The sequence below is a fragment of the Lathyrus oleraceus genome, chromosome 3 (assembly GCF_024323335.1).
Source record: "Lathyrus oleraceus cultivar Zhongwan6 chromosome 3, CAAS_Psat_ZW6_1.0, whole genome shotgun sequence".
Taxonomy (NCBI): Eukaryota; Viridiplantae; Streptophyta; class Magnoliopsida; order Fabales; family Fabaceae; genus Lathyrus; species Lathyrus oleraceus.
This window is the reverse complement of record NC_066581.1, coordinates 105,101,149-105,245,327: the sequence shown is the minus strand read 5'-3', so window position 1 is coordinate 105,245,327 and position 144,179 is coordinate 105,101,149.

The following is a 144,179-nucleotide window of genomic DNA, read 5'->3' as shown; positions in this document are numbered from 1 at the left end:
TTCCTTTGGAAGATGTCTTGGTTCAAGGATTCATGCTTGTGAATAGAGGGTTGAGTGTTCTCCAAAGAATGACTTAAACAATTTAAAAACGAAACATCACTAATAACTAACATTTGACTAACTTCTTATTAATCTTGCTTTTATTTTCAAGTCATTTACTTTATGTCATTTAAATTTAAGTCATTTACCATTTCATTTGTCATTTACATATCATTTAACTTGTTTATGTTTATGTCATTTTCACTTTGCTCATTTGAGCCATATATTGTGATTGTATATATTTGTTTGTGTATCTTGTTTGTGTTTGTGGTCTTAGGACCTTAAAATACTTAATAAACAACAAAACCCCTAAAAAATGATTGTGTGGACTGTTGGATTTGATCTAAGCTTTGGACTTAGAATTAGGCAAAATTCCCTATGCAGAAGGACTTGGCCAATGCCAACATTTTTGAAACCAAGTTATTATGATTTGAGCTTTCATCTGATGCAAGTATTAATCTGCCACATGGTCTTGATTCAAATGTTGCTTTGAACCTGTGTCTAATGCTTTATTCTGAGCCAATCAAGGAGCATGTCATCTGATACATGGGAAGATAAGAAGAAGAATGTGAAGTAGCTTGCTTGGATGTGGCTATCTTTATTTGATGCCTTGCTCTTCATATTACTACTTGCTTATTGATATTGCTTGATTTAAAGTCCAAAGGAAAAGTGGGTTTCTATATGACATTCTTATCTATTGGATTGCATCCCATTGGTCAGATCTTTTCAACTCTTAAGTTTTAAATTTTTTCTTATGATTAGTCTCTTCATCTCTTCCCATCTTCTTAAATTTCAAATCTCTCCCCCCTTTCAAAAAAACTTATTTTCTTGTGATTTATAAACTTAAACTCTTTCCTTAATCAAGCTTGTAAATGAATCTAATTATATTGACTTAAAATTTCAAAAAGACAAAAATAACTAACACATTCAAAATATTTTAGGCCCTTTTGTGCCTCTTTTAAACTCAACTTTTGTTAAAAGAAATCAACTCACTTTGAAATTGATACCACGATCTGCGAGGTTTTGATCCCGCATTTTTATGTTGGTACGTATGCACAAGTCCGAAGGTCTTGCTAAACACAAAAATATAATTAATGAATTCTTTTCTCATCACCATACTCTATTTATTGCAAACATCATTTTATACCAAAACATGTGCACACTGTAAGACCCTAATTTTGACCCTAAGATCCCTCATGGCATCATATCATTTGCTCATTGCATTGCCTCAAGGATCATAGCTTGTGTAGCTCCTTAACCATAGGGGTGGGACTTGTGTGAGTGGTTTGAGATCACCAAGCATGCTTGAATTGTATATTATTGATTTTATTATTTTGTTTACTAACCAAAAGAACAAAAATATGTCACTAACTCTTTTTGTTTTGAAGCTCAAGTGATCATGTGCTCCCTTGCTCATAGGAGGCTCCTAAGCTCAATGAAGTGGCTAGATGAGGATGAGAACAAGCATGAAAATGGTCCACAAAGTTCCTAATAATCATATATGTCTCCCAAGTATCTCAATTTGCCAATTTGATCAAGGTAACCCAAAGGGCTTGAGGATTGTTTCCCAAGGAAACCCTAATTCAACTATGCATTGACTTTGCCTTGCTCAAGAAACAACCTCAACCTATGATCAAATTTAATCAAGGTAAGTTCTTTAATTAATTATTTTATGCATATATGAGCCTATGTGAGTATTCTCAATCATTCATTCATCAAGATTTGAAGTTTGGCCTTGAGAAGTTGACCAGTCAAGTCATCTGACTAAACTGAGGATCACTGAGACACAACTTTTGATGTCTTTGTCAAATGAAGATGACCCCAAGAGAAAAAATGTTCTTAAGAACCATATGAATAACGTTCATGTTCATAAAAAACCCATTTGAAACTTGGAAGGTCATCATTGATTTCAAAACATTATAGGTCATTTTGATTGAAACCCTAATTTTGGGTCAACTTCCCAAGGACCTTATTTACTTATTTTTTATGATTTTGAGGTGAGAACAATTTAATTGGAAAGCTTAAGATGTCTAATTCAATTGTTATTTTGGACAAAATTTCATAATACTAAAAGAAACACATGTGATAATACAAAACATTATAGGTCACTTTGGACCAAAACTATTGAATTTGAAAAATGTCCAACTTCTAGTGCCCATAACGTTCTCATGAAAAATCCAAATGATGCATAATTTAAATCTAAATTGATCAACTGGAAAAGATATACAACTTTTATGTTGGAGGTGTTTCCATTTGAGTCTTGCATCATTGAAACATAAGAGCTTGAAGTTGCTTGGTTTTGGCAAAAATTTTCAAAGGGAACCTAGACATGTTTTTTACCCCAAACTTCAAAGCTAGTTTTCATAAATTTCCAAACTCTAAATGGATTTTTGCCCAACATAACTTTTGTTCCTTATTCAAAGATCTTTCCAACCATTACTCACATGACAATTTTTGGATTTTCCATGTGTATGTTTCAAAGAGTTCAATGTTTAGGTTCAGTTATGCAATTCACATCATAACTTCATGCACAAGCCAATGCAGCTCTAATTACACATCCAAACCATTTGCATTTGAGTTCAGCTTGTGTTTTCATCCATTTTGGGGCTTTACACGCGCCTGTACAGGCCCATGCATGAAGAGTCCAAGTTCCATGCACACGAGCAAAGCACCCCATTGCATCATCTCCAGCTATAAATAGAAGTGCTAGCTCATTCAAATTTCAACCTGAAGGAGATCTGAAACTCTGCTGGATTGAAACCTCACCCTCAATCAAAGGAATTTCAGTTTTCATTTCTCAATTTCAAGCTTGAATTTCAACATCCTTAGTTGATCTTCAAGTCTTAATTCCTTAGCCTTGCATCATCATCACATCTCCATATCAAAATTGGATCAAAAGCTTGGAGAGATCGTGCTGTTTAAAGCTTCATTTCAGAGGTATATCACCAAACAGTTTTGATCTAGATCTTGCTTTATGATGTGAATTTCTCTGGTTTGAACTGTTTTCTGAAGTCCTCGAGCAAGAGGCAGGCCAGTGGTGGTCTTAATTTCATGAATTGTGACATTTCAGATCAAACACCATGATCTTCAAGCTCTTGTTTCTTTCTAAATAGAAACATTGAGGAAGATCCAAGGTTACAGGGGTGATGTACATCACCCCAGCTTCATTTTGATAACATACCTTTTCATTTTCATTAACTTTCAAAAACCTGCGCGTGGTGGCCGAAAACAGTTAGCTGGCCGGAGAAAATGGTGGTTTCCACCAGCATCCCAACGTGGGAGCTTCCAGGCCATTGGATATGAAGGAAACGTTATAATCTCAGCCTTTCATTTGTTTGACCTATTTTAATTCCATGTGTGATGCGCTTGACTCATGTACACCATATGACCGCACCTCTGAGCCGTGTGATGGTGCCACGTCAATTAATGAGACAAATCCAATGGCAGCGCATTTTTGCTATTTTTCTATTTCTGTTTTAATTTTATTAATTCCTTTTATTTTCAAAAATTCATAAATATTTTATTTGAAGTCACAAAAATATGAGACCAATGGCAAAAAATTTCTGGAAAATTCTAGTTTCATTTTCTGATTTTTTTATTATTTTTGTGACTTCATTTGATATTTTTTGGGAATTATTTGGTTTTTAATAGTTTTTAATTCATTTTAAATACTTTTTGATATCTGAAAAATCCCAAAATAATTTTTTAACACATATGGATCATGATAAGTCAATGAAAAATAGACTCATCAATTTCTTAATTGATTTGAGATTTATTTCAAATTTTAACTCATGTTGTGTTATTTTTATTATTTTTAATTGATTTTTAAATAGTTTCTGATTTCAAAAATTGTTGAGAAAATTTGTCAAATCTTGTTTGACCATGTTAGACCTATGAGAATTTAATTGGACTTGTTAAAGTTGATTTGAATTGAATTTGAGGTTTGACCATTATTTGTTCATTTTATTTTACATTTTATTTTTAATTCAAAAAAATACCAAAAATATATTTTTGACTTGTTGACTTCTAATCTTCATTTCTCTTCTGTTTAGCATTGGTTGATGATGATTTGGTTCTATTTTGACCAATTGTATTTGACATTTGAATTCTCCTTTTATCCATTTCATCTTCATCTCACTTCTTCTTTTTTTATTTTGGCCAATGAGTTAATGTCTTATGGTTGGTCTTGAAATATGAGGGGTTTAACCTTCTTTGATCCAAATCAAACTCAACTTGATCCATGATCAAGTGAGTTGCTTTGTGTCCAAGATAGGTTGCTTATTGGTCAAGCAAAAAACCTAAAGTCCATACAAGGCCTTTCTTCTTTTCTTTTGGCATGGCAAGTTGTAGGAGCTTGGCTTACTAGTCATGATCTCTAACTTGTGTTTATTTTCCTATAGTTTATTGACCGGCCTCAGATAGGTGTGACTACTACATTAGTCCAATTACGATTGCTTAACATAGCGCTAAATTGTCTTATGACACACTAACATCACTACTAATTACTAACTTTAAATTCAAGCATTTAATTTCTTGCAATTTACTTTAATGTATTTTATTTCTTGCTCATTTATTCATATTGATTTTGCCTTTGCTCACTTGAGCACATATTTTATGTTTATGTCATTTTCCTTTTGCTCATTTGAGCACATTATTGTATATAAACATGTTGTTGTCTTGTGATTGTTTTGTCTTTGTTTGTGTGAACCCAATGCAAAAGGAGAAAGGACTTAGAATTAGGACTTACCTATGCTTAAAGGAGTTCAAGAGCAACTAGGCTTCATGCCTTTAGAATGCTAAACTTGTTGAAGAGCAACTAGGCCTCATGCCTTTAGAATGCTAAATCTTAAAGTTGATTTCAAAGGACCCCTAATCTAAACTCATTCTTTGTCCATTCCTCTTATTGTGTTGTGAACTTTTTGATGTTTGCTCTTGTGTGATAGGGATTCCATCTTGAGATAGTAAGAAGGACCATTGTCATGAGTATCCAAGTTAAGAGAGACAAGCCAAATGGAGATCCTAGGTGCTTGAATCCAATAATTGTTTGATTACTTGATTGTTTGCTAAGTCCAAAGGAAAGGAGCATCTTGAATCATCTATATGATTTCAAGAAAAGGAACTCCAAGGGTTTTATCTCTTCTCTTATCTTTGTATGCTTTAGGACTAACCCTTATCTTCTTCTCCTCATTCTAACCCAAGCCAAACTATTTTTGTGCAAACTTTGACATTGTTTTCAAATTAGAAACCTAGGCCTTATGCCTTTGACTTTTCAAAATCTTTTCTTTAATACTCATTGTGAACAAATGTTAATTCAAATTTGACTTCATTTTGTAAATAAGTCTAACTTGTAAATAAAACTCACTTCAAGTTGCTTTTGTGGTTCCAATGGCCACCTTTGTTAAAACCTTTCATAAACATTAGCCATAGGTTTGAGTTATCATACTGGTTGATGTAAACCTCACCTTATCCTTAGTGATTGGACTATAAGTCTTCCATACTTACTATAGGGTTAACCCCTCACTAGTATGTTGAAGATCTCCTCACATGGTGGATTGTTGGTTTAGGTTGAGTTTTCTCCCTTTGATAACAAAAGACCTTAACGCTTTTGGCAAATTAATTCACTAATCTCTTTGAGATTTTTACCCCGAACTACAAGGTTTTGATCCTACCGTTGTGATGGTACGTAGGCAATGGGTTCATCCATTCAAACAACAAATTTGTAAATATAATCTATTCTTTTATCATCCCCCCAATATTTTGCACATATTTTCACAAATACCAACCTACAACACATATTTGCAAAAAGAGATTCCCTTAGAGTACTAAGGATGTTTTGGGTGCTTAGAACCTTCCCATTTCATAACCAACCCCCGTACCTAGATCTCTGACATTTTTATTAGTTTTTGATTTGATAAAACTTCTTACTTGGCTTTTGTTCGCTTTTTAGCCTTTCCTTTGGACAAATAAAAGTGCGGTGGCGACTTGAATTGTATGCTTACTTTTTGTTTAGTCAATAAACCATAAGGTAACGAATACCCCGCTACAGAAAAGTGGCGACTCCACTAGGGATCTTATTGCTTCCTAGTGGGTTTAGCATACTTTTTGCTTATATGTGTTGTATATTTATGTTTATTTGTGACATATTTTTGTGCAAATTTGGGATGACTGTATTGCTTGTAATGTATGAATTGTTTGATATATCAATTGCTTGTATGCTTGGTGGTCTCTTGTGAGATGAGTTCTGTACCCGAACTCGAGTGAACTTATGATAGGAGAATGGCATAGTATTGTTGACTTGTGTGGAGTTATTCCTTAGCAAGTTGACTTGTAAGTCCATTCACTTGGTGGAGGTCTTGTTGGGATCAATAATGTCACACGAGTAGTCGTGGTTAGGCATTACTCTTTCCAATATAAACCTTAGAAGCCAAGGACCTTAGATTACCTAGCCCATCTTGGCCTATTTTAGGACGTAGTGCGAAGGTCGTTCAAGTGTAAGATTTGATACGATTGTTACGCGATACTACACTCACAAGAGTCTCTCTTGAGAATATTTTTGGAGTACGAGTAGTCGTTTTATCCGATAATATCCGAAATATGAGATAATGACTATGTGGACCTTTTTAGAACATGATTGTCAGGTTTAACCATAGTACACTCCCTTTGGGTGGTTCTTAACCGAGACTCCATGCCCGTGACTTACAACAAACCCTTGATTCGCGGTTGATCCATTCTCGTACATCATCAATATCAATGGAACTTGGGTGTTGATAAGGTGTAAACCATAGTCAACCAAAATGGATGATTGATATTGATAATGACGTGAGCCATCCCGTGACCTTTGTTTGGTGTGACTTGCTTGATCCTTGAGTTTGATTGTTGCATCCATGCATTCATGCATTCATTTGCATCCATATCATCAATAATGAAAATTTCAAAGAACTTAAGAGATCTATTTGCAAATTTTCAGACATGGATAAGCAAAGAAGGAATACGAAGAAGTACAGTTTCAGACAACCCGACTTGAAAGAGTTAAGGAGTTTGGCATCTTATGTATTAGAGCCTTTGGAGTTCAAAGCTCGCCATAGGAAGCTCTTGTATATTCTTTCTACTTAGGTGGATGAAGGTCTGATGAATGTGTTGGTGCGGTTCTACGATCCTCTGTATCGGTGCTTCACTTTTCCGGATTTCCAGCTTTTGCCTACACTTGAGGAGTATGCCTATCATGTGGGTATACCTATCTTGGATCAGTTGTCGTTCAGTGGTTTGGAGAGGGTTCATTCTTCCCAAGAGATTGCTGATATGCTTCATATAGATGTATCTGATGTTGTTGCTCATATGACTACCAAAGGTGGAATTCAAGGTCTCCCATCTGATTTTCTCATTGCCCAAGCTACTTTGTTTGGGAAGGCCATGAGTGAGGACGCCTTTGAAGCCATATTTTTACTTCTCATTTATGGGCTAGTGTTATTTCCCAACATCCGACTCTGTTGGGAGACACTTATTTCTCGTTGCATATGAGGAATGCAAAGGGTGGTGGATCCATTGTGTGTTGTCTGTCTCTATTGTGCAAGTGGTTTATTTCGCACTTGCCACAAATGCTCGCCTTCAAGGAGAACAAGGGATGTCTACGGTGGTCTACGAGACTCATGTCTCTCACTAATGATGATATCTTTTGGTATAATCGTGTTTATGATGGCGTCCAAATTATTGATTCTTGTGGTGAGTTCTCCAATATGCCTCTTCTTGGTACATGTGGTGGAATTAACTACAACCCTGTTTTAGCTCGCCGCCAGCTTGGGTTCCCCTTAAAGAATAAACCTAATAACATTTTGTTAGAAGGTATGTTCTCTCAAAAGGGTAAAGATCCCCAGAATTTGAAGGGCAGGATGGTCCGTGCCTGGCACAAAGTTCATAGGAAGAGAAGGAAAGAGCTTGGTCCGAAGAATTGCATTGCTTTGGAACCCCACACCGCTTGGGTGAGGAAGAGAGCTCTTGAGTACCATATTCCTTATGATTATCCGAGACCTACCCCTATGGTTATGGTTAGGCCTTCAACCCTCCCTAACCAAGGAGTAGAGGAGTTGAGAGATGAAGACCGGTCACATGCATGGATTCGTGAGCGAGAGGAACTTCTTCAGAAGCTCAGAGATAAAGATGCAGTGATAGAGTTTCTAGAGCATCATGTTATCAATGAGCCCGATGATGTGGTTACTTCTCTTCTTCCTCAGTCATCCAGGTTTTGGAAGAGGAAGTATGATCGGCTCGCCAAGGAGAAGACCGACATGGAAGCAGCTTATGAGAGAGAGGTGAAGAGGCTTCGTGCAGCTTATATTCCGATCTCGAGGGCTTTAGACGATTGTTTCTAGGGATCTATAGGATGTTTATCCTCCTTTTCTCTTGTATTTGGTTACCAAAACTGTACTACTTCTTTGGTGTAAAATTTTTCCAAATATTATTGCTATGAATATTCCATATATGTCTTAAAAGATTAATATTTTCAAATATTTGCAGATAGATCTCTATAAAATTCCTCTGATAAAAACAAATCATATGCACAAATATTGCATGCATCATATGCAGAAGCAGGTTTTGTTCCAAGCTCAGTGGTCTAACTTTTTGCTCTTCATTTATTTTGAAGACAAACTGATGCACCGGTATAATACAAGAGCTAATCATCCGAGGATCATGGAGCACTTAGAGCAAGAGAACCGGGGAAGATATTGCTAGGCTAACTGCCATGATGGAGTCAGTATTGGCCGCTCAGAGCCAAGCTTCGTCTACTCCTGCAACTCCTCCCTAGAGGACTATCATTTCTAAGGTTATTACCTCGATTGTGCCTGATGCAACAGCCTATTTCGCTCCTTCTATGCCAGCCGGGTTCCCGTGGGGAATGCCTGCCAATTTTGTGCCCGAGGGTTCTGCCGGCATCTAGCCCGGTCCTTTCTGTGCCACCTCCCATTGTGCACACCTTACCATAAGTTGAAGACACCATCTATCATTTTGAGCCATCAGAGGGACCAGATGTTTATGAGAAGATGGATGAGATGAAAGACGAATTCCTTGAGCTGCACAAGGAACTGAAAACTCTGAGGGGTAAAGACCTCTTTGGTAACAGTGCTGCTGAGTTGTGCCTTGTGTCCAACGTGAAGATCCCTATTAAATTCAAAGTACCTGACTTTGAGAAATATAAGGGAAACACATGCCTGCTCAGCCATCTTGTGATGTATGCCCGCAAGATGTCAACACTTACAGATAATGACTAACTTCTTATCCATTACTTCCAGGACGGTCTGTCTGGTGCTGCACCTCAGTGGTACATGGGACTGAAGAGTGCGAACATCCGCTCTTTCAACGATCTTGGCGAGGCCTTCGTCAAGCAATATAAATATAATATGGATATGGCTCCTAATAGGGACCAGTTGAGGGCGATGTCGCAGAAGGACTAGGAGACCTTCAAAGAATACTCCCAGAAATGGCGTGAGTTGGCAGCTCAGATAGTGCCACCCCTAGAAGAGAAGGAGATGGCAAAGATCTTTTTGAAGACTTTGAGCTCTTTCTACTATGAGAGGATGATTGCCAGTGCTCCCTCGGACTTCACCGAAATGGTGAATATGGGAATGAGACTGGAATAAGGGGTACGTGAAGGACGTTTGTCTAGAGATGACAGCTCTTCAGCAGAGAGATATGAGGGTTTTGCTAAGAAGAAGGAGGGAGAGACACATGTTGTGTCATCCCATGTTAAGAGAAGGCCCTATGTGAAGAGGAAGAACGTGCGCCCTGCCGTTAACCAACACCAGGTGGCTCATATAGCACCTGCCTTTAGAGAAGTTCATCATCAACAACAACAACAACATCGTCCACAACAACAGACCTACCAGCCTCGAAACAACAATAACACCAACACCAACCATTACGAGAGGAAAAGGGTCACTTTTGATCTAATTCCGATGACTTATGCTGACCTCTATCCATCTCTGATTGATAGAAGATTGATCACTCCACGAGACCCTCCTACTGTACCAACCAACCCTCAGTGGTGGTATAAGCCTGAACTACACTGTGTATATCATTCCGGTGCCCCCGGACATGATATGGAGAATTGCTACTCGTTGAAAACCAAGGTGCAAGACCTTGTGAGAAGCGGAATATTGTTTTTTGAGGACGTAGGTCCTAATGTGAAGAAGAACCCATTGCCCGAGATGCATAAGCTGTTGTGTGAACACAGCCACTACGAGCATGACCATGATAGGTTCCAAGTGTGCACTATCAACAAGAGAGGATGCCGAAAAGTTAGAAAGGACATCCAAGAGATGTTGGATCAGGGAATAATCGAAATACTCCAGAATCGTGATGAGGACGAAGTTGATGTTATTTCCCCTGTATTCAAAATTCCTGAGCCTGTTATCGTCAAGTATGATGGAAACAAGAAGAAGGTTTCTCCAACTCTTGTAATCAAGCCAGCGGGTCCGGTCCTGTATTCATCAGACAAGGCTGTTCCCTACAGGTACAATACTGTGATGCTGGAAGATGGGAAGGAGGTGCCGTTGCTCTCAACCTCTGTTGTGAGCATCTCAGATGTCACTGGTGTGACCCATAGTGGTTGTGTTTTCTTGACGCATTCGAAATCCCACAAAGATGTTTTGAAGAGAACAGTTGATAATTATGCCGGTCCTGTGGGGACTTCTTCTCAAAATAATCCTGTTGTGAAGGGTGTCGACCCTGTTGTTGATAAAGCTGTTAAAGCTCCTGTCTTGGTTGGCCAGTCTGGCACTTTGAGAGAGGACGGTGATGAGATGCCGAGGCTCATCAAAAGGAGTGAATACAATGTTGTTGATTAGCTGCTACAAACTCCATCAAAGATATCTGTCCTATCTTTGTTGATGAATTCTGAGCCACACCGCGAAGCTTTGCAAAGGGTGTTCGACGTGGCATACGTGGATCACGATGTCACCATTGAACAGTTTGATAACATTGTTGCAAACATAACCGCTTGCAACAACTTGAGCTTCTGTGATGCTGATCTTCCCGAGGAGGGAAAAGACCACAATTTGGCCTTACACATTTCCATGAACTGTAAGGATGATGCCTTGTCCAATGTGTTGGTGGACACAGGATCATTGCTTAATGTGTTGCCAAAATCCACTCTGGCTAAACTTTCTTACCAGGGGCCTCCCATGAGGCAGAATGGAGTGGTTGTTAAGGCGTTTGATGGATCGTGCAAAACCGTGATCGGTGAAGTAGAACTCCCGATCAAGATTAGGCCTAGTGATTTCCAGATCACTTTCCAGGTCATGGATATTCATCCCTCTTATAGTTGTTTGCTTGGAAGACCATGGATTCACGAGGCAGCTGCCATGACATCCACCCTACACCAGAAGTTGAAATTCGTTAAGAATAAGAAGTTGGTGGTGATAGGGGGAGAGAACGCTCTCTTAGTCAGTCATTTATCTTCCTTTTCCTACATTGATACCGAGGATGAGATTGGGACTCCATTCCAAGCCTTGTCTATTGCTGAGCCTTCAAGGAAAGGACTTTCTTCATTTGTCTCCTACAACAATGCGAAGTTGGCCATTGAGCATGGTGCAACTAATGGTTTGGGGAAAATGATCAAGTTGGAAGATAATAAATCCCGAGCTGGCATAGGGTACTCTTCCGGTGTTTCCAATGAGCGTGGGTTGTTCCAGAGTGGAGGTTTTATCCACACTGTTGAAGATCAAGAGGCTGCTGCCATAGTGGAAGCTGATGAAGAGGAAGACCTTGGCAACTTTGTCATCCCTGGAGGAATCTACAATAATTGGGTCACTGTTGATGTTCAAACAATTATCCATAAGTCCACGTAATATGTTCATTTTGTTTGAAAACCCTTCTCCCATGTCAAAGGGAGAAGTGATTACATTGTTGGCACATTTTGATTAATACAATAATATTCATTCAATAATCACATGTTAAATGTTTATTTTTCCAAATTATTTTCCCTTTTTGCTTTTTGCATGAAATTGGTGATCACCATAAAACCCTAAAAAGAGAATAAAATCAATCTTTTCATCTGCATAATGATTTGCCCTGTTTGAATTCTGAAATCTCTTTTATACTCAAAGTCATTATGCAGGTTGATCAAACCCATTGAACATAATGATCCAACACCATCTCCCAACTTTGAGTTCCCTGTATTTGAGGTAGAAGAAGATGATGTTGAAGAGATTCCTGATGAGATTACCCGTCTGCTTGATCACGAGTAGAAGATCATTCAGCCGCATCTTGAAAATCTGGAAACAGTCAACTTAAGGTCTAAAGACTGCATTCGTGAAGTGAAGATTAGGGCACTCCTGGAAGAGTCTGTGAAGAAGGGGTTGATTGAGTTGCTATGAGAATATGTCGACGTCTTTTCCTGGTCGTATGAAGACATGCCTAGTCTAGATACTGATAATGTGCAACATTTCTTGCCGTTGAAGCCTGAGTGTGTGCTTGTGAAGCAGGAGCTCAGAAGAACTCGTCCAGATATGGTAGTGAAGGTTAAAGAAGAAGTTCATAAGCAAATTGATGCGGGGTTTCTGGTGACTTCTACATATCCTCAATGGGTGGCCAATATTATGCCTGTGCCTAAGAAAGATGGAAAAGTCCGAATGTGTGTGAACTATCGAGACTTGAATAAAGCTAGTTCGAAAGATGATTTCCCTCTACCACATATTGATATGTTGGTAGACAATACGGCTAAATTCAATGTCTTTTCATTTATGGATGGATTTTCCGGTTACAATCAGATTCAAATGGCACCCGAGGATATGGAGAAGACAACATTCATCACACCTTAGGGAAGATTCTGTTATCGAGTGATACCCTTCGGTTTGAAGAACGTCGGAGCCACGTATCAACACGCTATGACTACCTTGTTTCAAGATATGATACACAAGGAGATCGAGGTTTATGTTGATGATATGATTGCAAAGTCGAAAATGGAAGTTGAACACATAGAGCACTTGTTGAAGCTTTTCCAGCGTTTGAGGAAGTACAAACTCCGCCTGAATCCGAACAAATGTACATTTGGAGTCCGTTCCGGCAAGTTATTGGGCTTTATTGTCAGTGAAAAAGGTATTGAAGTTGATCCTGCCAAGGTCAAAGCAATACAAGAGATGCCTGCGCCCAAAACCGAGAAGCAAGTCTGAGGTTTTCTTGGCCGCTTGAATTACATTTCCAAATTTATATCCCACACGATTTCTACATGTGCGCCTATATTCAAGCTCCTCCAGAAAGATCAGCGTCATGATTGGACCGAGGATTTCCAGAAGGCCTTTGACAATATCAAAGTGTATCTTGTTAGACGGTGTGGCTAGTGATCGAGAGGGGGGGTGAATAGATCATCTCTTTGAAAATAAACGGATTTAAAATTTTATCAGAGTTACTGAAACTTAGCGGAAAATTTCAGTCCCGAATCGACTTCCGTCTATTCTGATCCGCTACTAGAAAATCGGACACGCGAATTTATTGCTGGATTTGAATTAGAATGACAGAAATTATTAACACTAGAATCTTATCAAATTGAATGCACTTATCACTAAATCCTAATTCCAATGAATAAAACTCAGCTAACAATTTTGTCAAACAATTGGTGTGTATGTGATCAATGATGAACAACAGTGGACTTTAGTTAAAGAAGTTTTCTTGCCACTATTGTATCGCAAAAAGTACAGCCACAACACACTAACTGAAATTGCGAAACTGTTGAAAACGTAAAGAGAGATAAGGAAACAATACGATACGTAGAGATTTGGTAAGGAAGTTCCCCACGTCGTCCTCGCGTGTGGGTACGTCTCCCTCTCAATTTCAAATGAAATTGACAACTGTGATTATCAATAATACCGAATTCGTTGATACAAGGTTACAATACAAAGACAGAATTCTAAATCCCAAGAACTTCTTCTTGTATGAAACCTCCACTTGATCTGAGCTCGATCAAGAATTTCCTACAAGAAATTGCAAACAATTCACCGGTTCCACGACCTGTTTGCGAAATCCCTCGATTTCCAAACGCAACGCTGCGGCTGAATCTGTTCTGCAAACGTGACTGAGAAACCCGCAAGAACACTCCAGTTCTTGAAGGACAAACCAATTGGTTTTTCCTCGAAACCCACTTCAATCTTCAACTCAGCTAGATCCTCGATCGTTCCACTAAACACCTCAGCTAGATCCTTGATCGTACCACTGAACGTTATCTCGTTGATCCTTTAATCCAAAGAACAAGAATGATTATGTGTTGATGTTCTTGAAGAAAAGAGATTGAGAAGATGAAGAAGATGAAGTCTCTTTCAGGTTTCTATCTGCTCAAAACAATTGCTGCTACACACTCCTTTGATCTTGTGTTCAACTGTTTTTCTCTTCTGAATTCGTGTCTTTTCACTGTTGTCAAAATACTACTTATATATGAAAGACAAAAGTTGTTAGTAGACAAAAACAGACTTATGTATTGATAAAAAAGGTTATGCATCGATTCATACTGTAACTTTGGTTTATTTTTGAGGATTAATACAAGCATGTATCGATACAAAGCTCGTATGTATTGATACATAGAACATTTTAACTAGCATGGATCGATACAAAATTCGTATGTATTGATACATAGAACATTTTAACTAGCATGGGTCGATACAAAACTCGTATGTATCGATACATAGAGTATTTTAACTAAGTATGGATCGATACAAGATTCATATGGATCGATACATACTGAAGCAAAAACGTTTTGTGATTTAAAACAAGTTTATGTATCGATGCAAGGCTTGTATGGATCGATACATACTGAAGCAAAAATGTTTTGTGATTTAAAATAAGTTTATGTATCGATGTAAGGCTCGTATGGATCGATACACATTGAAGCAAAAACGTTTTATGATTTAAAATAAGTGTATGTATCGATGCAAAAGAACAAGTATTGATACATGCTAACACAAAACAATTTTTATGAGTTCTTTAAAGAATTGTATCAATGTGGATCTTTATGTATAGACATGAAACAATATTATAGGCTAAAAACACAATTGAAACATGCGAAATAATGCACAACCAACAATTAGACAATGATCACACAATTTGCTATCATTCAAAACTTATTCAAAGTAAAGAATTTGCTCACAAACTCCCTCTTTTTGATGATGGCAAATTTTTAGCAAGATGTGTGATACTACCCCTGAGTTTGTGCATGGCTGTCAACATCTGCATTTCTCCCCCTTTGTCAATACCAAAAAGAAGAAAAAAACAGTTTTATCAAGGCAACATGTAGCAGGACACAGAAAAAATGATAAATAAGCTAACAATCACACAGAATGAAGATTACAAAGTAAAAAATCACTCACAAAGAATGACAAATAAGGGCAATAACACCGGAAGTAAGCAGAATGAAATAAGCATTTAACCATTAGAAAGTGTTTAACATTTACATAAGCCAATACTTATAAGGTGCACCTAATCTAAAAAAAAACTCAAGCAATCATGCAATGAAAGCAATCAAGCATTTTTGTTTTTAAAGAGTCTATGGATCGATACATACTGAACCAATTTTGACAGATTTGAAATGAGAAAGACATGAATCGATACATACATGTTCGTATCGATACATACTGATGCTACACCAAATTTTTAAGTAATTTTATGCAGTATGGATATGCAGTATGAAGTATGTCATGATAATTATGCCCAAGTATGATTCAAAATTCAGATTTTAATGTTCAACCAATATATGCAAAGAAATTCACATAAACGAGAGTAAGGAATTTTGTTCTAACATACACAATCACATAGTTGTAAAAGAAATATAGAAAGGAGTGATATTACCTCTGTTGGTGTAATCTTGTGAGGTATAAATGACATCTAAAACGAATCTCATCAACCAAGGTGAGGCATAATATAAATAAGAAGAAACATGCTTAAGACATCAATTGAGAGAGATCTAAGATCCCTAATTCACGACGAATGTTGAAGAACGGTTCCGTTGCCAAAGGTTTAGTGAATATATCAGCAAACTGATTTTTAGAATCAACATGCTCAAATACAACGTCTTCTTTTTCAACATGGTCGCGAAGAAAGTGATGTCTAATCTCTATGTGTTTAGTGCGTGAGTGTAAAACAGGGTTTTTAGTAAGGTTTATGGCACTAGTGTTGTCACATTTTATTGGAATATGTTTGAGTTGAATGTTAAAGTCTTGTAGTTGTTGCTTTAGCCACAAAATCTTAGCGCAACAACTACCGGCTGCAACGTATTCAGCCTCTGCAGTTGACAAAGCAACAGATACCTGCTTTTTGCTATGCCAACTTACCAAGGAGTTTGAAAACAGGTGACATGTACCACTTGTGCTTTTCCTATCTGATTTGCAGCCAGCAAAATCAGAATCGGAGTAACCTACTAAACTATAATCACTTCCTTTGGAATACCAAAGCCCATATTTAGGTGTTCCATGAAGATATCTAAATATGCGCTTAACAACTTTTAGGTGTGATTCCTTCGAATTTCATTGATATCGTGAACACATACAAACACTAAACATGATGTCAGGTCTAGAAGCAGAAAGATACAGAAGAGATCCAATCATACCTCTGAACTTTTTGACATCGACGCACTTACCATGCTCATCCTTATCTAGATTTCCGTTGGTAGGCATAGGGGTGTCAATTGATTTTGAGTCATTCATTCCAAAGCGCTTGAGTAGTTCTCTGCAGTATTTTGTTTGACATACTGTTGTACCCTCATCAAGTTGCTTTATCTGCAGTCCTAGGAAGTAATTCAGCTCCCCCATGAGACTCATCTCAAATTCACCCTGCATAACCTTAGAAAATTCTTCGACCAAGTGTATGTTAGTTGAACCAAAAATTATATCGTCTACATAAACTTGAACTAAAAGGATGTGCTTTCCCTTGTGTTTAATAAAGAGAGTATTATCCACTTTACCTCTTGAATATCCATGATCAATTAGAAATTTGCTAAGCCTTTCATACCAAACCCGAGGGGCTTGTTTAAGACCATACAAAGCTCGTTTTAATTTGTAAACATAATCTGGATTTTCAGCATTCTCAAAACCAGGAGGTTGTGAGACATATATCTCTTCATTTATGACACCATTTAGGAAAGCACTCTTTACGTCCATTTGGTAAAGCTTAAAGTTGTTAGAACACGCATAGGCAAGTAAGAGACGTATAGCTTCAAGGCGAGCAACGGGAGCATAAGTTTCCTCATAGCCTATGCCCTCCTCTTGGTTATACCCTTGTGCTACTAAACGTGCCTTGTTCCTAGTTATCGCTCTGTTTTCATCAAGCTTATTTCTAAAAACCCATTTAGTACCTATGATATGATGATCTCGCAGACGAGGGACAAGTTCCCAAACGTCATTTCTTTTAAATTGATTAAGCTCTTCTTGCATGGCCATTAGCCAAAATTCATCAATCAAGGCCTCTTTGGCATTTTTAGGTTCTACTTGGGAAACAAAAGCGAAGTGAGAACAAAAATTACTTATCTTAGAACGAGTCATTACTCCCTTTGAAATATCTCCCAAGATGTTGTCGATAGGATGGTCTTTTGAAGATTTCCAAGCTGGTGGAAGGTCATTCACTTTAGCTGTCCTTTCTTCCTCATCTTCTTCATGACTAGTATCTTCCTCCTTCTCATGGGCAGCTGTTCTGGACTGATCAGTTTCCGCAACAGCTTCCTTGAGTATGTCTTCTGTAGATACACCTGCGTCATCAAAAGAAATACCTTTTCCGACACTTTTCGGATAAGACTCATCAAAAGAAACATGGACAGATTCTTCAACAGTAAGTAAACGCTTATTATACACTCTATATGCTTTACTTGATTGTGCGTATCCCAGAAAGATACCTTCATCCGCTTTCGCATCAAACTTCCCAATGTTTTCCTTACCATTATTCAAAACAAAACATTTACAACCGAACACGTGAAGATGTGACAAGTTTGGCTTTCTTCCTTTTAAAAGCTCATAAGGGGTTTTATTTAAAATAGGACGGATTAAGATCCTGTTTAAAATATAACAAGCTGTGCTAACTGCATCAGCCCAAAAGTATTTTGGTAGTCCACCCTCATTTAGCATTGTTCTTGCCAACTCCTCTAAAACACGATTTTTACGCTCCACAACGCCATTTTGTTGTGGAGTTTGAGAAGCTGAAAAGTTATGCTCAATACCATACTTGTCACCGTACTTATCAAAGTGATAGTTTTGAAATTCACCACCATGATCGCTACGAATTGTAACTATTTTGGAATTCATTTTGTTTTGGGACAAATTTGCAAAATTCTTAAAGGCAAAAAAAGTTTCATCTTTGCTATGAAGGAATATAGTCCAAGTAAATCTAGAATAGTCGTCAACAATTACAAAACCATAATAATTTCCACCTAAGCTCTTTGTTCTAGAAGGTCCAAAGAGATCCACATGGAAAAGCTCAAGGGTCGTGAAGTTGAAATTACATTTTTAGATTTGAAAGAGACCCTTGTTTGTTTTCCCATTTGGCACGCGTCACATAGGTGGTCTTTTGAAAATTTTATTTTTGGAAGACCGACTACTAGATCCTTAGATACAACCTTATTAAGAAAATCGAAATTAACATGCGCTAAACGTCTATGCCAAAGCCAAGAATCATCATTCAAGGTAACTAGACATTTAATACTTGTTAAAGATACATCAAAAAGGTCAAGCATATAGATATTGTTTACTCTTACACCCTTAAACACAACGTTCTGTTCAGCATGTTCAATTATGCAGCAAGTTTTTGTGAAAGAAACTTTATAGCCCTTGTCACACAATTGACTTATGCTTAACAAATTGTGTTTTAGTCCCTCTACTAGATGGACATTCGAAATAGTAGTGGTAGAGGGATTACCTACACTACCTTTGCCGAGTATAGCTCCTTTGTTATTGTCTCCATAAGTAACATATCCCTTCTTCTTTGCCTTGAAGTCTATGAAAAGCGATATGTCACCGGTCATGTGCCTTGAGCAACCGCTGTCAAGAAACCATCTTCTATCTACGGAAGCAAGGCACTCATCCTACAATATCAAAAGAGAGAAGTTGGTACCCAATTTTCATTGGGTCCAAGTGAGTAAGTGCTAACATGGTTGCCTTTTGGCTTCCATTGATAAATACCTTTAGGAACAAGAAATCTCCTAAACTTGCATTTCTCAATGGTATGGCCAGCACGACAACAATAATGACATAAACCATGATGATGTGTTTGTTTATTCTTGTTCATTAAATCCTTTGGAATAAAAGAGTATTTTGCATATGGTGGATTTAATGACTTCTTAAACAACCTAGAGTCAACGGCATAAGTAACCTTAGGTTGTAACGCTTTTTCTAATTTGACCTTGAGAATGTTTACCTCTTTTTGCCAAATATGACAAGCGTCACAATACCTAACTTTACTACATCCATCAATGTCAATATCTTTTGAATTTTCTGCAATACTAGCTTTTAACGATTCTAAATCATTTTCAGCTTTGTATACTTTACCTTCCAGAAATGAAAAAATTTGTTTATCGGAAGATAATCTTTTAAAAGCATCTACCGCTTCGTTATGCAGTTTTTCAAAAGCTATTTTCAATTCAGAAAAAGACATAGAAGAGAAATTATTATAATAGGCTTGTTTTACCTTTTTGTCATTGATTTTCTTCTTGTGGTAGGACAGATTTTTGGTGTGAGCCATAAGGCACAGATTTGCGGTTTCATCACTATCACTTGAGCTTTGTGTGCTTGATGAATCACTATCACTTTCCCATGCAATGTAAGCTCTTCTTTGTTTGTTGTACTCTTTTGGTGAAGCTTTTCTTTGATCCTTATATTTCATAGGACAGTCTGTTTTATAATGTCCAGATTTACCATAATTAAAACAAGATCCTCTTCCTCTACTCTTCTTATTCTCTTCCTGTTTCGAATCTGTAGATTGTCTTCGAAACTTCATGAGGTTTTTGTCGGAATGCTTGACTCCATTCTTTCGAATGAATCTATTATATCTCCTTACAAACAGTCCCATTTCCTCATCATCCGAATCTTTGTCACTACTAGAATCATTGTCACTTTGCTCTTTTCGTGAGGACTTAGAGCTAGAGGCCACAAGAGCTATTGGCTTCTTCTCTCCCTCTTTGTCTCTTTTCTTCTCCTTTTCCTTCTTACTTTTGTTCTCATACTTTTCAAGACTTTCCAATGCTTGCTGATGTTCTTCCAACTTTCCAAACAGAGTTGTAATCGTAAGTGTCGTTAGATCGTTGGCTTCCTTAATAGCTGTTACTTTAGGTTGCCATTCCCTGCTAAGACATCTTAGAATTTTATTAGTAGCTATTTCATTGGAAACAGGTTTTCCAAGTGCATTCAACCTATTTGTGAGATGAGTAAATCTCTTTTGCATGTCGGAGATAGATTCTCCTTGTTTCATGCGAAAGAGCTCGAACTCTTGATTGAGTGTGTTAATGCGAGACTGTTTTACTTCAGTAGTACCCTCATGGGCAACTTCTAAAGCATCCCACATTTCTTTAGCTGTCGTGCAATGGGATACTCGATAATACTCATCAACACCAAGTGCTGAAATTAGCATATTTCGAGCTCTCCAATCACACGACCACTTTTTCTCATCTTTCTCATTCCAATCAGCTTCTGGTTTAGGAACTATGGCGCATGCCGCATTTGTCATAGTAATTTGAAAAGGACCATTTTCAATGGCAGCCCATACTAGCCTATCAAAAGAATTTATATGAACTCGCATGCAGTCTTTCCAGTAGCCGTAATTTTCACCGTTGAAAATAGGCGCTCTATTATACGCCCCCTTTGGTTCAAAATCCATACTGTTACAGGCAGCCACAGAGCACCAGCGAACCGACGCTCTGATACCACTTGTTAGACGGTGTGGCTAGTGATCGAGATGGGGGGTGAATAGATCACCTCTTTGAAAATAAACGGATTTAAAATTTTATCAGAGTTATTGAAACTTAGCGGAAAATTTCAGTCCCGAATCGACTTCCGTCTATTCTGAACCGCTACTAGAAAACCGGACACGCGAATTTATTGCTAGATTTGAATTAGAATGACAGAAATTATTAACACTAGAATCTTATCAAATTGAATGCACTTATCACTAAATCCTAATTCCAATGTATAAAACTCAGCTAACAGTTTTGTCAAACAATTGGTGTGTATTTGATCAATGATGAACAACAGTGGACTTTAGTTAAAGAAGTTTTCTTGCCACTATTGTATCGCAAAAAGTACAGCCACAACATACTAACTGAAATTGCGAAACTGTTGAAAACGTAAAGAGAGATAAGGAAAGAATACGATACGCAGAGATTTGGTAAGGAAGTTCCCCACGTCGTCCTCGCGTGTGGGTACGTCTCCCTCTCAATTTCAAATGAAATTGAGAACTGTGATTATCAATAATGCCGAATTCGTTGATACAAGGTGTCGCATTACGCGAAAAACCGGCGGGAAAAGAAAGAACAACAGAGCCGCCACCGTGCGTTATTTATCCCAAAAGAGGGAAAGGAAACGCTCAGAGTAAACCTGGGAAAGAACATGGTCTCGCGACCAAAGAGGATGGGTTCGGGAGTCGGTTATGCGAAGGGAAGGTATTAGCACCCCTACGCATCCGTAGTACTCTACGGGATCCACGCACAATAGGAAGGAAAAATGGTTGCTAAACACTGCTCAAACACACACACACTGGCTGAAAGAAACAAGAGAGACTGACTGAAACTGACTCGGTAAGATGTCGCATCCTGGGCCTACTTAGTCTATCAGGCATAGACATCAGAGTCGAAGTAGTTCGGACTGGGGAGACGACACATGCTCGCTAGGATATCGCATCCTATGCATACGTATCTTCTCGGACGAGAGAAGAATCAGAGCATTCGTAGCTCGGCTGACACGCATACAAACAAACAAGACACAGGCAAACGTGGAGCCCGACTGCCAATCACTGGACTTATGTCAGCATCCGAACCAACAAACACACACAGGAACCCGAATGCCACTCGATGGACTTACATCAGCTTCCAACAACACAACAAGTTAATAGGGAGTCGGGGACTCGAGCCTATAACTGTCAAGCGACACACGCAAACAGACGACGAAGTGCTAAGGAGTCAGGGACTCGAGCCTAGCAAATGTCAAACAACACACACAAAAAGAAAAAAAAAAGGCGCCCGGAGAGATCAGCTCAATCTCCTGCCTACATACTTCATCTGGTGTGAAGATCAGGGCGATATAGTTCCCCTACGCAGGGACAAGGATCTAGCCTAACCAGATAACAGAGGGAGACACAACTCTAGGGAGACTACGACTCGAGCCTAGATGTTGTCATGCAAAATCAACCCTAAGTTATGGTTTCTAGCTAAATGGCACAAGGGCCAACCTATCCTAAGCATGGCTCACACAGGAAGTAAGCCACACAGACTTGACTTGCACAGGAAGCAAGTCAAGCACAACCTATCTTGCACAAGGGCAAGTCAAAGCTAAACCTAAGGAGGCAAAGCAAACAATCACAATCACAAGAAGCACACTCTATATACATACAAGAGGCTCACACAAGGGTTAGGCACTGAGGCCAACTGGAATCGGGTCAGAGGTTGCTCTTAACCTTGCCATTGAGAGGCTAAGGTGAAGCAGATGAAAGGAGATGAGGGGTGTGCCTCATTGCTCTTATCCCTGATCAGGGAGAGCATATCAGAAAGTGTGGGAGCTCAGAAAGATGGAGCTCTTTCCACATTATTGACTCGATAGATCTTGGGTTTTTATCTCAATGCTACAACCATGTAATGGGAGCAAGGAGAAGACTCACTGAATAGTAGGGGATAGGTTGCTTATCCCTTTGATCTACCAATTGCCTTACTTGAAGGACTTTTCCTGCTTGGGACAAAATTAAACACACACAAGCATTGCCTCTTAAGGAGGACTTCAGACAGTTTGCCCGGCCAAATAACAGGCCGGGTCTCCAGACTACATGAAGAGAGAGTAATTATACCTCAAAAGCAAGTTGCTAAATAGCAAAGCAAAGCAAATAAAGCAACTAAGAGTACCTGAAAAAGTCAAACTAATTAGTAAACAGTTCAACAGTTTAAATCAAAAGGAAATGAATCAAACAGTTAAATCAGAGGGACCAATGTGCAAAGCACAAGACTCAAGTCACATGAGTCACACCTACAAAACAAAAGTTAGCACATGATATATAATCAAACTCAAACAAATTGGCAATGGTTTCTTTGAGGCATCATGCTTAACCTGAAACATAAACTCAATCATAAGTCCAAAAGACCACTAGGACAAGCCTAGGGTCAAAAACAAAAGGGAAGGTCAAAACAGCAAACAAATAGTCAACCAAAGTCAAGTTCAAGCATTTAAGAAGCAAGCACAATTGGTCTCAAGTTCATATCATGCATCATTGTCATTTCATAAACCAAAGAAGGCAAGGCATGGCAAATGAAAGCATATAGAAGTCAACAGAAATACTTGGCTCAAACCCAAACATAATCAATTCCAAAAATTATGAAATAATTCATACTCAATCACAATCCATAACATAGCATGCATATGAAATTTCAGCTCAATTGGATCATGGGAAGATGGTCAATTAAGATCAGGAAGTCAAAACAATTTCAATCATGCACAAAGAAGTCAAACATACATGGGTCAACTTCAAAAAATCATAACTAAATGAAAACAGATGAGAAATGGATGGGATCAACACCAATGCCAAGCTCAAGATGTCTAGTATGCACATGCAAAATTTCATGATTATACAATAAGGTATGAGAATTTCCTAAATGAAATGGCAAGGCATGTCACACAAAGTCAACAATTGACTAGGCAGGGAAGAAAAATCTCAAACAATTAAGAAATGGCTCAATTAAGTCCAGGAAAATTCACACATCAACTAGACATATATGAGATGGCTCATGCAAAATTTCAGATTAATTGGAGGCCAGGAAGCATGTCAACAAAAATCAGCAAATTGCACATCCATGGTGTGACACAAGTTGTCACACCCTACTTCAAAAATTCAAAGCCCTCAATCCACATATGATAAAATCATGAAATTTACACCAAAATAAGCACGAATGAGTGTAGAATAACCACAAAAATTTTCAGATCAAATGGATGCAACATGATTATTTCACAAGAGAAATGGCAAGAAGTACAAATTTTGGTCACATGATATAAACCCTAAGGCCATTTAAAGTTCAACCAACCAAAAAAATTATTAAAAATCATGACAAAATACTAGACAATCTCATGATCATGATGCAAAAATTCCCACTGGATTTGGAATTAAAATGAGCAAGAAATGATTTTTGCAAGTTGAGTGATTAAATGAAATAATTATTTGAAATTAAAATGAAATAATATTGAATTAAATGGGCCGAGTGGCATTTTTGCAATTATCACAACAACTAAGCAAAACGCAGCGTTTCAAGGGGACACGCGAAATGTTGTAATTGGCCAGTTCTCAATGGAACAGTAACATGGGCAGAAAATTCAAACCAGCAACCAATCGTGTTTCATGTTTCTGGGCAATGGCTAGGGTTTATGCAACTTAGGGTTTTAGCCAGCAGCATGGTAGATTCATGTTATCACCATAAATCGAATTCAAACAGCAATATGCAAACAGCATGGCAAGGAAATGGTTCATGCAATCACAAGCAACAACAACAGCCAACAAGAAATCTGGGAAAGAAACTAGGGTTTGCTACAGGACAGCAACAACTTCATCTTCTCAAATCGAGTTTTTATGAAAAATTTCCAGAAATCCACATTGAAAACACACAAAGGTTCAGCAAGGCATGGCAATCAATAATTCATCATCAGTTTTCAATAACACACAACATGGTTCATGAATCGAGCAGAAGAAATCTTAACATCAAAACTTGCTCAAGCATAAAAAATCTCAGAAATGAATAATGGGCATACATATAGAAGCATTAGACCATGTACATGACAAATCCAAGCGCTGTTTTCATGGAAACATGCTAATGGAGGAGAATCGAGCAAAAATGCATATGAACACAAAACTTCATTTCCAGATTTCTTGCAAACCACTTGACCATTTCACACGAGACAAAGTGCATGATGATCAGCATGTTAGAATCTATACTAAACATGGCATGGCTTGGCAAAATAAGTAAATCGAAAACCTACCAAATTGGAGAGCAGATGGAGATTCAGCAGCTTTCTGCTTGCAAATGCTTGAGACAGTGGTTCTTTATGCTTCCAATGGTTGAAAGGTGAAGAAAGCTTAGCTTGAAACACAACAATTCAACTCTGAATCAAATCTGCCATGGGAGATGCTTCAAGAGGACAGTCGGATCAGGGCTGCTTACAGCTGAGTTTTGATGCCCCAAATCTCTTCCAAGTGATGGCCTAGTGATGATTCAATGAAGGGAGACTCGAGTCTTTTTGGAGTTTGAGCAGAATTTTCAAAATGTCAAAAATGGACAATGAGAGAAATGAGAGGATTCTGTATGTTTGCAGCTGCTAGGTCTTTACCAAATGCTCAGAAAAATGATTATATACCTCTGTTTAGGTTTTGTTAATCATGTGCTAATCAAATTTATGCTAAATGAACCAAAATGCAAAATTGCTAATTTTGCACCAAAAGCAAATGGAGTGTGCAAGTCTGCCCGAGTTTGGGCTTGGAACATGTTTCAAATATCAATTTAAATGAATCCCAATTGGCCAAAGTGAGTGAAAACCTTTAATTCAAAAAGTCAACTTTTGGTCCACTTGAATTTTAAATGGAACAAGTCAAAAAATGCCATTTTGATTGGCAAGGTTTTGGTACATGATGTTTATATTTTTGGAAAGAGGAGATGAAATGTGGTTTGTAGGAAAAAACCCCACTAAATTTGGCCTTTTGGTTCATGAGATATGGCTTGTTGAAGTTCAAAAAAATGTGAAAATGAATTGATCATATCTTGCAAACCATTCATGGGATTTGGGTGTTCTTGGACTTTTTGAAAATGGGAGAACAAGATCTTCAACTTTCATGTTGGGAAAAAATCCATTTGAAGCTTGCATCATGATGTAAGTTTGGGATCAAGAAGTTTCCATTTTTGGCAGTTAAAATTACAGGTCCAGTTTCTATTTTTGGAAATTTTCTGTTTGACTTCAAATTCTTCAATGATGTTGATTGCCATGATATATGAGGCCTATTGGGACATGAATAAGCTCTTTCAAACCATATCCATCCATCAAAACCATAAAATCAACCACAGTTGACCAAGTTTGACTTTCTAGGGTTTTTGACTGATTGTGCATGGACTGATGACCTCTGAGCCTCCAATCTTTGGCTTAAACACTTCAAATGGACCTCCAAGTCATGTGAACTTGTTGGACAAACCCTAGGGCCTTGGCTCCTTGAGAAACAACCTTGCTTGCTTGGTGGACTGATCTCCTGATCAGTTTGACCTAATTCTTGACTTGCTTGCTCTTGAGGCAACTGGGAACAATGCAATGCTATGCAATGGACCATGATATGCTATGACTTAATATGAAAATGTATGTACAATGATAGGTGCAAATTTGAGGTGCTACACAAGGTTACAATACAAAGACAGAATTCTAAATCCCAAGAACTTCTTCTTGTATGAAACCTCCACTTGATCTGAGCTCGATCAAGAATTTCCTACAAGAAATTGCAAACAACTCACCGGTTCCACGACCTGTTTGCGAAATCCCCCGATTTCCAAACGCAACGCTGCGGCTGAATCTGTTCTACAAACGTGACTGACAAACCCTCAAGAACACTCCAGTTCTTGAAGGACAAACCAATTGGTTTTTCCTCGAAACCCCCTTCAATCTTCAACTCAGCTAGATCCTCGATCGTTACACTGAACACCTCAGCTTGATCCTTGATCGTACCACTGAACGTTATCTCGTTGATCCTTTAATCCAAAGAACAAGAATGATTATGTGTTGATGTTCTTGAAGAAAAGAGATTGAGAAGATGAAGAAGATGAAGTCTCTTTCAGGTTTCTATCTGCTCAAAACAATTGCTGCTACACACTCCTTTGATCTTGTGTTAACCTGTTTTTCTCTTCTGAATTCGTGTCTTTTCACTGCTGTCAAAATACTTCTTATATATGAAAGACAGAAGCTGTTAGTAGACAAAAACGGACTTATGTATTGATACAAAAGGTTATGCATCGATTCATACTGTAACTTTGGTTTATTTTTGAGGATTAATACAAGCATGTATCGATACAAAGCTTGTATGTATTGATACATAGAACATTTTAACTAGCATGGATCGATACAAAATTCGTATGTATTGATACATAGAACATTTTAACTAGCATGGATCGATACAAAACTCGTATGTATCGATACATAGAGTATTTTAACTAAGTATGGATCGATACAAGATTCGTATGGATCGATACATACTGAAGCAAAAACGTTTTGTGATTTAAAACAAGTTTATGTATCGATGCAAGGCTTGTATGGATCGATACATACTGAAGCAAAAATGTTTTGTGATTTAAAATAAGTTTATGTATTGATGCAAGGCTCGTATGGATCGATACATACTGAAGCAAAAATGTTTTGTGATTTAAAATAAGTGTATGTATCGATGCAAAAGAACATGTATTGATACATGCTAACACAAAACAGTTTTTATGAGTTCTTTAAAGAATTGTATCAATGTGGATCTTTATGTATAGACATGAAACAATATTATAGGCTAAAAACACAATTGAAACATGCGAAATAATGCACAACCAACAATTAGACAATGATCACACAATTTGCTATCATTCAAAACTTATTCAAAGTAAAGAATTTGCTCACATATCTGTCCGAGCCTCCGATTCTGTCTCCGCTTGTTGAAGGGAGACCCTTGATTATGTACTTGACTGTGCTTGATGACTCCATGGGTTGTGTCCTTGGTCAGCAAGATGAATCAGGAAAGAAAGAATATGCAATATACTACTTGAGCAAGAAGTTCACTGATTGTGAGTCTCGATATTCAACGCTTGAGAAGACATGTTGTGCTTTGGCTTGGGCTGCTAAGCGTTTACGCCAGTATATGTTGAATCATACGACTTGGTTGATATCCAAAATGGATTCAATCAAGTATATCTTTGAGAAGCATGCTTTAACTGGGAGAATTGCCCGTTGGCAGATGTTGTTATCTGAGTATGATATTGAGTATCGAGTTAAAAAAACTATTAAAGGAAGTATCTTGGCTGACCACTTGGCACATCAACCAATTGAGGATTATCAGTCTGTTCAGTACGACTTCCCAGATGAGGAGATTCTGTATTTGAAGATGAAATATTGCGATGAGCCTACGCTCGATGAAAGGCCGGAGCCTGGCTCCCGATGGGGCATGGTGTTCGATGGCGCTGTTAATCAGTATGGAAATGGTATTGGGGCAGTGATTATTACTCCTCAGGGCACACATTTTCCTTTTACAGCAAGGTTAAATTTCAAATGCACGAATAATATGGCGGAGTATGAAGCCTGTATTATGGGATTGGAGGAGTGTATTGATCTTAGGATCAAACATCTTGATGTTTATGGAGATTCGGCCCTTATTGTTAATCAGATTAAGGGTGAATGAGAGATGAATCAGCCTGGCCTCATCCCATACAAAGATTATGCGAGGAGGATTTCAACTTTCTTTACTAAGGTTTAATTCCATCATATTCCTCGAGATGAGAATCGGATGGCAGATGCTCTTGCTACGCTTGCTTTAATGATTGTTGCGAAATATTGGAATAAAGTTCCCAATATTACTGTGATGCACTTGGATAGACCAACTCACGTGTTTGCAGTTGAAGAAGTAAAAGATGATAAGCCATGGTATTATGATATCAAGTGCTTTGTCCAAAGTCAGACTTACCCGCCTGGGGCATCTGCTAAAGATAAGAAGACTTTGAGGAGATTATCTGGCAGTTTCTACCTCAATGGTGATGTGCTTTATAAGAGGAATTTTGACATGGTTCTGCTCAGATGTGTGGATAGACACGAAGCAGACCTGTTGATGACTGAAGTCCATGAGGGTTCATTTGGTACTCATTCAAATGGACATGCTATGGCAAAGAAGATGTTGAGAGCAGGCTACTATTGGCTGACAATGGAGTCTGACTGCTTCAAATATGTGAAGAAATGCCACAAGTGTCAAATCTATGCGGATAAGATTCATATTCCCCCAACACTTCTGAATGTTATTTCCTCACCATGGCCTTTCTCCATGTGGGGAATTGATATGATTGGCATGATTGAACCTAAGGCATCGAACGGTCACCATTTTATTCTCGTAGCCATTGGTTACTTCACCAAGTGGGTTGAAGCGGCATCGTATGCGAATGTGACCAAGCAGGTGGTTGTGAAGTTTATCAAGAATCAACTCATATGCCGGTATGGTGTGCCAGACAAGATCATTACAGATAATGGATCTAACTTGAACAATAAGATGATGAAAGAGTTGTGTAGCGAGTTCAAGATTTCACATCATAATTCTTCTCCCTACAGGCCCAAGATGAATGGGGTTGTTGAAGCTGCTAACAAGAACATCAAGAAGATTATTCAGAAGATGGTTGTTACGTATAAAGATTGGCATGAGATGTTGCCATTTGCACTTCAAAGATTGGCACTTCAACAGGGGCAACCCCTTTCTCTCTTGTATATGGCATGGAGGCTGTGCTCCCCGTGGAGGTTGAGATCCCATCAATGAGAGTCTTGATGGAAGCCAAGTTAACTGAGGCTGAATGGGTTCAGAGTCCATATGACCAACTGAATTTGATTGAAGACAATAGATTAACTGCCATGTGTCATGGTCAGTTATATCAATAAAGGATGAAGAAAGCCTTTGATAAGAAGGTCAAGCCTCGTGTTTTCTGAGAAGGTGACCTCGTGCTCAAGAAAGTCTTGTCTTTCGCGTCCGATTCCAGGGGCAAGTGGACTCCAAACTATGAAGGCCCATATGTTGTTAAGAGAGCCTTTTCAGGCGGTGCTTTGTTGCTTACAACTATGGATGAGGAGGATTTCACTCGTCCCGTGAATTCAGATGCAGTCAAGAAATACTTCGCCTAAAAATAAAAACAGAATAGCTCGCTAAGTTGAAAACCCGAAAGGGTGACTTAGGCAAAAATGAGCGTCTCGGTGGATCAAAAACCCGAAAGGGTGGTCCAGGCAAAAGTTAGAGACATAAAAATGAATATATATCCCGCTAGATTGAGTACCTCACCCTGGGGCAATCTAGGCAAAAATTAGGGATTTGGCAAGTAATTGCATCCTGACAAGACTTCGTTCTATAGCTGTCATCTGTTAAAGATTCTTGCTCAGTCATCGTCTATTGAAGCTTCAAATACCTTGGATTAGGAGTTGGTGGAGAAATGGTCATTATGTTCAATGTAGCCCTTTTTCCAATATATATCACCAATTTCAAATTTGTAGAGATCCATGGGGCCTCGCCATTTGCGGACTACCATTCTATCAAATAAATTTGAGCCTTTATCCAATTCTTTGCACTCTTATTTGTTTCTGCTTAACAAATGTTTGTATGTTTTAATTGATAAATATCATTGTTTTAAACAAATAAAGTTTTTTATAAACTATTTTTAAACAAAGTGAACATTCACAGTGACTGAAAGGATAAATGGAATGTCTTCAGTGCTCTGCCAAGGATAGTATGATCTCCCAAAGGGTAAGAAATTTGTTCATATTCTAGCATGTTTATATCCTCTTCATCATCTTTCAAGTTGTCTCGCCAGAGAGCGCAGAAAGAACAAAACATTATCAACTCCCTGGAGAGTCTGAAGTTTTAGCCTCGATCTTTTAGAGATGGGTATACCTCTATATCAGGCACTAGCATTTATGTTTTATCAATTATATGGTTGTCATCCCTTGTGTGGACTGGCCTAAAATCCCTTATAGATTGATAAAAGTTGATATGCTATTTATTCATGAGGAAGTTTATCTTTCCCCAGTATGAGTAGAAGTCCTCGGCGGAGTAAGCATGTGTTCCCGACATAGTTATCTTCCAAATATCTCCTCAGCAGGAAGTTTCCTAGAGCAGTTGGTGAAGGGTTTATTCCCTTTTTCATCCCTAGTGTCGCAACGCGAAAAACAACCGGCGGGAAAAACACAGAGCCGCCACCGTGCGTTATTTATCCCAAAGGAGGGAAAGGAAACGCTAGAAGTAAACCTGAAAAAGGGAAAGGAATGGTCTTACGACCAGAGATTGCAAGGTACAGGAGTCGGTTACGCAAGGGGAAGGTATTAGCACCCCTCACGTCCGTCGTACTCGACGGGATCCACGCTCAAAAGAATAGGAAAAAGGTTGCTGATAAACTGCTCAAACAACTGCACCAAACTGGAGTAAAACACAGGTGAAAGAAAACGGATGAAGGGGACTCGGCAGGATGTCGCATCCTGGGCCTACGTAGTTTGTCAGAAACAAACATCAGAGTCGACGTAGTTCGGGGGAATGGGAAACATGCTCGCTAGGACATCGCATCCTATGCATACGTATCTTCTCTAATCGGAGAAAGAATCAGAGCACTCGTAGCTCGGCTAACGCACGCCGAAATAAAACACCGAAATGGGACACTGAGACGTCAAGAGAAACACACAACAGGAAACGGAATGCCAATACATGGACTTATATCCGACTCCGAACAAACAAACGCAAACAGGAAACAGAATGCTAATAAATGGACTTGCATCCAACTCCGAACAAACAAACGCAAACAGGAAACAGAATGCCAATAAATGGACTTACATCCAACTCCGAACAAACAAACGCAAATAGGAAACAGAATGCCAATAAATGGACTTACATCCAACTCCAAACACATACGAAAAGGGAAAAAAAGGTCTCGATTGCAACGAGGGCAAGAGGAAAGGAAGGTCTCGATCGCAACGAGGGCGAGAGAAAAGAATCGCAACGAGGGCGAAAACCAGCAAGGATGTTAGTCGTCAGTCAAACTCGGCAAGACATCGGATCTTGTGCCTACGTATCTCATCTGAACATGAGAATCAGAGTTGTCGTAGTTTGGCTAAGCTATTTCTGTTTGTTTTGTGTTTATTAGATGAACGACGTTTACTACGCAATCTACCGGATGCTCGACCTTTGGAGACTTACTCACCTGTAGTAGAAGGGGTTAACGTGTCTTTAAGAGAAGATAGAGTTTGTTTGTGTTTTAGGAATGCTCATGCAAGAAAGGAAGTCCTAGACGAAGGAACCGTTCTACCTTAATTGACATGCAAACGAGAGACTATATGAAGCCTAACAATCCTATGGGGATACGATCACACCACACAAAAACATACAACATGAAGTAAACACACCAACAAGGGGGCTCAAACATACGGGGTAAGGCTTTAGTCAAGAGGGGTCATATCAACCTCGACAAACAAGCCAAAACTGTAGGGGTGTGCTGAAGCTCTTAACCACTAACATTGAGAGTTAGGGTGAAGCTGATGAAAGATGGAAATGAGGATCGGACCTCATGCTCTTAACCCTGGCTTGGGTGATCTCAAATCAAAGAATGCGTGGGGATCCAGAATGAGGAACCCTATTCCACTTAACTGACTCTATACGAGATCTTGGGTGTTTATTCAAGAGCATCAGCACATAGTGCGAGCATAATGAAAGACTCACTGAATAACAGGGGATTGATTGCTAATCCCTTTTATCTGTCAATTGCCTCTTCACTTAGGAGGACTTAACAAGTAACATGCCTCACTTGGAGGTCTTTGGCACAAATGTAAACAATCACAATCATTGCCTCTTAAGGAGGACTTCAGCCAAATGCCTGCAAAAAAGGCGACAGGACTTCCAGACTACATGGAGTGAGAGAGTGGTTACCTAGGTGGTATATCAACCACAAACCAAAGGAAAGCTCAAGCAAGAGCTAAAGCGACTAATGTACCTGTACAAAAGCCAAACAGTTAACATTGCATTCAGAAGAACCAAACAGACAACACAATGGAACATCCAACAGTTATACACAATGTAAGTCATAAGTGCAAGAACTCAAATGAGTTCATCACATCAATGGACCTACAACACAACAAGAGTTAGTGATCAAAGCAAATGGCATCTCAAATAATGAGGCCACACCAATCATCAAAGCTAAATACCTGAAACACAAAACACAATTGATGAGTACAAGCCACTAGTACAAATACTAGGATCAAAGGCAAGTCAAATGACCAAAACAGAAGTCAATATTTCACATCAAGCACAATTAATCAAACAAGAAAGAGTCCTCAAAAGGACCAAAACCAAATCATAAGGCAAATCCATCAAATAGTCAAGGTAAAGCAAATGCTAACAATGTGATCAAAATTGGACATCAAAGATAGAAAATCCAAAACAAAACAGAAAAGTATCCAATGATCATGAAATTTTTTATGTGAGCTCAACATGTTAAGAATGAACATCTTGCAAAAAATTAGGTCCAGAAGCAAACAAATGGTATATGAATGAAAATGCATAAAGGCAAGGCACAAAATGTTACACCAAATGTCACAATATATGCCCATGTGTCCAAAACAATGATGTCAAATGATAAAAATACCAAACCAAATCTCAAAAATCATGTCACATGTTAGGATCAAGCATGTCAAATTTCAAGGCAATTGGATAAACCATGAGCATTTCACAATCAAATGAATGCAACATATCAATATGGCATCATGTTCAAACAAACAATCACAATTAAAAATCCAGAAACACAAGAATCATAAAATTACATCAAAAAATAATAGACATTAACACAAGCATGTGAAAAAAAGTTTGGATCAATTTGGATGTTCCTACTATTTTTAATGAATTTTAGAAGTTAATGAACAAAATGAAATAATATGGAAAAACTATGGAAAATGAAAATATGAATGGAATTAGAAAGTGCAAGCGCCAGGTGTTGAACCCATGCTCCAATGGTTAAAATGAGCATTCAAATGAAAAAAACAGAAATAATGCAATGCCAGGATTCGAACCAGCGCGCAAGGGATCAAAATAAGGGCTCAAGTAAAAATCAATTGGAATTCAAAAAAAGTACCAAGCCAGGATTCGAATTCAGGTTAGCAAGGTTAACAAGCGCGCTCAAAAAATAAAATTAAAACAACACACCAGCATGGAATCGAACTCAGGTCACGAAGGTTCAAGGAGCGCCATGGGCAAACCCTAAAGCGCTGAACCAGACGGCCGAAATAGTGATTCCGGTCGTCTTCTCCGGTGGTTCTCCGGCGACCTTCATCACTTTTTTTCCAGAATCTAGCAAACCATACATGGTTCAAAAGGTCTTCCTATGAGGATCATGGATATGCTATCAAAATCATCTAAATCATCTAAATCATCCTATATTGGACGGATCGAACGAAAACAAATTCAACATCAAAACTTTAGATCCACATAACTCACTCATTTCTTAACCATTTCAAATTCTAAAACTATCAGAATCATCAGCAGTGCAAGATCTACAGTTTTATATACATGAAACAACAAATAGTGAAGGTCGAAATTCCACTTACTTGATGTGCAGTGTGATGAATTCGTGTATTCAAGCTTCCTCCAGCTCCAGATCTACTTCTTTATGCGTGCCTTGAAGCTTTATGGAAGAATTCGCAATGGAAACGGCTTGAATCTTGCTTAATTTCAGAAAACCAACTTCATGTTCATGCAGTCGTTCTGCTCAAGATCTTGATCAATTCTTCAATCCAATGGTTCAATCCTGCTCAAAATTCCACAAGGAGTAAGAATATGCAAAGAAAATCAAGGTTTGTGTGAAGAATTTGGGAATTCGAGGAGAGAGAAAATTGGGAGGGAAATGAGAATTTGAGATCTGAAATTGTTCTTCTGAGCCAAAACAGTTATGATTAGGCTTATATATGAAGTGTTAATGAGGCTGTAATCAAGATTAGGCTTTGGCTAATTGAAAATTAAGGAGAAATGAGGTGGAATGCAAAATACACAAGTGTGCTTAGCATGTGATCATGGGTACGTGAACAGTACCATGCAAGGGTTCAATTCCACTTAAAATCAGCCAATAAACAACATGGGATTGGTATTTTACTCATGTGATTCACCAAATTCAAATTATCCAATTTCCCTCCAAAATGCACTTGTATGGACACTTGATCATGTGAGCTTCTTTCATGCAATGCAATGGTTGATTTGAAAATTATTGGTCATGACAAGCATTTTGCAAAAAGAGTGGCTCAATTTGGAGTTTTGTAGCCAAAGTTATGCCATGTTGAACTTCCATGTACACTTTGTGATCATTTGGCCATAACTACTCAACCAATCATCATATGATCATGATCTTGGACTTTTCTAAAACAGGAGAGAAAGATCTTCAACTTTCATGTTCACCAAAAATTCATTTGAAGCTTCTTTGATGTTGTAAAATCAAGTTGAATGTGGTCCAAAAACTTGCCATTTTTGGAAACTTTGAATTACGTGTCACTTTTCATTTTTGGAAACTTTTGACTTGACTTCAAAATCTTCAAGATAGATGTTTGACATGATGAATAGGCCTTGTATGAACATGAATGAAGTGCTTCCACTCACTTCCCTATCTCAAAGCCCTCAGTTGACTTTTATGGTCCTCCGATGACCTGAAAATGTACTGATGAATTTGGGCCTCTACCACTTGGTAAAATTGCTTCAAAATGAACCCTAGCTCATATAAGCTCTCTAGAATAATCATGTGGCCTTCATCTCAAGGAAACACTTGCTCTTTTCCACAAAGGATTCTCTTGATGCAAATTCTTATTGATATGATGCAATACAATATGGAATGATAAATGACCTAATGAATGAATGAATGCATGAATGGGGAGGAGGGCAAATTTGAGGTGTTACAGCTGCCCCTATTCAATCAACTGTGAACCTGAACGGATGAAAGCAGCGGCTATCAGACTTTAAAGGTAAACAAGGATTGAATACCAAAAGAACCGTAGAATTTGCACTCTACAGGTGACGAGGTGAAGGAAAGCGAGGCTCATTTACCGATGGCGGCTTCCACTGCAGGATTTGATATTTTCCGATGTCAAGGAAAGCGAGGCCATTTACCGATGGCGGCTTTAACTGGGGAGGAAAAAGATGTTTACAACTCGAACAAGACCAGACATTTACTGACGACTCTACTGAGGAATTGATATTTATCAAAGAAAGGATACACGACCAGACATTTACCGATGACTGGGAAGAAAAGATACACGACCAAACATTTACCGATGATTGGGAAGAAAAGATACATGACAAAACATTTACCGATGACTGGGAAGAAAGGATACACAACCAGACATTTACCGATGACTGGTAAGAAAGGATACACGACCAGACATTTACCGATGACTGGGAAGAAAAGATACACGACCAGACATTTACCGATGACTGGGAAGAAAAGATACATGACCATACATTTACCGATGACTGGTAAGAAAAGATACATGACCAGACATTTACCGATGACTAGGAAGAAAGGATACACGACCAGACATTTACCGATGACTGGGAAGAAAGGATACACGACCAGGCATTTACCGATGATTGGGAAGAAAGGATACACGACCAGACATTTACCGATGACTGGTAAGAAAGGAACCACGACCATACATTTACCGATGACTGGGAAGAAAGGATACATGACCAGACATTTACCGATGACTGGGAAGAAAGGAACCACGACCAGACATTTACCGATGACTGAGAAGAAACTCGATGTTGACCGACATCGAAAGATGATGTTTACAGACACCAAGGAAAGAACACACTTATGATACAGAACCATTTACCGATGGCTGATATCTATGGATAGCGAAACTGCTGGGGAATCTCAAACGACAAAACCATTTACCAATGGTTAACAAGCGGCTGACGTTTACCGACATCGAAAGATGATGTTTACAGACACCAAGGAAAGGACACACACGGGCGTTAACAAAACGATTCTTCTTTGTAGACACCACGAGAGGCACGCCATTTACTGATGACCAACGATTGAGATTTGACGTTTACCGACATCGAAAGATGATGTTTACCGACACCAACAAAAGAAAGGACATTCACGGGGATCAACACGACACTTACCGGTATCACAAGGATGACATCTACATATGTCAAAACAAGGCAGACGCTTGCCGGGGACTGGGGAGTCAAGCTTTCCTTTCACGGACGGGTGAGGAAATAAATCTCTCTGGGGATCATTGATTTTGAATGCTGCCAAGAGCAACCGCTGCAAATGTGCTACACTAATGGTGAAAAATGATTCGTCTCTGCTGGGGATAAGATCAAATCTAGTTTAGCACATGTATGCATATGTTTGAGTTTTCTATGGTGTAATGCTCCACACTGAATGGAAATGCTACGCGATTTGAGGATGCAAATGCAAATGATGATTACTATATGCAAGATGCAAAGGGAGGAAAATTCCTGCTGGGAAAGCAAATGATCACTTTGTTGAGCACACGACTCTGGTTCGATCTTCCAACTCTGTGGGGAGATACAACAATCCTGCTGAGGATACTTACTGATCTGACATTCTCGGAACGGTAGAGAAACCAACTCAACTGGGGAGTCACTTGTTGGGAAAACACCAACTATCGATCATGCTGGGGAATAACACTGCTGCTGGGGGAAGGACAATCCTCACTGGGGACGACCTCCACTGAACCCGATCTGCTTGGGGATTTCACTGGGGAAAACAACCAATGCACACCTCTGTTGGGGAAACAGCAACCTTCAGACTTGCTGGGGAAATAACACTCTCAACCCTGCTAGGGGAAACAGCAAACTCCAGGCCTGGCTGCTGAGGGAAACACCGATCTCGAAACCGCTGGGGAGACAAGTTCTAAACTTGCTTTAGACGACCCAACTTCTTACACTACCGGACAGTGTTGAAACAACAGGGTTTTCCTTTGAACAACCTTTGGCTCATCTGCTCTAGCCAGCAATCAAAGATAGTAGCCTGCAAAACAGCAAGACATACAATGCCCCAGGGGGTCGTATGGACAAAATACACTCAAGTGTACTCAACGTTCAAAATGATTTTCAAATGTTTTATCTTTCCGCACGTCATTGTCTAGCTTTCATGTTTTTTAGATGCAATGTTTATCAAAAATTCGGATGTTTTTGCAAACAAAACAGTAAAATAAAAAAAACAAGAGAGCAATTTGACTGAATAACGACTTTTATTGATTGAAAATGGCCTATAAAGGCAAATACATCAGGAAGCAATTCCTAGGAAGAGGTAATTGCGCCAAAAGAAAAAATAAACTATCCTATTGGCAATTATTCCACTATTTTCCAATTCTGTTATGACTCACAGATCCTCAATTTCCCCCAAATTCCTTGCTTTCTGAGAAGAATGATTGGACCGATCATATCCTTCAAGATGGTAGACACTGAAACGCGATGAAGTATAGACAACTCAGATTGTAGTCTTCGCTTTAATCCCTCTTTTGCTTGGACCTCCTTTTCAGGTTTTCAATCCACTGGGATACCCATTTTTGCCTAAGCCGCCTTTGCAGGTTTTCGACTTACCGGGTGTACACATTATTTTTATTCTTTATCCCTAACTTTTGCCCGAACCTTTTCCTTTTTCTCTTGGTTCGCCGGGATGCCCCTTTTTGCCTGGACTCTTTTTTTTGTCCAGCGGGTCAATTTATGCGAAGTATTTTTTGACTACATCTGAATTCACAGGGGACGGAAAATCTTCACCATCCATAGTTGTAAGCATCAAGGCTCCACCAGAAAAGACCTTCTTAACAACGTATGAACCTTCATAATTTGGAGTCCACTTGCCCCTGTTATCTGTACCAGGACGAAGGATCCTCTTCTAAACCAAATCACCTATCTGATAGCTTCGAGGATGCACTTTCTGATCAAAGGCCTTCTTCATCCTTCTCTGATACAGTTGCCCATGGCACACAGCCGCTAATCGCTTTTCCTCAATAAGACACAACTCATTAAACCTTGTTCGAACCCATTCAGCTTCGCCAAGTTTGACATCCAACAAGATTCTTAGAAAAGGAATCTCCAATTCAACAGGTAGGACTTCTTCCATACCATAGACAAGGGAGTAAGGGGTTACCCCGGTCGACGTACGTACTGAGGTACGATACCCATGCAAAGCGAAAGGCAACATCTCATGCCAATCCTTGTACGTCACCACCATCTTTTGCACAATCTTTTTAATATTCTTGTTTGCCGCCTCTACAGCACCATTCATCTTTGGTCTGTAAGGAGAAGAGTTGTGGTGTTCGATCTTAAAGTCTTTGCAAAGCTCTTTCATCATCTTGTTATTGAGATTCGAACCATTATCAGTGATGATTCTCTCAGGGACCCCATAACGATAGATAATTTCTTTCTTGATGAATCGGGCAACCACTTGTCTGGTAACATTGGCATAGGAAGCTGCTTCCACCCACTTAGTAAAGTAATCAATCGCAACTAGGATGAAGCGATGTCCATTAGAAGCAGTAGGTTCAATCTTCCCAATCATATTGATGCCCCACATCGCGAATGGCCAAGGAGAATTCATAACATTCAGAGGGTTTGGTGGTACATGCACTTTATCTGCATAGATCTGACATTTATGACACTTCCGTGCGTATTTGAAACAGTCAGACTCCATGGTTATCCAATAATAACCGACTCTTAACAACTTCTTGGCCATTGGATGACCACCAGCATGGGTACCGAAATATCCCTCATGTACTTCCTGCATTAACATGTCTGCTTCGTGTCTATCCACGCATCTGAGCAGAACCATGTCAAAGTTCCTCTTGTACAATACATCATCCTGGTTCAAATAAAAGCTTCCAGCTAGACTTCTCAATGTCTTCTTGTCATTCTTTGACGCTCCTTCAAGATACTCCTGGCTTTCGAGGAAATTCTTAATATCATAGAACCACGGCTTCTCATTAACAACAGACTCGGTTGCAAACACATACGCAGGCCTCTCGAGTCGATTCACATTAATGTGTGGCACATGATTCTGCCAATGAACTTTAATCATGGAAGACAATATGGCCAAGGCGTCAGCCATCTGATTTTCATCTCGGGGTACATGATACAACTTCACTGTCTTGAAGAAAGTCAAGATCCTTCTGGTGTAGTCTCTATAAGGAATCAAATGCGGCTGATGGGTATTCCAGTCTCCATTGACTTGGTTAATCACTAGAGCAGAATCTCCATAGATGTCCAGAGTTTTGATCCTTAGATCGATGGCTTCCTCAATCCCCATGATACAAGCCTCGTACTCAGCTTCATTGTTGGTCACTTCAAAAGTCAATCTGGCAGAAAAAGGTATGTGTGCACCTTTAGGATTGATGAGTACTGCCCCAACACCATTTCCATTCACATTTACCGCCCCATCAAACATCAGTGTCCACTTGTCATCGGGATCCGGTCCTTCCTCGACGAGAGGCTCTTCACAATCTTTCATTTTTAAGTACATGATATCTTCATCAGGGAATTCAAACATCATCGGCTGATAGTCATCAATTGGTTGCTCGGCAAGGTAATCAGAAAGAATACTACCCTTGATGGCCTTTTGCGATGTGTACTGGATATCATACTCAGTTAAAATCATCTGCCAACGAGCCACTCGTCTGGTAGGAGTCGGCTTTTCAAAGATGTACTTTACTGGGTCCATCTTAGAAATCAACAAGGTAGTATGGTTCAACATATACTGTCTTAGTCGGCGAGCAGCCCATGCCAAAGCACAGCAAGTTTTCTCGAGCAGTGAATATCTTGTTTCACAGTCGGTAAACTTTTTGCTAAGGTAGTATATTGCATGCTCTTTTCGACCAGACTCGTCATGCTGTCCCAATACACACCCCATCGAATTCTCTGTTACTGAAAGGTATATTATCAGAGGCCTCCCAGGAACTGGAGGTATAAGAATTAGAGGTTTCTGCAAATATTCTTTTATCTTATCAAAAGCTTTTTGACAATCACTGTTCCACCTGATTGCTTGATCTTTTCTTAGCAATTTGAATATCGGTTGCCACGTAGCTGTTAGGTGAGATACGAACCGTGCAATGTAGTTCAACCTCCCTAAAAACCCACGAACTTGCTTTTTCGTTCTTGGTTCAGGCATTTCTTGAATAGCTTTTACTTTCGCTGGATCAACCTCAATCCCTTTCTCACTGACAATGAAACCTAACAGCTTTCCGGATCTCACTCCAAACGTACACTTGTTTGGGTTCAGCCTCAGTTTGAATTTTCTCAGCCTTTCAAACAACTTTTGCAAGTTTACCAAGTGCTCCTCTTCTGTCTGACACTTCGCAATCATATCATCCACGTACACTTCAATTTCTTTGTGCATCATGTCATGAAAGAGAGTCGTCATGGCTCTCTGGTAGGCAGCACCGGCATTCTTCAACCCAAATGGCATTACCTTGTAACAGAACGTACCCCAAGGTGTAATGAATGTCGTCTTCTCCGTGTCTTCTGGCGCCATCTTGATCTGATTATAGCCAGAAAATCCATCCATGAAAGAGAAAACCGAGGACTGAGCAGTGTTATCGACCAATACATCAATGTGAGGTAATGGGAAGCCATCTTTCGGACTGGCTCTGTTTAAATCTCGGTAATTGACACACATTCTAACTTTACCATCCTTCTTTGGCACGGGTACGATGTTGGCCACCCAAGGGGGATAATTGGTAACTGCTAGAAAACCCGCATCCAACTGTTTCTGAACCTCCTCTTTGATCTTGACAGCCATATCGGGACTAGTTCTGCGAAGCTTCTGCTTTACCGAGGGACAATCTTCTCTGAGAGGTAGCCTGTGCACCATAATATCTGTATCCAAACCAGGCATATCTTGATACGACCATGCGAATATCTCTACATATTCTCGCAGCATTTCAATCAGCCCTCTCTTGACTTTTTCCTCTAAAGCAGGCCCTATCTTGATCTCTTTCATGGCGTCCTCAGTACCAAGGTTAATGACTTCTAACTCTTCCTGATGAGGTTGAATGACCCTTTCCTCCTGTTTCAATAGTCTGGCCAATTCTTTGGGGAGTTCACAATCTTCTTCACTCTCCTCTTCGGCTTGGTAAATGGGATTATCAAAGTCATACTGAGCCATAACATAACTGTTTTTAATGGAATCCGCAAGATCAATTCTGCACGAATGATGTTTAATGCTTTATTTTAGAAAAGAGTTCAAGGAAGTCACAAAAACAAAAAACATTGCCATTTTTATTGTTTTTGAAAATGAAAGTAAAAACAGAAAGACAGTGAGCACAAATTTGATTGCAAAACGTCCTTTATTAATGATAATCATTGAAAATTCAAACATCATATGGCCCTACAATGAACCACTACGCCCCGGGTAGAGCGTACGGTTTTTGTGAAAAATGAAAAACAAAAGAAAATTACTCTGTCTGAAGAGTAACTTGGACTATTTCTTCAGCAGTCCAGTTGTTGATCGTCTCCCCTGGAGCACACGGGCGCACCCAACTGTCCACATCACAATCACTGTCGCCGTCTTCACTGCCTGCTGCAAAGACATCACCGTGATTCATCAATCCAGCACTGGTGAAGGTACACGACCCTTTCTGATCCTGAACACCCTGCTCCGATGACTGAAGAGGCTGATAACCAATGCCAAATTTGTCTTCCTTTACGGGCATATCAATCATCTTGCCCCAGCCTTCCGCGTTACCTGAATGAATGACCTCCAAAGCTTGTTTATATGACGCAATCGAGGTACCTGTTTTCTTCTGTTCAACAAAAGCCACCTTCTCAATATCGACAGTCTCAAAAGCTTGGCATAGAGTTTCATGAATCTCGCCATCCATCTCCACATATTTGAAGGAGGATAAATGGCTCCCAAAGATGTCTTCTTCGCCATACACGGTCACAACATGATTGTTCCACACGTACTTCAACTTTTGGTGGAGAGTTGAAGAAACTGCTCCGGCCCCATGTATCCAGGGGCGCCCCAACAGACAACTATATGCTGGTTGAATATCCATCACATAGAAGACAACATCAAACACTTCCGGGCCGATTTTCACGGGCAACATGACTTCACCAAAAACTGACCGCTTGGATCCATCAAAAGCACGGACAATGAGATCACTTGGTGTGAGAACAACCCCTTCGACATCAAGCTTACTCAGAACCTTCTTGGGTAACACATTCAAAGAAGAGCCGACATCAACCAACACATGTGATAACACCGCGCCTTTGCACTCCATCGTGATATGCAGAGCTCTATTGTGATTACGACCCTCGGGTGTCAAGTCTAGATCTGTGAATCCCAAACCATGTCTCGTGTTAACATTTGCAATAACACCCTCGAGCTGGTTAACAGAAATCTCTTGAGGCACATAAGCCATATTCAACATTTTCAACAGGCCGTTACGATGTGCCTCAGAACACATTAACAGGGAGAGAATAGAGATTTTTTACGGTGTCTGGTTCAATTGATCCACAATCTTGTAATCACTTTTCTGGACTATTTTCATGAATTCCTCCACGTCCTTCTCAAAAGAACCCTCAGGCACCTCCTTTTGCACTGGTTCTTCTTCAACCACAACTTGCTTTCCTTTTGTTTTAGCAAGAGCCTCAGCATTACTATCTTTCGGGACTTGTGGTGCAAACAAACGACCACTTCTTGTAAACCCTCCGGGTCCTCCCATATTATCCACAGCCGAACCAACTGTTACGGGAGTCTTATCTGACAAACCAATCGTCATTGGAGCCTGATTTACCGGTCTGGTCTGATTTTCTGATCTTCTATTACTGTAGAAAGCATTGTCATATTACCACAGAATTGCCCTACCATTCTCAAACAGTCTTCCACCAGAAGCAGAAATGGTGGTAAGAGCACCGACAGTCACCAGAGCAGATATGGTCACAGGAGTACCAACAGTCACAGGCGCATTAACAGTTCTTGGAGCACGTCCAGGGCCTTCTAACGGTTTAAAGTAAATGGTAACAGTTGATACCTCACCACAGTCTTTCACTACCCGACCAAACTGTAAGCAACCTTCATCCATCAATCTCTGGATACCTCTTTTCAACTTCCCACAGCCGTTCTCATGATTGTCACAATCTGCACAAGTCTCATCACAGCCCGGGAACATTCCCCCTTTGAGTAGACGTTCCTTTACCACAAACAACGAAGTCTGGACCTCATCAACATCGACTACCAAGTCCAAAGCTTCATCATCTTCCACACTGTTTACTCTAGGCCCACCATGCTGAGGCATAAGATTATTCACTACATTCGGAACAGGAGCAAAGTTAATCACTTTGGCATCAATCAAATTCTAAACCTTATGGTGAAAAGCCCGACAATTCTCAATGTGATGCCCTGGTGCACCGGAATGAAAATCACAACGGACATTAGCATCATACCCAGCAGGAATCCTCGTTAACGGAGCCATAGTGCGAAGTTCAACAAACTTTAACCTGAGCAGTTCAGGAAGTAACTCAGCATAAGTCAAAATGACGATCTACATTCTTGGTCTAGGTTGAAATTGGAGTTGCTGTTGTTGTTGTGGTTGTCCTCTTTGTTGTTGTTGAGGTTGGGTTGCTGGAATAGTCACGACAGCAACTTGACGGTATTGTTGTCCTCTGTTTATATTCCTCCGATTGTGTACAACATTTGTCTCACCCTCTCTCCTTCTGGGTGCCCCCAAAAATGGTTTCTTAGAACTCAAAGAACTCGAAGAGCCAGGGTCTTGGATTTTTCCTGCTTTGATAAGACTTTCAGTTCTCTCTCCGCAGATCACAACATTTGAAAAGCTACCAAACGGGCAATTTCCCATACGGTCCATGAACACACCTTGCAGGGTCCCGATGAACATGTCAGTCAGTTCTCTCTCCAACATCGGAGGTTGCACCCTTGCAGCCAGTTCACGCCACCGCTGGGCGTATTCCTTGAAGCTCTCCCCAGTCTTCTGAAACAAAATCTGCAGTTGGGTTCTGCTCGGAGCCATGTCTATATTGTGCTTGTACTGCCTTAGAAAAGCTTCACCCAAATCTCTCCAGCTTCTGACAGATTCTCTCTTCAAGTCCATGTACCAGTCCAAAGACGCTCCAGACAAGCTGTCTTGGAAAAAGTACATCCACATCTTTTCATCATCAGTATATGCAGATATATTCATGTAGTAAGCCTGCACATGAGTTCGAGGACAAGAAGTGCCATTGTATTTGTCAAAAGATGGCGCTTTGAATTTGTAAGGGATCCTCAATCCATCAACTAGACCCATATTGGTAACATTAAAGCCCAAAGAATTCTGACACTCCATGGCACGAATCTTTTCAGCAAGGGCGTCCACCTTTCTATCCCTTTCTTCCGTCCTTCCTACTTCATCATCATCACTAAGGACAGTGAACATATCTTCATGTCTGTCAACCAAATGAGTAGGATGGCGGGCTGGAGCACGGCCACTCGAGCATTAGTAGTCTCTGCAGTGATGGGTTGTCCATTGATTCTGATACCCCTCAATTCATCACCCACATCATAGTTATTGACAGGGATGGTGGCAGCAGCAGTGTCATTGACAGGGACTCCTTCCGGCGAGTTCCGACTGACAGGTGGAATCACGGCTTCTTGTCTCTGGGCCAAGGCTCGAAGTTCCTCTTGCCCTTGCACGACCCCTTGCATCATATTCATGAATTGGGCCATGTTGGCCCTCATCTCTGCTAATTCTGCCTGAACCTGATCCATGCTCCTCTGTTGATTCAACCTTGTCGCGTAACGGTGCGGACGATGCTCAGCAATCCTGCCTAGGTCAGGAACCAGAATGAGAAATCTTATTCAAGAATACCTGTAATGTAACAATGATATGTGTATGATGCGTATGATGCGTATGTTTTTTTATCATGAATGATCCTGAAGAAGGATATACATATGCGGGTTAGCTTTTTTCCTTTTTTATGCATTATATTTTTTTTTGAAAATAAACATGCTATGATGCACAATGATGAAGCCATGGCTGGTTGGCTGTGTATCTCAAGGCATAGAATCAGAACTTCAGCATCAGAACCAACGGTCACCAACAGAAGAAGTCATCGTCTGAACCAGTACCCTCAAATTCAACCCGGGGATCCGAAATAAACGGAACCCGCTGATAAAGACCACGGAAAGACCTCCGGCGTCCCAGAAATAAATATCCATAAATCCGACTGAACCAAAGTCACCATCACAGCATCACTGACAGAACATGCATCTGTAGGGATCAACCCTCCCCTCACAGGTGAATTCTAATAAGGTTATACTAAGGCGGATAATGGTCTCGACAATCGGGCAAGATACTCAACGGGTTTGCCCTTTCGGGTGTGCCGTTGTAGCTCTCATAAGATCATCTAAACCAAAGATCCGGGAAAGAACGGTCACCGAAGTCAACAGCTTAAAAGAGATAACCCAACCTAAGTGGAATACTCCAAACGGAAGGACTCTCTCAAATGAACCTCGTCCGGCTGTGGTATGTCACGTCTCCGCATCATGTCATACAACATGTGAGGAAACATGAGACCACACTAATCCTAGGTGTATACTCGGGCCTGGGTTTTAGCCCCACTCAGAACACCCACCCCAAATCAGAGGAACCAACCTGTGCAGAGTCCAACACAATGATGATATGATGTATGCAAACATATATGCAAATATATACAATCACGGTACAACAATCATAAATGCAATAAATAAAGCAGTAAAAGCAACCAAAACTCTCCTAAAGAGCGCTAGGATTGACTCGCTTAGGGAAGATGGACCAGGAAGAGGTCAACTTCTTTAGTCCCCAGCAGAGTCGCCAGTTGTCGCAACGCGAAAAACAACCGGCGGGAAAAACACAGAGCCGCCACCGTGCGTTATTTATCCCAAAGGAGGGAAAGGAAACGCTCGAAGTAAACCTGAAAAAGGGAAAGGAATGGTCTTACGACCAGAGATTGCAAGGTACGGGAGTCGGTTACGCAAGGGGAAGGTATTAGTACCCCTCACGTCCGTCGTACTCGATGGGATCCACGCTCAAAAGAATAGGAAAAAGGTTGCTGATAAACTGGTCAAACAACTGCACCAAACTGGATTAAAACACAGGTGAAAGAAGACGGATGAAGGGGACTCGGCAGGATGTCGCATCCTGGGCCTACGTAGTTTGTCAGAAACAAACATCAGAGTCGACGTAGTTCGGGGGAATGGGAAACGTGCTCGCAAGGACATCGCATCCTATGCATACGTATCTTCTCTAACCGGAGAAAGAATCAGAGCACTCGTAGCTCGGCTAACGCACGCCGAAATAAAACACCGAAATGGGACACTGAGACATCAAGAGAAACACACAACAGGAAACGGAATGCCAATACATGGACTTATATCCGACTCCAAACAAACAAACGCAAACAGGAAACAGAATGCCAATAAATGGTCTTACATCCAACTCCGAACAAACAAACCCAAACAGGAAACAGAATGCCAATAAATGGACTTACATCCAACTCCGAACAAACAAACGCAAACAGGAAAATAGAATGCCAATAAATGGACTTACATCCAACTCCAAACACACACGAAAAGGGAAAAAAAGGTCTCGATTGCAACGAGGGCAAGAGAAAAGGAAGGTCTCGATCGCAACGAGGGCGAGAGAAAATAATCGCAACGAGGACGAAAACCAGCAAGGATGTTAGTCGTCAGTCAAACTCGGCAAGACATCGCATCTTGTGCCTACGTATCTCATCTGAACATGAGAATCCGAGTTTCCGTAGTTCGGCTAAGCTATTTCTGTTTGTTTTGTGTTTTTTAGATGAACGACGTTTACTACGCAATCTACCAGATGCTCGACCTTTGGAGACTTACTCACCTGTAGTAGAAGGGGTTAACGTGTCTTTAAGAGAAGATAGAGTTTGTTTGTGTTTTAGGAATGCTCATGCAAGAAAGGAAGTCTTAGACGAAGGAACCGTGCTACCTTAATTGACATGAAAACGAGAGACTATACGAAGCCTAGCAATCCTATGGGGATACGATCACACCACACAAAAACATACAACATGAAGTAAACACACCAACAAGGGGGCTCAAACATACGGGGTAAGGCTTTAGTCAAGAGGGGTCATATCAACCTCGACAAACAAGCCAAAACTGTAGGGGTGTGCTGAAGCTCTTAACCACTAAGATTGAGAGTTAGCGTGAAGCTGATGAAAGATGGAAATGAGGATCGGACCTCATGCTCTTAACCCTGGCCTGGGTGAGCTCAAATCAAAGAATGCGTGGGGATCCAGAATGAGGGACCCTATTCCACTTGACTGACTCTATACGAGATCTTGGGTGTTTATTCAAGAGCATCAGCACATAGTGCGAGCATAATGAAAGACTCACCGAATAATAGGGGATTGATTGCTAATCCCTTCTATCTGTCAATTGCCTCTTCACTTAGGAGGACTTAACAAGTAACATGCCTCACTTGGAGGTCTTTGGCACAAATGTAAACAATCACAATCATTGCCTCTTAAGGAGGACTTCAGCCAAATGCCTGCCAAAAAGGTGACAGGACTTCCAGACTACATGGAGTGAGAGAGTGGTTACCTAGGTGGTATATCAACCACAAACCAAAGCAAAGCTCAAGCAAGAGCTAAAAGCGACTAATGTACTTGTACAAAAGCCAAACAATTAACATTGCATTCAGAAGAACCAAACATACAACACAATGGAACATCCAACAGTTATACACAATGTAAGTCATAAGTGCAAGCACTCAAATGAGTTCATCACATCAATGGACCTACAACACAACAAGAGTTAGTGATCAAAGCAAATGGCATCTCAAATAATGAGGCCACACCAATCATCAAAGCTAAATACCTGAAACACAAAACACAATTGGTGAGTACAAGCCACTAGTACAAAGACTAGGGTCAAAGGCAAGTCAAATGACCAAAACAGAAGTCAATATTTCACATGAAGCACATTTAATCAAACAAGAAAGAGTCCTCAAAAGTATCAAAACCAAATCATAAGGCAAAGCCATCAAATAGTCAAGGTAAAGCAAAGGCTAACAATGTGATCAAAATTGGACATCAAAGATAGAAAATCCAAAACAAAACAGAAAAGTATCCAATGATCATGAAATTTTTAATGTGAGCTCAACATGTTAAGAATGAACATCATGCAAAAAATTAGGTCCAGAAGCAAACAAATGGTATATGAATGAAAATGCATAAAGGCAAGGCACAAAATGTTACACCAAATGTCACAACATATGCCCATGTGTCCAAAACAGTGATGTCAAATGATAAAAATGCCAAACCAAATCTCAAAAATCATGTCACGTGTTATCAAGTATGTCAAATTTCAAGGCAATTGGATAAACCATGAGCATTTCACAATCAAATGAATGCAACATATCAATATGGCATCATGTTCAAACAAACATTCACAATTAAAAATCCAGAAACACAAAAATCATGAAAAAAAGTTTGGATCAATTTGGATGTTCCTACTATTTTTAATGAATTTTAGAAGTTGATGAACAAAATGAAATAATATGGAAAAACTATGGAAAATGAAAATATGAATGGAATTAGAAAGTGCAAGCGCCAGGTGTTGAACCCACGCTCCAATGGTTAACATGAGCATTCAAATGAAAAAAACAGAAATAATGCAATGCCAGGATTCGAACCAGCGTGCAAGGGATCAAAATAAGCGCTCAAGTAAAAATCAATTGGAATTCAAAAAAGGTACCAAGCCAGGTTTCGAACTCAGGTTAGCAAGGTTAACAAGCGCGCTCAAAAAATAAAATTAAAACAACACACCAGCATGGAATCGAACTCAGGTCACAAAGGTTCAAGGAGCGCCATGGCCAAACCCTAAAGCGCTGAACCAGACAGTCGGAATAGTGATTCCGGTCGTCTTCTCCGGTGGTTCTCCGGCGACATTCATCATTTTTTTTCCAGAATCTAGCAAACCATACATGGTTCGAAAGGTCTTCCTATGAGGATCATGGATATGCTATCAAAATCATCAAAAGCATCCTATATTGGACGGATCGAACGAAAACAAATTCAACATCAAAACTTTAGATCCACATAAGTCACTCATTTCTTAACCCTTTCAAATTCTAAAACTATCAGAATCATCAGCAGTGCAAGATCTACAGTTTTATATACATGAAACAACAAATAGTGAAGGTCGAAATTCCACTTACTTGATGTGCAGTGTGATGAATTCGTGTATTCAAGCTTCCTCCAGCTCCAGATCTACTTCTTTATGCGTGCCTTGAAGCTTTATGGAAGAATTCGCAATGGAAACGGCTTGAATCTTGCTTAATTTCAGAAAACCAACTTCATGTTCATGCACTCGTTCTGCTCAAGATCTTGATCAATTATTCAATCCAATGGTTCCATCCTGCTCAAAATTCCACAAGGAGTAAGAATATGCAAAGAAAATCAAGGTTTTGGTGAAGAATTTGGGAATTCGAGGAGAGAGAAAATTAGGAGGGAAATGAGAATTTGAGATCTGAAATTGTTCTTCTGAGCCAAAACAGTTATGATTAGGCTTATATATGAAGTGTTAATGAGGCTGTAATCAAGATTAGGCTTTGGCTAATTGAAAATTAAGGAGAAATGAGGTGGAATGCAAAATACACAAGTGTGCTTAGCATGTGATCATGGGTACGTGAACAGTACCATGCAAGGGTTCAATTCCACTTAAAATCAGCCAATAAACAACATGGGATTGGTATTTTACTCATGTGATTCACCAAATTCAAATTATCCAATTTCCCTCCAAAATGCACTTGTATGGACACTTGATCATGTGAGCTTCTTTCATGCAATGCAATGGTTGATTTGAAAAGTATTGGTCATGACAAGCATTTTGCAAAAAGAGTGGCTCAATTTGGAGTTTTGTAGCCAAAGTTATGCCATGTTGAACTTCCATGTACACTTTGTGATCATTTGGCCATAACTTCTCAACCAATCATCATATGATCATGATCTTGGACTTTTTTAAAACAGGAGAGAAAGATCTTCAACTTTCATGTTCACCAAAAATTCATTTGAAGCTTCTTTGATGTTGTAAAATCAAGTTGAATATGGTCCAAAAACTTGCCATTTTTGGAAACTTTGAATTACGTGTCACTTTTCATTTTTGGGAACTTTTGACTTGACTTCAAAATCTTCAAGATATATGTTTGACATGATGAATAGGCCTTGTATGAACATGAATGAAGTGCTTCCACTCACTTCCCCATCTCAAAGCCCTCAGTTGACTTTTATGGCCCTCCGATGACCTGAAAATGTACTGATGAATTTGGGCCTCTACCACTTGGTAAAATTGCTTCAAAATGAACCCTAGCTCATATAAGCTCTCTAGAATAATCATGTGGCCTTCATCTCAAGGAAACACTTGCTCTTTTCCACAAAGGATTCTCTTGATGCCAATTCTTATTGATATGATGCAATGCAATATGGAATGATAAATGACCTAATGAATGAATGAATGCATGAATGGGGAGGAGGGCAAATTTGAGGTGCTACACCTAGCATAACACGTGTTGATGAAGGATTCATTTCCGATTCCTCCATCCAGGGTAGTCTCCTTTGAGGTGTCTACAGCTCATCCCCAGTAGGGTTGTCAGCAGACTATCCCCAGTGGTCGCCTACAGTTCATCCCCAGTGGAGTTGCCTGATCCTAACTTGACATTTGTATCCCCTCCATAGTTGAAGTTTTCTTCCAGTATTGGATGGCGATGAGGAAGATGTGAAATTCTAGTAACAGACTATCGATGTCACACCGGATGTTATGACATCCAATTCTGCGCAGACAGGTAATGTATGCAGAAAGTAAATGTAAAGGGCAGTAAATAACACAGAGAATTGTTTACCCAGTTCAGTGACAAACTCACCAACGTCTGGGGGCTGCCAAGCCACGGAGGAAATCCACTATAAGAGGTATTAACTCAGGACTTAAACCAATTGTTTAATCCTATCACTTAAGACCTACCCAATGCAATTTCAATCTAAACTAAGACCTGAGTTCCTACTCACTCCCCCTCAATCACAGCAGTGATTACAACCTTTAATAAGTTTAAAGTCAGTGGTGAAGTTATACTTCAAACAACTCTTGATTGTGCTTAAAAGATTTAATCAAGAAACACAACACTCACGCTTAAAAGCTTAGAGTGACACAACAATTACAACTCAATGAACACCCTAGTCCAATGCAATCATCTAAGTGATAATTGCTTGGCTCACAAGTAAGACCTAATACAAGACACAATAAACATACAACAAGGAAATACAATTAATTATTTAATTCTTCACACTTAAAACCCCTGAGTTGCTGAAAGTAGGATTGCCATCCTTTTATAATGCAGCACTTGGGCCTTGTACTTGAATTTCCTAAAATTAAGGTTAAGCAAGTTAACCTAATTTCCACATATTAGGTTGCTAACAAATAGGCTACATGCTAGGCCTTTTGATTTTAGCACAGTTGTTAGTTTCCTGGATTTTAGCACAGCTATTAGATTCCTGAAAAATAGCCTGAGATAAATACTGAAGCATAACAGAAAAACTAACTAGCCTACACTTCAACATATGCTGTCAAGAATGAATGTCATAACATTCAGTTTGACATCCAGAAAATAGGCTATATGATTGGTCTCTTACCTTTAACACAACTGTTAGTTTCCTGAAAAACAGCCTGAGATAAATACTGAAACATAACAGGAAAAACTAACTAGCCTATACTTTAGCATCTGCTGTCAGGGATGAATGTCATAACGTTCAGTTTGACATCCAGTAAATCCTGTATTAGCTAATCCTGCAGCATACTACTTAAGCATGTCATGACATCAGTCAAGACATCTAAGTACAGTAAGTGTTTTAACATAAAATGCAGCCAATCAAAAACATCTACAAACTCTCCCTTTGGCAAATTTTTGGCTAAAACAACTTGGCATCACAACAGAGTTCACAGCAGCAGAAAGCACACATCCAAGCAGAGAATCAAATTAGCTAATACACTCAGCAAACATAGAAGTTAAACTTCAAACAGCAGCAGCACAAGCGAAGATCAAGCAGATAGCAAACAACAACATAACCTTTTGTTTAGGAGACCTTCAACTTCAAAGGAGAAATATGTTGTACTGGGGTACAGGCTGGGGTACACGTGTTACTCCCCCTTTTTGTCAAAAATGTTGCTAAAGCAACACTTAATATTACAGACCAAAAAAAATAAACATACAAGCAATTTTCAGAAACACAATCTTGATTTTACTTCACAGTTTCAATCAAGAAGACACACTTTTGATCTTTCTTTACAGCGTTGATCAAGACGACACCCACTTGATCTTGCTTCACAGCTTTGATCAAGTAGACACACACTCTTGCTTAGCATCTTTAGAGTGACGAATTACAGCCACAAATCAGATCTTCAATCATACATAGATTGCCATTAAGTGTGCAATCACAAAACACCAGACATTCACACTGAATGTTCTGTGTACAGGATGTCATGACATCGGGTCTAACATCCTAGAAAAATCCTGCATAATTCAATAATTCCTTTTATAACTTCCAGCAAGTACAACCATATTAGATGCCATGACTTTGTGTATGACATCTTGAAACAATCCTGCATGATCATGTCTTTCATTTTAAGCTCCAGCAGGTACATAGGATATCTCATGTTAAGACATCACACATAACATCTTGTGAACACTCTTTGTTTTACCAAAATTGCTGCCAACACTTAGAACCAACAAACTCCCCCTTTGGAAAATTTTGGCTAAAACATATATCTGTCCTTTTTGTTCACAAGAAAACTATCAGCAATTAAACAATAGTTTAAACAGCAGCAGAAGCAAACACAATTACTAGGTAAGCTACTAGTAATACACACATTCACAAGGGCACTTCTCCTCCCCCTAAATCTGTGCAACATAAACAGAATTACTAGTTATGGATGCAACTAGTAAGACACACAATTGCACAAGCTTAGGATGTTGTAGGATGTCCAAGCTTAGGATGTGACATCTTGGTTTGCTTGCCAACCTGACATTCTCCACAGACTTTTCCTTCATCAATAAGCAGCTTTGGGATTCCTCTAACTGCTTCCTTGGATATGATCTTCTTCATTCCTCTGAAATGAAGATGTCCAAGTCTTCTATGCCACAACTTCACTTCCTTGGCTAAGAAGCATATTGAGGAGTAGTTTGAGACTTTAGGTTCCCATAGATAACAGTTATGTTTGGATCTGGATCCTCTCATAACTTCCTTATTTTCTCCATTTGTCATAACACATTCTTCCTTAGTGAACTGTACATTGAAGCCTTGATCACATAGCTGGCTTATGCTGATGAGATTAGCAGTTAGTCCTTTTACTAACAACACATTATTCAGTTCTGGAACTCCAAGATTGTTCAGCTTACCAACACCTTTGATTTTTCCTTTAGCTCCATCACCAAAGGTCACATAACTGGTAGTATGAGGTTGTATATCTACCAATAACTTATTCATCCCAGTCATATGTCTTGAGCAACCACTATCAAAATACCAGTCTTCTTTGGTAGATGCCCTTAGAGATGCGTGAGCTATTCTAGCAACCCATTGTTGTTTCTTGATAGGGGCATTATGCTTAGGTGCCTTCTGCTTAGGTCTGACTTGAGGGGTCTGGTTAGGATAACCATGCAACCTGTAACAAAAGGGTTTTATGTGACCAAACCTTTCACAGTAGTGGCATCTCCATCTTTGAAATTTCTTCTTTTGATGGTTAATCCTCCTGTTTCCATGATGTTGTGACATTGGTTGTGACTTCTGCTTGATTTTCTGAACTTCAGCCTTTGAGCTTTCGAATTCAGATGAGGATTCCTTAACAAAGCCTAAACCAGACATGGTTCCTGATTTCTGTCCCACCTTTAGAATTTCTTCCAAAGTGTTAGTTCTTTTATTCAGCATTCTGACGAATTTTGTCATTTGATATAGCTTAGAGGTCAGCAAGGTTATCTCACCATTTAGATCATCTATGACTGTCAGATGCTTATTCTTCTCAGCTTCCAGCTCCTTGATAAGTTTCTTCTTCTTTTCTCCTTGTAGACACACTTCTGCACTTTTGACACATAACTCTTTATATGAAGCAGCAAGTTCATAAAATGTAAGTTCATCTCCACTTGAGTCATCATCAGAGGCACATACACTAGTTAGTGCAGTGACATGTTTTGCAGATTCTTCTTCTGATTCACTCTCAGAGTCTCCATCAGACCAGGTGACAGATAGTCCCTTCTTTTGCTTCTTGAGGAAGGTAGGACATTCAGCTCTAATGTGTCCAACACCTTCACATCCATGACACTGGATTCCCTTGCCTTGGTTGGACTTTTCTTCAGATTTTGATCTTCTACTGATGTCATATGAAGTGTTCTTGACATTTGGTCTACCTTTTTGATCAATCTTTTTTATGAACTTGTTGAACTGTCTTTCAAGCATGGCTATAGCTTCTGATATACTTTCATCACCTCCAATATTTCTTTCTTCTGAATCCTCTTTAGTATTTGATACCAAAGCTATGCTTTTGTTTTTCTTTTCAACATTCTCACACAAGCCCATTTCAAAAGTTTGGAGAGAACCAATAAGCTCATCAACCTTCATATTGCAGATATCTTGAGCCTCTTCTATAACAGTAACCTTCATGGAAAATCTCTTGGGCAATGATCTGAGAATCTTTCTTACAAGTTTTTCTTCAGACATTTTCTCTCCTAAGCCACCAGAAGTGTTGGCAATTTCAAGAATATTCATGTGGAATTCATGAATAGTCTCATCCTCTTTCATCCTTAGATTTTCAAACTAAGTAGTCAGCATCTGTAGTTTAGACATCCTTACCTTGGAGGTACCTTCATGAGTTGTTTTGAGAGTATCCCAAACATCTTTAGCTAGTTCACAGTGATGCACCAGTCTGAAAATGTTCTTATTTATCCCATTGAACAGTGCATTCAAGGCCTTAGAGTTTCCAAGGGCTAATGCCTCTTGCTCTTTGTCCCACTCTTCTTCAGAAATTTGCATAATGATTCCATCTTTACCTGTCTTCGTTGGATGTTCCCATCCTTTGTTGACAGCTCTCTAGACCTTGCTATCCAGAGACCTCAAGAAGTCTATCATACGAGGTTTCCAGTCATCATAGTTAGAACCATCCAGCATGGGTGGTCTATTTGAGAATCCTACATCCTTGTCCATGGTACTAGAAAGTAACATCCCTAGATCTCACCCAGAAATTAACAGGCAGGGTGCCTGCTCTGATGCCAATTGAAATTCTAGTAACAAACTATTGATGTCACACTGGATGTTATGACATCCAATTCTACGCAAACAGGTAATGTATGCAGAGAGTAAATGCAAAAGGCAGTAAATAACACAGAGAATTGTTTACCCAATTCGGTGACAAACACACCTACGTCTGGAGGCTACCAAGCCACGGAGAAAATCCACTATAAGAGGTATTAATTCAGGACTTAAACCAACTGTTTAGTCCTATCACTTTAGACCTACCCAATGCAATTTCAATCTAAACTAAGACGTGAGTTCCTACTCACTCCCCCTCAATCACAGCAGTGATTACAACCTTTAATAAGTTTAAAGTCAGTGGTGAAGTTATACTTCAAACAACTCTTGATTATGCTTAAAAGATTTAATCAAGAAACACAACACTCACGCTTAAAAGCTTAGAGTGACACAACAATTACAACTCAATGAACACCCTAGTCCAATGCAATCATCTAAGTGATAATTGCTTGGCTCACAAGTAAGACCTAATACAAGACACAATAAACATACAGCAAGGAAATACAATGATGTATTTAATTCTTCACACTTAAAACCCCTGAGTTGCTGAAAGTAGGATTGCCATCCTTTTATAATGCAGCACTTGGGCCATGTACTTGAATTTCCTAAAATTAAGGTTAAGCAAGTTAACCTAATTTCCACATATTAGGGTGCTAACAAATAGGCTATATGCTAGGCCTCTTGATTTTAGCACAATTGTTAGTTTCCTGGATTTTAGCACAACTGTTAGATTCCTGAAAAATAGCCTGAGATAAATACTGAAGCATAACAGAAAAACTAACTAGCCTACACTTCAGCATATGCTGTCAGGAATGAATGTCATAACATTCAGTTTGACATCCAAAAAATAGGCTATATGCTAGGTCTCTTACCTTTAGCACAGCTGTTAGTTTCCTGAAAAACAGCCTGAGATAAATACTGAAACATAACAGGAAAAACTAACCAGCCTATACTTTAGCATCTGCTGTCAGGGATGAATGTCATAACATTCAGTTTGACATCCAGTAAATCCTGTATTAGCTAATCCTGCAGCATACTACTTAAGCATGTCATGACATCAGTCAAGACATCTAAGTACAGTAAGTGTTTTAACACAAAATGCAGCCAATCAAAAACATCTACAGATGTGTTATTTCCTTCCCCAGCAGAGCAATGGTTCTTTCTTCCCTCAGCAGGGTTGGTTTCTCCAGCAGTTAGAAGGGAGTGTTTGGACTGATGTGTACCTGTTTGGTGGTTGTTCCCCATGGAGTCTCACATCACCCCTCTCTAAGATCCCCAATATAGTTCTTCTACGACAGATCTTATTGACATCTTTGCACGTTCCCCAGCTGAGACTTAGCTTATCCCCAGCGGTGGTCCATGACTCTTGGTATTTCATGCATTCCCACCAGAATTGATTTCTCCTGTGGGCCTGGCCTTTCTCTTTTGAGATGTTATACCGGATGTCTGTCCATTGACTCTCGAACCTGTTTGTGTTAGATATGTCTGTCTGTCAGCATTAATCATACATAAATCACACATATACATGCATAGTTATAGCATTAAGATACTCATGATGCATTCTTTGCCATATATCTTTGGTTATTATCTCCTGCTATCGGTGAAACATTTTTCCCCAAGCAGACGTTTGTGTCTGATCTCTCCATATAGAGTCAGCCCCCATAGGCATAAAGTGTCTATATTTCCTTCTATATTCCCCACTGAGTTATGTCCTCGTGGATGATTATTGTTTCAGTTTCCTCCCAGTTGTATACCGGGTTGGAATTACTCCCTTGAGTTATATCCTCATTGGGTTGAGTCTTGCTAATTGTGTCTTTCTAGTTGGTTCCTAGATTGACTCTTTCTCTGTTATTTCCATGCAGTTCTCGGGTGGTTTAGTTGCTCAATTGCTCAGTAACCAGTAATTTTTCATCCTTTCCCCAGTGAACTTTGTGGCCTTCTACCCAGTAACCGGTAGTTGTAAGTCCTATTTATGTGGTTTTTTAACCAGTAACCGGTAGATGTAATCCCCTCTTTATTGGTTATCCTTATCCAATATTCAGTATTGATATTTCTTCATTTTAGAGTATACCACCCAGTAACCGGTGATATATCTCCTGGATAATTGCTCTTATCAAGAAATTCATCCCCCGCGAGTCATCTTTCATTTACCCTTGTTTGGTGATGATTGTTTCTCCTTTTGATTGGTCATCATTTTATACCCAATATCCGGTATCCCGATGTCCTTTCTTTTCGGTCAATTTATCCTTTATTAACCCAGTAACCGGTTATGGATAATCTTCCATGCGAGTATGTTATCTATATTATGACGGTAATAGATAATATATCTCATGTGCTCTTCAGTTGAAGTCTTTGTTCTTCCCCAGTCGAGTAAGATTCGTATTTCCTTATGGAATCAAATACCCATCCTTTAAGTCGAGTTTGCTTTTTTCAGCCCTCCTTTCGGATGATGAGTGTCTTGGATGTGTTCCCAATTCACGCCTGGTTGGTCACCTATTATATGCCCAGAAACCGGTATCCCTGGTGTTCCTTCCTTCTGCTCCCTATTCTGACTTTTTATCCCCTGTGGAGTCAGACTTTTCTGAATGGAGATGTGCCTTTTAGGTCCTCCTCAGATATTTCGGATGATTGATATCTCTCACCCTTATACCGGTCTTAGATATTATTTCTCCCTGAGCGTGTTGTTCTCACCCAGTAACCGGTCTTTTGATAACATGTCTCCTTTTTTGAGTTTATTACCCAGTAATCGGTAATATCTTGTTGTTTCTTCCTCAACTGAGTCCTTTGTGGATATCCCCGTCTGAGTCCGGATTTTTTATCCGAAGTATCCTTTGCGGATAGTTTTGCTGTATTGGCATATTCCCCAATACATGCATCTTCGCGTCAGCTCGAGTCTTTCCATTGATTTATTTTCATGGAATCCCTTCGTGTCTCCCGACAAGTTTTCAAGTCGTGAACTGCTCACACATTTTTACCCTATTTTCCCCAGAGTCTCTGTCTCCCTAGTGAGTGTGTTACTCCTATGGATTTTTCAGATTCTCCCTATTTCTTTTCCTTTGTGGCAATTATTCACCATGAAGGTTTTATTTTGCATGCATACATTTGCATCATGAGGTCTCTTAGGGACCAATATTCGTCTCTTTAATATTATTTAAGCCCATTCTACCTCATCGAGACGAAGATTTTAACCTTCATATCTCTGTCTAGAATGACCTTAAATAGGGGCATCTGTAAGACCCTAATTTTGACCCTAAGATCCCTCATGACATCATATCATTTTCTCATTGCATTGCCTCAAGGATCATAGCATGTGTGGCTCTTTAACCCTAGGGGTGGGACTTGTGTGAGTGGTTTGAGACCACCAAGCATGCTTGAATTATATATTATTGCTTTTCTTATTTTTTTTACTAACCATAAAAGCACAAAAATATGTCACTAACTCTTTTGTTTTGATGCTCAAGTGATCATGTGCTCCCTTGCTCCTAGGAGGCTCCTAAGCTCAATGAAGTGCCTAGATGAGGATGAGAACAAGCATGACAATGGTCCACAAAGTTCCTAATCATCATATATGTCTCCCAAGTATCTCAATTTTCCAATTTGATCAAGGTAATCCAAAGGGCTTGAGGATTGTTTCCCAAGGAAACCCTAATTCAACTATGCAATGACTGTGCCTTGCTCAAGAAGCAACCTCAACCTATGATCAAATTTAATCAAGGTAAGTTCTTTCATTCATTATTTTATGCATATATGAGCCTATGTGAGTATCCTCAATCATTCATTCATCAAGATTTGAAGTTTGGCCTTGAGAAGTTGACCAGTCAAGTCATCTGACTAAACTGAGGATCACTGAGACACAACCTTTGATGTGTTTGTCAAATGAAGATGACCCCAAGATGAAATATGTTCTTCAGAACCATATGAACAACTTTAATGTTCATAAAAAACCCATTTGAAACTTTGAAGGTCATCATTCATTTCAAAACATTATAGGTCATTTTGACTGAAACCCTAATTTTGGGTCAACTTCCCAAGGACCTAATTTCCTTATTTTTTATGATTTTGAGGTGATACCAACTTCATTGTAAATATTAAGATGTATAATTCAATTGTTATGTTGGATAAAATTTCATAATCATAAAAGAAACACATGTGATAATACAAAACATTATAGGTCACTTTGGACCAAAACCATTGAATTTGAAAAATGTACAACTTCAAGTGCCCATAACTTTCTCATGAAAAATCAAAATGATGCACAATTTAAGTCTAAATTGATCAACTAGAAAATATCTACAACTTTGATGCTGGAGGTTTTTCCATTTGAGGCTTTCATCATTGAAATAGAAGAGCTTGAAGTTGCTTGGTTTTGGCAAAAATTTTCAAAGGGAACCTAGACATGTTTTGTACCCCAAACTTCAAAGCAAGTTTTCATAAATTTCCAAACTCCAAATGGATTTTTGCCCAAAATAACTTTTGTTCCTTATTCAAAGAGCTTTCCAACCATTATTCACATGACCATTTTTGGATTTTCCATGTGTGAGTTTCGAAGAGTTTAATGTTTAGGTTCAATTATGCAATTCACATCATAACTTTATGCACAAGCCAATGCAGCTCCAATTACATGTGAAAATCATTTGCATTTGAGTTCAGCTTGCGTTTTCATACATTTTTGGGCTTTGCACGCGCCTGTACATGCCCATGCATGAAGAGTCCAAGTTCCATGCACACGAGCAAATCACCCTATTGCATCATCTCCAGCTATAAATAGAAGTGCTAGCTCATTCAAATTTCAACCTGAAGGAGATCTGAAACTCTGCTGGATTGAAACCTCACCCTCACTCAAAGGAATTTCAGTTTTCATTTCTCAATTTTAAGCTTGAATTTCAACATCCTTAGTTGATCTTCAAGTCTTAATTCCTTAGCCTTGCATCATCATCACATCTCCAGATCAAAATTGGATCAAAAGCTTGGAGAGATCGTGCTGTTTAAAGATGTATTTCAGAGGTATATCACCAAACTGTTTTGATCTAGATCTTGCTTTATGATGTGAATTTCTCTGGTTTGAACTGTTTCAAGAAGTCCTCGAGCAAAAGGCAGGCCAGTGGTGGTCTTAATTTCATGAATTGTGACATTTCAAATCAAACACCATGATCTTCAAGCTCTTGTTTCTCTCTAAATAGAAACATTAAGGAAGATCCAAGGTTACAGGGGTGATGTACATCACCCCAGCTTCATTTTGATAACCTACTTTTTCATTTTCATTAACTTTTAAAAACCTGCGCGTGGTGGCCAGAAATAGTTAGCTGGGCGGAGAAGATGGTGGTTTCCACCACCATCCCCACGTGGGAGCTTCCAGGCCATTGGATCTGAAGGAAACATTATAATCTCAGCCTTTTATTTGTTTGACCTATTTTAATTCCATGTGTGATGCGCTTGACTCATGTACACCATATGACCACGCCTCTAAGCCGTGTGATGGTGCCACGTCAATTAATGAGACAAATCCAATGGCAGCGCATTTTTGCTATTTTTCTATTTCTGTTTTAATTTCATTAATTCCTTTTATTTTCAAAAATTCATAATTATTTTATTTGAAGTCACAAAAATATGAGACCAATGGCAAAAATTTTCTTGAAAAATCTAGTTTCATATTCTGATTTTTTATTATTTTTGTGACTTCATTTGATATTTTTTGTGAATTATTTGGTTTTTAATAGTTTTTAATTCATTTTAAATACTTTTTGATATCTGAAAAATCCCAAAATATTTTCTTAACACATATGGATCATGATAAGTCAATGAAAAATAGTCTCATCAATTTCTTAATTGATTTGAGATTTATTTGAGATTTTAATTCATATTGTGTTATTTTTATTGTTTTTAATTGATTTTTAAATAGTTTCTGATTTCAAAAATTGTTGAGAAAATTTGTCAAACCTTGTTTGACCATGTTAGACCTATGAGAATTTAATTGGACTTGTTGAAGTTGATTTGAATTGAATTTGAGGTTTGACCATTATTTGTTCATTTTATTTTACATTTTTTTTTAATTCAAAAAAATACCAAAAATATATGTTTGACTTGTTGACTTCTAATCTTCATTTCTCTTTTGTTTAGCATTAGTTAATGATGGTTTGATTCACTTTTGACCAATTGTATTTTACATTTGAATTCTCCTTTTATCCATTTCATCTTCATCTCACTTCTTTTTTATTTTGGCCAATGAGTTAATGTCTTATGGTTGGTCTTGAAATATAAGGGGTTTAACCTTCTTTGATCCAAATCAAACTCAACTTGATCCATGATCATGTGAGTTGCTTTGTGTCCAAGAGAGGTTGCTTATTGGTCAAGCAAAAAACCTAAAGTCCATACAAGGCCTTTCTTCTTTTATTTTGGCATGGCAAATTGTAGGAGCTTGGCTTACTAGTCATGATCTCTAACTTGTGTTTATTTGCCTATGGTTTTATTGACCGGCCTCAGATAGGTGTGACTACTACATTAGTCTACTTACCATTGCTTAACATAGCGCTAAATTGTCTTATGACACACTAACATAACCACTAATTACTAACTTTAAATTCAAGCATTTAATTTCTTGCAATTTACTTTAATTCACTTTATTTCTTGCTCATTTATTCATATTTATTTCCCTTTGCTCACTTGAGCACATATTTTATGTTTATGTCATTTTCCTTTTGCTCATTTGAGCTCATTATTGTATATAAACATATTGTTGTCTTGTGATTGTTTTGTCTTTGTTTGTGTGAACCCAATGCAAAAGGAGAAAGGACTTAGAATTAGGACTTACCTATGTGTAAGACCCTAATTTTGTCCCTAAGATCCCTCATGGCATCATAACATTGCATTTGCAAAGCCTCAAGGATCATAAGCATCTTGGTTCCCCTTACCTTTGGGTAGGATCTCTTGTGAGTGGTTTGAGATCACCAAGCATGCTTGAATTGGATGTCATTGCTTTTCTTATTTTGTTTACTAACCAAAAGCACAAAAATATGTCATTAACATCTTTTGTTTGTAGCTTGAGCAATCACAAGGTCAAGAGCTTCAAGAAGATCTTTTGTGCAATGATAAAGCCAAGAGGAGATGAAAGCAAACATGTTAATGGTTCCCAAAGCTCCCCTCCATCAAATATGCCTCCCTAGCATCTCAATTCATCATTTTGATCAAGGCAAGTCAAAGGGTTGAGGTTTTGTTCCCCAAGGAAACCCTAATTCATCTGTCCACCATAATGCCTTGCTCTTGAAGCAACCTCAGTCCATGATCAAACACAATCAAGGGAAGTTCTTTAATTCATCATTTCATGCATATTTGAACTTATTTTAGTGTCCTCAAACATTAATTCATCAAGATATGAGTCATGGACTTGAGAAGTTGATCAGTCAAATTCATCTGACTATTTTGAAATGCACTGAGACCTAACTTTTTATGTGTTGGTCAAATGGAGATGGTTCCAAAAGCAAAAATGCTCTTACGGACAATATGAACAACTTTCATGTTCATCAAAAATTGATTTGAGTCTTTTAAAGTCATCTCCAAGTCCAATATATTATAAGTCATTTTGACTGAAACCCTAATTTTGGGTCAACTTCCCAAGGAGATACCTCATTCATTTTTCATGATTTTGAGGTGGGATCAAGTGCATTGGAAAGCTTAACATGTCTACTTCAAATTTTATGTTGAATAAAATTTCAAAATCTCAAAGGAAATACATGTGATAATGCAAAAAATTATAGGTCACTTTGGACCAAATGCATTGAAAGGCAAAAAAGTCCAACTTCAAGTGCCCATAACTCTTTCATAAAAAATCAAAATGATGCAATATATAAGTCCATTATGATTGTCTTGAAGATATCTACAACTATGATGTTGGAGGTTTTTTCATTTGGGGCTTGTATCATCAAAACAGAAGGGCTTGAACATTGGCCAAATTTAGAAACTTTGCCTTTACATGTTTTGCACCTTGCACTTTAAACTCAAATTTCACCAATTTCCACACTTCAAATGGATTTTTGCCCAACATAACAGTTGTTCCTCACATCAAAACCTTTCCAACCATTACTCACATGCTCATGTTTGGATTTGGCAAATGGCATTTTCGAAGAGGGGAAGTTTTTGGTTCAATTATGCATAACACATCAACACTCCATGCACAAGCCAATTCACTCCAAGCTGCGCGTCCAAATCATCTCACATTCATTTCAGATTGCATTTGGCATTGAATTTGGGCCTTTTGCATGATTATGCAAGCCCATGCAATGGATATCCAATTCCATGCACACGGATTGAATCACACTCTCCTTGCCATTCCATCTATAAATAAGAGCCTCACTCCATTCAAATTTGATCCTGGAATCAACCTGAAATGTTGCGGAACTGAAAACCTAACCTCTCACCAAAGGAGCTACTTCACTTTTCTTCATTTTTTTTCAGATCTAAAATCCAACTACATCTAGTTGAATCTTTGGATCTAAAGCTCCTAGACCTATCTCTCATACTCCATTGATCTTCTGTTTTGCCAAAGGAAGCAAGGAAGCAAGCTCAAGTCTCCAGAATTCAAGGTTGTTCTTCAACTGGTTTTTTCTTCGAATCTCACCAATTATTGATCTATTTGCTTGGATTTTGTGTTGGCTGAAGTCCTCTTCATAGTGGCAATTGTTTTGTATGCTCAATTATTGAAATCCATGAAGTTCACTTGAACATCACAGAATTTCCATCTCTGATTTCTCTCAATATAGAGATCTAGAGTGGAATTGAGTGATACAGGGATGATATACATCATCCCAGCTTTCCAATGGTGTATGGATCGTGTATTTTGGTTAAGCTTTTGAAACCTGCAAATGTCACCGGAATCCTCATGCTCACCGGAGAAGAAGGTGGCTCCGGTGGACGTCCCATTGCCAGATCCAATCTGGATCGTTGGATGCATTTTCCAGATCTAATCGTGGCCATCAGTTGTTATGACTTGTTTTAATGTTGTGTGTGGTGCTGTTGACTTGGACTCATGGTGAGCGTGCGCCTCTGGACCATTAGATAACCACATCCAACGCTTCCTGATTTTTCTTATTTTCTAATTTCTGTTTAAATTTCTTTTATTTCCATTATTTTCCAAAATTCATATCTTCTTCATTTTAATTCCAAAAAATATGGGACCAATTGCATTCTTCCCCAAATAAATTCTAGTTTCTAATTTTGATTTTTAATATTTTTTATTTTGTCATTTGATATTTTTTGTGAATTTTCTCTTTTCTGGCTATTTTTAATTCATTTTAAATAGTTTTTGATATTCAAAAAATACAAAAATATTTTCCTAACCTATTTGAATGATGATGAATCTATGAAAAATATTCTCATCAATTTTCTAATTGATTTGAGATTTATTTGAGATTTTAGTTCAATTAGGTTATTTTTATTCATTTTTAATTGATTAAAAATAGTTTCTGACTTTTAAAAATGCTGAAATTTTTTGTCAAACTTTGTTTGACCTTGTTGAACTTGGGATAAATCACTTGGACCTTTCAAGGTTGATTTGAAGTGATTTTGAAGTTTGACCTTTCTTTTACTTTTAATTCAAGTTCATTTTAATATTAAAAATGCCAAAAATATTTTGCTTATTGTTTGACCTCCAATCTTCATCTCATTTCTGATTTCTCATTGTTTGACTTTGACTTTCAATGTCATTTGGTCAACACATATGGATTGGTACATTTGATTTCATCTTATGCACTTTATTCTTTCCATCTTCCTTTTCCATTATTCATCTCTCTCTTCTTCTTCTTCTTTTTCTCTTTTGATCAATGAGTTGAAGGTTGATAAGTTAGCATTGATTAGGGAGACTTAACCATCCTTGATTCAAATCTAATTCATCTTGATCAATTGATCAAGTGAATGGCTTTGCATTAAGGATAGGTTGTTTCCTGCATCATGCAAAGGACTTAAACCAATACAAGATCAATTCTCTTCTTCTTTTTGGCATGGCAAGTTGTTGGAACTTGGTTCACTAATCAAGACTTCTAACTTGTGTTGTTGCCTATATTATTATTGACCGGTCTCAGATAGTTGTGACTTCTACATAAGTCCAATTACGATTGCTTAACATAACACTAAATTTGCCTTATGGCACACTAACTACTAACGCTAATCATTAACCATTAACATTTACTTTTTGCTCTTTACTTTTATGCAATTTACTATTCTTGTACATATTATCCATTTGCTTTTCCCTTTGCTCACTTGAGCACATGTTTATGTTAATGCCATTTGCCTTTTGCTCACTTGAGCACATAATTGTGTATATACTATTGTGCTTGTGTTTTGTTTTGATTGTTGAGAACAAAAAATGCAAAGATGGACAAATGGACTTAGTTTCTAGGACACTCCCTATGCAAAATTGGAGTAAAAGGACCTTAATGATGAAGATGGATTGAAAGGACCATATTCTAAACTCATTCTCGTACATTCTTGATTTGCTTCATAAAACTCTTTGATGTGTGTGTTTTTGTGCTAGGGATTCCATTTTGATTCAAACTTGAGGAAGCATTGCCATGAGCTTCTAAGAGAAAGAATTACAAGATGCCTTGAAGAGCCTTCCAAGAGTTCATTTGACTGTTGATTTCTTGAGTTTATGCTTTGTGTGATTGCTTATTCCAAAGGATGGGAGCTACTTGGATCATCAATATGATCTCAAGAGAGGAACTCCTTTTGTAGTTTTGTTCTTTTCCCTCACCTTTTTGCATTGCTTAGGACTTTAGCCCTTCTTCTTCTTCTCTCCACTCTAACCCAAGCCAAAACTTTTGTGCAAACATTTAACACTTGTTTTCAACATTAGAAACCTAAGCCTTATGCTTTTGATTTCCAAACTTTCTTTTCATAACACTTATTTTGAATTGAATCTCTAAGTCAACTTTGACCATTTTGTATATACTTCTAATTGGTAAATATAACCCATTCAAATGTCTTTTTGTGGTTCCAATGGCCACTTCCTTAACCAAATTTTTCATAACCTTTAGCTATTAGGTTTGAGTTATCTTTGTGGTAGATGTAATACTCACCTATATCCTTAGTGATGAACAATGAGTCTTCCATGCTTATTATAGGGTTAACCCCTCATTAGCATGTTAAAGCTATCCTCACATGGTGGATTTGTGGTTTTAGGTTGAGTTTTCTCCCTTTGATAACAAAAGACCTTAAGGCTTTTGGACCAATCAATTCACCAACTCATTTTTGAGATTGTTATCCCGAACTACGAGGTTTTGATCCTAATCTTTTTTAAGATGGTACGTAGGCAATGGGTTTATCCATCCAAACACAAAATGTAAATAAACTTGTACATTATCTTCTCATCTCTTCAATCATGTTTGCACAAACAAATTTTCACAAAACACCAACCTTACAACAAGTATGAAAAGGGCTCCCTAGTGTCGCATTACGCGAAAAACCGGCGGGAAAAGACACAGAGCCGCCACCGTGCGTTATTTATCCCAAAGGAGGGAAAGGGAACGCTCGAAGTAAACCTGGAAAGAAATGGTCTCACGACCAGAGATAGATAGGATTGGGAGTCGGTTATGCAAAGGGAAGGTATTAGCACCCCTACGCATCCATCGTACTCGACGGGACCCACGCTCAAAAAGAATAGAAGAAAGGTTGCTAAATAACTGCTCAAAACTGCACAGAACTGGAGTGAAACACAGAAAAGACGGAAGAAGCGGACTCGGCAGGATATCGCATCCTGGGCCTACGTAGTTTGTCAGACACAAACATCAGAGTCGATGTAGTTCGGGGAATGGGGTGCTCGCTAGGATGTCGCATCCTATGCATACGTATCTTCTCTAACTAGAGTAAGAATCAGAGCACTCGTAGCTCGGCTAACACACGCCAAACAAAACGCTAAACAGAGACGCTGAGACGTTAAAGCAAACTCACAACAGGAATCGGAATGCCAATCGATGGTCTTACATCCAGTTCCACACAAAACAACCACAAACGGGAAACCGACTGCCAATCGCTGGACTTATGTCAGACTCCGAACAAACAAACACTCACAGGAAACCGACTGCCAATCGTTGGGCTTACGTCAGACTCCAAATAAACAACGCAAACACGGGAAACCGACTGCCAATCGCTGGACTTATGTCAGACTCCGCACAAAGAAACGCAGACAGGAAACCGAATGCCAATCGCTGGACTTACATCAAACTCCAAACAAACAACAAACAAATGAACGGGAAACCGAATGCCAATCGCTGGACTTATATCAGACTCCAAACAAACACCCACACACAGGAAACCGACTGCCAATCGTTGGGCTTACGTCAGACTCCAAACACACAACAAGACACACAGGAAACCGACTGCCAATCGTTGGACTTACGTCAGACTCCACACAAACAAGTGGGTTGGAAAAGAAAAAGGGCGCCCGGAGAGATCAGCTCATCTCCTGCCTACGTACCTCATCTGGTATGAGGATTAGGGCGACGTAGTTCCCCTTAACAGGGAAAAAACTTCTATCCTAACCAGAGACTAGGGAGATAACAAGCTACTAGGGAGACTACGACTCGAGCCTAGAAGTTGTCATGCATACGATCCCTATGTTGAGGTCTCTAATCCTAACTCGCACAGGAAGCAAGCTAACCTAAACAGCAAATAAGCAAACACAAGCACAAGAGGGCAAGCACATACACTAAATGCAAACAAGTGGCTCATACAAGGCTGGGCTTTAGTCAAGGGGTCAAATCAACCTCGACTAACAAGCCAACTGGAAAGGGGTGTTATTAGCTCTTAACCCTAACATTGAGAGTTAGGGTGAAGCAAATGAAATGGGAATGAGGGTACGACCTCATAGCTCTTATCCCTGGCCTGGGATAGCTTGAAACAATGAAAGTGTGGGAGTCCAGAATGAGGAACTCTACTCCACATGACTGACTCTGGACAATGATCTTGGGTGTTTATTCAAAATGCATCAGCACGTAGTGCGAGCAAGATGAATGACTCAACTGAATAGCAGGGGATGGATTGCACATCCCTTCTATCTGCCATGGCCTCTTCACTTAGGAGGTCTTTGAATGTATAAGGCACATAGATAAACAAGCACAAACATTGCCTCTTAAGGAGGGCTTCAGACAGGTGCCTGCCAAAATAACATGACAGGTCTTCCAGACTACATGGAGAATAGGAAGTTACCTAAGTGGTATGCCAACCACAAGCAAAGCAAAGCAACTCAAACAATGAGTTAAAGCGGCTAAAGTACCTGTAAGAAAAGCTAAACAATCAGTACTATGTTCAGACAAACAGTCAACAGACAACAACAGTCAAACAACCAATATACACAATGCAAGCCAAATGCGACTCAAGTGAGTCCACCCAAGGACCTACAACACAATTAACATTAGTTAAACAAAGTAGCAAACAAGACTCAAATGAGGAAGCAACATCAACCATGGAGCTAAAGGCTTGATCCTGAAATACAAAAGCTCAAATGTGAGTCTAAACCCCTAGGTCAAAGCCTAGGGTCAAAAGTAAATCAAAAAGTCAAAACACAACCAATATTCAAACTAAAGCAACTTTAAACACATATGGACATGTCCTAAAAAGGACCAAGTCAAAATCATCAAGCAAAGTCATTTCATGTGCAAGAGAAGGCAAAGGCAAATTCAAAGCTCACATTTGACCATTGAGAATCAAAATTCCATATTAAAACAGAAAAGACTCAAACAATTCTGGAAATTTTCATGAGCATACAACATGTCAAATACAATCATCATACCAAAAATCAGAATCAACAGAATCCAATTGACCTAGAAATGAAAATGAACAAGTATGTCATCAAATTGTGTGACACAAATTGTCACACCTAAAGTACATGTGTCCAAAACAGGGAAGGAAATAGAAAAAAATGCCAAATAAAGTCACACAAATCCATCAACATGTTAAGAATCATCATGCAAAATTTCATGGCAATTGGATCATTATTGAGCATTTCATGATAGAAAGAATGAGGCAATGTCACAAAGGCATACATGTTCACATAATCTACCACAATTCAAAATCCATAAATGGTAAAATCATAAAATCAAAACCATAAAATTCTAGACATTTCAAGGATCATGTAGCAAAAAACCTGGAATTAATTGGATCATTTATTAATTTTATATGCATTTTTGAAGTTGGCAAAAAATATTGAAATCAAAATGAATTATGTACAAGTAATTGGAGGGAAAAAACAAAGGTTAGATTTAATTTGAAAAATGCGCTAGAAACAAATAATCCAGAAGTTGCTAGCGCCAAGGATCGAAGCAAGGCTTTGGATGAAACGATGCAGTTTCAATAATGCGCTGGCGTGTCCAGTCACCAGATCGAAGCATATGCGTGGACAAGTCAAAGCAACGAGGACCTATGGAAGTGCCAACGGGGCGCTTGCGTGGAAATACACTGGATAAACCCTAGCATAACAGTCCAGACTGCGCTTCACTATTCATTGTGGCGACCTAAGGCGGAAACCACCGTCTTCTTCATGAAGACGGTGGGTGAACAGTGGTCCTCATCCAATTTTTTTCCTAGAAATGCACAATATGTATATGGTTAAACTTGTCTCTTCAAGCACAACACGAATATGATCTTCATTTGTCTTAATTCGTAACCATACGCACGGATCGAAGGAAAGAAGAATTAACAACCAAACTTTAATCTCTCCTAACTCACTCAATTCCTATCCGTTTTTCATGAAATTTGCATCAGAATCTTCAGCGTGGAAAGATCTACAATAATATGCACATGAAATCAAGAATTATGAAACTCGAAAATCCAACCTCTTGAAGCTCCAACAATAGCAGTGGTAGATTCAAGGCTTGGCACGCGTGTAGATCCACTCCTGAACACTTCTTATGAATCCTGAAGTTGAAATTGAGGCCTAGAGATGCTTGGATCTTGCTCAAATCTGAATTTCCATGCTTGTGTTCTTGAGCTTCATGTGATGGATTCTGGCTCGATTTCTTCAAATGAATGCTCGGATCTTCATCTACCACACTCAACAAACCAGATTATGGAAGAAAAATGTTATGCTATGTGAAAAAATTTTGAATTTGGATTGAGAGAAATTTTGGAGGGAAATTTTCAATATAGATCTAAAATTGTGAATTGTGAAAATTCTGTTATGATTAGCTATTTATATGACATGTTAATCCATTTCCTAATCATGCTTAGGCTTGGCTAATTAAATTTTAAAGAGAAAAGAGGTGTTATGCAAAATTTGGTTTTTTCACCCCATGCATGCAATCCCACGTGAACAGTAACAATGGCCATGCAATTTCACTTAAAATCCTCTTATGAACATGTTGGAATGGTTAAAAAGTCCATATGATGCACCAATTTTGAATTCATGATTTTCCCTCCAAAAATCACATGTATGCACAAATGACCATATGATGAAATTTCATGCAATGTGATGAATGATTTGGAAAGTTCATGTCATGAGAAGAATTATGCAAAAAGGAGCACTCAATTTGGAGTTATGAGTCAAAAGTTATGGTCTTTTGAAGTTCCATGCACACTTGGCAATGATTTGATCATATCTCCTCAACCATTCATCAGATGCTCATGATCTTGGACTTTTTGGAAATGGGAGAGAAATATATTCAACTTTCATGTTGGACAAAACTTCATTTGAAGCTTCTTTGATGTTGGAAAGTCAAGTTGAAGTTGGTCCAAAAACTTGCCATTTTTGGAAACTTGAAATTACAGGTCACTTTCCATTTTGGGAAACTTTTGATCTGGCTTCAAAATCTTCAAGGTAGATGTTTGACATGATGAATAACCCTCTTTGGGACATGAATGAAGTGTCTCAAACCATTTCTCCACCTCCTAGCCCTCAGTTGACTTGCAGTTGACTTTTATGGGCCCCAGATGACCTGAAACTGCACTGTGGACTTTGAGCCTCTAGCACTTGGTCAAATTGCTTCAAAATGAACCTTTATTCATATAAGCTTTCTAGAACAACCATAGGGCCTTTTTTTCTCATGGAAAAACCTTGCTCTTCTTGCACAGATGAATCCTCTTGATGCTAGTCTTGACTGATAAGATGCAAGGTACTATGCAATGTGAATGTAATGTTAATATAATGTTAATGACCTAAAAATGAAATGAATGTACAAATGGGGGGTGCAAATTTGAGGTGCTACAGCTTCCCCTATTCAATCAACTGGGAACCTGAACGGATGAGAGCAACGGCTGTTAGACCTTCAAGGTAAACAGGGATTGAATACCAAAGAACCGTAGAATTTGCACTCTGTGAGGGATGAATCAAAGAAACGCGAGGCCATTTACCGATGGCGGCTGCACAATAATAAAAAACCTCAGGAAAGCGAGGCCATTTACCGATGGCGGCTTTACTCGAAACTTGATATTTACCGATATCAACGTTAGCGAGGCCATTTGCCGATGGCGGCTGGGCAACAACATCCAAAGGAAGCGGGACCATTTACCGATGGTGGCTTTAACTGGGAATTTGACATTACAAGGAAGCAAGACCATTTACCGATGGTGGCTTCAAAACAACTCTTGATATTTACCGATATCAACGTCAGCGAGGCCATTTACCGATGGCTGCTGGGAAACAGATGTCACAGAAAGCGAGGCCATTTACCGATGGCGACTAAATTGAGCATTCGATATTTACCGATATCGAAGAAAGCGAGGCCATTTACCGATGGCGGCTTGGAATAGTCGACTTGATATACACTGATACCAAGGAAAGCGGGGCCATTTACCGATGGCAGCTCCAACTGGGGAGGAAAAATATATTTACACCTGGGACCAGACAAGACGTTTACCGACGACTCTATTGGTGATTTTGATATTTATCAAAGGAAGGATACATGACCAGACATTTACCGATGACTGGGAAAAAGATACACAACCAGACATTTACCGATGACAGGGAAAAACTCGACGTTTACCGACATCGAAAGATGATGTTTACCGACACCAACAAAAGGACGACCAGACATTTACCGATGACTGGAAAAAAGATACACAACCAGACGTCAACGGACGAATGGGAAAAAACTCGACCAGACATCAATGGATGAATGGGAGAAAGAAGCCACGACCAGACATCGAAAGATGATGAATGGGAAGAGAAACCACGACTAGACGCCAACGGACGAATAGGAAAGACTCAACCAGACATCAACGGATGAATGGGAGAAAGAAACCACGACTAGACGCCAACGAACGAATAGGAAGGACTCAACTAGACATCAACGGATGAATGGGAGAAAGAAACCACGACTAGACGCCAACGGACGAATAGGAAGGACTCAAACAGACATCAACGGATGAATGGGAGAAGAGAGGTTGATGTTACGGACATCGAAATATGATGTCTACAGACACCAAAAAAGGACCCACACAGGGATCAACACGACACCTACTGGTATCACATGGATGACATCTACATATGTCGAGACAAGGCCAATCACTTTCCGGGGATCACTCTGGGGAGTCAATCTTTCCTTTCACTGACGGGTGAGGAAATAAACCTCTCTGGGGACTTATCAATCCTGAATGTTGTTTGTCAAGAGCAACTGCAACAACTGTGCCATACAAATGTTTGCAAAACGGTCCACTTCTGCTGGGGATATGGTCCAATTAGGTTTAGCACATGTATGCATATGTTTGAATTTCTATGGCGTAACGCTCCATATTGAATGGAAATGCTACGCTATTTGAGGATGCAATGATTACTACATGCAAAATGCAAAGGGAGGAAACTCCTGCTGGGAAGCAAATGATCGCCCTGCCGAGCGCACAATTCTGATCTGATCCTCCAACTCTGTGGGGAGGCGCACTGCTGGGGGTGCTTTGCTGATCTGACACTCTGGACGACAGAGAAACCAACTCAACTGGGGAGTCTCTGGCTAGGGGACACACCAACCTCTCAAACATGCTGGGGAATAGCATTGCTGCTGGAGAAAGGATAAATCCCACCGGGGACAACTTTCACTGAATCCAATCCACTTGGAGACTCCGCTAGGGGAAACAACCAATGCTCACCTCCACTGGGGATAACTACCAATCCACGGGTAGGAGTAACCCTACTGGGGATAATTTTCACCGAACCTGATCCGCTCGGAGCCTTCGCTGGGGAAAACCATCAACACAAACCTCCGCTGGGAAGACCAACCACTTCAAAATTGTTGGGGAAAACAATCACAACCCTGCTGGGGAAAGGCACTCATAACCTTGCTGGGAATTACAGTACTCCATACCCGACTGTTAAGGAACAAGCTACCCACAGACACCTCTGCTGGGAAAACGGCAACCTTCAGACTCAGTGGGGACTAATAATCTTCAGACCTGCTTGGGAAAGATCAACTTTCAGGCCTGCTGCTGAGGGACACACTACCCACAGACGCCTCTGCCGGGGAAGAACAGTTCTAATAGTTTTCAGACTTGCTGGGGAAACGTCCTCAACCCTGTTGAGGAATCCCTGATCTCGAATACGCTGGGGAGACAAGTCCTGAACTTGCTGTAGACAACCCAACTTCTCACACTACTGGACGGTGCTGAAACTTCTTTGAACAAATTGTGGCTCATCTGCTTTAGCCAGCAATCAAAGATAGTAATCTGCGAAACCACAAGACATACATGCTCCAGGGGATTGTATGGACAAGATACACCCAAGTGTATTCAACATTCAAAATGATTTTCACATGTTTTATCTTTCTGCACGTTATTGTCCGGCCTTCATGTTTTTTTATATGCAATGTTTATCAAAAATTCGGACGTTTTTTGCAAACAAAACAGTAAAAAAAACACGAGAGCAATTTAACTGAATAACGACTTTTATTGATTGAAAAATGGGCTTGAACAGGCAAATACATCAGGAAGCAATTCCTAGGAAGAGGTAATTGCGCACAAAAGGAAAATCTATCCTATTGGCAATGTGAACACGGCATCCACTATTTTCCAATTCTGTTATGACTCGTATGTCCTCAATTTCCCCCAAATTCCTTGCTTTCTGAGAAGAATGATTGGACTGGTCATATCCTTCGAGATGGTAGACACTGAAGCGTGGTGAAGTATAGATAACTCAGACTGTAGTCTTCGCTTTAATCCCTCTTTTGCCTGGATCGCCCTTTCGGGTTTTCAATCCACCGGGATACCCATTTTTGCCTAAGCCGCCCTTGCGGGTTTTCGACTTACCGGGTGTATATATTCTTTTCATTCTTTATCCCTAACTTTTGCCCGAACCTTTTTCTCTTTTTTTTCCTTGGTTCGCCGGGATGCCCTTTTTTGCCTGGACTTTTTTATTCTTTTCGTCCAGCATGTCAATTTATGCGAAGTATTTTTTGACTAGATCTGAGTTCACAGGGGACGGAAAATCTTCACCATCCATAGTTGTAAGCATCAAGGATCCACTAGAGAAAACCTTTTTAACAACATATGGACCTTCATAATTCGGAGTCCATTTGCCCCTGTTATCTGTACCGGGCGGAAGGATCCTCTTGAAAACCAACTCACCTGTCTGATAGCTTCGAGGACGCACTTTCTGATCAAAGGCTTTCTTCATCCTTCTCTGATACAGTTGCCCATGGCACACAGCTGCTAACCGCCTCTCCTCGATAAGGCTCAACTCATTAAACCTTGTTCGAATCCATTCAGCTTCGTCCAACTTGACATCCAGCAAGACTCTCAAAGAGGGAATCTCCACTTCAACAGGTAGGACTGCTTCCATACCATACACAAGGGAGTAAGGGGTTGCCTCGGTCGACGTACGTACTGAGGTACGGTACCCATGCAAAGCGAAAGGCAACATCTCATGCCAATCCTTGTACGTCACGACCATATTCTGCACAATCTTCTTAATGTTCTTGTTTGCCGCCTCTACAGCACCATTCATCTTCGGTCTGTAAGGAGAAGAATTGTGGTGTTCGATCTTGAAATCTTTGCAAAGCTCCTTCATCATCTTGTTATTGAGATTCAAACCATTATCAGTAATGATTCTCTCGGGAACCCCATGACGACAGATAATTTCCTTCTTAATGAACCGGGCAACCACTTGCTTGGTAACGTTAGCATAGGAAGCTGCTTCCACCCACTTGGTGAAGTAATCAATCGCGACCAGGATGAAGCGATGTCCATTAGAAGCAGTAGGTTCAATCTTCCCAATCATATCAATGCCACACATCGCGAACGGCCAAGGAGAATTCATGACATTCAGAGGGCTTGGTGGTACATGCACCTTATCTGCATAGATCTGACATTTATGGCACTTCCGAGCGTATTTGAAACAATCGGATTCCATAGTCATCCAGTAATAACCGGATCTCAACAACTTCTTGGCCATTGCATGACCACCAGCATGGGTACCGAAAGATCCCTCGTGCACTTCCTACATCAACATGTCTGCTTCGTGTCTATCCACGCATCTAAGCAGAACCATGTCAAAGTTCCTCTTGTACAACACATCATCCTGATTCAAATAAAAGCTTCCAGCTAGCCTTCTCAGGGTTTTCTTGTCATTCTTTGACGCTCCTTCAGGATACCCCTGGCTTTTGAGGAAGTTCTTAATGTCGTAGTACCACAGCTTCTCATCAACACCAGACTCGGCTGCAAACACATACGCAGGCCTCTCGAGTCGATTCACCGCAACATGTGGCACATGATTATGCCAATGAACTTTGATCATAGAAGACAAAGTAGCCAAGGCATCAACCATCTGATTTTTGTCACGGGGTACATGATACAACTTCACTGTCTTGAAGAAAGTCAGGATCCTTCTGGTGTAATCTCGATAAGGAATCAAATGCGGCTGATGAGTATTCCAATCTCCATTGACTTGGTTAATCACTAAAGCGGAATCTCCATAAATGTCCAGAGTTTTGATTCTTAGATCGATGGCTTCTTCAATCCCCATGATACAAGCCTCATACTCAGCCTCGTTATTGGTTACGTCAAAAGTCAGTCTGGCAGAAAAAGGTATATGTGCACCTTTGGGATTAATGAGTACTGCCCCAACACCGTTACCATTCACATTCACAGCCCCATCAAACATCAATGTCCACTTGTCATCAGGATCCGGTCCTTCCTCTACAAGAGGCTCTTCATAATCCTTCATCTTCAAGTACATGACATCTTCATCAAGGAACTCAAACATCATTGGCTGATAGTCCTCAATCGGTTGCTCGGCAAGGTAATCAGATAGAATACTACCTTTGATGGCCTTTTGCAACGTGTACTGGATATCATACTCTGTTAAAATCATCTGCCAACGAGCCACACGCCCGGTGAGATCCGGCTTTTCAAAGATGTACTTTACGGGGTCCATCTTAGAAATCAACAAGGTAGTGTGGTTCAACATATACTGTCTCAGTCGGCGAGCAGTGTAGCACCTCAAATTTGCACCTATCATTGTACATACATTTTCATTATTAGGTCATTAACATTTAACATAGTCCACTGCATAGCATTGCATTGTCCTTTGCCCCAAGTGCAAGATCATCAGACAGATTAGGTCAAACTGGTCAGGAGATCAGTCAGTCAAGCAAGCAAGTACAATTTCCAAGAAGACAAGGCCCTAGGATTGGTCCAACATGTTCACATGACCTAGGGATCCTTTGGAAGTGTTTTGGTCAAGGATTGGATGTTCAGAAGTCATCAGTCAATGCACAATTTACCAGAAACCCTAAAAAGTCAACCTTGGTCAACTGGGCTTGATTTTATGGATTTCAAGGTGGAATTTGGTTTGAAAGGGCTCATTCATGTCCATATAGGCCTCATATAACATGTCAAACATCATCATGGAAGAATTTGAAGCCAGACAAGAAATTTCCAAAAATAGAAAGTTGACCTGTAATTGGAATTTGCCAAAAATGGAAAGTCTTGATCCTCAAACTTACATCATGATACAAGCTTCAAATGAATTTTTTCCTAACATGAAAGTTGAAGATCTTGTTCTCCCATTTCCAAAAAGTCCAAGAACACTCAATTCCCATGTATGGTTGGCAAGTTATGATCGAATCATTTTCAGAAATTTTTGAACTTCAAAAGGCCATATCTCTCAAACCATTTGGCCAAATTGGGTGGGGTTTTTTGCAACAAGTCACATTTGATCCCCTCTTTCCAAATATGCAATCATCATTCACCAAAACATCATAGATCAAAATGGCATTTTTGAACTTACATGAATTAATTTCAAGTGAGGTTGAAATTTGACTTTTTAAAATAACCATTTTTAATCATTTTGGCCAATTGAGAATGACTAGAAATCATATTTTGGACATGTTCAAGGCCCATTTTCGCAGCTACAGCTCATGCACCATGCCACTTGAGTGAAATTAGCAAAAGGACACTTTTTACCAACTCCAATTCCACTTTTTCATTAACCTTGATTAGTACCATTAAACAGAGTATATATACATCATTTTCTCTCTGAAAGAAACCCTAGCAGCCACTCTCACCAACAGAAAACCTCATTTTCTCAAACACACTCATTTTTCTTCATTTGGCATTTTTGCTGAAAACTTTCAAAGAACACAAGCCTTGGTCGATTGTTCCATCATATTCCATCGTTTTTGGAGCTGTAGCAAACACTATCTTTCAACTGTAAGCAAGGATTCATGGACTGTTCTTCCAAGCTCCTTCCATGGCAGATTTAGTTCTGAGCCAAACCAAGCATTCTTGAGCCAAAATTCCTTAACCATTCACCATCTAGAGCATCGTGGTTCATCTGTTTCAACCATTTGAGACCAAACAACCACAATCCAACTCAGCTCTTCAAATCTGGTATGTATTTCGAATCTCTCATTTCTTGAAATGATGCTATGCTTTATGTAGAGCTTGCTATGCTGGTCATTCTGAAACTTAAACCACTAAAAATGGTTGAGTATTTTTGAAGTTATGTGGAAATGAAGTTTGTTGTTCATATCTATTTTTGCTCGATTCTTGATGCATGTCTTGTTTCAATGAAAACGGCTATTGGAATGTTGATGTGTGTTGTTAGATATGTTGAATGATATCTTCGATTTCATTTTCTGGGCGAATGAATTTTGCATGATTGTTGGAGAAGATGAAGTTCTTACTGTATGTGAAACCCTAGTGCCATTTCCAGACTTCACGTTTTGGACATTTTGTTTGCATGAGCCGTACTGTACCATTGCCCCATGACCAATCAGCTTATTTCCTTTCTGTATGCAAAACGCTGCGTTTTGGATAAGTTGGCCCTTATTTACAAGTTTGCCATCAGCCGTGCCCTTGTCTCATTAAACTCATGTCATTTTCATTATTTATTTCATTTTTGATCATCATTTTGCAAAAATCATAAGTTCATCATGCTTGATCCAATTTTGATGGGATTTTTTGCATTTGATTCATCATAACCTCTACTTAATTGTCATATTTTTTCCTGATTTTTTTGATGAATGGATTTTATTTGGTATTAGGGTTTTGCTCATGTGCCCAATTTTTGTACCCTTTGCCAAAAACATTTGTGAAATGATGATACTTTATCCAATGGCTCCCAAATTTTTTGTGCTTAAACTAGACACACTCATGGTGATTTTGGTGTAGAGTTTGTGAATTTATCATTGCTGGTTTGTGAGTTATGATTTTTTGAATTAGGGTGTGACAATTTGTGTCACACCATTGATATCCAACTTCATGATTTTTGATACCATGCTTCTTGACCTCCAACTGATCTGAATTTTTGCATGAACCTACTCTTGGATGTCTAGCTTACATATGATTTTTTGTGGATTTGATTATGGCATTTTCCATTTGATTGAGATTTTTGTCCCCTGTTTGATCATATGTTGACTTTTTGTGACACATGTGCCCATTTGTTTTGTGAAATGCTCATACTTTATTAGATGGACATGAAATTTTACATGTGATTACTAGACATCCTAAGCTTTGCCATGGTTTTCGTCCCATTCATTTCTCATATGCCATCCCTGATTTATGATTTTTGCAAGTTGATGCATGTTTGGTTGACTTCTTTGAGCATGCTTAAACTTGCCTTGCCTTTCTGATTTTCATTGACCTATTTTCCATGATCCAATTGAGATGAAATTTGACATGCATACCATGCTATGGATTATGTTTGATCATGATTTATTTGATGATTTTTGGAATTGTTTGTGATTGGTATTGAGTTAAGTGTTGCTGTTGACTTCTATGAGCTTCCATATGCCATGCTTTGACCTAATTTGCTCATGAAATAATAATGATGAATGATGTGAATGTGAAACCACTTGGGTTTGTTTCTTGATTGTTTGAACTTGATTTTGGATACTTGCCACTTGCTGTTTTACCTTTCTCATTCTCTTTTGACCCTAGGCTTGCCCTAGTGGTCCTGCTACTCACATTTGAGTTCATTTTTTCAGGTTAAGTAACAAATGCTTCAAAGAGATCAATACAAGTTGATTAAGTTTGATTGTTTATCATGAACTAACTTGTATGTTTTGTAGGTTGCTTAGCTCACTTGCTTTGAGCTTGTGCTGTGCACATCTGATTGACTGTGTTATCTGGTTGATTCTTATGCTGTTTATTTAAACTTTGACTTGTATACTAACTGTGCTTGACTGATTTCAGGTGCTTTTAGTTGCTTAGTTCCTTGTGAACTTTTGCTTTGCTTTGCTTAATAAGCAATTTGCATTGAGGTATAACTTCTTATATTCATGTAGTCTGGAAGACCTGGCCTGTTACTTGGCCAGGCAACTGTCTGAAGTCCTCCTTAAGAGGCGATGTTTGTGACTGTTTACATTTGTCCTGTACATATTCAAAGACCTCCTAAGTGAAGAGGCATTGGCAGACACAAGGGATGTGCAATCCATCCCCTGCTATTCTGTGTGTCATCTACTTTGCTCACACCACTGTGTTGACGCATTGCAGATACAAACCCAAGATCTTGTACAATTGTACAGTTGAGTCAGTTTCAAATGTGTAGAAGGGTTCCCACCTTCTGAACCCACACATTCTTGTCTTAAGCTCTCCCAGGCCAGGGATAAGAGCTGTGAAGTCTTATCTTCACTCACCTTTCATCTGCTTCACCTTAGCCCCTCAATGGCAAGGTTAAGAGCTAACACTACCCAGTTCCAGTGGTTTGTTTGTTGAGGTTGATATGACCCCTCGACTAAAACCTAACCTTGTTTGAGCCCATTGTTTGTGTATAGTGTGTGCTAATTGTGCTGGTGTGTTTGTTTGACTTGCTTCCTGTGCAAGTTAGGTTTAGTTTAGACTTGCTTCCTGTGCAAGTTAGGTTTTGCTTGGCTTGCTTCCTGTGCAAGTTAAGTGTAGGTGTGGCTTGCTTCCTGTGCAAGTCATGATTAGGATAGGCTGGCTCCCTGTGCCAGTTAGCTAGAAACCTTAACTTAGGGATGATTTGCATGATAACATCTAGGCTCGAGTCGTAGTCTCCCTAGTTGTGTCTCCCTCTGTTATCTGGTTAGGCTAGTCCTTTATCCCTCCGTAGGGGAACTACGTCGCCCTGATCCTCATACCAGATGAGGTACGTAGGCAGGAGATGAGCTGATCTCTCCGGGCGCCTGTGTCTTTGTTTTGTCTTGTTGTGTGCTTGGAAGCTGATGTAAGTCCATCGAGTGGCATTTGGGTTCCAGTGTGGGTTTGTTGGTTCGGATGCTGATGTAAGTCCAGTGATTGGCATTCAGGCTCCACGTTTGCCTCTTTGTGTGTGTTTTGGTTCGGTTGCTGATGTAAGTCCAGTGATTGGCATACAGGCTCCACGTTTGCCTTTGCCAGTGTTTGTTTGTGTGTGTGTCAGCCGAGCTACGAATGCTCTGATTCTTCTCTCGTCCGAGGAGATACGTATGCATAGGATGCGATATCCTAGCGAGCATGTGTCGTTTCCCCAGTCCGAACTACTTTGACTCTGATGTCTATGCCTGATAGACTAAGTAGGCCCAGGATGCGATATTCTGCCGAGTCAGTCTCTTTTGTTTTCTTGTGTCTCTTTCAGCCAGTTGTGTGTGTGTGAGCAGTGTTTTTAGCAACCATTTTTCCTTCCTGTTGTGCGTGGATCCCGTCGAGTACGACGGATGCGTAGGGGTGCTAATACCTTCCCTTCGCATAACCGACTCCCGATCCCATTCTCTTTGGTCGCGAGACCATGTCTTTTCCCAGGTTTACTCTGAGCGTTTCCTTTCCCTCTCTTGGGATAAATAACGCACGGTGGCGGCTCTGTTGTTCTTGTTTTCCCGCCGGTTTTTCGCGTGATGCGACAGCTGGCGACTCTGCTGGGGATATAAGAGAAGTTGACCTATGCTGGTCCATCTTCCCTAAGCGAGTCTCTCCTAGCGCTCTCTAGGATAGGGTTTGGTTGCTTTTGCTGTTATTTATTGCATTCATTTATTTATTGTTTGCATTCATGTTTGCACTTATGTTTGCAGTCATTCACATTCATTATTCATCTGGCTGGTTGTCTATTTCTCTCCGTTGGGGTGGGAGTTACATGAGGTAAAAGGCCCAATACCCAGGCCATGAGTGAAATCTAGGATACTTAGGAATAGAGTGATTCATGGGAAGCGGGTGGTATTGCGCCACTTAGCGGAACATTGATATCACGAGCAGTTCAGACCCTGGTGGGATATTATCGTTACATACTTCGGGTGTGTATATGATGATGTTCTGCGAAAGGTTATTTATGCTGCGTTTCTCTCGACCTTACCCTGGCCTAGATGACACCCGTGAGTGGGGAGGGAATGATCATTATTACAGGTACAGTTGGTGACTTGTTGGTGACTTGTTGGTGACTTGTGATCCTGTTGGTGACTATTGGTTCAGAAGTTTGGGGTCTCAGATGACTTTGGGTTTCAGATGAATTTGTGGTTCCGAGTTCAAGCCGAAGCTTTGATCCTGTGTTCTGAGAGACACAGCCAACCAGTCTTGTCTGCATCATTTGCATCATAACATGTTTATTTTCAAAAAATACGCAATAAAAAAAAGAGAGAAGGAAAAAAGAAAAAAAGAAAAAAAACTAATCCCTGCATGCATATCATTTCTCAAGTACATTCCAGAGCTTGTTCACTGATAGAGATGGCAACAGTCCCAGAGTTGAAGCGGAAGACTTGTTCCTACAGCTTTCACCGTGAACCTTTGACGTCTCTGATTGAGTTGAGCAACCTTATGACCAGTGGTAACTAGAAGGGGTTTGTTGACCAGTATGGAGATATTCTGACACTGTTGAAGATGGTAGTCGATCCGGTGCCGTTGCAGACTCTTCTACAGTTCTACGACCCAGAGCTTCATTGTTTCACCTTTCAAGATTATCAGTTGGCGCCTACTCTTGAGGAGTACTCCATTCTGCTGAGTGTCCTGGTCCGGTATCAGGTTCCTTTCTTGGATGTGCCCAAGGAGGTTGATTTCAGAGTTGTTGCCAGAGCTCTCCATTTGGGTATCAAGGAAGTCAGTGATAGTTGGAAGTCCAGTGGGGATGTTGTAGGATTGCCTTTGAAGTTTCTGTTGAGGGTAGCTAGAGAAGAAGCAGAGAAGGGAAGTTGGGAAGCCTTTCATGCTCAGTTGGCCGTCATGATCTATGGGATCGTCCTGTTTCCGAGTATGCCCAATTTTGTTAACTATGCTGCAGTCAGTATTTTCATTGGAGGAAATCCAGTTCCTACTCTGTTGGCTGACACTTACTATGCTATTCACAGTAGGCATGGTAAGGGTGGGGCTATCAGGTGTTGTCTCCCGCTTTTGCTCAGATGGTTCTTGTCTCTCCTGCCAGTCAGTGGACCTTTTGTGGATGCTCAGAGCACGCATAAGTGGACTCAGAGGGTTATGTCTCTTACCTCCTATGATATCAGGTGGCAATCTTACCGGATGGATGTGCGTAACGTCATTATGAGCTGTGGAGGATTACGTAATGTGCCACTCGTAGGGACTAGGGGTTGCATCAATTACAACCCGATTCTTTCTCTTCGCCAGTTGGGGTTTGTGATGAAGGGAAGACCACTTGAGGCTGAGGTAGCTAAAAGTGTGTATTTTGAGAAGCAGAGTGACCCGGCCAGATTGGAGCAGATAGGAAGAGCTTGGAAGTCTATTGGTGTGAAGGATGGATCTGTCTTAGGGAAGAAGTTTGTCGTTGCTATGCCTGATTACACTGATTGGGTCAAGGAGAGAGTAGGAACTTTGTTGTTACCCTACGATAGGATGGAGCCGTTGCAGGAGCAACCACCTTTGATCCTTGCTGAGAGTGTGCCTGCGGAGCACTACAAGCAAGCCCTGATGGAGAATCGCCGTTTGAGAGAGAAGGAGCAAGATACCCGGATGGAGTTGTACAAAGCCAAAGCTGATAGGTTGAATTTGGCTCATCAACTCAGAGGGGTGCGAGGAGAAGATGCTAGCGGACTGAGAAGCAAGAAGAGATCCTACGAGGAGGTGGAGAGCATGTTAGATGCAGAACACCGGGAGTGCTTGAGACTGCAGAGAGTTGAGGCCAGCTATCAGAAGAAGATCAGAGACTTGGAGAAGCAACTCAGAGATAAAGACATCCAGTTGAAGAAGGAAGTAGACTTGAGACAGGCATCAGAGAACCACCTTGGAGGAGAAGTGGTAGAGCTTAGACGACAACTGAAGGAGAAGATCACTCTTTTGCCAGAATGTTCAGAATGTGACCTGTTGATAGACCAGTGTCAGTACTTGAAGACTCTCATTCCGGGAGGCCGTTTGTCTTAGCTTGTATCTTTGATGTGTATGTTGAGGATCACCTCCAGGCTTGTTGGATGGGATTCATTGTTGTACTCCGATTGTTTGGATTTTCTTGGTCGACTTTGTTGTATGATCCTGTTACTCATATAGATGAGGTTGTTGGTTTCACCTTGTACTCATCACTCTTGTGTATGTTGTTTCTGTGCTTCTATGTTGTTCTTGCTGCAGGTTGCCATCTTTTGAGGATGACTCAGGCTCTTTGAATGCCTGAGGAATGAACATATCATGTGCATCATACGCATCATTAGCACCATACTCATATCATTTTGCATAACAGGTGTTCTTGGTCGTGACTTCTCACTCTTGGTTCCTGTTCAGGCAGGATAGCTGATCAACGTCCGCACCGCTACTCAACAAGACTGAATCAACAGAGAGGTATGGATCAAGTTCAAGCTGAGTTGGCTGAGATGAAGGCTAACATGGCCCAGTTCATGAATATGATGCAAGGGGTTGCACAAGGTCAAGAAGAACTTCGAGCCCTGGTTCAGAGACAAGAGGCTGCAATTCCACCGGTCAACCATGCTCCGCCAGAGGGAGGCCCGGTCAATGATAACAATGTTGCTGCTGCTGTACCCATCAACAACTATGCTGTAGGTGATGAGTTGGGGGGAATTCGAATCAACGGTCAACCTATTGCTCCAGATGCCGCTAATGCCAGAGCGGTCCGTGCCCCGGCCCGTAATCCTGCTCCGATTGTTGACAGACAAGAGGATATGTTCACTCTGCTCAGTGAAGACGAAGACGTTCTGGGAAGGGTTGATGAGAGGGATCGTAAAGTTGATGCCCTTGCTGAGAAAATTAGAACTATGGAATGTCAGAATTCTCTCGGTTTTGATGTTACCAATATGGGGTTGGTGGAAGGTTTGAAAATCCCTTACAAGTTCAAAGCACCGTCCTTCGATAAATACAACGGTACTTCTTGCCCTCGCACCCATGTGCAGGCTTATTATCGAAAAATCTCTGCGTATACCGATGATGAAAAGATGTGGATGTATTTTTTCCAAGATAGTCTATCTGGGGCTTCTTTGGACTGGTACATGGAATTAAAGAGAGATTCGATCCGATGCTGGAGGGATCTGGGTGAGGCCTTCTTGAGGCAATATAAACATAACATGGACATGGCGCCTAGCCGGACTCAGCTGCAGAGTCTATGTCAGAAATCCGGAGAGAGCTTCAAGGAGTACGCCCAGAGGTGGCGTGAACTGGCTGCTAGAGTTCAACCCCCTATGCTGGAGAGGGAGTTGACAGATATGTTTATCGGCACTCTTCAGGGTGTGTTTATGGACCGGATGGGGAGCTGCCCATTCGGTAGTTTTTCTGATGTTGTCATTTGTGGAGAGAGGACTGAGAGCTTGATTAAAACTGGGAAGATCCAAGATGCTGGTTCCTCTTCTTCTAAGAAGCCGTTTGCTGGGGCACCTCGTCGAAGAGAGGGTGAAACTAATGCTGTTCAATACCGCAGAGAGCAGAACAGAAGTCAACGCTGTCAGGTTGCTGCAGTGACCATTCCGGCACCTCAACCTCGTCAACAACAACAACAAAGAGTTCAACAACCGCAACAACAACAACAGCAACGTCCGTATCAGCCCAGATAAAGGATGCCTGATCGACGTTTTGATTCGCTACCCATGTCGTACGCCGAACTGCTGCCCGAACTACTCAGGTTGGGGTTGGTTGAGTTGCGTACAATGGCTCTGCCTACAGTATTGCCTCCTGGGTACGACGCCAACGTCCATTGTGACTTTCACTCTGGGGCACCAGGGCATCATACTGAGAAGTGTCGGGCTTTCCAGCACAAGGTCCAAGATTTGATCGATGCCAAGGCGATCAACTTCGCTCTAGTGCCTAATGTCGTAAACAACCCTATGCCTCAGCATGGTGGGCATAGAGTGAACAATATTGAGGGGAAAGAAGCTGAAAATCTGGTTGTTAATGTTGATGACGTTCAGACTTCTCTGTTAGTTGTGAAGGGCCGTCTGCTGAATGGGGGTGTCTACTCGGGCTGTGATGAGGATTGTTTGGGCTGTGCAGAATCTGAGAATGGTTGCGACCAGTTAAGGGCCGGTATCCAGGGTATGATGGATGAGGGTTGTTTGCAATTCAGTAGGGCTGTAAAAGATCGTGGGACAGTGTCAACTATCACCATTTACTTTAAACTGTCTGAAGGACGTGGACAGAGGGTCGTTAGTGCACCTACAACAAATGGTACCCCAGTTACCATTTCCGTGCCTGTAACCATCAGTGCTCCGACTACTATCGTTGCGTCTGGAAGAAGGGCTGTTGAGAATAGTAGAGCCGTGCCGTGGAAGTATGATAATGCTTATCGCAGTAACAGAAGGGCTGAAAGTCAGACGAGACCAGTGAATCAAGCTCCAGTGACAATTGGTTTACCGAATAGAGTTCCTGCAACTGTTGGTCCGGCTGTGGATAATGTAGGGGGTCCAGGAGGTTTTACCAGAAGCGGTCGTCTGTTCGCACCGCAGCCTTTGAGGGACAATAATGCTGAGGCTCTCGCCAAAGCAAAGGGTAAGCAAGCTGTGGTTGAGGAAGAACCTGTCCAGAAGGAAGCGCCCGAGGGGTCATTTGAGAAGGACGTGGAGGAGTTTATGAAGATAATCAAGAAGAGTGACTACAAGATTGTAGATCAGTTGAATCAAACTCCGTCCAAGATTTCTATACTTTCACTGTTGTTGTGCTCTGAGGCACACCGTAATGCCTTGCTGAAGATGTTAAATCTGGCTTACGTGCCTCAGGAGATTTCTGTCAATCAACTGGAGGGTGTGATGGCCAATGTGAGCACCAGGCATGGTGTAGGATTCACCAACCTGGACTTACCGCCTGAAGGGCGGAACCATAACAAAGCCTTGCACATCACCATGGAGTGCAAGGGGGCAGTGTTGTCTCACGTATTCGTAGACACCGGGTCGTCGCTGAATGTGTTGCCTAAGCAGATTCTGAAGAAGATTGATGTGGAAGGGTTTGTGCTTACTCCCAGTGACCTGATCGTTCGTGCTTTCGACGGCTCCAAACGTTCTGTGTGTGGGGAAGTTACCTTGCCTGTGAAGATAGGTCCTGAGGTATTCGATATCATCTTCTATGTTATGGACATCCAGCCCGCCTATAGTTGTTTATTGGGGCGTCCATGGATTCATGCAGCAGGGGCAGTCTCGTCGACTCTCCATCAAAAGCTCAAGTATGTCTGGAACGGTCAGATTGTGACCGTGTGCGGTGAAGAAGAGATTCTGGTGAGTCATCTATCCTCGTTCAAATATGTTGAGGTGGATGGCGAGATCCACGAAACCTTATGCCAGGCGTTTGAGACTGTGGCTCTTGAGAAAGTGGCGTACGCTGAGCAGAGGAAGCCAGGTGCTTCAATTACTTCTTACAAGCAGGCTAAGGAGGTTGTTGATTCTGGCAAAGCTGAAGGCTGGGGCAAGATGGTGGATTTGCCTGTCAAAGAAGACAAATTTGGCGTTGGTTACGAGCCTCTCCAAGCAGAGCAGAATGGTCAAGCGGGTCCGAGTACCTTTACCAGCGCTGGGCTGATGAATCATGGCGACGTCTCTGCAACCGGTAGTGAAGACTGTGACAATGATTGTGATCTGGACAACTGGGTTCGCCCGTGTGCACCAGGGGGGTCTATCAACAACTGGACGGCTGAAGAAGTGGTTCAAGTTACTCTTCTGACAGAGTAATTTTCTGTTGTTTTTCATTTTGCATGAAAATCCTACGATCTGCCCAAGGCGTAGTGATTCATTGTAGGGCCTCATCATGTTTTAATGATTATCATTAATGAAGGACATTTTTTGCAATCAAACTTTGTGATCCCTGTCTTTCTATTTTTTTGTTTTCATCCTTTTTCAAAAACAATAAAAATGGCAATATTTTTGTTTTTGTGACTTTATTGAACTCTTTTTCTAAAACAAAGCATTAAACATGCAGAAGCGATCTTATGGCATTCACTATGAACAGTTCTGTTATGGCTCAGTATGATTTCGACAATCCCATCTACCAAGCTGAAGAGGAGAGTGAGGAAGACTGTGAACTCCCTGCAGAATTGGTCAGATTGCATAAGCAGGAGGAAAGGGTCATCCAACCTCATCAGGAGGAGTTGGAGGTTGTTAATTTGGGTACTGAGGACGCCAAAAGAGAAATCAAGATTGGGGCTGCTTTAGAAGACTCTGTCAAGAGGAGGCTGATTGAGATGCTGAGAGAATATGTGGAGATATTCGCCTGGTCATATCAAGATATGCCTGGGTTGGATACAGACATTGTGGTGCATCGATTACCTCTTAGAGAAGGATGTCCTTCGGTCAAGCAAAAGCTTCGTAGAACGAGTCCTGATATGGCAACTAAGATCAAGGAAGAGGTTCAGAAGCAGTGGGATGCGGGTTTTTTGGCTGTTACAAGTTATCCCCCATGGGTGGCCAACATCGTTCCTGTGCCGAAGAAGGATGGCAAAGTCAGAATGTGTGTCGATTACCGGGATTTGAATAGAGCGAGTCCGAAAGATGATTTCCCATTACCTCACATTGATGTATTGGTTGATAATACGGCTCAATCCTCGGTATTCTCTTTCATGGATGGTTTCTCTGGATATAATCAGATCAAGATGGCGCCAGAGGACATGGAAAAGACGACATTCATTACACCTTGGGGCACGTTCTGCTATAAGGTGATGCCATTTGGGCTAAAGAATGCTGGTGCTACCTATCAGAGGGTAATGACGACTCTTTTTCATGACATGATGCACAAAGAAATTGAAGTGTACGTAGATGATATGATTGCGAAGTCGCAGACAGAAGAGGAGCACCTGGTTAATTTGCAGAAGTTGTTTGACCGTTTGAGAAAGTTCAAGCTGAGGTTGAATCCGAACAAGTGTACGTTTGGGGTGAGATCAGGGAAGCTTTTAGGCTTCATTGTCAGTGAGAAAGGGATTGAGGTTGATCCAGTGAAAGTCAAAGCTATTCAAGAGATGCCTGAACCAAAAACGGAAAAGCAGGTCCGTGGGTTTTTAGGGAGATTGAACTACATTGCAAGGTTCATATCTCACCTAACTGCCACGTGTGAACCAATTTTCAAGTTGCTAAGAAAGAATCAAGCAATCAGTTGGAATGGTGATTGTCAAAAAGCTTTTGACAAGATTAAAGAGTATTTACAGAAACCTCCAATCCTTATACCTCCAGTTCCAGGGAGACCTCTGATAATGTACCTGTCAGTGACTGAGAACTCGATGGGGTGTGTATTGGGACAGCATGACGAGTCTGGTCGAAAAGAGCATGCCATATACTACCTTAGCAAAAAGTTTACCGACTGTGAAACAAGATATTCACTGCTCGAGAAAACTTGCTGTGCTTTGGCCTGGGCTGCTCGCCGACTGAGGCAGTATATGTTGAACCATACTACCTTGTTGATTTCTAAGATGGATCCAGTGAAGTACATCTTTGAGAAACCGGCTCTCACCGGACGCGTTGCTCGTTGGCAGATGATTCTAACAGAATATGATATTCAGTACACGTCACAAAAGGCCATCAAAGGTAGTATTCTGTCAGGCTACCTCGCCGAGCAACCGATTGAAGATTATCAGCCTATGATGTTTGAATTCCCTGATGAAGACATCATGTATCTTAAGATGAAAGATTGCGAAGAGCCTCTTGTCGAGGAGGGACCGGATCCGAATGACAAATGGACACTGATGTTTGATGGGGCTGTGAATATGAATGGTAACGGTGTCGGGGCAGTATTGATTAATCCCAAAGGTGCTCATATACCCTTTTCTGCCAGATTGACGTTTGACGTCACCAACAACGAAGCTGAGTATGAGGCTTGTATCATGGGGATAGAAGAAGCCATTGATCTGAGGATCAAAACTCTTGATATATTTGGAGATTCAGCTCTAGTGGTCAATCAAGTCAATGGAGATTGGAATACGAATCAGCCGCATTTGATTCCGTATAGAGATTACACCAGAAGAATACTGACGTTCTTCAAGAAGGTGAAGTTGTACCATGTCCCCCGGGATGAGAATCAAATGGCTGATGCCTTGGCTACTTTGTCGTCTATGATCAAAGTTCATTGGTGGAATCATGTGCCACATGTTGCGGTGAATCGACTCGAGAGGCCTGCGTATGTGTTTGCAGCCGAGTCTGTTGTGATTGATGAGAAGTCGTGGTATTATGACATCAAGAACTTCCTCAAGACTCAGGAGTATCCTGAAGGTGCGTCGAAGAATGACAAGAAAACCCTGAGAAGGCTAGCTGGAAGCTTCTATTTGAATCAGGATGATGTGTTGTATAAGAGAAACTTTGACATGGTCTTGCTCAGATGCGTGGACAGACCCGAGGCGGACATGTTAATGCAGGAAGTTCATGAAGGTTCCTTCGGTACTCATGCCGGCGGACATGCAATGGCTAAGAAATTGTTGAGAGCGGGTTATTACTGGATGACTATGGAATCCTATTGTTTCAAGTATGCTCGGAAGTGCCATAAGTGTCAAATTTATGCTGATAAGGTGCATGTACCACCAAGCCCTCTGAATGTCATGAATTCGCCTTGGCCGTTTGCCATGTGGGGCATTGATATGATTGGGAGGATTGAGCCTACTGCTTCGAATGGACATCGCTTCATTTTGGTAGCGATTGACTATTTCACCAAATGGGTGGAAGCAGCTTCCTATGCTAACGTTACCAAACAAGTTGTTGCCCGGTTCATCAAGAAAGAAATCATATGTCGTTATGGAGTTCCTGAGAGAATCATCACTGACAATGGTTCGAATCTCAATAACAAGATGATGAAGGAGCTGTGTAAAGATTTCAAGATTGAACATCACAATTCTTCTCCTTACAGACCGAAGATGAATGGTGCTGTAGAAGCGGCGAACAAGAATATCAAGAAGATTGTGCAGAAGATGGTCGTTACGTACAAGGATTGGCATGAGATGCTGCCTTTCGCTTTGCATGGGTACCGTACCTCAGTACGTACGTCGACCGGGGCAACCCCTTACTCCCTTGTGTATGGTATGGAAGCTGTCCTACCTGTTGAAGTGGAGATTCCTTCTCTGAGAGTTTTATTGGATGTCAAGCTGGACGAAGCCGAGTGGATTCGAACAAGGTTTAACGAGTTGAGCCTTATCGAAGAGAGACGGCTAGCAGCTGTATGCCATGGACAGTTGTATCAGCGAAGGATGAAGCGAGCCTTTGATCAGAAAGTGCGTCCTCGAAGCTATCAGATCGATGATCTAGTTTTGAAGAGGAGCCTCCCTCCCGGTGCAGATAACAGGGGCAAGTGGACTCCTAATTATGAAGGTCCATATGTTGTGAAAAAGGTATTCTCCGGTGGAGCCTTGATGCTTACAACTATGGATGGTGAAGACTTTCCGTCTCCTGTTAACTCAGATGTAGTCAAAAAATACTTCGCATAAATTGACCCGCTGGACAAAAAAAAAAAAAAGTCCAGGCAAAAATGGGCATCCCGGCGAACCAAAAAACAGAAAGGAAAGGTTCGGGCAAAAATTAGGGATAAAATGAAAAGAATTTGTACACCCGGTAAGTCGAAAACCCGCAAGGGCGGCTTAGGCAAAAATGGGTATCCCGGTGGATTGAAAACCCGAAAGGGCGATCCAGCCAAAAGAGGGATTAAAGCGAAGACTACAGTCTGAGTTGTCTGTACTTCATCAAGCTTTGTCGTCTGCCATCTCGAAAGATGTGATCCGTCCAGTCATTCTTCTCAGAAAGCGAGGAGTTGGGAGGAAAACTGATGATCTGTGAGTTATAACAGAATTGGGAAATAGTGGATGCCGTGTTCACATTGCCATTAGAATAGATTTTTCCTTTTGTGCGCAATTACCTCTTTCTAGGAATTGCTTCCCAATGTATTTGCCTCTTCAGGCACATTTTCAATCAATAAAAGTCGTTATTCAGATAAATGGCTCTTTTGTTTTTATTTTTACTGTTTTGTTTGCAAAAAACGTCCGAATTTTTGATAAGCATTGCATATAAGAACATGAAGGCTACACAATAACGTGCAAAAAGATAAAACATTTGAAAATCATTTTGAATGTTGAGGACACTTGAGCGTATCTTGTCCATGTATCCCCTGGGGGGCATTTTGTTGTGCTGTTTTTCAGATTGGCATCTGTGAGGATGTTTCCTCAGCAGATATTTTCCCCAAGCAAGTTTGGAAGCTATCAGAGCTATGTTCCCCTGCGGAGACGTCTGTGGATAGTGCCTTCTATTCCCCAGCAGATATAAGGATTGCCTATCCCCGGCCGGCCTGTATTTGCCGTTTTCCTCCCCGAATGAGGCAGGTTCATTGAAATTTATCTCCAGCATTTATCCTATCTGTGGACTGAAGGATATCCCCAGCGGAGTTTACCTTTCCCCAGCAGCAGTGCTATTCTTCAACATGGGTGAGAAGTCGTTGCTCTCCCTGTAGAGTCTCCCCGCAGAGTTGGAGTACCCGATCAGTTTTGGCTCCCCAGCCGGAGTTTTTCATCATTTTTGCATTTTTGCATTTTAGTGATCATTGCATCCTCAAACTGCGTAGCATTCCCATTCAATATGGAGCATTACGCCATAGAAAAATTCAAACATATGCATTCATGTGTTAACCCAATCAGACAATATCCCCGACAGAGGCGGATCATTTTGTTCAACATCGGTGCAACACGCCTGCTACAGTGGCTCCTGACAGCACTCAGGATTGATATTCCCCAGAGAGGTTTATTTCCTCACCCGTCCGAGGACGGAAAGTTTGTTTCTCCCCAGTGAGATCCCCAGCAAGTGGTCAACCTTGCCTTGACATATCTAAGATGACGTTCTTGTGATACCGGTAAGTGTCATGCCAGCACCCACGTGTGTTTCTTTGTTTGGTGTCGGTAAACACCATTGTTTCGGTGTCTGTAAACATCGGGTATTCTCCCCAGTCATCGGTAAATGTCTGGTCATCATTTTTGGTGTCGGTAAACACCATTGTTTCGGTGTCTGTAAACATCAGGTTTTCTCCCCAGTCATCGGTAAATGTCTGGTCATTTTTTGATGTCGGTAAACATCATCTTTCGATGTCGGTAAACATCGAGTCTTTTCTGCAGACATCGGTAAAATGTCTGATAATCCCCAGCCAGAGATCCCCAGTAGAGTCATCGGTAAATGTCCTATCTGGTTTCCAGTTGCAAATATTTGTTTTTTCCCTTAGTGAAGTGTTCCCCGGTCATCGGTAAATGTCTGGTCGTTTGTTTTGATGTCGGTAAACATCATCTTTCGATGTCGGTAAACGTCGAGTCTCATCCCAGTCATCGGTAAATGTCTGGTCATGCTTTGTTTCCTTGTTGATAAAATCAAGATCCCCAGAAGTCGTCGGTAAACGTCTTGTCTGATTACACCACAAAGATTTTGTTCCTCCCCAAGTGGAGACGCCATCGGTAAATGGCCCTGTATGCTTCGATATCGGTAAATATTGAATGCCCAGTTTTATCCGCCATCGATAAATGGCCCCGTATGCTTCGATATCGGTAAATATCGGATTCCCAGTTGCAGTAGCCATCGGTAAATGGTCGAGTTGAAGTTGATATCGGTAAATGTCAAGTTTCTTTGCAGCAGCCATCGGTAAATGGTCTTGCTGAAGTTGATATCGGTAAATATCAAGTTACCAGTTTTCTAACTATCAGTAAATGGTTTCGCTTTTCTGAAGTTGTCAATGGCAGGCGTCATCGGTAAATGACGTGGTTCTTCCTGTATCATATCCGGCAGAGTGCAAACTTCTACGGTTCTTGGTATTCAATCCCTGTTTACCCTGAAAGTCTGACAGTCGTTGCTATCATCCGTTCGGGTTCCCAGCTGATTGAATAGGGGCAGCTGTAGCACCTCAAATTTGCACCTATCATTGTACATACATTTTCATTATTAGGTCATTAACATTTAACATAGTCCACTGCATATCATTGCATTGTCCTTTGCCCCAAGTGCAAGATCATCAGACAGATTAGGTCAAACTGGTCAGGAGATCAGTCAGTCAAGCAAGCAAGTACAATTTCCAAGGAGACAAGGCCCTAGGATTGGTCCAACATGTTCACATGACCTAGGGATCCTTTGGAAGTGTTTTGGTCAAGGATTGGATGTTCAGAAGTCATCAGTCAATGCACAATTTACCAGAAACCCTAAAAAGTCAACCTTGGTCAACTGGGCTTGATTTTATGGATTTCAAGGTGGAATTTGGTTTGAAAGGGCTCATTCATGTCCATATAGGCCTCATATAACATGTCAAACATCATCATGGAAGAATTTGAAGCCAGACAAGAAATTTCCAAAAATAGAAAGTTGACCTATAATTGGAATTTGCCAAAAATGGAAAGTCTTGATCCTCAAACTTACATCATGATACAAGCTTCAAATGAATTTTTGCCTAACATGAAAGTTGAAGATCTTGTTCTCCCATTTCCAAAAAGTCCAAGAACACTCAATTCCCATGTATGGTTGGCAAGTTATGATCGAATCATTTTCAGAAATTTTTGAACTTCAAAAGGCCATATCTCTCAAACCATTTGGCCAAATTGGGTGGGGTTTTTTGCAACAAGTCACATTTGATCCCCTCTTTCCAAATATGCAATCATCATTCACCAAAACATCATAGATCAAAATGGCATTTTTGAACTTACATGAATTAATTTCAAGTGAGGTTGAAATTTGACTTTTTAAAATAACCATTTTTAATCATTTTGGCCAATTGAGAATGACTAGAAATCATATTTTGGACATGTTCAAGGCCCATTTTCGCAGCTACAGCTCATGCACCATGCCACTTGAGTGAAATTAGCAAAAGGACACTTTTTACCAACTCCAATTCCACTTTTTCATTAACCTTGATTAGTACCATTAAACAGAGTATATATACATCATTTTCTCTCTGAAAGAAACCCTAGCAGCCACTCTCACCAACAGAAAACCTCATTTTCTCAAACACACTCATTTTTCTTCATTTGGCATTTTTGCTGAAAACTTTCAAAGAACACAAGCCTTGGTCGATTGTTCCATCATATTCCATCGTTTTTGGAGCTGTAGCAAACACTATCTTTCAACTGTAAGCAAGGATTCATGGACTGTTCTTCCAAGCTCCTTCCATGGCAGATTTAGTTCTGAGCCAAACCAAGCATTCTTGAGCCAAAATTCCTTAACCATTCACCATCTAGAGCATCGTGGTTCATCTGTTTCAACCATTTGAGACCAAACAACCACAATCCAACTCAGCTCTTCAAATCTGGTATGTATTTCGAATCTCTCATTTCTTGAAATGATGCTATGCTTTATGTAGAGCTTGCTATGCTGGTCATTCTGAAACTTAAACCACTAAAAATGGTTGAGTATTTTTGAAGTTATGTGGAAATGAAGTTTGTTGTTCATATCTATTTTTGCTCGATTCTTGATGCATGTCTTGTTTCAATGAAAACGGCTATTGGAATGTTGATGTGTGTTGTTAGATATGTTGAATGATATCTTTGATTTCATTTTCTGGGCGAATGAATTTTGCATGATTGTTGGAGAAGATGAAGTTCTTACTGTATGTGAAACCCTAGTGCCATTTCCAGACTTCACGTTTTGGACATTTTGTTTGCATGAGCCGTACTGTACCATTGCCCCATGACCAATCAGCTTATTTCCTTTCTGTATGCAAAACGCTGCGTTTTGGATAAGTTGGCCCTTATTTACAAGTTTGCCATCAGCCGTGCCCTTGTCTCATTAAACTCATGTCATTTTCATTATTTATTTCATTTTTGATCATCATTTTGCAAAAATCATAAGTTCATCATGCTTGATCCAATTTTGATGGGATTTTTTGCATTTGATTCATCATAACCTCTACTTAATTGTCATATTTTTTCCTGATTTTTTTGATGAATGGATTTTATTTGGTATTAGGGTTTTGCTCATGTGCCCAATTTTTGTACCCTTTGCCAAAAACATTTGTGAAATGATGATACTTTATCCAATGGCTCCCAAATTTTTTGTGCTTAAACTAGACACACTCATGGTGATTTTGGTGTAGAGTTTGTGAATTTATCATTGCTGGTTTGTGAGTTATGATTTTTTGAATTAGGGTGTGACAATTTGTGTCACACCATTGATATCCAACTTCATGATTTTTGATACCATGCTTCTTGACCTCCAACTGATCTGAATTTTTGCATGAACCTACTCTTGGATGTCTAGCTTACATATGATTTTTTGTGGATTTGATTATGGCATTTTCCATTTGATTGAGATTTTTGTCCCCTGTTTGATCATATGTTGACTTTTTGTGACACATGTGCCCATTTGTTTTGTGAAATGCTCATACTTTATTAGATGGACATGAAATTTTACATGTGATTACTAGACATCCTAAGCTTTGCCATGGTTTTAGTCCCATTCATTTCTCATATGCCATCCCTGATTTATGATTTTTGCAAGTTGATGCATGTTTGGTTGACTTCTTTGAGCATGCTTAAACTTGCCTTGCCTTTCTGATTTTCATTGACCTATTTCCCATGATCCAATTGAGCTGAAATTTGACATGCATACCATGCTATGGATTATGTTTGATCATGATTTATTTGATGATTTTTGGAATTGTTTGTGATTGGTTTTGAGTTAAGTCTTGCTGTTGACTTCTATGAGCTTCCATATGCCATGCTTTGACCTAATTTGCTCATGAAATAATAATGATGAATGATGTGAATGTGAAACCACTTGGGTTTGTTTCTTGATTGTTTGAACTTGATTTTGGATACTTGCCACTTGCTGTTTTGCCTTTCTCATTCTCTTTTGACCCTAGGCTTGCCCTAGTGGTCCTGCTACTCACATTTGAGTTCATTTTTTCAGGTTAAGTAACAAATGCTTCAAAGAGATCAATACAAGTTGATTAAGTTTGATTGTTTATCATGAACTAACTTGTATGTTTTGTAGGTTGCTTAGCTCACTTGCTTTGAGCTTGTGCTGTGCACATCTGATTGACTGTGTTATCTGGTTGATTCTTATGCTGTTTATTTAAACTTTGACTTGTATACTAACTGTGCTTGACTGATTTCAGGTTCTTTTAGTTGCTTAGTTCCTTGTGAACTTTTGCTTTGCTTTGCTTAATAAGCAATTTGCATTGAGGTATAACTTCTTATCTTCATGTAGTCTGGAAGACCTGGCCTGTTACTTGGCCAGGCAACTGTCTGAAGTCCTCCTTAAGAGGCGATGTTTGTGACTGTTTACATTTGTCCTGTACATATTCAAAGACCTCCTAAGTGAAGAGGCATTGGCAGAAACAAGGGATGTGCAATCCATCCCCTGCTATTCTGTGTGTCATCTACTTTGCTCACACCACTGTGTTGACGCATTGCAGATACAAACCCAAGATCTTGTACAATTGTACAGTTGAGTCAGTTTCAAATGTGTAGAAGGGTTCCCACCTTCTGAACCCACACATTCCTGTCTTAAGCTCTCCCAGGCCAGGGATAAGAGCTGTGAAGTCTTATCTTCACTCACCTTTCATCTGCTTCACCTTAGCCCCTCAATGGCAAGGTTAAGAGCTAACACTACCCAGTTCCAGTGGTTTGTTTGTTGAGGTTGATATGACCCCTCGACTAAAACCTAACCTTGTTTGAGCCCATTGTTTGTGTATAGTGTGTGCTAATTGTGCTGGTGTGTTTGTTTGACTTGCTTCCTGTGCAAGTTAGGTTTAGTTTAGACTTGCTTCCTGTGCAAGTTAGGTTTTGCTTGGCTTGCTTCCTGTGCAAGTTAAGTGTAGGTGTGGCTTGCTTCCTGTGCAAGTCATGATTAGGATAGGCTGGCTCCCTGTGCCAGTTAGCTAGAAACCTTAACTTAGGGATGATTTGCATGATAACATCTAGGCTCGAGTCGTAGTCTCCCTAGTTGTGTCTCCCTCTGTTATCTGGTTAGGCTAGTCCTTTATCCCTCCGTAGGGGAACTACGTCGCCCTGATCCTCATACCAGATGAGGTACGTAGGCAGGAGATGAGCTGATCTCTCCGGGCGCCTGTGTCTTTGTTTTGTCTTGTTGTGTGCTTGGAAGCTGATGTAAGTCCATCGAGTGGCATTTGGGTTCCAGTGTGGGTTTGTTGGTTCGGATGCTGATGTAAGTCCAGTGATTGGCATTCAGGCTCCACGTTTGCCTCTTTGTGTGTGTTTTGGTTCGGATGCTGATGTAAGTCCAGTGATTGGCATACAGGCTCCACGTTTGCCTTTGCCAGTGTTTGTTTGTGTGTGTGTCAGCCGAGCTACGAATGCTCTGATTCTTCTCTCGTCCGAGGAGATACGTATGCATAGGATGCGATATCCTAGCGAGCATGTGTCGTTTCCCCAGTCCGAACTACTTTGACTCTGATGTCTATGCCTGATGGACTAAGTAGGCCCAGGATGCGATATTCTGCCGAGTCAGTCTCTTTTGTTTTCTTGTGTCTCTTTCAGCCAGTTGTGTGTGTGTGAGAAGTGTTTTTAGCAACCATTTTTCCTTCCTGTTGTGCGTGGATCCCGTCGAGTACGACAGATGCGTAGGGGTGCTAATACCTTCCCTTCGCATAACCGACTCCCGATCCCATTCTCTTTGGTCGCGAGACCATGTCTTTTCCCAGGTTTACTCTGAGCGTTTCCTTTCCCTCTCTTGGGATAAATAACGCACGGTGGCGGCTCTGTTGTTCTTGTTTTCCCGCCGGTTTTTCGCGTGATGCGACAAGCAGCCCATGCCAAAGCGCAACAAGTTTTCTCGAGCTGCGAATATCTTGTTTCGCAGTCGGTAAACTTTTTGCTAAGGTAGTATATAGCATGCTCTTTTCGACCAAACTCGTCATGCTGTCCCAACACACACCCCATCGAATTCTCAGTCACTGACAGGTACATTATCAGAGGCCTCCCAGGAACTGGAGGTATAAGGATTAGAGGTTTATGCAAATATTCCTTTATCTTATCAAAAGCCTTTTGACAGTCATCGTTCGCACATGGCAGTTAGGTGAGATATGAACCGTGCAATGTAGTTCAGTCTCCCTAAAAACCCACGGACCTGCTTTTCAGTTCTTGGTTCAGGCATTTCTTGAATAGCTTTTACTTTCGCTGGATCTACCTCAATCCCTTTCTCACTGACAATGAAGCGTAACAGCTTCCTGGATCTCACCCCAAACGTACACTTGTTTGGATTCAGCCTCAATTTGAACTTTCTCAGCCTTTCAAACAACTTCTGCAAGTTTACCAAGTGCTCCTCCTCTGTCTGCAACTTCGCAATCATATCATCCACGTACACTTCAATTTCTTTGTGCATCATGTCATGAAAGAGAGTCGTCATAGCCGTCTGATAGGTAGCACCGGCATTCTTCAGCCCAAATGGCATCACCTTATAGCAGAATGTGCCCCAAGGTGTGATGAATGTCGTCTTTTCCATGTCTTCTGGTGCCATCTTGATCTGATTATAGCCAGAAAATCCATCCATGAAAGAGAAAACCGAGGATTGAGCAGTGTTATCAACCAATACATCAATGTGAGGTAATGGGAAGTCATCTTTCGGACTGGCTCTGTTTAAATCCCGGTAATCGACACACATCCTGACTTTACCATCCTTCTTCGGCACGGGCACGATGTTGGCCACCCACGGGGGATAATTGGTAACTTCCAGGAAACCCGCATCCAACTGCTTCTGAACCTCTTCTTTGATCTTAACAGCCATATCAGGACTAGTTCTACGAAGCTTCTGCTTTACCGAAGGACAATCTTCTCTGAGAGGTAGCCTGTGCACCACAATATCTGTATCTAACCCAGGCATATCTTGATACGACCATGCGAATATCTCCACATATTCTCTCAGCATCTCAATCGGCCCTCTCTTGACATCTTCCTTCAAAGTAGCCCCAATTTTGATCTCCCTCCTGGCGTCCTCAGTACCAAGGTTAATAATCTCCAACTCTTCCTAATGAGGTTGGATGACCCTTTCCTCCTGTTTCAATAATCTGACCAATTCCTTGGGGAGTTCACAATCTTCCTCACTCTCCTCTTCGGCTTGGTAAATGGGATTATCGAAATCATACTGAGCTATAACAGAACTGTTTTTAGTGGATTCCGCAAGATCGATTCTGCATGTTAATGCTTTATTTTAGAAAAGAGTTCAAGAAAGTCACAAAAACAAAAAACATTGCCATTTTTATTGTTTTGAAAAATGAAAAATAAAAAACAGAAAGACAATGAGCACAAATTTATTTGCAAAACGTCCTTTATTAATGATAATCATTTCAAAACATGATGTGGCCCTACAATGAACCACTACGCCCCGGGCAGAACGTAGGGTTTTTGTGCAGAATGAAAAACAAAAGAAAATTACTCTGTCTGAAGAGTAACTTGGACCATTTCTTTGGCTGTCCAATTATTCACCATCTCCCCTAGAGCACACGGGCGCACCCAGTTGTCCACATCATAATCACTGTCCCCGTCTTCACTACCGGCTGCAAAGACGTCACCATGGTTCATCAACCCAGCGCTGGTGAAGGTACTCGGCCCTTTCTGAACACCCTGCTCTGCCTGAAGCGGCTGATAACCAATACCGAATTTGTCTTCTTTGATGGGCAGGTCAACCATCTTGCCCCAGCCTTCTGCCTTGCCAGAATTGACAACCTCCACAGCCTGCTTGTATGACGCAATTGAGACACTTGGCTTCTTCTGCTCAGCAAAAGCTACCTTCTCAATAAAAATGGTCTCAAAAGCCTGACACAGCGTTTCATCAATCTCGCCATCCATCTCCACATACTTGAAGGAAGATAGATGACTCACCAGAATGTCCTCCTCGCCACACACAGTCACAACTTGACCATCCAAACATACTTCAGCTTCTGATGGAGAGTTGACGACACTGCTCCAGCCCCATGTATCCAGGGACGCCCCAATAAATAACTATATGCTGGTTGAATATCCATCACATAGAAGACAATATCAAACACCTCCGGGCCTATATTCACAAGCAAGGGGACTTCACCGAACACTGATCGCTTGGACCCATCGAAAGCACAGACGATGAGATCACTCGGAGTGAGGACAACCCCTTCAACATCAAGTTTGCTCAAAACCTTCTTGGGCAACACATTCAAGGAAGAGCCAGTATCCACCAACACATGTGACAGCACTGCACCTTTACACTCCATGGTGATATGTAGAGCTCTGTAGTACCTCAAATTTGCACCTCCCATTTGTATATACATTTTCATTTTAGGTCATTAACATTGCATTATCCATTGCATAGTCCATCACATGTCATCAAGCAAGACTGGTTAGGAGATTCAACTGTGAAAGGCTACAAGAGCATTTTCCATGAGACCAAAGCCCTAGGGTTGGAACAATGAGTTCACATGATTCAAGGATCATTTTGAAGTGATTTGGCCAAGTGTTGAAGGCTCAGAATTCATCAGTCTATGTACAAATCATCTGAGGCCCTGAAAAGTCAACAAAAGTCAACTGTCAATTCAACTATGGATTGGGAGGTGGGAAATGGTCAGTGATGCCTCATTCATGTTCAAACAAGTCTCATTCGACATTTCAAACATTAACATTGAAGGATTTGAAGTCAGATCAAGACTTTCCAAAAATAGCAAGTGACCTGTAATTTGAACTTTCCAAAAATGGAAATGTTTTGGACCAACTTCAACTCAAGATTACATCATCAAGAAAGCTTCAAATGAAATTTTGTCTAACATTAAAGTTGAAGATCTTTCTCTCCCATTTCCAAAACATTCAAGATCATGAATTTCTCATGTGTGGTTGAGGAGATATGGTTCAATCATGGCAAAGTGTGGTTTAAACTTCAAATGGGCATAACTTTCAAACCAAAACTCCAATTTGGGTGGTTCTTTTTGCATATTGATCCTTATAACATGTATTTTCCAAGCATACCATCATTTGACATGAAATATCATTTGCATGGCATTGGTTCACTCATGAAGATTTTGGGAAGAAATTGCATAACAACATTTTGGTTGAACATATGCATACCCAATCAATTCAAAAGTGTGCATGGAATGTTTTTAAGGCATTTTGGACCTTGCACATTCACTGTTCACGTGCATGGAGGTGTATGGAGTGGAAAATCTCATTTTTGCATTTACACCACAAACTCATTAATCACATTTGCATTTGCCCTAAACCTTTCTTAAACATGATTAGCATGGAGTATATATGCTTAATCATAACTGTTTTGATCACAATTAACAATTCTAGATCTAGAATCACCAAAATCTCCAAATTTTTCTCTCACTTTTTTTCCAAAATTCTTCAAACACAATCACTTTCCATTGATCCATTCATCATCATGAAGGATAATTGAGCACTTTTGGAGGTGTGAGCAAGAGAAATCGTGGCTGTATTGTTCATGTTCATAGCTTGGAGCATCCATGGCAGTTGAAGTTGGAGCTGGATTCGTGCATCCTTGAGCCTCATATTCATCATCATTCATCTCAAGAAGCATACTGGAAGAGATTTGAGGCGTAGCAAGGCTTGGAAGCAAGGGAATCCAATTCTATTCATCAAGAGGTTGGTTTTTCGACCTCCTTAATTCACAAATTCATTATGCCTGTTGTATAGATCTTTGAATGGTGGTAAATCTGAGCTTTGAATGGAGTAATTTGGTGCTGATTTGAGCAAGTTACATGTGATTAAAGTTTTGATGTTGATATTTGATTCCTTCGATCCAAGCATGTTATGGCGTTTTAGTGCAAATTAATCTTGAATCCTTGTTGTATGATGCATGGCGAGTGGATTGATATAAGTTTTACTGATTTCTGGAACATTTTATTGGATCTGGAAATTTCCAGATGAAGATCTTCATGATCTTCATCGTGTTCATGCATTTCCAGGTTTCCTGCGAATTTAGTTAGGAAACGCATAGGTTACCTACGGATTTAGCCACGAGTTCATGTGGTTTTGCTGCGGATTTTGAATGCCATGCATAGCGCACCAGGTTAGGGTTAGGTCCAAAACGCTACCGTTTTGATGTAGCGCGCTTTTGTGATTTCAAAAATGCACTTGGTTCGATTCTGGTTGAAGGCATTTCCATATTGCCTTGCATTTTCACCATTTCCTTCATCATTTCATACCTTGGCTTCATGTTTTCATTTCAATTTTTCTCAAACTTCCAAAATTCACCATAAATCGAAAACTTATCCAAATTCATCCCAATTTTTTGCATTGTGATTGTTATCTTGTCTATTATTTTTTTATCATTAATTTCAAAATTGTGCTTGGCTGGATATTTTTTGGTGCTAGAATGTTTGAGTACATGTCCATATTTGACCTTGCCTTGGTTATCATGTTGTGAAATGCTGGTCTTTAATCCAATGAATGTGAAATTTTGAATGCTATAACTAGACACATTGCTTGACATTTTGGTGTTGATTTGGTATTTTTATAAATTGTCAATTCTGTTTTATGATCATGTTAAGTTGGTGTGACAATTTGTGTCACACCTTGTGATGTTCAACTTACATGATGTGTTTGCCATGCCAAATGATATCCTATGCTCCTGATTTTTTGTGTGATGCATGTTATAGATGTTTTGAGTGCTCATGAATTTTGTTGGAATTATTTGGATCATTTCTGATTTAATTGAGATTTTTCATTCTGGTTGGTCACATTTGAGCTTTAAAATTGCCTTGAACTTCAATTGATCATGAAATGCTTTTGGTCAATGATATTGATATGAGACCTTTTGGAATGTGTCAAGATGTGATTGAAGTTGATTCATGTTAAATTTCATGTTCTGTTTTGAATGTTTGACCCTCTTTTGACCCTAGGCTTTGACCTAGTGGTTTGGACTCACTGTTTGGATTGTGGATTTTAGGTTAAGAAGCACATTGCCTTGGTTGGAGTGGTTCACTCATTTGAATTGATTAGTTGATTGATGTTGGCTAATATTGAGTTGTTTTGTAGGCTTTGAGAAAAAGTGGCCTAATGGCTTGTGCCTTGCACATTGGTGCTTGATGCTTTGTTTGTCTGTATGATTGACTGTTGTCTGTCTGTTTGTTTGAATTGTGTACTGATTAGTTTAGATTTTTCACAGGTACATAAGTTTCTTTGAGTTCTTTTGAACTTTCGTTTGCTTTGCTTGGTTGCTTAACCACTGAGGTATAACTCTCTGACTTCATGTAGTCTGGAAGTCCTGTCCTGTTATGTGGGCAGGCACTTGTCTGAAGCCCTCCTTAAGAGGCAATGCTTGTGAATGTTTACTTTTGTGCCAAGTAGGAAAAGTCCTCTTATGAGGCAATTGGAAGATAAAAAAGATGTGCAATCTATCTCCTGCTATTCAGTGTGTCATCCACTTTGCTCACACCATGTGTTGATGCATTGTGGATATCAACCCAAGATCTTTGTTGTGTCAGTCATATGTGGAGAAGAGTTCCTACTTTCTGAACTCCCACACTTTCATTTGTCTGAAGCTCTCCCAGGCCAGGGATAAGAGCTGTGAGGTCTTACCCTCACTTCCCATTTCATCAGCTTCACCCTAACTCTCAATGTTAGGGTTAAGAGCTAACTACACTCGATTCCAGTTGGCTTGTGTTTCACAGCCTAACCTTGTATGAGCCCATTTGTTTGCATATAGTGTGTGTGCTTGCTTGTTGTGCTTGTATGACTTTGCTTGTGCTGTTTAGGATAGCTTGCTCCCTGTGCAAGTTAGATAGAAACCTTAACATAGGGATGGTATGCATGATAATTTCTAGGCTCGAGTCGTAGTCTCCCTAGTAGTTTGTGTCTCCCTTTGTATCTAGTTAGGTTAGTCTTTTTTCCCTGCGTAGGGGAACTACGTCGCCCTGATCCTCATACCAGATGAGGTACGTAGGCAGGAGATGAGATGATCCCTCCGGGCACCCTTTTTCTTTTGCAACCCCTTTGTGTGTGTTTGGAATCTGACGTAAGTCCAGCGATTGGCAGTTGGTTTCCTGTGTCTAGTTTGCTTGTTGGAGTCTGACGTAAGTCCAGCGATTGGCAGTTGGTTTCCTGTGTGTCTATTTGTTGGTTTGGAGTCTGATGTAAGTCCAGCGATTGGCATTCGGTTTCCATGTTTGCCTGTTTGTGTGGAGTCTGACGTAAGTCCCGCGATTGGCAGTCGGTTTCCTGTATGGGTTTTGTTTGGCGTGCGTTAGCCGAGCTACGAGTGCTCTGATTCTTCTCTGGTCAGAGAAGATACGTATGCATAGGATGTGACATCCTAGCGAGCACGTTTCCCCTTGTCCCGAACTACGTCGACTCTAATGTCTGTGCCTGACAGACTACGTAGGCCCAGGATGCGATATCTTACCGAGTTAGAGTCTCTTGTCTTTCTGTGTTTCCTTCCAGCCTTGTGTGTTTGTGAGCAGTGTTTCTAGCAACCTTATCCTTTCTTTTGAGCGTGGATCCCGTCGAGTACGACGGATGCGTAGGGGTGCTAATACCTTCCCTTCGCATAACCGACTCCCGATCCCATCGATTTCTGGTCGCGAGACCATGTCTTTTCCAGGTTTACTTCGAGCGTTTCCTTTCCCTCTTTTGGGATAAATAACGCACGGTGGCGGCTCTGTTGTTTTGTTTTCCCGCCAGTTTTTCGCGTAATGCGACAAGCTCTATTATGGTTACGACCCTCAGGTGTCAAATCCAGGTCTGTGAACCCCAAACCATGTTGTGTGCTGACATTCGCAATAACACCCTCCAACTGGTTGACAGAAATCTCCTGAGGCACGTAAGCCAGATTCAACATTTTCAGCAAGGCATTACGGTGTGCCTCAGAGCACAATAACAACGAGAGGATAGAAATCTTAGAGGGAGTTTGGTTCAATTGGTCCACAATTTTATAATCACTTTTCTTAATGATCTTCATGAACTCCTCCACATCTTTTTCAAAGGAACCCTCAGGCACTTCCTTCTGCACAGGTCCTTCTTCCATCACTGCTTGCTTCCCTTTTGCTTTGGCAAGATCCTCAGCATTGTTATCCCTCAAAGTCTGTGGTGCAAACAGACGACCACTCCTAGTAAACCCTCCAGGTCCTCCCACATTGTCCACAGCCGGGCCAACAGTTACTGGAGCTTTAACTGGAACACCAATTGTCACTAGAGCCTGATTCACTGGTCTGATCTGACTTTCTGACCTTCTGTTGTTACGTAAGCATTATCATACTTCCACGGAACCGCCCTACTATTCTCAACAGATCTTCTATCAGAAGCAACAATAGTAGTAGGAGTACAAACCGTTACTGGTGCAGATATAGTCACTGGCGTACCGATAGTTACGAGTGCATTAACATTTCTCGGAGCACGTCCAGGACCCTCAGACGGTTTGAAGTAAATGGTGACAGTTGATACCACCTCACGTTCTTTCACAGCCCGAGCAAACTATAGGCAACCTTCATCAACCAGACCCTGGATACCTCTTCTCAGTTTGTCACAACCATTCTCTTTATCAGCACAAACAGAACAACCCTCATCACAACCTGGGAACACTCCCCCTTTCAACAGACGCTCTTTCACAACAAGCAATGATGTCTGAACCTCATCCACATCAACCACCATGTCTACAGCCTCCTCACCTTCCACATTATTCACCCTGGTCCCTCCATGTTGAGGCATAGGGTTATTCACAACATTCGGCACAGGAGCAAAGTTGATTGTCTTAGCATCAATCAGATCCTGGACTTTATGGTGGAAAGCCCGACAATTCTCAATATGGTGCCCTGGTGCACCGGAATGAAAGTCACAACAAACGTTGGCATCATACCCAGCAGGTATCTTTGTCAAAGGAGCCATAGTACGCAGTTCAACAAACCCCAACCTGAGCAATTCAGGGAGCAACTCAGCATATGTCATTGGCAGCGGGTCGAAACGTCGATCCGACATTCTCTGTCTAAGCTGAAACTGGCGTTACTGCTGTTGTTGTGGAGCTCTTTGTTGTTGTTGCTGAGGTTGAGATGGGATGGTCACAGCAGCAACCTGACGATATTGTCCTCTGTTTACATTCCTTCTGTGATGCACAACATTAGTCTCACCCTCCCTCCTTCGGGGTGCCCCAGAAAATGGGTTTTTAGAACTGGAAGACGAGGAACCAGATGTAGCACCTCAAATTTGCACCTCCCATTTTGTATATACATTTTCATGTTTAGGTCATTAACATTGCATTGTTCATTGCATTAGTTCATCAAGTCATCAGGCAAGACTGATCAGAAGATTCAACTGTGCAAGGTTACAAGGGCATTTTCTATGGAATCAAAGCCCTAGGGTTAGTACAATGAGTTCATATGACCAAAGGATCATTTTGAAGATGATTGGTCAAGCATTGAAGGCTCAGAGCTCATCAGTCCATGTGCAAATCATCTGAAACCCTAAAAAGTCAACAGAAGTCAACTGTCAGTTCAACTGTGGATTTGGAGGTGGGAGATGGTTAAAGATGCCTCAATCATGTGCAAACAAGTCTCATTTGACATTTCAAACATCAACATTGAAGAATTTGAAGTCAGATCAAGACTTTCCAAAAATAGCAGGTGACCTGTAATTTGAATTTGCCAAAAATGGAAAGGTTTTAGACCAACTTCAACTCAAGATTACATCATCAAGAAAGCTTCATATGAAATTGTGTCAAACATGAAAGTTGAAGATCTTTCTCTCCCATTTCCAAAAAGTCCAAGATCATGGATTTCTCATGTGTGGTTGAGGAGATATGGTTCAATCATGGCAAAGTGTGGTTTAGACTTCAAATGAGCATAACTTTCAAACCAAAAGGCCAATTTGAGTGGTTCTTTTTGCACATTGATCCTTGTAACATGTATTTTCCAAGCATACAATCATTTGGCATGAAATCTCATTTGCATGGCATTGGTTCATTCATGAAGATTTTTGGGAAAAATTTCATAAATTCATTTTGGTTGAACATATGCATACCAAGCCAATTCCAACATGTGCATGGAATATTTTTAAGTCATTTTAAGCTTTGAATATGCACTGTTCACGTGCATGGAGCATGAAAATCCATTTTTTGCATAAACACCACAAAGTCCCTAATTACATTTGCATTGTGCCCAATCCTTGCTTAAACATGATTAGCATTGAGTATAAAGCCTTAAACCATAACTGTTTTTCACATTTTACCAATTCTAGATCTAAATTTCAAAAATTCTCAAAATTTTCTCTCACTTTTTTCTGCAAAATTCTTCAAACTTTAGCATCTTCCAGTGATCAATTCATCATCATGAATCATAATTGAGCACCTTTGCACGTGGAAACAGAGAAAAGCATTGCATTCAAGTTCATGTTCAAGAAGTGAAGCATCCATGGAAGTTGAAGCTTGAGCTGGTTTTGTGTATCTTTGAACCTTGCATTCATCATCATTCACCTCAAGAAGTATATTGGAAGAGATTTGAGGCGTGGCAAAGCTTGGAAGCAAGGAATTTCAAATCTGCTCATCAAGAGGTTACATTTTCGACCTCTTTAATTTTGTAAATCCTTATGTTAAACGTGTAGATCTGTTATTGGTGGTAATTCTGGAACAAAAATGGAGTGATTTGGTGTAGAATTGAGTTAGATCCATGTGATTGAAGTTTTGGTGATGATTTTTATCTCCTTCGATTTGTGCATCTTTGTGTGTTTCTTGTTGAATTGTTTGTGGATTTGTGATGTATGAAGCAAGACCTACACGATGATATGATCATTTTGGATTTCTGGACGATTTGATTTTTTTCTGGAAATTTGGATGAAGATCTTCATGATCTTCATCATGTTCATGCATTTTCCAGATTTCCTGCGTTTTTTCCTGCGGAACGCATAGGCTTACCTACGGAATTTGCTGCGAGTTCATGTTAGTTACCTGCGGATTTTTTGAATCCAGGCAGGGCGCGCGCTTAGGGTTTGAAGGCCAAAACGCCAGCGTTTTGTGTGGCGCGCATGTAGGTTTGAAAATGGCCATGGTTCGAGTCTGGTTGAGCGCATTTGACACATTGCCTTGTATTTTTCACCATTTCCTTCATATTTTTCATGTTTGCTTCATAAATCATTTTTTATTTTTCCATCAACTTCCAAAATTCACATCAAATTGAAAATTGATCCAAAAATTATGAGATTTTTTGCATTGTGATCCTCATGCTGTCTATTATTTTTTGATCATTAAAATGAAAATTGTGCTTGGCTGAATATCTTTTGGTGCTAGGATGATTGAACATGTATCCATTTTGTACCTTGCCTTGCCATATCATTTGTGAAATGCTTGATTCTTGTCCAATGATTATGACATTTTTCATGCTATAACTAGACTCATTGCTTGACATTTTAGTGTTGATTTGGTATTTTTATCAATTACCATTGCTGTTTTATGAATGTGCTAAGTATGGTGTGACAATTTGTGTCACACCTTGTGATGTTCAACTTGATTGATGAGTTTGCCATTCCAAATGATCTCCAATTGCCTTGATTTTTTGTATGATGCATGCTATGGATGTTATGAATGCTCATGATTTTTGTTGGAATTTTTGGGATCATTTCTGATTTAATTGAGATTTTTCCTTCTGGATGGTCACATTTGAGTTTTAAAATTGCCTTGAGCTTCATTTGATCATGAAATGCTTGTGGATTATCCAATGCTTCTGAATTTTAGCACACTATTTCTAGATATGTTGAGTGTTGTTTTGGCTTTGGTTTGAAGTCTTTATCATAATCCATCCCTGTTTTATGCCTATGCTAACTTGGTGTGACAATTTGTGTCACACATGTGCTTGTGTTGTGCTTGTCTTGACTTATGCTATGTGTTTACCATGCCTAATGATGTCCAATGCCTCTAATTTTTCGTGTGATGATCATGTTGTATGTCCTGTTTACTCATGAATTTTGCCAAGATTATTTGAATCATTTTTGATTTAATGTGCATTTGTTTCTTCTGATGTCACAATGTGGTTACAATTTGTATACCTTGCCATGTTTGGTTCATGAAATACTCTTGGTTAATGATATTGATATGGGACCTTTTGGATTGTGTTCTTGATTAAATGAAGTTGATTCATGGTAAATTTCATGTTCTGTTTTGAATTTTTTCTCCATCTTTGACCCTAGGCCTTTACCTAGTGGTTTGTGACTCACAGTTGAGCTTTGATTTCAGGTTTACACATCCAAGTCCATAGTTGATGATGCTTCCTCACTTGAGCATTGATGTTTGCTCTAGATGTTGGCTAATATTGAGTTGTTTTATAGGTTTTAAGAACAAGTTCATTGAATTTGTGCCTTGCACATTGTTGCCTGATGCTTTGACTATATGTCTGGTTATGTGATTGACTGTTGTCTGTCTGATTGTTTGAATTGTAAACTGATTGGGTTAGATTTTTCACAGGTACCTAAGTTGCTTTGAGTTCTTTTGAACTTGCTTTGCTAGCTTGTGGGTTGCTTAACCTAGGTATAACTCTCTGACTTCATGTAGTCTGGAAGACCTGTCCTGTTATGTGGGGAGGCACCTGTCTGAAGCCCTCCTTAAGAGGCAATGCTTGTGAATGTTTATCTTTGTGCCAAGCAGGTAAAGACCTCTTATGAGGCAATTGGCAGATAAAAAAGATGTGCAATCCATCTCCTGCTATTCAGTGTTTCATCCACTTTGCTCATACCATGTGTTGATGCATTGTGGATATTAACTCAAAATCTTTGTTGTGTCAGTCATATGTGGAGAAGAGTTCCTACTTTCTGAACTCCCGCACTTTCATCTGTCTGAAGCTCTCCCAGGCCAGGGATAAGAGCTGTGAGGTTTTACCCTCATCTCCATTTCATCTGTTTCACCCTAACTCTCAATGTTAGGGTTAAGAGCTAACTACACCCGATTCCAGTTGGCTTGTGTTTCACAGCCTAACCTTGTGTGAGCCCAATTGTTTGCATATAGTGTGCGTGCTTGCTTTTTGTGCTTGTATGTCTTCGCCTGTGCTGTTTAGGATAGCTTGCTCCCTGTGCAGATTAGATAGGAACCTTAACATAGGGATCGTATGCATGACAACTTCTAGGCTCGAGTCGTAGTCTCCCTAGTAGTTTGTGTCTCCCTTTGTATCTGGTTAGGCTAGTCCTTTTTCCCTGCGTAGGGGAACTACGTCACCCTGATCCTCATACCAGATGAGGTACGTAGGCAGGAGATGAGCTGATCTCTCCGGGCAACCTGTTGTTTTGTTTGTGTGAGTTGTTTCTCCCTTTTTGGTAGGAGTCTGACGTAAGTCCAGCGATTGGCAGTTGGTTTCCTGTGTCTGGTTTGCTTGTTGGAGTCTGACGTAAGTCCAACGATTGGCAGTTGGTTTCCTGTGTGTGTTTGTTGGTTCAGAGTCTGATGTAAGTCCAGCAATTGGCATTCGGTTTCCAGGTTTGCCTGTTTGTGTGGAGTCTGACATAAGTCCATCGATTGGCAGTCGGTTTCCTATTTGTGTTTTGTTTGGCGTGCGTTAGCCGAGCTACGAGTGCTCTGATTCTTCTCCAGTCAGGGAAGATATGTATGCATAGGATGCGACATCCTAGCGAGCACGTTTCCCCCTGTCCCGAACTACGTCGACTCTGATGTTTGTGCCTGACAGACTACGTAGGCCCAGGATGCGATATCCTGCCGAGTTAGTTTCTCTTGTTTTCTTGTGTCTCCTTCCAGCCTGGTGTGATGTTTGAGCAGTTTTTAGCAACCTTATCCTTTCTTTTGTGCGTGGATCCCGTCGAGTACGACGGATGCGTAGGGGTGCTAATACCTTCCCTTCGCATAACTGACTCCCGATCCCATCACTCTTTGGTCGCGAGACCATGTCTTTTCCAGGTTTAGTTCGAGCGTTTCCTTTCCCTCTTTTGGGATAAGTAATGCACGGTGGCGGCTCTGTTGTTTCGTTTTCCCGCCGGTTTTTCGCGTAATGCGACAGCTGGCGACTCTGCTGGGGACTAGAGAAGTTGACCTCTTGCTGGTCCATCTTCCCTAAGCGAGTCTCTCCTAGCGCTCTCTAGGATAGGGTTTGGTTGCTTTTGCTGCTTCATTTATTGCATTCATTTATTTATTGTTTGCATTTATGTTTGCATTCATCATATATTCATCTGGCTGTGTTGTGTTGTCTCTCTGTTGGGGTGGGAGTTACATGAGGATATAAGGCCCAATACCCAGGCTATGAGTGAAATCTAGGACACCTAGGAATAAAGTGATTCATGGGAAGTGGGTGGTATTACGCCACTTAGCGGAACATTGACATCACGAGCAGTTCAGACTCTGATGGGGTATTATCGTTACATACTTCGGGTGTGTATATGATGATATTCTATGAAAGGGTTATTTATGTTGCGTTTCTCTCGACCTTACCCTGGCCTAGATGACACCCGTGAGTGGGGAGGGAATGATCATTATTACAGGTACAGTTGGTGACTTGTCGGTGACTTGTTGGTGACTTGTGATCCTGTTGGTGACTTGGTTCTTCAGATAAGGGTCTCAGATGACTTTGGGTCTCAGATGATTTTTGGTTCCGAGTTCAAGCCAAAGCTTTGATCTTGTGCTCCGAGATGCACAGCCAGCCAGTCTTGTCTGCATCATTTGCATCATAGCATGTTCATTTTTTAAAAAAAATAATGCAATAAAAAAATGAAAAAAATAAAAAATAAAAAATAAAAAAAAAAGAAGAAAGAAAAAGAAAAAGCTAATCTCTTCATGCATATCATTTCTCAGGTCCATTCAGGAGTCTATTCATAGTGAGAGATGGCAACTGGTCCGGAGTTGAAGCGGAAGACTTGCTCCTACAGCTTTCACCGTGAGCCATTGACGTCCCTGATGGAGTTGAGCAACCTTGTGACCAGTGGTAATCAGAAGGGGTTTGTTGATCAGTATGGGGATTTTTTGACACTGTTGAGGATGGTGGTAGATCCAATGCCGTTGCAGACTCTTCTACAGTTCTACGACCCAGAGCTTCGTTGCTTCACTTTCCAGGATTATCAACTAGCACCCACTCTTGAGGAGTACTCTATTCTGCTGAATGTCCCGATCAGATATCAGGTTCCTTTCTTGGACGTGCCTAAGGAGGTTGATTTCAGAGTTGTTGCTAGAGCTCTCCATTTGGGTATCAAAGAAGTCAGTGATAATTGGAAGTTCAGTGGGGATGTTGTAGGTTTGCCCTTGAAGTTTCTATTGAGGATTGCTAGAGAAGAAGCAAAGAAGGGAAATTGGGAAGCTTTTCATGCTCAGTTGCCCATTATGATCTATGGGATTGTCTTGTTCCCGAGTATGCCCAACTTTGTGGATTATGCTGCAGTCACTATCTTCATTGGAGGAAACCCAATTCCTACTTTGTTAGCTGACACTTACTATGCTATTCACAGTAGGCATGGTAAGGGTGGAGCTATCAGATGTTGCCTTCCGTTGTTACTCAGATGGTTTTTGTCTCTCCTGCCAGCCAGTGGACCTTTTGTGGATGCTCAGAGCACTCATAAGTGGACTCAGAGGATTATGTCTCTTACCTCTTATGATATCAGATGGCAATCTTACCGAATGGAGGTGCGTAATGTCATTATGAGTTGTGGAGAGTTCCGGAATGTGCCACTTGTAGGGACTAAGGGTTGCATCAATTACAATCCAGTTCTTTCTCTTCGCCAGTTAGGGTTTGTGATGAACGGAAGACCACTTGATGTTGAGATAGCTGAAAGTGTGTATTTTGAGAAGCGGAGTGACCCTGTTAGATTGGAGCAAGTGGGAAGAGCTTGGAAGACCATTGGTGTCAAGGATGGAGTTGTTCTGGGGAAGAAGTTTGCCATTGCTATGCCTGACTACTCTGAATGGGTCAAGAAGAGAGTGGAAACTTTGTTGTTGCCCTATGATAGGATGAAGCCTTTGCAAGTGCAACCACCTTTAATCCTTGCTGAGAGTGTACCTACTGAGCACTACAAGCAAGCTTTGATGGAGAATCGTCGGTTGAAAGAGAAAGAGCAAGACACCCAGATGGAGCTTTACAAAGCCAAAGCGGATAAGTTGAACTTGGCTCATCAACTCAGAGACATGCAGGGTGTAGATGCTGGTGGAGTAAAGAGCAAGAAGAGATCCTATGAGGAGATGGAGGCCTTGCTGAATGCAGAACACCGGGAGTGCTTGAGGTTGCAGAGAGCTGAAGCCAGTTATCAGAAGAAGATAAGAGACTTGGAGAAGCAACTCAGAGACAAAGACATCCAGTTGAAGAAGGAAGCTGACTTGAGACATGCATTAGAGAGCCAACTTGGAGGAGAAGTTGTGGAGCTCAGAAGACAACTGAAGGAGAAGCTCACTCCCTTGCCAGAATGTTCAGAGTGTGACCTGTTGATAGACCAATGCCACTACCTGAAGACTCTCATTCCTGGAATCCATTTGTCTTAGCTTGTATCTCTGTTGTTTATGTTGAATCACCTCCAGGCTTGTTGGATGGGATTCATTGTTGTACTCCGATCATTTGGATCTTTGTTGACTTTGTTGTATGATCCTTGTTGCTCTTATCTATAGATGAGTTGGTTGTTGGTGTTTCACCTTGTGCTCATTATCCTGTGTTGCTTCCTTTTTGTGTATTGCAGGTTGCCATTTCTTAAAGATGAATTAGGCTCTTTGAATGCCTGAGAAATGAACATATCATGTGCATCATACGCATCATTAGCATCATACGCATATCATTTTGCATAACAGGTGTTCTTGTTCAAGACTTCTCACTCTAGTTCCTGTGTCAGGCAGGATAGCGGATCAACGACAGCACCGTTACTCAACCAGACTAAATCATCAGAGGAACATGGACCAGGTTCAAGCAGAATTGGCTGAGATGAGGGCTAACATGGCCCAATTTATGACAATGATGCAAGGGGTCGTTCAGGGGCAAGAGGAGCTGCGTGCCTTAGCCCAGAGACAGGAAGCTGTGATTCCTCCGTCCAACCGTGCTTCACCAGTGGGTGTACCCGTTCATGAGAATGTTGTTGCTGCTGCTCCCGCCAATGACTACGCTGTAGGGGATGAATTGAGGGGTATCAGAATCAACGGACAACCTCTTGCTGCAGAGACTGTTAATGCCAGAGACTGGTTGACAGACATGAGGATATGTTCACATTGCTCAGTGAAGACGATGATGTAGTGAGAGTTGAAGAGAGGGATCGTAAGGTTGATGCTCTTGCTGAGAAGATCAGAGCTATGGAATGTCAGAACTCTCTTGGTTTTGATGTTACAAATATGGGGTTGGTGGAAGGTTTGAGGATCCCTTACAAATTCAAAGCGCCCTCGTTCGATAAATACAACGATACTTCTTGTCCTCGCACCCACGTGCAGGCATACTACAGAAAGATCTCTGCTTACACAGATGATGAGAAAATGTGGATGTACTTCTTCCACGATAGCTTGTCTGGGGCGTCCTTGGATTGGTACATGGAACTGAAGAGAGATTCTATCCGAAATTGGAGGGATCTGGGTGAGGCCTTCTTGAGGCAGTATAAACATAATATGGACATGGCGCCGAGCCGGACTCAGTTGCAGAGTCTTTGTCAAAAATCTGGTGAAAGCTTCAAGGAGTACGCCCAGAGGTGGCGTGAGTTGGCTGCAAGAGTACAACCCCCTATGCTGGAGAGGGAGTTAACTGATATGTTCATCGGTACTTTACAAGGAGTATTCATGGACCGGATGGGAAGTTGCCCATTCGGTAGTTTCTCGGACGTTGTAATTTGCGGAGAGAGGACAGAGAGTCTGATCAAAGCCGGGAAGATTCAGGATGTTGGTTCCTCATCTTCCAAGAAACCATTTGCTGGGGTACCTCGCAGGAGAGAGGGGGAAACCAATGTTGTGCAACATCAAAGGAGTACAAACAGAAATCAGTATCGCCAGGTTGCTGCTGTGACCATCCCAGCACCTCAACCTCGTCAACAGCAACAGAGGGTTCAACAACAACCTCCACAACAACAACAACAGCAACGTCCGTATCAGCCCAGGCAGAGGATGCCTGATCGACGTTTTGACCCTTTGCTGATGACCTATGCTGAGTTGCTATCTGAGTTGCTCAGATTGGGGTTTGTGGAGTTGCGTACAATGGCACCGTTGACAAAGATACCACCTGGGTATGATGCCAACGTGCATTGTGATTTCCATTCTGGTGCTCCGGGGCACCATATTGAGAACTGTCGAGCTTTTCATCATAAGGTCCAGGACCTAATTGACGCTAAAACTATCAATTTTGCTCCTGTGCCGAATGTTGTAAACAACCCTATGCCTCCGCATGGTGCACACAGAGTGAACAATGTCGAAGGGGGAGAAGCTGAGGACTTGGTGGTCAGTGTTGAGGATGTTCAGACTCCGTTGGTTGTTGTGAAGAACCGTCTATTGAATGGGGGAGTATTCCCGGGCTGTGATCAGGATTGTCTAGATTGTGCTGGTTCAGAAAACGGTTGTATGCAGTTGAGGACGGGTATCCAGAATTTGATTGATGAGGGTTGTTTACAGTTTAGTCGGGCTGTTAAGGATCGTGGGGTGGTGTCAACTGCCACCATTTATTTCAAACCATCCGAGGGACGTGGCCAGAGAACTGTTAATGCGCCTACAACTAGTGGTACTCCTGTTACCATTTCCGCTCCAGTAACTGTCAATGCTCCCACTACTATCGTTGCTTCTGGAAGAAGGTCTGTTGAGAATAGTAGGGTTGTACCGTGGAAGTATGACAACGCTTACCGTAGCAACAGAAGGGCTGAAAGTCAGACAAGGCCGGTTAACCAGTCTCCTGTGACTATTGGGGTGCCAGCTAGAACTCCTGTGGTTGTTGGTCCAGTTGTGGACAATGTTGGGGGACCCGGAGGTTTCACCAGAAGTGGACGTCTGTTTGCTCCACAACCTTTGAGGGATAACAATGTCGAGGCTCTCGCCAAGGCCAAAGGTAAACAGACTGTGGTTGATGAAGAACCAGCTCAGAAGGAGGCGCCTGAGGGCTCGTTTGAGAAAGACGTGGAGGAGTTCATGAAGATAATCAAGAAGAGTGACTACAAGATTGTAGATCAGCTGAATCAGACTCCGTCCAAAATTTCTATACTCTCATTGCTTCTGTGCTCTGAGGCACACCGTAATGCCCTGTTGAAGATGTTGAAGATGTTGAATCTGGCTTACGTGCCTCAAGAGATCTCTGTCAACCAACTGGAGGGTGTTATTGCTAATGTCAATACCAGGCATGGTTTGGGGTTCACCGATTTGGACTTAACGCCTGAAGGTCGTAACCATAACAAAGCCCTGCATATCACCATGGAGTGTAAAGGCGCAGTGTTGTCTCACGTGTTGGTAGACACCGGCTCTTCGTTGAACGTGTTGCCCAAGAAGATTCTGGGTAAGATTGATGTTGAAGGGGTTATCCTCACTCCGAGTGATCTGATTGTGCATGCATTTGATGGATCCAAACGGTCCGTTTTTGGTGAAGTCACATTGTCGGTGAAGATTGGCCCGGAGGTGTTCAGTATTGTCTTCTATGTGATGGACATCCAGCCAGCATATAGTTGCTTATTGGGGCGTCCTTGGATACACGTAGCTGGGGCAGTTTCGTTAACTCTCCATCAGAAGCTGAAATGTGTCTGGAACGGTCAGATTGTGACCGTGTGTGGTGAAGAAGATATTCTGGTGAGTCACCTATCCTCTTTCAAGTATGTAGAGGTGGATGGCGAGATCCATGAAACCTTATGCCAGGAATTCGAGACTGTTGCTCTTGAGAGGCTGGCTTTTGCTGAGCAGAAGAAGCCAGGTGCCTCAATTGCATCGTACAAGCAGGCTATGGAGGTTGTCAACTCTGGCAATTCAGAAGGCTGGGGTAAGATGGTGGATTTTCCTGTCAAAGAAGATAAGTTCGGAATTGGTTATCAACCTCTGCAGGCGGAGCAGGGTGTGCAGACAGGTCCGAGTACCTTTACCAGCGCTGGGCTGATGAATCACGGTGATGTCTTTGCAACCAGTAGTGAAGACAGGGACAGTGAGTGTGATCTGGACAACTGGGTTCGCCCGTGTGCACCAGGGGAGACGATCAACAATTGGACAACAGAAGATGTGGTCCAAGTTACTCTTCAAACAGAGTAATTTTCTTTTGTTTTTCATTTTGCACAAAACCCTACGTTCTGCCCAAGGCGTAGTGGTTCATTGTAGGGCCTCATCATGTTTTTCCAATGATATCATTCATAAAGGATGTTTTGCAAACAATTTTGTGATCCTTGTCTTTCTATTTTTGTTTTTCACTTTTTCAAAAATAAAAATGGCAATGTTTTTGTTTTTGTGACTTTCTTGAACTCTTTTTCTAAAACAAAGCATTAAACATGCAGAAGTGATCTCACGGACTCCACTACGAACAATTCTGTTATGGCTCAGTATGATTTCAATAATCCCATCTACCAAGCTGAAGAGGAGAGTGAGGAAGACTGTGAACTTCCTAAAGAATTGGTCAGATTGTTGAAGCAAGAGGAGAGGGTCATCCAACCTCATCAGGAGGAGTTGGAGATTGTCAATCTTGGTACTGAGGACGCCAAAAAAGATATTAAGATTGGGGCTGCTTTGAAAGAAGATGTCAAGGGAAGGTTGATTGAGATACTGAGAAAATATGTGGAGATATTCGCCTGGTCGTATCAAGATATGCCTGGGTTGGATACTGATATTGTGGTGCATAGGCTGCCTCTCAGAGAAGATTGTCCTTCAGTCAAGCAGAAGCTTCGCAGAACTAGTCCTGATATGGCTGTTAAGATCAAGGAAGAAGTTCAGAAGCAGTTTGATGCGGGTTTCTTGTCAGTGACTACCTATCCCCCGTGGGTGGCCAACATTGTTCCTGTGCCAAAGAAGGATGGCAAAGTCAGAATGTGTGTCGATTACCGGGATTTGAACAGAGCGAGTCCGAAAGATGATTTCCCATTACCTCACATCGATGTATTGGTTGATAATACGGCTCAATCCTCGGTTTTCTCTTTCATGGACGATTTTTCTGGTTATAATCAGATTACGATGGCGCCAGAGGACATGGAAAAGACGACATTCATTACGCCTTGGGGCATGTTCTGCTATAAGGTGATGCCATTTGGGCTGAAGAATGTCGGTGCTACCTATCAGAGGGCTATGACGACTCTCTTTCATGACATGATGCACAAAGAGATCGAAGTGTACGTGGATGATATGATTGCAAAGTCGCAGACAGAAGAGGAGCACCTGGTTAACTTGCAGAAGTTATTTGACAGACTGAGAAAGTTCAAACTGAGGCTGAATCCGAACAAGTGTACGTTTGGTGTGAGATACGGGAAGCTGTTAGGCTTCATTGTCAGTGAGAAAGGGATTGAGGTTGATCCAACAAAAGTCAAAGCTATTCAAGAGATGCCTGAACCGAAAACTGAAAAGCAGGTCCGTGGGTTTTTAGGGAGATTGAACTACATTGCAAGGTTTGTATCTCACCTAACTGCCACGTGTGAACCAATATTCAAATTGCTAAGAAAGAATCAAGCAATCAGGTGGAATGATGACTGTCAGAAAGCTTTTGACAAGATAAAGGAGTATTTACAAAAACCTCCAATCCTCATACCTCCAGTTCTTGGGAGACCTCTGATAATGTACCTATCGGTGACTGAGAACTCGATGGGGTATGTATTGGGACAACATGACGAGTCTGGTCGAAAAGAGCATGCCATATACTACCTTAGAAAAAAGTTTACCGACTGTGAAATCAAATATTCACAGCTTGAGAAAACTTGTTGTGCTTTGGCCTGGGCGGCTCGCCGACTGAGGCAGTATATGTTGAACCATACTACCTTGTTGATTTCTAAGATAGATCCAGTAAAATACATCTTTGAGAAGCCGGCTCTCACCGGACGTGTTGCTCGTTGGCAGATGATTTTAACAGAATATGATATTCAGTACACGTCGCAGAAGGCCATCAAAGGTAGTATTCTGTCGGACTACCTTGCCGAGCAACCGATTGATGATTATCAGCCTATGATGTTTGAATTCCCTGATGAAGACATCATGTATCTTAAGATGAAAGATTGTGAAGAGCCTCTTGTCGAGGAAGGACCGGATCCTGATGACAAGTGGACATTGATGTTTGATGGGGCCGTGAATGTGAATGGTAACGGTGTTGGGGCAGTGCTTATTAATCCTAAAGGGGCTCATATACCCTTTTCTGCCAGATTGACTTTTGATGTCACCAACAACGAGGCTGAGTATGAGGCTTGTACCATGGGGATAGAAGAAGCCATCGATCTGAGGATCAAAACGCTTGACATATATGGAGACTCCGCTCTAGTGATTAACCAGGTCAATGGAGATTGGAATACCAATCAGCCGCATTTGATTCCTTACAGAGATTATACCAGAAGAATACTGACGTTCTTCAAGAAGGTGAAGCTGTATCATGTCCCCCGGGATGAGAATCAGATGGTTGATGCCTTGGCTACTTTGTCTTCTATGATCAAAGTTCATTGGTGGAATCATGTGCCACATGTTGCGGTGAATTGACTCGAGAGGCCTGCGTATGTGTTTGCAGCCGAGTCTGTTGTTGATGAGAAGCCGTGGTACTATGATATCAAGAACTTCCTCAAGAGCCAGGAGTATCCTGAAGGTGCGTCGAAGAATGATAAGAAAACCCTGAGAAGGCTAGCTGGAAGCTTTTATTTGAATCAGGATGATGTGTTGTACAAGAGAAACTTTGACATGGTTCTGCTCAGATGCGTGGATAGACACGAAGCAGACATGTTGATGCAGGAAGTGCATGAAGGATCTTTTGGTACCCATGCTGGTGGTCATGCAATGTCCAAGAAATTGTTGAGAGCCGGTTATTACTGGATGACTATGGAATCCGACTGTTTCAAATACGCTCGGAAATGCCATAAGTGTCAAATCTATGCTGATAAGGTGCATGTACCACCAAGCCCTCTGAATGTCATGAATTCGCCTTGGCCGTTCGCCATGTGGGGGATTGATATGATTGGGAAGATTGAGCCTACTGCTTCGAATGGACATCATTTCATCTTGGTTGCGATTGACTACTTCACCAAATGGGTGGAAGCAGCTTCCTATGCTAATGTTACCAAACAAGTGGTTGCCCGGTTTATCAAGAAAGAAATCATCTGTCGTTATGGGGTTCCTGAGAGAATTATTACTGATAATGGTTCGAATCTCAATAACAAGATGATGAAAGAGCTTTGCAGAGATTTCAAGATTGAACATCACAATTCTTCTCCTTACAGACCGAAGATGAATGGTGTTGTAGAGGCGGAAAACAAGAATATCAAGAAGATTGTGCAGAAGATGGCCGTGACGTACAAGGATTGGCATGAGATGCTGCCTTTCGCTTTGCATGGGTACCGTACCTCAGTACGTACGTCGACCGGGGCAACCCCGTACTCCCTTGTGTATGGTATGGAAGTTGTCCTACCAGTTGAAGTGGAGATCCCTTCTCTGAGAGTCTTGCTAGATGTCAAGCTTGACGAAGCCGAGTGGATTCGAACAAGGTTTAATGAGTTGAGCCTTATCGAAGAGAGACAGCTAGCAGCTGTGTGCCATGGGCAGTTGTATCAGAGAAGGATGAAGAGAGCCTTTGATCAGAAAGTGCGTCCTCGAAGCTATCAACTTGGTGATCTAGTTTTGAAGAGGATCCTTCCTCCCGGTACAGATAACAGGGGCAAGTGGACTCCTAATTATGAAGGTTCATATGTTGTCAAGAAGGTTTTCTCCGGTGGAGCCTTAATGCTTACAACTATAGATGGTGAAGATTTTCCATCCCCTGTTAACTCAGATGTAGTCAAAAAATACTTCGCGTAAATTGACCCGCTGGACAAAAAGAATAAAAGAGTCCAGGCAAAAAAGGGCATCCCGGCGAACCAAAAAAAAAGAAGAGAAAGGTTCGGGCAAAAGTTAGGGATAAAAGAATGAAAAGAATTTGTAGACCCGGTAAGTCGAAAACCCGCAAGGGCGGCTTAGGCAAAAATGGGTATCCCGGTGGATTGAAAACCCGAAAGGGCGATCCAGGCAAAAGAGGGATTAAAGCGAAGACTACAGTCTGAGTTATCTGTACTTCACCGCGCTTCATCGTCTGCCATCTCGAAGGATGTGATCGGTCCAATCATTCTTCTCAGAAAGCAAGGAAATTGGGAGGAAAACTGATGATCTGTGAGTTATAACAGAATTGGGAAATAGTGGATGTCGTGTTCACATTGCCATTAGGATTAGATTTTTTCTTTTGTGCGCAATTATCTCTTTCTAGGAATTGCTTCCCGATGTATTCGCCTTTTCAGGCCCATTTTCAATCAATAAAAAGTTGTTATTCAGATAAATTGCTCTCTTGTTTTATTTTTACTGTTTTGTTTGCAAAAACGTCCGAATTTTTTTGATAAACATTGCATATAAAAACATGAAGGCTAGACAATAATGTGCAGAGAGATAAAACATTTGAAAATCATTTTGAATTTTGAGGACACTTGAGCGCATCTTGTCCATGCACCCCTGGGGCATGTATGTTGTGTTGTTTTGCAGGTTGTTATCTTTTGATTCCTGGTTGAAGCAGACAAACCATGGTTAATTCCCCAGCAGGCTTGGAAGGGATTGTTTCCCCAAGCAAGTCGGAAAGCTATAAGAGCTATGTTTTCCCCTGCAAAGACGTCTGTGGAATTTTATTCCCCAGCAGGCATGAGAGTGCGCTTGTCCCCAGCTAGGTTGAAAGCTGGCAGTTCCCCACTGAGATGTTAGTCCCCACCAAGTTGGAAGGATGTTGTACCCCCAGCAAAGGTGTCGGTGAAATTTTATTCCTCAGCAGTCTGGATTGAAGTACTGCTATCCCCAGCGTGGTCGTGAGCGCTTTTCCCCGGTAGGGTTGTGGATGTCTATTCCCCACCATGGTCTGGTATATTATTTCCCCAACAAAGTTATGCTTTTCCTCAGCAGAGTGGTGAATGCAATTCCCCCATTCAGGGCGTGGAATGTTTTTTTTCCCCAGCGGATCCCCCTAGCAGAGGGTTTGTGTTGATGGTTTTCCCCAGCAGGTTCCCCGAGTGGATCCGTTTCGTTGAAAATTATCTCCAGCAGAGTTTATTCTACCTTTGTTTGGGTCGTCCCCAGTAAGTCGCTATTGGTTGCTTCCCTAGCAGAGTCCCCGGGTGGATTGGGATTTAGCCTTTCCCCAGCAGCAATGTTATTCTCCAACATGAGTGAGAAGTCGGTGCTACTCCCCGCAGAGTATTCCTCAGACAGAGTCTCCCCACAGAGTTGGAGTATCTGATCAGTTGGCTCCCCAGCAGGAGTTCTTCATTTTGCATTATGCATATAGTAATCATTGCATCCTCAAATCGCGTAGCATTTCCATTTCATATGGAGCATTATGCTATAGAAAAATTCAAACATATGCATTCATGTGTTAAACCCGATCAAACCATATCCCCGGCAGAGGCGGATCATTGTTCAACATCTGTACAACACGTTTGCTACAGTTGCTCCTGACAGCATTCAGGATTGATATTGCCCTAGAGAGGTTTATTTCTTCACCCTTCCGTGAGAGGAAAACTTGATTCTCCCCAGTGAGATCCCCAGCAAGTGTTTAGACTTGCCCTGACATATGTAGATGTCGTCCCTGTGATGCCGGTAAGTGTCATGTCAGCACTCGCGTGTGTTCTTTTGTTTGGTGTCGGTAAACACCATTGTTTCGGTGTCGGTAAACATCGAGTCCCATTCCAGTCATCGGTAAATGTCTGGTCGTCCCTTTATTGATGTCGGTAAACATCATCTTTCGGTGTGCGTAACATCTATTCTTTTCCCCAGGTCATCCGTTGATGTCTGGTCACCTCCCCGTTGGTGTCGATAAACGTTGAGTTTTTCCTATTCGTCCGTTGACGTATAGTTGTACCCTTCCCCAGGAGTCACCTCTCTGTTGGTGTCGATAAACGTTGAGTTTTTCCTATTCGTCCGTTGACGTATAGTTGTACCCTTCCCCAGGAGTCACCTCTCCGTTGGAGTCGATAAACGTTGAGTTTTTCCTATTCGTCCGTTGGCGTCTAGTTGTATCCTCCCCACAGGTCATCCGTTGATGTCTGTGTCACCTCTCCGTTGGTTTCGTAACGATGAGTTTTTCCCAATCGTCCGTTGACGTTTGGTTGTGATTAGCTTTTCCCCAGTAAGTTCACCTCTCCGTTGGTTTCGATAAACGCTGAGTTTTTCCCATTCGTCCGTTGACGTCTGGTTGTATATCCTATTTCCCAGTCATCGGTAAATGTCTGGTCGTCTTTTGTTTGATGTCGGTAAACATCATCTTTCGATGTCGGCAAACATCGAGTCTCATCCCAGTCATCGTTAATGTCTGGTCGTTTTTGTTTGATGTCGGTAAACATCATCTTTCGATGTCGGTAAATGTCGAGTCTTATCCCAGTCATCGGTAAATGTCTGGTAGTTCCCCAGCCAGAAATACCCAGTAGAGTCGTCGGTAAACGTCCTATCTAGTTTCCGGTTGCAAATATTGGTTTTCCTTCCCCAGTGAAGTGTCCACCTCTCCGTTGGTGTCGATAAACTTCGAGCTTCTCCCGTTCGTCCGTTGACGTCTGGTCGAGTCTTTCCCAGTCATTCGTTAATGTCTGGTCACCTCTCCGTTGGTGTCGATAAACGTTGAGTTTTTCCAATTCGTCCGTTGACGTCTGGTTGTACCTTTCCTTTGATCAAAATCAAAATCCCCAGTAGAGTCGTCGGTAAACGTCTTGTCTGGTTACTGTTGCAAATATCCCGTATCATTCCCGCAGAGTGCAAATTTCTGCGGTTCTTTGCTATTCAATCCCTGTTTACCTTGAATGTCTGACAGCCGTTGCTCTCATCCGTTCAGGTTCCCAGTTGATTGAATAGGGGCAGCTGTAGCACCTCAAATTTGCACCTCCCATTTTGTATATACATTTTCATGTTTAGGTCATTAACATTGCATTGTTCATTGCATTAGTTCATCAAGTCATCAGGCAAGACTGATCAGAAGATTCAACTGTGCAAGGTTACAAGGGCATTTTCTATGGAATCAAAGCCCTAGGGTTGGTACAATGAGTTCATATGACCCAAGGATCATTTTGAAGATGATTGGTCAAGCATTGAAGGCTCAGAGCTCATCAGTCCATGTGCAAATCATCTGAAACCCTAAAAAGTATACAGAAGTCAAATGTCAGTTCAACTGTGGATTTGGAGGTGGGAGATGGTTAGAGATGCCTCAATCATGTGCAAACAAGTCTCATTTGACATTTCAAACATCAACATTGAAGAATTTGAAGTCAGATCAAGACTTTCCAAAAATAGCAGGTGACCTGTAATTTGAATTTGCCAAAAATGGAAAGGTTTTGGACCAACTTCAACTCAAGATTACATCATTAAGAAAGCTTCAAACGAAATTTTGTCCAACATGATAGTTGAAGATCTTTCTCTCCCATTTCCAAAAAGTCCAAGATCATGGATTTCTCATGTGTGGTTGAGGAGATATGGTTCAATCATGGCAAAGTGTGGTTTAGACTTTAAATGAGCATAACTTTCAAACCAAAAGGCCAATTTGAGTGGTTCTTTTTGCACATTGATCCTTGTAACATGTATTTTCCAAGCATACAATCATTTGGCATGAAATCTCATTTGCATGGCATTGGTTCATTCATGAAGATTTTTGGGAAAAATTTCATAAATTCATTTTGGTTGAACATATGCATACCAAGCCAATTCCAACATGTGCATGGAATATTTTTAAGTCATTTTAAGCTTTGAACATGCACTGTTCACGTGCATGGGGTGCATGGAGCATGAAAATCCATTTTTTGCATAAACACCACAAAGTCCCTAATTACATTTGCATTGTGCCTAATCCTTGCTTAAACATGATTAGCATTGAGTATAAAGCCTTAAACCATAACTGTTTTTCACATTTTACCAATTCTAGATCTAGATTTCAAAAATTCTCAAAATTTTCTCTCACTTTTTTCTGCAAAATTCTTCAAACCTTAGTATCTTCCAGTGATCAATTCATCATCATGAATCATAATTGAGCACCTTTGCACGTGGAAACAGAGAAAAGCATTGCATTCGAGTTCATGTTCAAGAAGTGAAGCATCCATGGAAGTTGAAGCTTGAGCTGGTTTTGTGTATCTTTGAATCTTGCATTCATCATCATTCACCTCAAGAAGTATATTGGAAGAGATTTGAGGCGTGGCAAAGCTTGGAAGCAAGGAATTTCAAATCTGCTCATTAAGAGGTTACATTTTCGACCTCTTTAATTTTGTAAATCCTTATGCTAAACGTGTAGATCTGTTATTGGTGGTAATTCTGGAACAAAAATGGAGTGATTTGGTGTAGAATTGAGTTAGATCCATGTGATTGAAGTTTTGGTGATGATTTTTATCTCCTTCGATTTGTGCATGTTTGTGTGTTTCTTGTTGAATTGTTTGTGGATTTGTGATGTATGAAGCAAGACCTACACGATGATATGATCATTTTGGATTTCTTGACGATTTGATTTTTTTCTGGAAATTTGGAGGAAGATCTTCATCATGTTCATGCATTTTCTAGATTTCCTGCGTTTTTTCCTGCGGAACGCATAGGCTTACCTACGGAATTTGCTGCGAGTTCATGTTAGTTACCTGCGGATTTTTTGAATCCAGGCAGGGCGCGCGCTTAGGGTTTGAAGGCCAAAACGCCAGCGTTTTGTGTGGCGCGCATGTAGGTTTGAAAATGGCCATGGTTCGAGTCTGGTTGAGCGCATTTGACACATTGCCTTGTATTTTTCACAATTTCCTTCATATTTTTCATGTTTGCTTCATAAATCATTTTTTATTTTTCCATCAACTTCCAAAATTCACATCAAATTGAAAATTGATCCAAAAATTATGAGATTTTTTGCATTGTGATCCTCATGCTGTCTATTATTTTTTGATCATTAAAATGAAAATTGTGCTTGGCTGAATATCTTTTGGTGCTAGGATGATTGAACATGTATCCATTTTGTACCTTGCCTTGCCATATCATTTGTGAAATGCTTGATTCTTGTCCAATGATTATGAAATTTTGCATGCTATAACTAGACTCATTGCTTGACATTTCGGTGTTGATTTGGTATTTTTATCAATTACCATTGCTGTTTTATGAATGTGTTAAATATGGTGTGACAATTTGTGTCACACCTTGTGATGTTCAACTTGATTGATGAGTTTGCCATGACAAATGATCTCAAATTGCCTTGATTTTTTGTATGATGCATGCTATGGATGTTGTGAATGCTTATGATTTTTGTTGGAATTTTTGGGATCATTTCTGATTTAATTGAGATTTTTCCTTCTGGATGGTCACATTTGAGTTTTAAAATTGCCTTGAGCTTCATTTGATCATGAAATGCTTGTGGATTATCCAATGCTTCTGAATTTTGGCACACTATTTCTAGACATGTTGAGTGTTGTTTTGGCTTTGGTTTGAAGTCTTTATCATAATCCATCCCCGTTTTATGCTTATGCTAACTTGGTGTGACAATTTGTGTCACACATGTGCTTGTGTTGTGCTTGTCTTGACTTATGCTATGTGATTACCATGCCTAATGATGTCCAATGCCTCTAATTTTTTGTGTGATAATCATGTTGTATGTCCTATTTACTCATGAATTTTACCAAGATTATTTGAATCATTTTTTATTTAATGTGCATTTGTTTCTTCTGATGTCACAATGTGGTTACAATTTGCATACCTTGCCATGTTTGGTTCATGAAATGCTCTTGGTTAATGATATTGATATGGGACCTTTTGGATTGTGTTCTTGATTAAATGAAGTTGATTCATGGTAAATTTCATGTTCTGTTTTGAATTTTTTCTCCATCTTTGACCCTAGGCCTTGACCTAGTGGTTTGTGACTCACAGTTGAGCTTTGATTTCAGGTTTACACATCCAAGTCCATAGTTGATGATGCTTCCTCACTTGAGCATTGATGTTTGCTCTAGATGTTGGCTAATATTGAGTTGTTTTATAGGTTTTGAGAACAAGTTCCATTGAATTTGTGCCTTGCACATTGTTGCCTGATGCTTTGACTATATGTCTGGTTATGTGATTGACTGTTGTCTGTCTGATTGTTTGAATTGTAAACTGATTGGGTTAGATTTTTCACAGGTACCTAAGTTGATTTGAGTTCTTTTGAACTTGCTTTGCTAGCTTGTGGGTTGCTTAACCTAGGTATAACTCTCTGACTTCATGTAGTCTGGAAGACCTGTCCTGTTATGTGGGCAGGCACCTGTCTAAAGCCCTCTTTAAGAGGCAATGCTTGTGAATGTTTATCTTTGTGCCAAGCAGGTAAAGACCTATTATGAGGCAATTGACAGATAAAAAAGATGTACAATCCATCTCCTGCTATTCAGTGTGTCATCCACTTTGCTCACATCATGTGTTGATGCATTGTGGATATTAACTCAAAATCTTTGTTGTGTCAGTCATATGTGGAGAAGAGTTCCTACTTTCTGAACTCCCGCACTTTCATCTGTCTGAAGCTCTCCCAGGCCAGGGATAAGAGCTGTGAGGTCTTACCCTCATCTCCATTTCATCTGCTTCACCCTAACTCTCAATGTTAGGGTTAAGAGCTAACTACACCCGATTCCAGTTGGCTTGTGTTTCACAGCCTAACCTTGTGTGAGCCCAATTGTTTGCATATAGTGTGTGTGCTTGCTTTTTGTGCTTGTATGTCTTTGCCTGTGCTGTTTAGGATAGCTTGCTCCCTGTGCAAGTTAGATAGGAACCTTAACATAGGGATCGTATGCATGACAACTTCTAGGCTCGAGTCGTAGTCTCCCTAGTAGTTTGTGTCTCCCTTTGTATCTGGTTAGGCTAGTCCTTTTTCCTTGCGTAGGGGAACTACGTCGCCCTGATCCTCATACCATATGAGGTACGTAGGCAGGAGATGAGCTGATCTCTCCGGGCAACCTGTTGTTTTGTTTGTGTGAGTTGTTTCTCCCTTTCTGGTAGGAGTCTGACGTAAGTCCAGCGATTGGCAGTTGGTTTCCTGTGTCTGGTTTGCTTGTTGGAGTCTGACGTAAGTCCAGCGATTGGCAGTTGGTTTCCTGTGTGTGTTTGTTGGTTCAGAGTCTGATGTAAGTCCAGCGATTGGCATTTGGTTTCCAGGTTTGCCTGTTTGTGTGGAGTCTGACATAAGTCCATCGATTGGCAGTCGGTTTCCTATTTGTGTTTTGTTTGGCGTGCGTTAGCCGAGATACGAGTGCTCTGATTCTTCTCCAGTCAGGGAAGATACGTATGCATAGGATGCGACATCCTAGCGAGCACGTTTCCCCCTGTCCCGAACTACGTCGACTCTGATGTATGTGCCTGACAGACTACGTAGGTCCAGGATGCGATATCCTGCCGAGTTAGTTTCTCTTGTTTTCTTGTGTCTCCTTCCAGCCTGGTGTGATGTTTGAGCAGTTTTTAGCAACCTTATCCTTTCTTTTGTGCGTGGATCCCGTCGAGTACGACGGATGCATAGGGGTGCTAATACCTTCCCTTCGCATAACCGACTCCCGATCCCATCACTCTTTGGTCGCGAGACCATGTCTTTTCCAGGTTTACTTCGAGCGTTTCCTTTCCCTCTTTTGGGATAAATAACGCACGGTGGAGGCTCTGTTGTTTCGTTTTCCCGCCGGTTTTTCGCGTAATGCGACACCAGAATCCTGAATCTTCCCTGCTTTAATAAGGTTCTCAGTCCTCTCTCCGCAGATTACCACATCAGAAAAACTAGCGAACGTGCATCTTCCCATACGGTCCATGAATACCCCCTGCAGTGTTCCAATAAACATGTTAGTCAACTCTCTCTCCAACATAGGAGGTTGCAGTCTTGCAGCTAACTCACGCCACCTCTGGGTGTACTCCTTGAAACTTTCACCAGATTTTTGAAACAGACTCTGCAGTTGGGTTCTGCTCGGAGCCATATCCATATTGTGCTTATATTGCCTCAAGAAGGCTTCACCCAAGTCTTTCCAGCTTCTAATGGATTCTTTCTTCAGCTCCATGTAACAGTCCAAGGAAGCTCCAGACAAGCTATCCTGGAAAAAGTACATCCATATCTTCTCATCATCTGTGTATGCGGAGATCTTTCTGTAATAGGCCTGCACATGGGTGCGAGGACAAGAAGTGCCATTATACTTGTCAAAGGATGGCGCCTTGAATTTGTAAGGAATTCTCAGCCCCTCAACCAATCCCATGTTGGTCACGTCAAATCCCAAAGAGTTCTGACACTCCATGGCTCTGATCTTCTCAGTTAGGGCATCAACCTTCCTATCCCTCCCTTCAACCCTTACAGCTTCATCATCCTCACTGAGGAGAGTAAACATGTCTTCCTGTCTGTCAACTAATGGAGCAGGATGGCGAACCGGAGCACGGGTTGCTCTAACATTAACAGTCTCAACAGCAAGAGGCTGTCCATTAATTCTGATGCCCCTCAACTCATCACCCACAGCATAGTTGTTGACGGGAATAGTAGCAGCAGCAACATTGTCATTAGCAGGGACCCCCTCTGGTGAGGCACGGTGGACCGGTGGAATCACAGCTTCCTGTCTCTGGGCTAAGGCATGCAGCTCCTCTTGCCCTTGAACGACCCCTTGCATCATGGTCATAAACTGGGCCATGTTAGCCCTCATCTCTTCCAATTCAGCTTGAACTTGATCCATATTTCTCTGTTGATTCAGTCTCGTAGCGTAGCGGTGCGGACGACGATCAGCAATCCTGCCTAAAACAGGAACCAGAGTGAGAAGTCTCGTTCAAGAACACCTGTAATGCAAGAATGATATGTGTATGATGCTTATGATGCGTATGATGCATATGATATGTTCATTTCTTAGGCATTCAAGAGCCCTATCCATCTTTTGATAAATGACAACCTGCAATACAAACAACAAAGAAGCAACCTACACAGGATAATGAGCGCAAGGTGAAACATCAACAATCTCATCTATAGACATGAGCAAAAAGGATCATACAACATAGTTCAGGCAAAGATCCAAAATCAGAGTACAACAATGAATCCAATCCAACAATCCTGGAGGTGATCCTCAACATAAACAACAGATACACTCTAAGAAAGTCGTCCTCCAGGAATGAGAGTCTTCAGATACTGGCATTGGTCTATCAACAGGTCACATTCTGAACACTCAGGTAAAGGAGTGAGCTTCTCCTTCAGTTGCTCCCTGAGTCCTCTCGCTTCTTCTCTTAGCTGGCTCTCTGATGCATGTCTTAGGTCTACTTCCTTCTTCAACTGAACATCTTTGTCTCTAAGCTGCTTTTCCAAGTCTCGTATCTTCTTTTGGTAATTAGCTTCCGCCTTTTGCAACCTCAAGCGCTCATGGTGTTCTTCATTCAGCATTGTCTCTATCTCCTCATAAGACCTCTTCTTGCTCTTCAATCTGCTAGCATCTTCACCTTGCACGCCTTTGAGTTGATGAGCCAAGTTTAACTTATCAGCTTTGGCTTTGTAAAGCTCCATTTGGGTATCTTGTTCCTTCTCTTTCAACTGGCGATTCTCCATTAAAGCTCGTTTGTAGTACTCAGCGGGCACATTCTCAGAATGTATCAAAGGTGGTTGCTCTTGCAGTGGTTCCATCCTATCATAGGGTAACAACAGAGTCTCAACTCTCTCCTTGACCCACTCAATGTAGGCAGGCATAGCAACTGCAAACTTCTTTCCTAACACAGATCCATCTTTGACACCAATGTTCTTCCAAGCTCTTCCCACTTGCTCCAACCTAGCTGGGTCACTCCGCTTCTCAAAGTACACACTCTCAATTATCTCAGCATCTAGTGGTCTTTCATTCATAACAAATCCCAACTGACGGAGAGAAAGAACCGGGTTGTAATTGATGCAACCCTTAGTTCCTATGAGTGGCACCTTACGAAACTCTCCACAACTCATAATGACATTGCGCACATTAAACCGGTAAGCTTGCCATTTGATATCATAGGACGTGAGCGACATAATCCTCTGAGTCCACTTATGAGTGCTCTAGGTATCCACAAAAGATCCACTGGTTGGCAGGAAAGACAAGAACCATCTGAGAAGCAAAAGGAGACAACACCTGATAGCTCCACCCTTACCATGCCTGTTGTGTATAGCATAATAAGTGTCAGCTAACAAGGTAGGAACCGGGTTTCCTCCAATGAAAATAACGACTGCAGCAAGATCCACAAAATTAGGCATGCTAGGGAACAACACAACTCCATAGATCATGATAGCCAACTGAGCGTTGAAAGCTTCCCAATTTCCATTCTTCGCTTCTTCCTTAGCCATTCTCACCAAGTACTTCAAAGGCAAACCCACAACATCACCACTTGATCTCCAATTATCACTCACCTCCTTGATACTCAAATAAAGAGCCTTAGCAACAACCCTGAAATCAACCTCCTTTGGCACATCCAAGAAGGGCACCTGATATCTGATCGGGACATTCGTCAGGATGGAATACTCTTCAAGAGTGGGAGCTAACTGATAATCCTGAAAGGTGAAACAACGGAGCTCTGGATCATAGAACTGTAGGAGAGTCTGCAGAGGTACTAGATCTACCACCATCTTCAACAGTGTCAAGATATCCCCATACTGATCATCAAACACCTTCTGATTACCGCCGGTCACAAGATTGCTCAGCTCTACCAGAGATGTCAACGGCTCACGGTGAAAACTGTAGGTGCAAGTCTTCCTCTTCAACTCTGGAATGGTTGCCATCTCTCACAGTGAACAGACTTCTGAATGAACCTGAGAAATGATATGCATGAGGAGATTAGCTTTTTTCTTTTCTCTTTTCTTTTTTCATTTCTTTTTTTTTTATTGCATTATTTTTTTGAAAATAAACATGCTATGATGCAAATGATGCAACTATGACTGGTGGTTGGCTGTGTATCTCAAGACACAGGATCAGAACTTCGGCATCGAAATCGGAAACCACAAATCAAAGTCATCTGGAACCCAAAGTCATCTGGAACCCAAACAACAAGAACCAAGAGTCACCAACAAGAACCAAGAGTCACCAACAGATACAGTCACCAACAGATCTAGTCACCAACGGTACCTGTAATGATTCATTCCCTCCCCACTCACGGGTATCATCTAGGCCAGGGTAAGGTCAAGAGAAATGTTGGATAAACAACCCTTTCAAGAATATCATCATGTACACACCAGATGTATGCAACGATAATACCCCATCAGGATCTGAACTGCTCGTGATACCATGTTCCGCTAAGTGGCGCTATACCACTCGCTTCCCATGAATCACTTTATTCCTAGGTGTCCTAAAGTTCACTCATAGCCTGAGTATTGGGATTTTTACCTCTCATAATCCCCCACCCAACAGAGAAACAGACAGCCAACACAATGATAATATGATGCATGCAAACACATAATGCACATATATACAATCACATCATAATCATAAATACAATAAATAAAGCAGTAAAAGCAACCAACACCTATCCTAGAGAGCGCTAGGAATGACTCGCTTAGGGAAGATGGACCAGCAGAAGGTCAACTTCTTTAAAGTCCCCAGCAGAGTCGCCAGCTGTCGCATTACGCGAAAAACCGGCGGGAAAAGACATAGAGCCGCCACCGTGCGTTATTTATCCCAAAGGAGGGAAAGGAAACGCTCGAAGTAAACCTGGAAAGGAATGGTCTCACGACCAGAGATAGATAGGATCGGGAGTCGGTTATGCGAAGGGAAGGTATTAGCACCCCTACGCATCCATCGTACTCGACGGGATCCACGCTCAGAAAGAATAGAAGAAAGGTTGCTAAATAACTGCTCAAAACTGCACAGAACTGGAGTGAAACACAGAAAAGACGGAAGAAGCGGACTCGGCAGGATATCGCATCCTGGGCCTACGTAGTTTGTCAGACACAAACATCAGAGTCGACGTAGTTCGGGGAATAGGGTGCTCGCTAGGATGTCGCATCCTATGCATACGTATCTTCTCTAACCAGAGTAAGAATCAGAGCACTTGTAGCTCGGCTAACACAAGCCAAACAAAACGCTAAATAGAGACGCTGAGACGTTAAAGCAAACTCACAACAGGAATCGGAATGCCAATCGATGGTCTTATATCCAATTCCACACAAAACAACCATAAACGGGAAACCGACTGCCAATCGCTGGACTTATGTCAGACTCCGAACAAACAAACACTCACAGGAAACCGACTGCCAATCGCTGGGCTTACGTCAGACTCCAAACAAACAACGCAAACACGAGAAACCGACTGCCAATCGCTGGACTTATGTCAGACTCCGCACAAAGAAACGCAGACAGGAAACTGAATGCCAATCGCTGGACTTACATCAGACTCCAAACAAACAACAAACAAACGAACGGGAAACCGAATGCTAATCGGTGGACTTATATCAGACTCCAAACAAACACCCACACACAGGAAACTGAATGCCAATCGCTGGGCTTACGTCAGACTCCAAACACACAACAAGACACACAGGAAACCGACTGCCAATCGCTGGACTTACGTCAGACTCCACACAAACAAGTGGGTTGGAAAAGAAAAAGGGCGCCCGGAGAGATCAGCTCATCTCCTGCCTACGTACCTCATCTGGTATGAGGATCAGGGAGACGTAGTTCCCCTTAACAGGGAAAAAACTTCTATCGAAACCAGAGACTAAGGAGATAACAAGCTACTAGGGAGACTACGACTCGAGCCTAGAAGTTGTCATGCATACGATCTCTATGTTGAGGTCTCTAATCCTAACTCGCACAGGAAGCAAGCTAACCTAAACAGCAAATAAGCAAACACAAGCACAAGAGGGCAAGCACACACACTATATGCAAACAAGTGGCTCATACAAGGCTGGGCTTTAGTCAAGGGGTCAAATCAACCTCGACAAACAAGCCAACTGGAAAGGGGTGTTATTAGCTCTTAACCCTAACATTGAGAGTTAGGGTGAAGCAGATGAAATGGGAATGAGGGTACGACCTCATAGCTCTTATCCCTGGCCTGGGAGAGCTTGAAACAATGAAAGTGTGGGAGTCCAGAATGAGGAACTCTACTCCACATGACTGACTCTGGACAATGATCTTGGGTGTTTATTCAAAATGCATCAGCACGTAGTGCGAGCAAGATGAATGACTCAACTGAATAGCAGGGGATGGATTGCACATCCCTTCTATCTGCCAATGCCTCTTCACTTAGGAGGTCTTTGAATGTACAAGGCACAAAGATAAACAAGCACAAACATTGCCTCTTAAGGAGGGCTTCAGACAGGTGACTGCCAAAATAACATGATAGGTCTTCCAGACTACATGGAGAATAGGAAGTTACCTAAGTGGTATGCCAACCACAAGCAAAGCAAAGCAACTCAAACAATAAGTTAAAGCGGCTAAAGTACCTGTAAGAAAAGCTAAACAATCAGTACTATGTTCAGACAAACAGTCAACAGACAACAACAGTCAAACAACCAATATATACAATGCAAGCCAAATGCCACTCAAGTGAGTCCACCCAAGGACCTACAACACAATTAACATTAGTTAAACAAAGTAGCAAACAAGACTCAAATGAGGAAGCAACATCAACCATGGAGCTAAAGGCTTGATCCTGAAATACAAAAGCTCAAATGTGAGTCTAAACCCCTAGGTCAAAGCCTAGGGTCAAAAGTAAATCAAAAAGTCAAAAAAGCAACCAATATTCAAACTAAAGCAACTTTAAACACATATGGACATGTCCTAAAAATTACCAAGTCAAAATCATCAAGCAAAGTCATTTCATGTGCAAGAGAAGGCAAAGGCAAATTCAAAGCTCACATTTGACCATTGAGAATCAAAATTCCATATTAAAACAGAAAAGACTCAAACAATTCTGGAAATTTTCATGAGCATACAACATGTCAAATACAATCATCATACCAAAAATCAGAATCAACAGAGTCCAATTGACCTAGAAATGAAAATGCACAAGTATGTCATCAAATTGTGTGACACAAATTGTCACACCTAAAGTACATGTGTCCAAAACAGGGAAGGAAATAGCAAAAAATGCCAAATAAAATCACACAAATCCATCAACATGTTAAGAATCATCATGCCTAATTTCATGGCAATTGGATCATTATTGAGCATTTCATGATAGAAAGAATGAGGCAATGTCACAAAGGCATACATGTTCACATAATCAACCACAACTCAAAATCCAGAAATGGTAAAATCATAAAATCAAAACCATAAAATTCTAGACATTTCAAGGATCATGTAGCAAAAAACCTGGAATTAATTGGATCATTTTTTAATTTTATATGCATTTTTGAAGTTGGCAAAAAATATTTAAATCAAAATGAATTATGTACAAGTAATTGGAGGGAAAAAACAAAGGTTAGATTTAATTTGAAAAATGCGCTAGAAACAAATAATCCAGAAGTTGCTAGTGCCAAGGATCGAAGCGAGGCTTTGGATGAAACGATGCAGTTTCAATAATGCGCTGGCGTGTCCAGTCACCAGATCGAAGCATATGCGTGGACAAGTCAAAGCAACGAGGGCCTATGGAAGTGCCAACGGGGCGCTTGCGTGGAAATACACTGGATAAACCCTAGCATAACAGTCCAAACTGCACTTCACTATTCATTGTGGCGGCCTAAGGCGAAAACCACCGTCTTCTTCACGAAGACGGTGGGTGAACAGTGGTCCTCATCCATTTTTTCCCAGAAATGCACAATATATGTATGGTTAAACTCGTCTCTTCAAGCACAACACGAATATGATCTTCATTTGTCTTAATTCGTAACCATAAGCACGGATCGAAGGAAAGAAGAATTAACAACCAAACTTTAATCTCTCCTAACTCACTCAATTCCTATCCGTTTTTCATGAAATTTGCATCAGAATCTTCAGCGTGGGAAAGATCTACAATAATATGCACATGAAATCAAGAATTATGAAACTCGAAAATCCAACCTCTTGAAGCTCCAACAATGGCAGTGGTAGATTCAAGGCTTGGCACGCGTGTAGATCCACTCCTGAACACTTGTTATGAATCCTGAAGTTGAAATTGAGGCCTGGAGATGCTTGGATCTTGCTCAAATCTGAATTTCCATGCTTGTGTTCTTGAGCTTCATGTGATGGATTCTGGCTCGATTTCTTCAAATGAATGCTTGGATCTTCATCTACCACACTCAACAAACCAGATTATGGAAGAAACATGTTATGCTATGTGAAGAAATTTTGAATTTGGATTGAGAGAAATTTGGAGGGAAATTTTCAATATAGATCTAGAATCGTGAATTGTGAAAATTCTGTTATGATTAGCTATTTATATGACATGTTAATCCATTTCCTAATCATGCTTAGGCTTGGCTAATTAAATTTTAAAGAGAAAAGAGGTGTTATGCAAAATTTGGTTTTTTCACCCCATGCATGCAATCCCACGTGAACAGTAACAATGGCCATGCAATTTCACTTAAAATCCTCTTATGAACATGTTGGAATGGTTAAAAAGTCCATATGATGCACCAATTTTGAATTCATGATTTTCCCTCCAAAAATCACATGTATGCACAAATGAACATATGATGAAATTTCATACAATGTGATGAATGATTTGGAAAGTTCATGTCATGAGAAGAATTATGCAAAAAGGAGCACTCAATTTGGAGTTATGAGTCAAAAGTTATGGCCTTTTGAAGTTCCATGCACACTTGGCAATGATTTGATCATATCTCCTCAACCATTCATCAGATGCTCATGATCGTGGACTTTTTGGAAATGGGAGAGAAAGATATTCAACTTTCATGTTGGACAAAATTTCATTTGAAGCTTCTTTGATGTTGGAAAGTCAAGTTGAAGTTGGTCCAAAAACTTGCCATTTTTGGAAACTTGAAATTACAGGTCACTTTCCATTTTGGGAAACTTTTGATCTGGCTTCAAAATCTTCAAGGTAGATGTTTGACATGATGAATAACCCTCTTTGGGACATGAATGAAGTGTCTCAAACCATTTCTCCACCTCCTAGCCCTCAGTTGACTTGTAGTTGACTTTTATGGGGCCCAGATGACCTAAAACTGCACTGTGGACTTTGAGCCTCTAGCACTTGGTCAAATTGCTTCAAAATGAACCTTGATTCATATAAGCTTTCTAGAACAACCATAGGGCCTTTTTTTCTCATGGAAAAACCTTGCTCTTCTTGCACAGATGAATCCTCTTGATGCCAGTCTTGACTGATAAGATGCAAGGTACTATGCAATGTGAATGTAATGTTAATATAATGTTAATGACCTAAAAATGAAATGAATGTACAAATGGGGGGGTGCAAATTTGAGGTGCTACACCTAGGAGTACCTAGGTTGTTTTGGGTGCCTAACACCTTCCCATTGCATAACCAACCCCCTTATCCAGATCTCTGATTTTCTTTTACTAGTTTTTGATTTGATAAAACTATTAGGTTTTTGTTCGCTTTCTAACCATTCCTTCGGATAAATAGAAATGCGGTGGCGACTCGACTTGTATGATTTACCTTGGATTTAGTCAATATCTCTAATGGTAACAAATATCCCGCTACAGAAAAGTGGCGACTCTGCTGGGGAGATCATTTTGCCCTAGTGGGTTTTGCCTACTTTTCATATTTGTTGTTTTGTATTGTATTGTTTTGTGACATATTTTTTGTGCAATTTGGGATTACTGTATTGTATGTAATGATTGATTTTCTTGATATTAATTCCTTGTATGCTTGGTGATTTTTGTGAGATGATTTCTATACTCGGACTCGAGTGCACTTAGGATAGGAGAATGGCATAGTCTTGTTGACTTGTGTGGAGTTATTCCTTAGCAAGTTGACTTGCAAGTCCATTCACTTGGTGGAGGTCATGTTGGGATCAATAATGTCACACAAGTAGTTGTGGTTAGACATTACTCTTTCCAATATAGACCTTAGAAGCCAAGGACCTTAGTTTACCAAGCCCATCTTAGCCAATTTCTTAGGATATAGTGCAAAAGTCGTTCAAATGTAAGATTTGATACGATTGTTACGCGACACTACACTCATAAGAGTCTTTCTTGAGAATATTTTTGGAATACGAGTAGTCGTTTCTCCGATAATATCCGAAAGATGGGATGATGACTATGGGAGCCTCTTGTAGAACATGTTTGGCAGGTTTAAACCCTAGTACACTCCCTTTGGGTGGTTCTTAACCGAGACTCCATGCTCGTGACTTGCAACAAACCCTTGATTCGTGGTTGATCCGTTCATGCATCCTTAATATCAATGGAACTTGGGTGTTGATAAGGTGTAAACCATAATCCACCAAAATGGATGATTGATATTAAGGATGATATGATCTATCCCATGACCTTTGTTTGGTGTGCTTTGCTTGATCCTTGAGTGTGATTGTTGCATTCATGCATTCATGCACTCATTTGCATCCATATCATCAATAATGAAGAAAATTTCCAAGGAACTTAAGAGGTCTATTTGCAAATTTTCAGACATGGAAAGACAAAGAAGGAATACAAAGAAGTACAGTTTCAAACAACCAGATTTGAAAGAGTTAAGGAATCTGACATCCTATGTACTAGATCCCTTGGGTTTCAAGGCTCGTTTTGGGAAGCTTCTTCCTCTTCTGACTACTCAAGTGGATGAAGGGTTAATGAGTGTATTGGTGCAGTTTTATGATCCCTTGTACCGTTGCTTCACATTTCCGGATTTTCAGCTTTTGCCTACACTTGAGGAGTATGCCTACCTTGTGGGTATACCGATTCTAGACCAGTTGCCATTCAGTGGCTTGGAGAGTATTCCTTCTTCTCAAGATATAACAGACGAATATCTGCTTGGTACTCATATGACTACCAAAGGTGGAATTCAAGGTCTCTCTTCTGAGTTCCTCATCGCTCAAGTTGCTGTGTATGGGAAGGCCATGAGTGAGGATGCCTTTGAAGCCATATTTGTACTTCTCATCTATGGGTTAGTGTTGTTCCCCAACATCGACAAGTTTGTGGATGTGAACGCTATTAGGATTTTCTCTACTCTTAATCCCGTTCCGACTCTGTTGGGTGACGCTTATTTTTCTATGCATATGAGGAATGCAAAGGGTGGTGGTGCCATTGTGTGTTGTTTGCCTCTGTTGTATAAGTGGTTTATTTCTCACTTGTCGCAGACGGTCGCCTTCAAGGAGAACAAAGGATGTCTACGGTGGTCTGTAGCGGGGTATTCGTCATCATTAGAGATATTGACTAAATCAAAGGTAAATCATACAAGCCGAGTCGCCACCGCACTTCTATTTATCCAAAGGAATGGTTAGAAAGCGAACAAAAACCTAAAAGTTTTATCGAATCAAAAACTAGTAAAAATGTCAGAGATCTGGGTAAGGGGGTTGGTTATGCAATGGGAAGGTATTAGGCACCCAAAGCATCCTAGGTACTCCTAGGGAGCCCTTTTCACATTTGTTGCAAAGGTTGTTATTTTTTTGTGAAAATTTATTTGTGCAAACATGATTGAAGGGATGAGAAAAGCGTGTATGTTTATCTAATGTACTACTTACTAAAATAAGGGTCAAAAGAAAATGACTCGCACGGATGTCGCATCCACTACATACATATCTCATCTGAATCTGAGAATCAGAGTCTTTGTAGCTCAGCTACCTATGGGTTAAAGGGGAAGTGTGCTCGCTAAGACATCGCGTCTTATGCCTATGTATCTCATCTGGGATGAAAATTAGAGCAAAACGTAGTTCGACCAACTACGGGGTTAAGGGTTTTGGGCGAACGACGTTACTACGCAATCTACCGGATGCTCGACCTTTGGAGACTTACTCGCCTGTAGTAGAAGGAGTAAACGTGTTCTATGGAGAAGAAAAATCAATGAGTTGTTGGCGTTTTAGGAACGCTCAGGAAAAAGGGAAGTCCTAGACGAAGGAACCTGCATAAAGTAAACACACAAAACATTTCCTCCTATCGAGGTCTTCCAGCTAAGAAAGCGGTAAAAATATGGGAAAATGTAAAAGTACCACACGGATAAAGATCCGAAGTAACAGTAATTAACGGAACAAGGAACCCAAAGATCTCTCAAGCTAGCACCATCAAAGAAAGTGAGTCAGTACAGGTAATCGAAATAGACCTCTAGGTGGTATCCCACAAATAAAGTGGAACACCAGGCAAGCCATCTCTGCAAGAGTCATATGAGCCCTCACAAAACAAAACTCAACAAACAGGTTAGAGAAACAAGATAGGGTAATCAAGAGTTTCCCCCAAATCAAAATGTAACCACATGAATCATGCCATTAAAATTCACAAAAAGCTCACAAAAAGCAACCAAGGGTCGGAGGCCTAAACCTCTTGCCAAACACATGCATCAAAAGGGTATCAAATTCACCCATAATACCTCATGCATTCAGAGCATTCAAATTAAAAGCATAAAGTAATGGGAATAAGGCAAACCTGACTGAAGAGATCAATGAAATTGAATTGCCCGGTTGGGTTTGCAAAGCAATCTGAGGGTTTATATGAGAGGGAATTGGTTCTTTGCCGATGAGTTCCCTTCAGTCTCTGGAGGTTGCTCTGAACTCTGTTAGCTCTTCTCTCACTATCTTTTTCCTGCTAGGGTAATAGGAATGGAATGTTTTTTTGTTTCACTGAAACTCTGAATTTATAACCTGGTTTTTGTGGACCTGTGGGCTCAAATGAGAGTGGCCCAAGTCCAAAAATTTTCTGTTATATTTTATTTATTTATTTATTTATTTTATTTTATTTTATTTTATTTTATTTATTTTTTCGTTCTTTTTTTTTTAAACACGTGGGCTTCGCCTAGCGAGCATGACAGTTCAAGAAATTCCTCTGAGCATACGAGATTCTGGTGGCTTTTCTTGGGACTCGCTAGGCGACCCATTCTGCTCACCTAGCGAGCATGACAACTCATGAACAAACTTTTGCTCCTTCAAGATTAACGTTTTGACTGACGAATAGACCCCATTTGAACCTGTTGGAAGTATCTCAAGTCATTCCCTTGTGTTGACTGATCATCTAAATAGAACCCACAAAGTGTCTTGGATGATACTCAAGCTTCAAACAAAAGATGTTAGTGACACATTTTTGTGCTTTTGGTTAGTAAACAAAAATAAGAGAAACAATGATGTATAATTCAAGCATGCTTGGTCATCTCAAACCAATCACAAGGAGTCCCATCCAAAGGCAAAGGGAACCAAGATGCTAAAGATCCTTGAGGCAATGCAAATGCAATGTTATGATGCCATGAGGGATCTTAGGGTCAAAATTGGGGTCTTACATGGTCCACGAGACTCATGTCTCTCACTAATGATGATATCTTTTGGTACAACCGTGTGTATGATGGTGTGCAGATTATCGACTCTTGTGGTGAATTCTCCAATGTACCTCTTCTTGGTACATGTGGTGGGATTAACTACAACCCCGTTTTGGCACGTCGTCAGCTTGGGTTCCCCCTAAAGGATAAACCCAATAACATTCTGTTAGAGGGTGTGTTCTTTCAGGAGGGTAAAGATCCCCAAAACTTGAAGGGCAAAATGGTTCGCGCTTGGCGCAAGATTCATAGGAAAGGAAGGAAAGAGTTGGGTCCTAAGAATTGTGTTGCTATGAAGCCTTACACTGCTTGGGTTAGGAAGAGAGTGTTTGAGTATCTTGCCTTACGAGTATCCAAGACCTATACCTTTGGTTATGGCTGGGCCTTCAACCCTCCCTGACCAAGGAGTAGAGGAGTTGAGAGACGAAGACCGATCACGTGCTTGGATCCGTGAAAGAGAGGAGTTGCTTCAGCAGATCAAGGAGAAGGATGCTTTGATAGAGTTCCTCGAACATCAGGTTATTGATGATCCTGATGATTCATGGACTTCTCTACTTCCTCAGACTTCCAAGTTTTGGAAATAGAAGTACGACCGACTCGCCAAGGAGAAGGTAGATATGGAGGCAACCTACGAGAGGGAGGTGAAGAGACTTCGTGCATCCTATCTTCCTGTGTCCCGAGCTTTAGATGATTGTTTCTAGGGATCCATAGGATGATTATTTCCCTTTTCTCTTGTATATGGTTACCAATGTTGTACTTCTTTGGTGTAAAATATTTCCCATATATTATGTTTCCACATAAAAGTGTTTAATATTTCCAAAATTTGCAAATTGAACCCTAAAATTTCTTCAAAATAAAAAACAAAATCATATGCACAAGCATTGCATGCATCATGTGCATAAG